At 44.7% G+C, this 121,896-nt stretch overlaps 1 protein-coding gene across 2 annotated transcripts; it reads left to right on the forward strand.

Annotated features, from left to right (window-relative positions):
* The first annotated feature begins 44,526 nt into the window (after positions 1–44,526).
* Positions 44,527–120,588, forward strand: ZHX2 (zinc fingers and homeoboxes 2). Of its 2 annotated transcripts, none has more exons than XM_038129739.1 (4): positions 44,527–44,677; positions 75,553–75,610; positions 109,284–111,974; positions 117,169–120,588. In XM_038129739.1, the coding sequence occupies exon 3, from the start codon at positions 109,469–109,471 to the stop codon at positions 111,968–111,970; it is 2,502 nt and encodes an 833-aa protein (XP_037985667.1). In that variant the 5' UTR covers positions 44,527–44,677; positions 75,553–75,610; positions 109,284–109,468; the 3' UTR covers positions 111,971–111,974; positions 117,169–120,588. The 2 variants fall into 2 exon arrangements, with proteins under 2 accessions (XP_037985667.1, XP_037985666.1); XM_038129738.1 differs by having other exon boundaries at positions 44,591–44,677; positions 75,553–75,614.
* The last annotated feature ends 1,308 nt before the right edge of the window (positions 120,589–121,896 follow it).

The raw sequence follows: 121,896 nt of genomic DNA on the forward strand, positions 1-121,896 counted from the left end.
GTTGATGCTCTTTCCATGGTCTGATTGTTTTGAATCTTTCTTGCCATAAGGAGATATCTGATGCAGGCTAAAAAAAAAAAAACAAACAGCCAAACCCCTGGCCATGACAAAAGTACTTCATAGTGATAAACCAATCACTGCTATGTTGAGGTTACTCTACTAAACCTTCAAAATCTAGAGTTTTGAGACAAAGGCAAACTACCCTAAAATCTTGGAAAACCTCTCACTACAGCCTGCAAATTAAAAAGCAGCATGACTATTTCACCATGCAAATTGCTCCAAAGATTTAACTCATGGCATGAATCTAAGTAGGAATAACTCATCTCAAGCCTTCTAAGTCTATAAACATCTCAATACACTCTTTTTTCAGCAGAAACCTTTGAATGGATCAGTGATAAATATTTTCAGCTCCACTTCTTAGATGCTACAGAAGACTAGAAATTTAGTTTTTATTATGTCCAGGGCGGAGGATAGGCCCCAGGAAAGTGAGAGAGAGCCCTGCCTTATCAAATTCATTGCACAGAAGGCCACAACCTCAGCTTTCACCCTACACCCAGTGCCTCCATCAGCCTCCAACTACACTTCCATGTATCAGAACTGACCCACAGGACACACCAAGTGAGTTCTTCACATTGTCTGTTGCATGTCTGTCAGCTGTTTTAGCAAGGATCTGTGATGGCTGATCAATTAATTAGGTGCAGACTCTTTCCACAATCCCCCTTGAGTTTCTGCTGGCCCAGCAGGGGCAGAGATGCACAGAGATGTACATGAACACATGTCCATCTATCTGAAACCAAGGCTTCAGCATGGCCATGGCTCTTGAGAAGACCGTGATTTTAACAATTTTTCTTCTTTTAAAATGGATATTTTTTAACCCTTCCATTTTAGAGACTAAAAACTTCATCTATTTTTAGCATCTAAAAAGACTCCACAGACAGAGACAGTCACCAGCACCATCAGTTCTTTCACTCTCCTCTCTCCTGCCCAGGTCAGCAAAGCCAGCAGCAGGGACCTACCAGTGAGGACAGAACTGAGACAGTCCAACTGCAAGGGAAGTGTTTTGCTGTAAAATCAGGCAAGACCAGTCCTAGCACACTAGCTAGGACTGTGTCAGTACCAACCTGTACCAATGCCAAGAGGCTCTGCAGATCTGGGGGGTTGTTAGGATTATGAGCCCCATCCCAAAACCACTAATGACTAGCTTGTTTTTAGTGGTGAAGAATCAATCTGTTTGTACATCTGTGACTGCTAAGACCAAATTCTTCTGCAAACCAGCACACTTCCAGAAAAAAAAACCAAAAAACTAAAAAAAAAAAAAAAAAACCAAAAAAAAAAAAAAAAAAAAAAAACCTAAAAGAAAAAAAAACCTGAACAGAGACAGGAACCAGTTTTAAGGCAGGCACGCCTCCAAAGGAGAGTTCACTCTTGTTGCTTGAAAGTGTTTTACCTCTGCCAGTTTTTTTGCAGAGTACTGGCTGCTAAAGATTCTCCAAGCTCACCTGGCTTCCAGACACTGGTGAATTTCAAGCAAGAATGTGATACAAATCAGGGAGTTTTCTTATCGAGCATCCACCCACATCCACCTCATAGCACTTAGAGTCACTAATGGCTCAGTCCCAAGCAGTGACAGAGCTGAGGGCCTGTTTCATCTTAACCAACTCACACTGACTAGCTTTAACTACCTCGTATGGATTGACCTCACAGCTCTCCAAATGCACTTCTTCTGCCAAGTTTGTTCGTTTCAATGTTTGTCTTTCAAGTGTCTCAAGAGCACAGTTCATACAACTCCATATAAATCTCAAAATTTACAGCCTGTCTAAGTTATACACAAGATGGTCAGGAAATTATGTCTAATAGAAAACTGTCAGCAGCAGATTATGAGAGAAGTGTGGGAGACAGGTAATGATAAGGCAGAAGAGAAATACAAAAACTGCAGGAAAACAAAAGAAGAAGCAGTGAGTCTGGGTACTGAGGCCTGGCATTTTTGCCAGCCGAATCACCTAAATGAATATCACACTTTTACAGCACTTTTCTTTTAGCAAAAGCAATCTTACCAGCATCAAAATATATATTTATTTGCTCTGGAAACTAAGAAAAACTGCACAAACCCTAAATGCCTGGTTTGTTGATTGAATCTGCCTCTAAAGCCAGAGTGTACTAAATCAGCCACCCCAGCAGTCCTTCCCTGATGCAGTGGTGGGGTCTGACTGCCAGCAGGGAGAAGAGCAGGACCTGTGTGAAGGCATTGCCCAAAGTCCTCCTCTCAGAATGCTCCAGCATGTTCAGTCTGGGTTTGTCTGTGGCTGAGGACATGGCAGGTGACAATGGCTGTGGTGGATGTGTGCCTGACCACAGGGCAGATGTGCTGGAGCCTCCCTCCCTCTGTCCCTTCACAGCCTCTGTGCCACTGTCCAGAGCACCCTCCTCTTCTTCAGTTGTGGTTCCCTGCTGAGATCATTCCTCTGACTTGCCAGGATGGACAGAAAGGAGGTTTGGTTTCAAATACATGGCAGACAGGAAGGACTTTGCCCAGAGGATGTATTTCTGGCATCCTTTGACACCTTCCCCTTTTAACCTGGACAAGAGGGAGAGCAAGAGGAGTAAGTGGCTGTGCAGAGAAGCCTTTGCTGGAGGAGTGCAGGAGGAAACTTGCCAGTGACAGAAGAGCGAGAAAGGGACAGATTTGAGCCTGGCAATTCAGAAAAGCATGTTGAGAGGGACACAACAAAACACCAGCACAAACAGCTGCTGCTTTAAACTCCAGCTGCCTGCTCCCCTCCCATCCTGCTTGCTCAGGTGGCCTCTCATTAAACCCGGAGTGTTTTGTTCTGAGCCTTCTTCAGTGAAACTGTTTCCAAACATGATCCTGCGCTAAGGGAAAGCCCTGAGCAGCCCTGCAGGACCAGGTCACAGCTTTCTGCAGCCAAACTGGTTGTGCAGGCCAGGCAGTGATAAAACTTTGTTCTTCTACTAAATACATGTGTAGTAAGAAGATGATCAAGGCTGGGTTTTAGTAGAGCCAGTGGGTGCATAAAGTTAAACCACACTCATGTGCTTAGATTTTGTTTTATTTTTTTCCCTAAGTTAGGGGGGGAAAAAAAGATAGAAACTCAGCTTTTTAATATAGGTTTTGTCTCATCCTTCCTTAGTATGTAGTTCCCCAGGAAGAAAATTTATTCAGTTGACTTGAAACTAATCAGCAGTGTTTTGAAGTTAAAGCAGCTTTTGTTAGTCATTCTTGTTTGGGGGGAGGAAGAGTTAATCCTATGCTTTTTCCATTATGAGACCAAAAAACATCAGATACTGTCTTTTTCCCTTCAGCTTTTTTTTCCCCTTTGCCTTTTTTTCCAAAGGTCTGGGATAGAATATCCACATCCCCATCCCTCTGAGCGTTTTTGTAATCGGTTTCAAACACTCAGGGAAGAGCAGTGATTTTTCATTCCCATCCCCTCAGTCAGCTGAATCAGAAACCATGTTCTGCTGTCATCTGGCAGAAAGGAGCAGTGTCAGGGAGCCCCAGCAGAGAGGTCACTGATAAAATGGACCTGGAAAATGAAATTCGCACTGCCCAGAAAAGGACACTGAGCAATGGCCAAGGTTTTTCTTTGGCTTGCAGCTACTTTAGTTATTATTTTTGAGATATTCAAGCCTAAAAAAGGGGTTCTGAAATTAGATCCCAGGTATTAGATGGAATTCTCTAGGCATTTCCAGCTCGGACACAATGAATGGGTACTCAAGTCCTTAATACAAACAAGGAGAAAATACTGATTTTCATTCACTGCCGGTATACTTGACCCCAGACACTTTTCCCCAGCTGCTAAATTAGAGCTTTTATTTGCATTTGGGTCCCTCTAGTGGAAAAAGGAAGAAGCCCGAGGACGGCTGCAAAACTTGGACGGGACGTGCTGCGTTACAGAACCTCACAGTCTGCGACCAGCAGCGATTCTGCACCTTTGGCTCAGCATTCAACACGAGGTCACGCCGAGGCTTCGTCACATCAAGCTGTTGTGGTGGCAGAAGCCAAATATCAGCCCTCCATGTTCTGGGGGGGCGTTTCTCCTCCCAGCCTCCAGGACATGCCAGGATATTTATTCCACTTCTCTTACAGCATTCAGGTGTGCTGGATGGAGCAGCCCCACACAGCTGGGCAGACCGGGGCACAGCTGGCTTGGGAGCAGCTCTGGAGGAAAGGACACAGGAGCCTGGTGAACACCAAGCGACCCTGAGTCAGCAGTGAAACGGTGAAAAGACACAAGGAAAGAGACACAAGACTTGAGCCAGAACAAGGGGAATTCTAAAAAAACACAAGGGAAAAAAATGTATTTTACTTTGAGCACAGTTCAGCAGTGGAGAGAGTATCCGGAGAGGGTGGGGAATCTCCAGCACTGGAGATATTCAAGATTTGGTTGGACAAGGCCCTGAGCAACATGCTCTGACTTCAAATTCAACTCTGCTTGGAAGAAGAGATTGGGCCAGGTGAAGTCTAGAGGTTTCTCCCAATTCAAATTATTCTGGTTTGTATTTCTCCCACTGAATAACTCATTTGGACGGTGGCTTTGGTGGAGAAGTTTTTGAAAAGGAGTGGTGACTATAAGAGAAAATAGCCCAAAAAGGTAGCCCAATACATGAGATTGTGGAACAGAAAGGGTATCTGAAAGACAAGTGTCAGTCTGCATCTGTCCTGCCTAGCTTCAGATACCTGTATCAGGAGTATGGTCATCCACTCTCAACCCATTCTGAATCAACCTTCTATCTCTCCATCCCTGAAGTAAGAAGCTGAAGCACTGGAGGATTCAGTGACACGTTTTCATAGCAATTCAGCAGCTCTGGAGAACAATTTTTATGTGCTTCAAATCAAAGCACAGCACTCTTCAGATACATGGAATGGACTGGGTAGGAAGAAACCTTAAAGATCATCTAATTTGTGTTTTAAGCTAATTCTGCACACTGAAAACTTGTCATGTGGCTCTGAATCCTTCCGCTTCATGGTAAGGGGTGGAAGGCAGCATATGGACCTTGCTGGTAACCACACATGTTATTGGCTTCAAACATTGTTGTGAGCCTCAGATAAAGAGAGAAGCACAATTACATGATGTCCAGCCCTGATTTCTCAGCAGCTCTTTGCCCTTGTGGTAGTTCCCCACAGCTGTGCCCTAGCACACCTGCTCCACAGTGGCTGTCTTCTCGCTTACCTCCTGCCCACAGCTGACATGCATCAGGTTCACACTGGTCAGGACAACTTTGCATTCTCATCCTGGGTACCTTCCTCGGCAGGACTTCCCCAGCCCAAGGTTTTACTGTCTGGCAGAAACCAGTCCATCCCTCAGCCCCTGCCCCTGCCCATCTCTGTGGGATCTCCATGGTGGCACTGCTTTTTCCTATGGTGGTAAGTGATCCAGAAAAGCTCAGCAGCCTCTGCTCCTTCGAGGGAACTACTTACCCACTCTTGCCTGTGTACACGAGTCTGGCTGGGAGAGTCCCTGGCAGAAATCTCCTGGCCAAAGGAGACAACTGGCACACTGGAGCTGTGCAACGAGTCCTTGTGGCCCAGGGATGGTATCTGATATGACAAAGTGTAAAGGATATTCACGTTTAACAGTGCCAAATTCTGCCAAAGGAACTCTCAGGCCAGGGTGCTGATGCTGTGCTAAGCACCTTGACCTGTTCTCAACTACCCCTTGCTGACCAAAACACCCCCTCCCAGCCAGCAAAAACCAAAATGCCACACTGGGGAGCTGCAGAAATGCCTTAACGCAGCTGGGACTTCAGCCACATGAGCAGAAAATTCTTCCATGCAGAGCTGTACACTACAGTGAGTTTTGGAAATAATTACCAACAATAAGGGTTTCAGGACTGTCTTACACCAGGTTCTACAAGGAGTGTCCACAAGGTTATAAAATATATATCACTCACTTCTACAGGTCTGCTTTTAGTAAAAGCTGAAAGGGCTGGGCTACATAACAACCTCAGAGGGCTGGTAAAGCAGCAAATAATTAAATTAAGAAAAAAAAATTACGACTTCACCAAATTTGGCTATAATTTCTGAGAACAAATTAGGCAAATCATGATCCTAAATTACTTTATTGTGCTTTTGGGTGCTTGTTCCCAATGTTAGAAGCAGCCAAGTTTCAGGAAAACAATTTTATGAAAACTTTGATGGGAATAAAGCAATATTTAACCCCCAAATTTAGACTGCAACTGAATGAAATTTCCTTCCAAAAATCACAGTCCACAGAAACAGGAGAACTGATGAATTTCAGCCAAAGGGTTTTAAGTTTCAAGGAGTTTCAGTAAGAAAAGCAGGCCCTAGGGTGGAAAACTGTTTGGCAATACAGGCATACAGCTGCTACCAGCTCCACCTATAACATGTTCAAATTAGTGTGTACTGCAGAGTCCCTAGTAAAAAGTAGATTAGTTAGCCCAAGAGTTTCCACCATTATTTGCATTGATACATACCATGAGAATAGCAATGTTTCATCTGTGAATAAAAACATCAAGTCTAAGCCTTTCTGGCACTACGTATAACACTTGCATTTTCTCCCACATGTTAACATGGAGATCCACAGGCAACATGCCAAGAAGACCGAAGAAGCTAAATTCACTGCATAAATAATTCAGGATCAAAACCACTGGTGGTAAATCTGGAAAGTCACCATCTGACCTACCATATGTGGTTACTATGGAAATCACTTTCTCCTTTAACTTAATATACTCAGTAGTGGGAACCATTTGCTCATGATTCACATGAATCTCGGGCATGTGCTCCGCTGCTAAGCGCCAGTGAGAAGCTGTTTGTTGCACTGATGTTATAATACCTTGACAGGCCCACAGGACTGGAAACTGCCACAAACTGGGCCTGAGCTAACCAGAGTGAAGCTGAATATGTGCTGCAAAAGCAAATCACAAGAGAGCCTGGCACCCAGTATTGCTATGTGGTCATGTCAAATGCCAGTAATATCAGTCCCAAGTCAGTAATAAAACTGTAGCTCACAATGAATAGGCACAGTGAATAGGCACAGCTTGTTTCCAACACAGAGATGAGGTTCATGGCCACCTGTTTATAAATTTGTTCTTGTTTGGATTAAAAGGGATGGGTTTGTCATATGAAGGATTAAGCATAGTGTAAAAATTCAAGAACTTGGGACTTCTTCCTTGCCCCTGTTAGTTCTACATTGTCTGCAGAAGCAATTTCACTTGTCTGCACCTGAAGATTTGAAATACTTAATTTAGTCCCCTTGAATCCATCAAGGTGTTTTAACAGATGGGATATCCTGGTCATTACAGCATCAGTCAGGAAGAAAAGCAGTTCCCAGGCTCCAGAAGAGAGGCCTTACCCCACCCAGATGTGAGGTGCACATTTCTGCTCCTTCCAGCAGCTGGCTGTAGAAATCTGTGTTTTGCACATTGCAAAGGCCTGGGAGGATTCACCCTGATATGAGCTGGGAATCTCCAGATGAGGTGGTGTAGGGGGACTGTAACTTTCAAGAACCACACTGCTCTTGAATGACAGCAGCTGTGATTCTTACTATCTTTTAATATAGTTTAATAGTCATTATCTTTTAATAACTGCTGTTCATTATTATTTTATTTATTCAGATACCTCAGTTACAGCCAACATGGGGAGCAGCAGTGCCTTTTACAGTTACTGGGAGGTTTCAGCACCATCCAAGATCCTTCATGTCTAGATATTATGAAGTGTAACACACTTTTTTCTATAATTCAAACTCTTTTTTCCCCAACAGCCAGCCAGTTGTGTGTTGATAGACATCAAGAAGCTATAAAATAGGTCACTAGTTCTTTCCAGAGCCTGACCCAGCTCTGTAATACAGGGACTATCACCATCCAAGATTTACACCCCACTACCTGGAGAGCCAATGTGCACTTTTCAAATCCAGCCAAATGGAGGTGGATCACACCTGTTAAAACATTGTCAGCAACATGCATCAAGAAGTAACAAAAACCTCTTCACTGTGGATAACAACGACAAAAATGGTTCTGATTTGGTTTCATCTTAGCACTGCCCTTTCCCAAAGGGCAACACTCAGCACACTCTCCTTGTGCAGATTCCCTGCACCTATCCCCAAAACAACATTTAGGAAGTGACAGGAAGGACACTGATTGCCACCAAAATTTAATGGGTATGAGCCTAATTGTACGGGGCAATGCAGAGCTCACACTGTCAAGCAGGAGAGCTCAAAACAGAGGACCCTGAAAAGGTACTTTGACCACAACCTCCACTCCTGGAGTAGGTTGACTACTCTGCATGCCCAGAGCACACAGAAGTCTGGTCCTAAAGTGCTGGAAGACTCCTAAGAGGAAATGTGGCCCCTGCACCTTCGAACATGGGACAGCTGTACTGGGGACACAGAAAAGATCTGCACCTCAGCAACTGTCTCAGTCTGGCCAGATGTATTAAATGGATCTTTTGCTTAATCAGTCATTACAAGGCTGTGTAATTAATCAAGAACAAACATCTGAAACAGAAGCTTCAACCTTTGAGCTATATGTGTGCTGAGCTATAATAGTAATAGAAGTAAAAGTTTTATTCTTCCAGGGCAGCTAAGTCACAGGCTCTGCCCCAAGGGTGTGGGGATGATCTCGCCCTTGGACCTACCCCTCAGCCTGAGCAGAGACCTACCCATTACTCACCAATAAGTGAGGTGCACCTCTCCAAGCTGAGATAGCCTGGCTGTCCCTGCTCCTCAGCCCCACAATGGTGCTGGTGAGCTGCATCTGGTCCTGCCTCATGCTCTGGATGCACTGGGATGCATGCAGGGAGAGCTACAGCCACGCTTCCAGGGCTCATGAGCTCCATCTCTTCCAGGGGCATGCACAGCTAAACCACTGCCCAGACTGGCTCAAACCTGCAAACCCCATCCCCAGGCACATACAGCCCTGCTCTTTGCATTTGCTGGGCCATCTGTCTCAGCACTTTCCATGGCAGACATCTCCTTACCAGGCAGGCAGATAAACCTCTGGTAATTAAGTAAGCCCCAGCACCTTTCATTATCTTGCAATCACATACTATTAAGCTCAGTCTCCTTCCCTTGCTTAACTTTCATGTGAGAACTGCTGGGATGCTTAATTCTGAAAATGATGGATGATCTCTAAATGGGCAAAGAATCTCAATTTCCTCCCATGCAATTATTATTGCCTGGCTTAGGCAGACCAGAGATACCCAAGAGCTCTGCACATAAAGGTCTCCTTTACTTCAGCCCACTGAAATTCAAAAGCCATCTCAACATGTCCAAAATGAAAAAGAAACAGATGAGAGGTTTTGCACCACGTTTTATGGTCTTTACAGCAACCAAGTCACATCTTGCAGTAAAGGAATTTGTCTGATTAGCAATTAATGATGTCAGGCAAACTCTGAACTCACAGTTGTTGCTAGGTTATCTGTTTGCATGACCATGTCCACCCATTTCTGTAGAGAATGCATAAGAATTTGCATTGTCAGGAAATCCAAATATTTGTGCTGTCAAAAATAGTCCAGAGAAAGATTTTTTTGTTGTTGTTGTTTTACACAATAAGATCCAGGTTTCATCCACTGAAGCAAGAGAAATCTTTGGCTCTCAACCCAATTCACAGACAAAAGCATTCAAGCCTACAGTTATCATAAACCAAAGAGAAATAATTATTTGGCCTTTACATGTTTTTGTTTGTTTGTTTGTTTGTTTGACTAAAACCAGGAATATTTCTGCTTGGTTTTTATTTTGAAAATGAAGTGATTTCTTTACAAGCAGTATTTCCAAAGGAATATTCCAGCTGGCTTCAGCAACTCACATATTTGTCTAATAAGGAAAAGGAGAAATGTCACTGCAAGACACAAAAGCTCCAGAGTCAGACAAAGAGGACTGATCATGAAGAGTGCATTTTCCTTCACATTTTCCAAAAATCTTTTCCTCAGTAAATAATTCTGAGTTCTTGTTCATCTACAGATCTCAAATACCATTTCTGAGAGAAGCCTTTACACTTAAAATAAAAATTCACTCTTTTCACATGCTTTTCAGAAAAGGGTTGTACATACACTTCACATGCAAAATTATTTCTAGCCACCCACACTAGCTTCAGTAACCACATATTCCAATTTCCATAACCCATTTTCTTCCCCTCTCTTCTCACTGAACTGTCAAATTCTTCATTGCACTGTAATCTCCTTTTCCATACAATTTCTTTTCAAGAACCTAATTTATTTTCAGGTGCTACAAAATAAATTATCATTTTCAAAATTGATTACCAAAGCTAAAATCTGGGCTTGCTGCTGCTGACATTCTACGTGTAGTTCACATATACACACATGCACAAACATTAAGAAAATTAGGAAAAGTTTGACACTAAATTACAAAACTCATGGGATTTCAGAATTAAATACTGTTGAATTTTACATACTCCTCAGGCTATGTTCATACTTGCAGTAGGGATACAGTCTGTTCACGAAAAGAAGCAGTCAGGTTGCAGTTTCCATCCCACAACTTCAACCTACCCAAAGCACCAGATATGACAGAGTCCTGACCATGTTTATCCAGCTGATTTAAACCCCATTTTCCTGTCTCTCAGACTCATACTGGCTTCAGACAGGCTAAAATCCCTGTAGGAAGTTACACAGAGGACATCGTGTATCACATGCAACACCACAATAACAGACACAGCATACTCCATTAGAAATGGAATTATTCATTCTCTTACTTAAATTTTCCATCTCTGTTCTTCAATAAAAATGAAATTGTTATAGAATCCCTACTCTACTGCAGCCATGTAAGTTGGTTCAGGAAGTTACAAGAGGGAACTGGAGAATAAGAGTCCCAAAAAAAATTGAAAAGGAGGATCCAGCCTTCATAGTAGCTGAAAACAGCTTTAAACCCTCCTTTAAAACAGTAAACAGTTTTGTTTTGGTTTGGTTTTTTTTCCAAAGTATCCCAGTCTGATATAACTCTGCTACTGTTTTCTTGCTTTGACTTCAGGATTAGGCTCTACATGTGCATTTGGCCACCACATTCCAGAAGGTCTGCCAGGATATTCAGCCTGACAGTACTAGCTGGTTAACAAGATCTCATTAAAGAATTTTGGGGGCCAAAAAAATCAGGGTTTGTCATAATTTATGTATTTTCAAAAATCTGTTTATTCTGATAGCATTTGCCCTAGAAAGAAATTTAACGCATGTGAAGTTCATGTAGTCTATTCAGTCCTTTTGGAGTGGCAGTTTTTATTTTCTTTCTCCTGAAATGGACTTTTGAACAAAATTCAGTTACAAAAGTTACAAAATACTTAAATTCAGACCAAACACTTTTTCTCATTTATCTGCTTTCCTGGAATTTCACTTGAGAAGGGTAGTTTTTCCTTTCCAGTTCAGAAAGGAAAATCAGAGTTTCCTTGCAACAGAAGACCAAATCTCCACTCATACTACTTGCCATCGAATGTGCTTGTAAATTCTGGGAAAGGATTTTCAAATTATAAAAACCAACTTTAAATGCTCAGAAGTTCACTTGTGTTACACAGAGGAAACAGTATTGTGGTCACTCTGATCAGGCAGAGTCCCCCAGAGGAGCACATGGATCCCAGTGCCAGGTCTCTCCTGGTGCTTTGGCCCATTAGAAGACTCCAAGGTTAATCAACATGTCAGAAAGTAACACCCAGCTTTCACAGAGTTAGGCATGGAAAGATTGATCACACCCAGCACTGGCAGAACAGTGTAGCAGCTTTGGGAAACAGGGAGCATTTATGTGATGAAACTTTAACCTGTCTCAGGTCACACTTCTGAAAGTCACTTTTACCACAGTCCTGGAAGTATATGATATCACTTTTAGAACTAAATAGGATAGAAGGTTGAATTTGTTGCACAAATAAGCCAATTAACTCAACTGACACTGATAGCCTTTGGATCACACATTGCTAAAACCCTGTGGCCTTTGTCTTCCCTAATAGTTGCCCTACTAAATGACATAACTGGATTTTTTTTTCCATCCCCAAATAATTGCAAAGAAGATGGAAATTCTCCACTAGGAGAAAATTAATGAGTGTGTAGTACACTGAAAGGGATGTTACCACATCCAAAACAATTGAATCACGGAACAACATTTTGAAGAATGTCACATCTTATGACATGAGATTCCACATCATTCTGTACTTTTTTTTAGGACAACAAAAAGGTACCTGTGATGTCAGCAAACTTATTGGGTATTTCCAATCTGGGCTTGGGCTTCCAAGTATTCCTGGAGTGGTGATTTAATTTTGGCTGTGTCACTACTGCTATGTCAGCTGTACTGCTGCGAATGCAGCTCTCATGTGTTCCCAGCTGGGCTGTTGCTGTCCTTCAAAATCCTTGTCGTGTGTGACACTACAAATGGACAAGTCAGCAAGGTAACAGTTGCAATAATAAATTCCAACTGCATGTATGGGGAAGATCGATAATCATTACTGCAGACAGCCAGGTCTGGGACTAACGAAACTGAACAGCAGCCTGAATAAAAGGAGCTTTTTACAGATTTATGCTAACCAGGTGTGTAAATGTTTGCCTGCTCCCGACCCTGGTAGAGTGGCTCAGTGAGGAAAGGCCATTGATGAGTTCTTTGCTTGGAAGAGTGGTGCTTCTATCCAGCTGGGGATCCCCCTAAATCAGAGGGAAGCTTACTTCTACTCCAGCAATTAAAATTACAGACCAAGAACCACTTGTGACTTGATATACATAGAAATAGTGAAGCGTGCCAGCTTTTCACTGAAGCAGGAGCACCGTAATTCTCCCTTGGTAGTTCCAGTGAGATGGAGAAGTTTCTATTCCCACAAGGACTTCGGGGGTCTCTGCAGCAATCATTTCCTTGGCTTGGGATTGTTTCTCCTCCAGAGCTTTACAAGCACACAGTGACTGTCCCTGAGGCCTCCAACTGCATTTTGAAAGAAAAATGAGGAATAAAAAGATAGTGTTCATTCTGAGAGAACAATATATATTGAGTCAAGCATAAAGTTATAAATGGAGAAGTAGAACTAGCACTGAAGAGCAAGCATTGCCAACAAAACCAGAGAGAAGCAATGGATGTAGATGGATACACAGACATCCCATGAAAGAGTTTCCTTTCATCTACTTAATAGCCCTTTCCCTGCAGGGACATGTGAAAACTTAACCACTGGCCATGCAGTAAGCTGACACTCATTTTTTAGCTCACACAAATCATCTGACATCCTTCAGCTCCCTGGTGGCTGAAATGGAGCTGGGTTGGGAATCCCTCAGAGACAAGACCTCAAGACCCCATCCCAGCAGCTCCTGTTGCAGCCTGTCATTGATAGAGGGGTCCAGGCCACCCAGACCATCCAGGCTTGCACTAAGCCAGGGCCTGCTGTCCCACTGCCATGCCATGATGCAGACACTACCTCCTGAGGTCCCCTGGGGACAGATCTTCACCTTCCCCAGACTCCGGAATCTGTCCCATCTGATGGCAGATTGCATGCTGCCATGCCCAGCTGAGGTGTTCTGTTTCCACATGCACAGCCCAGGTAGTGCTGCACACAGTTCAAATCTGCTTTGCCTTCATGAATCTTTTCCAGCAGCAGACAAACTACCAAGCAGCAGAAAACTGCCATATCAAAGTTCTCTTCCAGTTTCTCTGGACACCATCACTCAAAATGGTGTCCAGAAAGAAGGAACCAGAAGCAGCAGCCTCCAGCCCTCTCCTTTCCTGCAGCTCATGGGAACAGGAGGCAATGCAAGAGAGAAACCACCACATGATAAGTTGTCCTAGGGTGACGTTATGATGCTTGTATCCCCATTTGTGTGTTCTGTTTATGCTGGATATTATGTTCTGTGCCTTCAAGACTGGCTCTGAAGAGTGAATGTTTTGTTTTGGGTTTTGTTATCTGCCCGCTCCCCCACGGCTGGCGGGACACAGAGACAGGGAGTACATAGTGCGGCTTTTGCTTTTTGCTGGGCTTTTTGCTTTGCTCTTGCTCTGGCTTCTGCTTGCTCCTGCTTCGCTCTTGCTTTTGCTTTTGCTTCTGCTCATTAGCTAGTTTAGCTAAGCAGTCCAATTTTTTCCCCTGGACTGTTTTTTTTCCTTTTTTCTTTTTTTTTTCCTTTTTCCTTTTTTTTCCTCCCCTTTTTGGAACTACTTGAACCTGCTCTGGACTGGGACCTGGAAACACCGAGAGCTTGCACCTCGTGGCTTGTAGCAGCCATCTCCAGCGCTGGAGGGACTGACAACAGAGCAACCACCCCCCAAGAGAGACTTTCTGAATTTGTCATCCTTTTCAGAGTGGTGAAGGAGTGTTATCATCTGGTATCGTTCATTCTGTGTGCTGGGGGGTGCTGTGCCTGTTAAATAAACAGGTTCTTTCCACTTCTCTCCGAGGAATCCTTCCCGAACCGGTTGGGGGGGGGGGGGGGCTGTGTGGGTTTGCTTTCTGAAGGGGCCTCCTTTTGTAGATTTTCTCCCAAATTTGCCCTAAACTAGGACATAAGTCCAGAGCAAGAAAATCAGTCATGCTGTCCCGATGAGGAAAAGGTGGAAGATCTCTCTAGGATCTCTCAAGGATCTATCTATGCTGGCACTGACTGCTGGATCCTCCCTCTGCAGTTGGTGATTTCTCTTATTAGACTGGAGGGACAGTGACTTTCTCTCTGGATAACTTCAAGAATAATTTCCCTATCCCAGAATTTTAATAGTTTAAAATTAATGTACCTGAGGAGACCTCCAAAAGGTCTCTGGAACTACGTGATGATAAATCTCCCCACTACTGCAGTCTGCTTTTGAACTAATCCTGGATGGTGGGACTTTCCTCTTGTTCATTGCAAGGGCTCAAGGAAGCTCTTTCACAAGCATAAATTAGGACAACTCACTGATTTCAGTTCCTGAGGAGAATTAGCTAGATCACCATTTTTAATCTAAGATTTCAGGGCAAAGAAAATTGTTTCAAATGAGTCAGAGCAAAATCCATCGTCCCTTCAGCACTATGAATATTTCTCTCTACTCTGTAATTTGGACTTTGGAAATTCCAGCAATATCAATCAGAGCAAACTATGAGTCCCAAGCAATAATGAAATAAAACAAAATATTTAGTTTTACATCCAGCACAAATTAGGAATTATGTAAAAAAACCAAAATGGAACCTCTAAAAAGCCCTGAGAAACTTTTGCATTTTGTAGTATCAGCAAAGCAAGGATAACTATCCTTCCCTCCACAGAAATTCACAAAGAGATATGAACACCTACAATAAATCTAAGAATTGTGACCACTTCTTAAATTGAATGTGTTGAAGGGGTTGTGTTGCAAATTCCAAGATATTATCAGTATTATTATATTTTATTCTACTACTTATATAAGTTTTAGAATTTATATGCCGTACCAGGCCTATTAGGTATATTAACTTCCATAAGAGCTGTAATCCAGTAAAAAATTTACAAAAGGAAAAACTTAATAAATTTTTATATTGTTCTATATTTCAATAAAAGGTTATTTTAACCTTGGTATTCTGTGTTAGATGAAAAGTCTGTGGAAACAATTTCGTGATCTTCTAGGAGTTGTAAGAAAAAAAGCTACTTTTCTATATGACAGGATAGCTGAAATAATAGCCCCTGCCAGCCCAGTAAAAGCACATGCTATCACCCAAAAGAGAAGCACATGCCATCACCCAAAAGAGAAACACATACAAAAGGCAAAGGAGTTTTACTTGCTATTCTTCTGTAAACATGCATATTTAAGCAACCAAAAGAGAGATCAAAGAAAACAGAAATCCAATGGATGCAACTTGAAAAAACATCACCAGCATGACAAGGTAAAAGAAAAAGCAGAAGTGCCAGGGAAAGGGTACACACTTGCAGAAAAAGTCATGGTCTCTTGTCATTAAATCACAGAATTACAAAATGAATCAGAATGAACCATAGAATGGTTTGGAAGGGTCCTTAAAGATCATCTAGTTGCAACCCCCTTGCCATAAGCACACCAAGCTCAGCCAAAATGGGTTTTGCATGTTACTTAGAAGTAGCCCTGTCTGAGAAGAAGATTACACTCCTTCCTTAGTTTCTCCTCTTCATGAGCCCACTACCACTGCCCAGCCCTTGCCTGGAGATCCCCATGTCCAGGCAGGTCCCCTGAAACCAGTGTGACCCCTGAGGCTGTAGAATCCTTAGGAAAAGCTCAGACCATGGGGTCAAAGTGTTTTCAGGCTCAGCATTAGACTCTTGACAGCTTCCAGAGTACTTAATGTGAAAGAGCCCTGCTGAATTCCATTGTACTGCTCACATTTGAACTCTTGCTCACAGCTCCCCTGGATGTTGCATTCTCATATCCTAATTGGACTAACCAAAACCAATATCATCAGTGTGGTATTATGATTGCAGAAGTATAACATGGAGAATGTGGTGTAAGAAAGGAGAACTGAAATATACTGAAAGTATACAAGCATAAGAACTAAAGGATACTGAAAAATACAAGCAACTACTGAAAAAAATGATGAAAACAGCATGCTACTGTAAATCTTCAACTCTAATGGCAGTAATATGAAAGAATATTTGATGTTTAACTCAATTATTATTCATTATATATCAAGACTGTGACAGCACTAAGAAACCAACTATCAGTCTGGGGGCTCCAGCACCACTGAATACCTCAATTCAAAGAAATACCACAGCTCAAAAACTCTTGCAGACTGCAGAGAGTGACTTTCTCAGAGAGGCTTCAGGAACCCAGGAGACTCAGCACTGAAGTAGAAGCAATCCTGCATAAGAAGCCTCCCAGCTCATCTTTCTTTGACCTATTTGTGAAATTCCCCAATGAAGGAAGCTCCCCAGGCAGACAGTTTCACTGTTCATCCTGGGGTGTTTCATCCAAACCAACTGATACTGCAGGTTTGCAGCACCCCACATCAGTTGCAGTGTGTCATGACTTGGTTAAACATGAATTTTGGCTAGAGATTTTATTATCAATGTTATAAAAGTTAACATGAAAAACTTGTCAGGTGAAACTGTCAATATTCCAATTGCATTAGTTTTGTTTTCCACACCCTTTTATTTAAGAAGTCATTGTTTATCTGTGTATTAATACTGGTACCTGTTAATTTGGAAGGTTTGTCTGGAGAGAATTCATTTGTCAATTTATCAGAATTAATTTATTAATTTGCTTTGTTTCTTCTGTGTCTGCAGTGTCTGTTTCATTGGAGCCTCTCCACTAAACCGCTCCTCACTTCCAGGGTTCCAGAGCATGTTAGACCCCAGGCAATCTACTGTGGATCAAATGCAGATGATACTGGTCTTTTCTGTCTGCTCTGTGCAAGCCAAAGTGACAAACAGACTACAGGGCCACACACAAATCACATTTTTATATGAAGCTATAACTGTATATACAAAGGATCTCAGTGGGCTGGTCAAAAATTGTCCTAGGGCTTCTATCCTGGCTCAGAGCAGTGGTCCATTAGTTCACTGTGACATCCCACTTTCAAGGGGAAGGGAGCATGCAAGATTCACAGATGCTCGTGGTCAAAAGGAACAACAGACCTCAGAGGATCCACATAAACTTACAAAGTTCCATTAGTACATTACACACCTGGCATGGATATGTTAGTCTGTGATCACTGTTATCTAAGCACACAGCTGTAGGTTTTGGAAAATGGGGTAGGGTGAAAGGGAAGAGAAAGAGAAAGAAAAAGAGAGAGAGAGAGAGAGAAAGCGGGGATTAAAAAGGAGGAAAGATAAAGAAAAGAAAGAAAAGAAAGAGGGAAAAAGAAATCACCAGTTGTGGCTCCTGCTCAATCCAGCTGGGGTGCCCAGGGTCCTGGGGCACATGCATGGAGCAAGTGCACTGGGCTTTCTGGGATTACCCTTGTAGAGACAGGTTTCCCCACCCTGGAATTAAGTTTTTCACTTTCTATGCAAAATAGTCACCATGTGCAGTCTGCTTTTCAGACCTTTCTGGAAACGGCTTGTCAGGTTTTGGAATCTTTGGTGGTCTCCATCCCCTCTACTGTCCATCCCTCTTCTCAGCCTCATTCCTGCACTTGTGCTGTACTGAGTTGTGCTTATCTCCAGGAGCCGGATCAAGGAGTTTTGTCCCGGAAAAGTGCTGCCCTATCTCCAGCCACATCCTGTTCTTTCTCACAGTGTGGTATTGCCTACACCCCTTGTATGTTAATTCCAACAGCCCTTGGTTGGGCCCACAGCCATTCAGCTATCAATGTTCGAGACATACACATTAGCTCCCTTATCTTCTAGGCTTCTACACTCACTGTCCTGGCTTTTTTAGCACAGCAAGTCCCATGCACTTCAGAAGAAACCTTTTTAAATATCACACAATAGACAGACATGGATTGCACTAAGCTCTGTGCTAAATCTCAGTTTTAAACCTAATTTTAATGACTGGATTATCCCAAAAGAGCAAGATTTAGTAATAAACCGCTAAAATCTGAGAGAGAAAAAACTGTAAAAACAGCTTTAACGTAGAAAGTAATTTAGTAGTGATGGATAAAAACAGTATTAGCAAGAGATAGGTAGGCTCCAGCTGTCATCTTTTCTGATCTCAGATCCAGATCCAAGCAAGCATTTGCATTACTAACTGCTCTGTAGATATGGAAGACTCAGTGAGATCAGCAGGATCTCAGTACCCAAGTGGAAGCCAGCACAGTCTTTCTCCTTCTATACCAGTTCATGGAAGCCTTATGTTCCACTTGGGCTTTTATGAATCCCGATTCAGAAACTATTCATGTGGGTACCCAATTTTAAACCTCAGCTGTACTGACCCCACTGCAGGCTGGCAGAGTCCAGTTCTGTGTAACAAGTGGATCCCAGAATCACAGGACAGCTGAGGCGGAAAGGGTCATCAGTCCAACACTCCTGCTCAACCAGGGCTACAAATAGTCCCTCTGTCCTCACTGAGAGCCCTTCCCAGGTATGAAGCTGACTAGTCATACATACCTTTCCATGTAAGAGCCTCCAGCAGATCCTAAGGGAGGATTTCTGTTCTTACTGTAAGATGTTTAATTTAGAACGGACAAATAGTCTCGACTGTGGGAGTTTTTCAGTGAGTCACCACCCAAGAATGACTGCAGGCATCTCTCCAGTGGAATGGATATGTCAGCACTGCTGCATTGCACTGAGCTCTACTAGCAAACAGACACCTTCTGAAGCAAGACCAGTGTGAGGATGTCAATCCTACCTGGCCCTAAATAATAACCATCAGTGACAAAGATTGGAAATTAGCGGTACCTAACTTTTGGAGTGGAATTCACCTCCAGATTCATTGGCAGAAGTTTAGCTGTCCACATGGGCACTCGTACTGCACTCACCTAGCAGGCTGCTCCAGGACTTGATTTTGTTGAGCAAATGTAACTGTGCCATGTTTGATGTGCTCCAGGGCACCCAGGAGATCTACACAGGACTGGGTGACATGACACTGCACCCATGAGATGTCCAGTTCTTCCAGGAGCAGTGTCAGAGGTCAAGCATGATCTCCAAAGCTGATATCCCAGAGCACCGTGGACCACGCTGATGGATGCAGGCTGTCCTGATCCAGTCCCCTAACACAGCCACCTGTGCCACCTCAGGTGCCCGTCTCCAGCTGCAGTTCCAAAAGTCTGCAGGTTTCCTTTTGGTCCTACACCATATCTGCCAGCCCCCTGCAGGTGTTGTCAAACACAGCAGAGCATCTCAAATGGACCTTGGTGCATGTATGGGGACAAATGAGATCCCTTTATGTCACTGCAGAGAAGATAACAGCTCACACCAGCTACTTTAGACAGGTTCTTTGTGATGACAAGAATTGCATCACAGACATGTCTGTTGCTATTTGTTGGGTATGAAGAGGGTCTGATGAGCTCAGATACGGATATTACTGCAATGCACATCTTCACCTGATCAGATGAGAAACACTTCAAGGAGCACAGTTCGTCATATTGCAGGGGTTTCCTGGGAGATTTTCTCTAGAGTTCTTACTCTATAAAACAAAAAATGGTTATTTTTGCATGGCTGGTTCAAACTTTAATATTCTTAATCATAAAAAAGTTGTGAATACCTTTCAATCTGCAGAATGTTTTCTTACGAGTAAAAATAGAGCAGCTCATTTCAGGAGTGAAGGTCTTCAATTTTTTCACAAAATACAGCACAAGAATTTACTAAATTAAGCTATAATCATGGGTGAAAGAGAACTGAAATTATTAGATCCCTTAAATGGCAAAAATAGTTTAAGGGATGAACATAAATAGAATTATGGGCCTCCTCTTAGCGCCTGCCAATGAGCATTCTATCCAATCAAAGTGAATACAAGCTTGATAGGATCAAGTAAAAATGTTATGAGTGGGGGGGCTAATTATTGAATGGAAGGTTGGCAGTGGATCAACTAATGACATCTCATTACTAAGTCATTAAAATGGGCATCTCAATGTTGAACTGAAATCTGTAAAGAAAAAAATTAAGACACTTTAACAAATAACATTCCAGGAAGTGAATTCAACATAAATACCTAACACCTATTGCAAAACCCACTTTTAATGTATTTGCAAGTGGGAGGTGTTTTAAAAGGAAAAGTCTTTCGGTCATTAAGGGGATCACAAAAGCAGTTCATACTATGCTTCTCTTACTTGCCTATGCTAATTTGACAAGGGCCTTTATATACTGCAAATGTGTATTTTAATGTGCTACTAGGGGTCATGACATAATTACCAAAATTACCAATGAGAATGACAAGCTAACCATTGTTTAAATCTAATTAATAGCATTAACATTAATGACAGGATAGCAGCAAAATATATAGAGAGGGATTCTTAATAAACTTCTAAACCAGAAAGATGAAGACTTATCATGGTAAAGAAAACTGCAGGAAGATATGAGCTTGTTGAGATTGATCAAAAGGAGTCTAAGGGATGAGCTAACAGAGGTCAGCAGCTACATGACTGGGTAGTTACAAGGGAACGGGTATGGGAGGCTCAGGCTGGACTGGGTGGGCAGAGTGGAGAATACTGCCCAGAAAGGTTCTGTACTTGGATGTTTTCAATACTCAGGCAAAAATCACAGCAGACCTGGACTAAAGTTGTCCTGCTTTGAGCAGGAGCTTGAGCTTCAGACTTCCAGAACTTCATGCCCTCAAATTTGCTGGGATGCTCTGCTTCAATGGCTCCACAGCCAGACCATTCCTCCAGTCTGATCCTCTACCCAGCTCACAGGCTGACTGAGGCCCACACGGATGGGAGCAGGGTTAGTAGGGTATCTGAAAGAAAAACCTCCAGAGATAGATCCAGGTTTCTCTCATTACTGGAAAAGATGGTAGCAACTTTTTGCATCAACAGTCTCCCTAAATTAGCATACACAGAGGTAAAAGCAATGCCACTCCTCTTAAGGCATTTGTCTAAACAGTTACAAGTAATATGAACTCGTAATATTTGTGTTTGTGTTTCTCTGGAAAAAAAGCAGGGGAATGACTGGCAATCAGAGGAACAGCTGTTCTGGCATTGTTGGGAAGGCAGATAGTTTCAGTCTTTTCACCAAATTGGTCTTTCTAGGAACGAGTACCTAGGGGAGCTTGAAATTATGTCCTTGAAAGGGAAAAGTAACTGCAAGTATGTGGCATGAGAACAATTAAACACTGTTCTTGCCTCATTCACACCTGCAAAGTGCTCCAGTGAAATACACTTCGCTCTTTCTCCTTCCTTATGTGAAATGTCTCCAGATGCACATTAAAGCACAACATTCTCATGTGCCTCCTGCAAGATGTGGAGCAGAGAGCAAAGACAGTTTCCAGTGTTCCGAAAATCTTACATTTTGGTATTTGGCCCTTCTGAGTCAGTGCTCCCTTTGTTGATGCTCAGAAGTCATCAGGAAGGGGGACACACTGTGTATGCAGAGTACCATTCAAAACTGTTCACAGTCTGCCCTGGTTATTTTGCAGATGCACAGATTTGAGACTTCAGATGGTGGTAAAAACCATCTGATCCCCCTGCAGAAAACCAGGAATCTCCCTGCCATTCTTGTAGCCTACTGGCTAATCCACAGTGGAGCTCTGAGGCAGCCCCTGCTTCTTTTGTCGTGTAGAAAGGGAAGGCATCAGCCATGCACAAATGCTGGAGAGTAGTAAGTGCTCTGTTCTTAATCTCCCCCACATGTACGAGAAAGTAAATGAAAGCCAAGTAAAGAAAATGGGACACAGAGGACCACATTTTCATAGTGCAGCTCTTAAGCTGTCACCCATTACAAGCCCCATGCTCATTAGACCCATTTATGTCACATTTGCACTTGCAGATTGAAGGCCTCTGGTGCAATAACCATTCATTTTATACCAGCAGAGCCTTGACACCTGAGGCCAGCATAGCCCTGCAAGGAGCAGAGACAGCTCTGTGAAAGCCAGGTTTGCTCTCACAAGAATTAAACCAGAACCCTCCATTTATCAGACAGGACCCCCTTGTATATGAGATGTTTGCCCACTCATCAGGAAAATGATTCCTGCAGTTCTGGTGGGTCAGGACTCCCTGTGCCAGTCAGCTTTTTCCCTCCTACAGCTATGGCACATGCAGGCAGCTGCACTGGGGAGGTGGGGAAGAAGCAGGACCACTTCTCCTGCTGGCAAACCACAGCCCAAACGTCAAACTCCAGCAGCTGCTTCACAAGCTGTTGAGCATGAATTACCATCGTTTGCAACACAGGGTACTGGAGTAAAATGGCTTCAGTTTCAGGAATCTTTAGTATATCTGGCTATAATTCATGGCAGTTCAGCTGCTGCTGCATGGATGGCTGATCCATCTCTGCAAAAAGTGTTGGGAGTCTGTCCAACTGTTTGAAAATAAACTGGACACCAGAAGAGTCAATATTGCCCTATTCCAAAAAGCCGAGATGGTACATCTTCCTGCACAAATTCAAACCTCAGACACAGAAGGTAATTGGGGGGGGCGGGGGGGGGGGGAAATCAGGATTTATATTGGGAAACAAAGGAAAATATGCAACAACCATGATCAGAGTTACCAGGTCTGTACATGTCCCAGATGGCAGAAGCCAAAGCCTATCTGCGTTAAAGGAAAATGAGCTTGGATTACAGATATTTTTAGTTGAAAACTTAGACTATGGAAAGAATAATCTTGGCCACATTTTGCCCATTAAGCTCAGTGAAGTGCTCTGGGATAAGGAAATGAGTGAGAGAATCCCTGGCCAGATTCCACCTTGGCTTCTATTTACTGCAACCAACTTTGCAGCTAATTCTTGTGCACCTCTTGCTCCATCAGAGCATTTACTAAGTAACTTTAAGTACATCCCACTCCCATTTAGGCATTAAACTAACACTCAAGTTATGCTGGCTTAGAGCCCATAGTGAGTAAGAATACTCATGGACATAGCAGTAGTCAAAAGAACAACACCTAACTCTTTGCAGCAGGGCCTCCAGCATGAAGAGCTCTTCTTCAGAGTGAGACGAGGTGCAGAGTTTGCTCACGTCCCACCAAGCTCTCAGGTACAATGGTGGGATTCAGTTCACCCCATGGCAGATAGTTCCAACATAGGTGTTGACATCACCTCATCACCTCCAACTCCTTTTACAGGAAATGGAGAGAAATAATGTGTTCTTGTTCTTCATCTGATCACTGCAGGATCTCTCCAGGGGACTCACCATACACCTGTTGAATAGCATTTATAAAAGGGCCAGCTTCAGACAGATGAGTTCTCCTTAGAGAATGAATCCTTCCACCTATCTGCAAAAAAGGCAGGAACTGTCCATCCCCCCAGGTCCTTCAGAGGAGCTGAGACCCAGCCCAGTTGTGAGGTTCAATGAGGAAACCTGGCCAGACCCAGTAAAACTGGAGCTGCCACACCATTTTCTGGGGAGCAACGTTAGCAAAAAGCTCTGTCTCTCAAGAAAAGCCACTCTGAAACTCATAAGAAGCCAGCGAGCCCTGTTCCAAACAGGAGCTAATCCTGACCCTGGATGAGCAAGGCAACTGCTCCACAAGAGGGCCCCAGGCACCAGCAGAGCCCGGGGGACACCCGTGCCCCTGTACTGCCCACCCAGGGCCAAGCTGGGGAACCCTCTCCTGTTTCCTTTCCCAGCCCTGGGCCCCGTGGCAGTCCCAGAAACTGTCTCCACTAGTCCCATCTGACAGAGACTTACTAAATGATGTCACCATGGGGCACAGAGCTGCATTTTGAGGTTCACATCCTGAGGAGGTGCTCGGCTGGCTTTGTATAACCAACTTCACATTCAGAAGGCAGAGAATGGACATCACAAGAGCACTGAGCACAATTTTAATGATTAGTCAGTTACTCCCAAGTAGTCCCACACTTAAAACCAACCCCTGAGAGAGGTCAGTGAAACACACACCCACTCCCCCTCCCACCCCCCCTTCCAGCCCCGCCAGCCCCATTCACTAATGGAATGCAGTGCTGAATGCAATGAATGCCCTGAGGCAGGATGCAAAAAACAGCCAGGAAATGAAGAGTTTAGCCATGGTCTTCCTACATCACAAGGGTGTCTTCTATGATTGCCAGGGCTCCAGGCTGGAGACAAGTGAGCCATATGTGCCTGTTCATAGCTTGGGTGGCAGCTTGACCAGTGGAGACACCCCAACAAGAATTGTTTGACAGCCCTAAACAGACATCTCTTTAATGCTGGCAATACTGTAGGGTTTAGTCCATCCAACCTCTTGCTGAGTTCCTGCTTTCAGGTGAATTTATTCTATTCTAACTCTTGTGTTTTACCTTTCTGTATTGAAGTTGTTTTTTCCTAAGATGATTTAACTTGCTTGCAGCTTCTGTTCCCCAAGTAAGTCTTGAATCTCCTCAGGTATGGTAACATGCCCATTGCAAAAGTCAAAGTGCTAACAGCTAAGGCAGAGGGCACTATTCCTCTCTCCTCACAGCTGAAGACCCAAGGCCCAACAAGAGCAAGTTAGCCAGTGCCACACGTGAAGTCTGTAACAGCAGGCATAACATATTCCCCCTGACCTGTATCCTCTAGTATCCTAACCAGAGCAAGTACTGCCACCCACTTGGTTTCTGCTTGGCTTGCAAGGTTTTGTTCTTCCTGGGGGAAGGAATGGAATCTCCTGGTTGGAGCTGTGTTGCCTGCTTGGAGTCATTATGGTGCTTTAACCAGATGTGCGTGTGCCTATGCTGTGTCCACCAAAACCTGGTTTCTAGAGGGTCTGTGCCTGGTTATAAGTTCCTTTGTCAAGTCATGCAGAACACCCTCAGTGCAGATTATTTAACAGCTGCTGGGGTTAGATGTAATCTAGCTCAGAGGCTATGGAGATGTGAGAGAAGTTCATGAAGCTTGTGAAGGGAAGCAGATACTGTGTTTTACTCAGGTCAGCACAGAATTCACTCCTCATCCAAAGCAGCTGCAAACAGAGTTGGTGAAAGGCTTCTGGAGAGCAAGTGCTCCAGTGACAACTTCCAGATATCTCCCCAGTGAGCAGGGAGGCCCATATCAAGCATCAGTGGCACATGTGAATAGCTGTAATGGGAGGAAAATGCTCAAGTTATGACGTTTGTTTTCAATTCCTTCCTCAAACTCAGCTCCATATGTTGTTACATTTTTCCAGCCTCTGCAAAGTGATTCATGTGGCATGTTGCCTAACACTGCACTGTGTGCCCGTACGAGGTCTCACAAGTGCACAGGGAGAGCTCTGCACTAAGGCAGGTCCCACCTCACCAAGGGCCAGACCCACAGCACTGCCTGTAGTGCTCCTGCCCTTCTTCAGCTAAATATTGGATGTGAGTTCCTGCATCTCCCAGCCCGCAGTGCCTCAGGGAAAACTGAAGTTCCTGTCCCTCCCACAGCTACAATCCTGCTGTTGCATCCAGTTGAGAGAAGATGATGTAACTGGCAGCAAACTCTGTCCTCTTGCCCACAGGAGTCCTGCAAATAACCCTCTGGTGTCTCTGACCCAGCACCGTGCCTGATGCTCCCACATAGATCTCTCTGTCCAATATTTACACAGCAACATGTAAACAGCATCTTCTCTCTGCGAACGTAATTGGAAACTCTCAATTGATTTTGTGCCAAAAAGATATACCATAAAACTCAAAAGGGCTAATAATGAGAAGGATATTAGCAATAAAAACCCATATAAGTCTGCACATTAACATGAGTGAGCATTATGAGAGGGGGAGACCCACATGCAAACCCTGCATGCTGTTTTCCTGAGGTGGTTTTGCTAACATTTGGAGCTCTGGTGTAATAACCTTTCACATAAATATTGCAAGACTCCACTACGTAATTATTCCATCCTGAATGTCATCATCTCTATTTGTCCCAGAATACAAGTGGTTTGGATAATTGTAGGGAATGTTTCAGAGTCAGTTGCTCAGTACCAGGTTCAATTACTTTTACAGCAGCATGAGGAGATGTTGGAGGGATGTCAGCTCCACGGGAGGCAAGGAGATGAAACCACATCCTGGAAGGTGGAGGGAGTGTGGTGCAAAGCTGACTGAATTCAGGTATAAGCCAAACCATGCCTAAGCTAGTACAGATCTGCTTTCTGTGATGAGGCAACCAGCAGTTTGGAGAAGAAGAAGGAGAGGGCAGTGTTGTTGCTCCCCTGAAGTTTTGACACAGTCTCCCATTGTGTCTTCATCATCAGAATGGTGGAATGTGGGTTGGATAACAGAACAATAAGGTGGGTGGGAAATGGGCTGTGCCACCAGGCTGAGGGAGATGTAAGCAGCACGGCAAAGTCCAGCTGTCAGCCAGGAACTGGACACATCCCTCAGACCAGTGGTGGGACCAGTATTGTTTCTTGTCTCCACTAATGGGTTGACTGATCAGACCGGGGACATTCTCTGCAGTCACCAAACCAGCATAGTGATTCACTGGAGGGCAGACAGCTGTTCAGAAGGACCTGGAGAGGCTGGAAATTGGGCTGAAATTTGGGATTTACAGGTTAGGAGCCTTTCCCCAATTTGCAAGTTTGCATGTGATCCCAAAGATCCTGCCCAAATGTTTAAACACCTCTTGCCCAAAGTTTTAACTGTCTTGTGTGCCAAAGCCCTTCCCTCCTAAGCACTGATAGGAAGGTGTCACTGATAGGAAGCCATCCTTCATCCTGGGCATTGGGAATCCAAACAACTTTGAGGGTCTCAAGCTGAGATGCCTGGCCTGAGGCCCTTTGGTTTTAACTGAAGCACAGGAGGCATGAGTGTTGGACCTGGGATAGCCCTCTCTGGGGAAGCGGGAAGGATGTGGCCCTGATTGAATAATGACAGAAAGGAGAGGAAAAAAAACACTGTGAAGAAGGAAATCAAGAGGCTGTTCTGCACCTTCAAGAAACCAAGCCAGATTGTTTTTTTTCCTCACCTTGGAAAGTCATTTTAGATACAGATTTGCAGGAAATGAGAGCTTCTAACCTACTTTTTCTAACAGCAGTATTAGCATCTAACATCCAGGTATTCCTGACACTCATATTTTGCCTCAACTGTAACACTCAGCCCTTTAATAGTCCCAAAATGGGGATGTAGCTCCATAGGGGACTTTCAGACCAGAAGTTGTCCACGCATTTTGTATTTTCAAGGTGTATTTCAGCAAGAGACAAAACACCTTGTTCAAGCAGATTGACAGGCTTGGGGACATCCAGCTTCAGCAGGGAAACCAAGGCTGCCCTGAAGACCCAAGGATCGGTGCCGGCCTTGGACATGTGCTTGGGCTGACAAGAATAAACAGGGACCAGAGTCTTTGTGCCTTCAAAGAGCATCTTATGCATGTCAGAAGAAAGAGCTGAGCCTTTCCCCACTCACAGCTAGGAACTACTAGAAGAAAGAGGCTTCACACAAGAACATGACTTGACACCTGGGCATTTCCCTCTGCCTGGGCAGATACCTGCAAATCCCAGCATTAGGCTCCCACTCGCACTGTGAATTCCCAAGTGGGAGGTCTGAGCTCATAGGACAGCAGGTCACCTAAACACAAGGCTCACAGGTACACAGTGATGCAGCATTTGAGTCATGACATTGAAGCTTAAGATTCCTCCTCAAAATCTTTTGCATCCATCTGCAAAGTGAGGCCAAGGTATTCACACACCAACATAAAGCTCCTGAGAGAACATGGGGCTTGAGACCAGGGAAAGCTGCCCACATCATCCCCACATTTGAGGCAGCAGGTCCTGGTAAGGGGAGTTTTAGGTGATGAATCAAGATTAGGAGGAAGAAAAGCACAGTCTTCCCCTTTGCCCTTTCCATATCACACCACTTAAGTTTTTTTTTTTAATTTTTTTCAGTGATGAATTCTCAAAGAAACTACTTAAGGCAAGAAGTTGAGGCATTTAATTACAGTGATGCCATTCACAACATGACAGTTAAGCATCTGTTGGATTTTTTGGTAGTATAATCTTTATTCTAGACCCCCCCCCAAAAAAAAAAAAAAAAAAAAAAAACAACCTCTCTGGGCTAATCTGGATGAAAAGCCCTGCCCCAGGCCCCAGGAACAGCTAATCCCTTTCTCCAGTAACTCAGATTTCTCCTCTCTGCAACACATAGAGTTTGCATGACCATCCACAGCTTTGAAATTCCGTGGAGTAAGTCAAACACTGAGGAAGCACTCCTTACATATCACTTGGTATTCCTCACACCTGGTGATTTAGGCCATATCCTTGTGATGGCCAAATGCAAAGTTTCTCAAACTTTCTGTACTACTGGACATCCAAGTGGGCTTCACTCAACCACACCCACTGCTTGCACCACCATGGGCTTTCCTCATCTCAGCTTTTCTCAGCCTTTCAATGAGAAATGGCTAAAAGTGATGTGGTTCTGCAGATCAGCTGGATCTCTTACAATGGTCATACAGAGGGATCCAGGCACAGTTTAGGAACATTTACTGGGTGCCAAGACCAAATTTCACAGACAACCACAGCTCTCAAATGTCACTGCTTTTCCACCATGCTCTTCCACCCCTGTTGAATACTTTCAGAGAGAAGTTCTGAGAGAATTATTGCAATAGTCATCCAACATATTGCATGGTGACACTGCACTGTTAATGTTTTAATGAAGTATCGAAACCTGCTGAAATCAGCTGCTTCACTGTGCAAGATAAGTTGCAAAACAAGAGAGTTAGCAGAGACCTTGTCAGATACAGGACATAGCCCTGCCCACCAGATAACAAGCTCAGCCTTAGAAACTGCCTGACAGATGTTCAGAACCTCTCCCTCCTCCTGACAGGCAGCACCCAGGGCAGGGTGGCACAGCAGTTCCAGAAGCAGCAGTGGCACTCAGGATGGCACAGACCTCTCCCCCTCCTGCCTGCAGTCCTCACTTCACAGACAAGGTTCTCATGTAGTAAGAGATTCTGAGTGACTTACCAAAACCAATATGGAGTATAGTTATTATTTTCAGAGTCCAGTTCTCTGAGGTCCTGTCCCAACACTTCATCTTAAGTGTTAGACTGCAAATTAAGCAAAAAAAGCCACTAACCTTCACCATGTCCATCCCTACCCCCACCACTGTGACAGACCTGTAAAAGGAGTACTGTCCTTTAATAAGCAGTTTTTCCTTGACCAGCTAAAAATATCTATTTGTAAAATGCATCTTCATTTATTTGAAATATTTTCACATGCTTCTTGAAGAGATGTGCTCAAGCTATAGTGTGATCTGGAAGTTTATAGAGGTGCAAACAAAAAAAAAAAAAATCTGCTCCTCAAAATCTAGCAGCAAAAGACAGCTTGGGTTGGCCACTGTTTCTGTGACTGTGAAAGGCTCACAGGGGCCAGATTCTCAGATTCTCACTCTCAGCAGCTGAACAGCTTAGTGAACACAAACGCTGGGAAACATGGACTGAAAAGTCCAAGTCAAAGTTCAGTTATTTTGGAATTGTTAATGTGAAAAATAATACTTTATTATAGGAAAAATCCTTGGAGACTTCCTCACACACATTCATCACTCAGAGCACTACGAGGAGGTTATTCAAACTTTCCATGCTCACATTAATGGCAGCAGCACCTTGCAGTGACTTCCTGCAAGAAGGAAAGGCAGACTGCAGTGGGCTCTTTGCATGGATACAATAAAGGAGACAGTCTGTTCTCTTGGACTTTACAATAAAGTAGATAACAGAAATAAATAGATGAGCATTGAAAAAGCAAGCAGCATAGAAAGCATTGAGTGAAACTATAACACTTTGAGTAAGCTGTGAATACATGGAAATTGCTTTCTAATTGACATTTTTCTGAAACCAACCATACTACTTGCCTTCAAGTGGACAGAGGAGTGTTGCAAAAACCTTCAGTACATTCAGCTCAAGTTTGACAGCTACCAATTAATCCATCCATTAACTGAACAGCTGAGGAAAGAATAAACAGGCCAGAGCATCATGATCTTCAGTGTTATTGTGCTGATTAAAATGTCAGCAAATTACAGCTATGTCACCTGTAACAGTCTTCTTGCCTAGTGTTTGAAGTTTCTTTGTTGTTTTTAGGTTCTAAGAGAATAATCTTCTAATGATATAAGAGTTCTAAGAAAAAAAATCTTCCTTCCTCCTGTAGGCACAGGAGGCTTTTCAGCTCACACATAACAGCAAAACAAAGCCACTTTTTGGGGAACAGATACCTGCTTTATGTAATTTTCTCTACTGTGATGAGGCTGAAGTTTACATTTGGCATCTGAGGCCAGTGAGAGTTCTCTAGTGGGTCTCACTGCACACAGCTTTATAAAGCAATGGTGTCTTCAGTCCTAGTCTTGAAAACTCAGTGTGTGCTGAGCCCTGGATTCGCTTGGACACACTGATTTCTAGATCCACATGCACTGGATCCATGCAAAGGCTGGAGTGCAAGTACCCAGCTCATGAAGAGCAGTTATGAAGCTGTGCTTGTCCTTTCAATGGGAGAACATATAAGAAAGAAGGTAGAAAAGATGAAAGAGGAATTTACATTCCTCTATTTTATTCTGTTGAACTGAAAACAAAGGAAGAAACTTGAAAGGACGAGGATCAGTTTCAGAAGGAAAGGATATTTCTCAGAGAAAGAGTAGAGGTACTCAGAATGGCAGAAGGGAGTGGGAAGCAAACATGCAACACAGAGGACCAGGGTACATCTCCTTGGAGAAATAACCATCTCACAATAGGTCTGCAAGGTGGCCCAAAATGCACTGTAGATCATGTCCTGGGTGCTCCCCATGGGAACTGACAGCTCTAAGGGCTTTCCAAAAAATATAGTATAGGATTTTAATTTGCTTTTCCTGATTCAGAGCATGTGAGAATCTCTCATTACATGTATGGGGAAGAGAGTGCAATTTTTTCAATGTTTTGGCAGAAAAACAGAAAACTAGGCTAAAATATATGAATTAAGATTTTATTAGAAAGTCTTCAGTACAAAAACCCCGAGAACTGTATCATTTTAGAGATGTTGGTCACAAAGAAAGGGCATTGTTTTCTTTCTTTTTTTAAGCACATTAAAAATGGATGAAAATAAGCACACAGCCCTCCAGCAGCTCCCAGCCTGCCCACCCTCTGGGGCTCAGTTGGAAAACTGTGCTTGGAAAACATGTACAAAAATGTTGGCAAATGTATATCAGCTTTTTCCCAAAAGACCTAACAAGCTTTTATTATCCAAACATATCAGATGGCTTGGAAAATCCACATCTGTACTGAGCTGCTGAATGGGAAACGAGATCAAAATGTGAAACTAAGAACTTCTGATACTTTCTTTGCAAATGACGTTCAAACCAGAGGAGAAGGAGGTTTAGCTTCTCCATTCCCCCTCATTCCTTCAGCTCCTGAAGCCCCAGCAGAAGGAGGCTGTCAGTGAGGAGCTCCCTGTGCAGCCAAGGAGCCCCTTTCCAGCTCAATACAGAGGAGAGAACTGAAGAGCTGTTCTTTCGAGGGGCCAGCCCTGGTGATGGTCTCAGTACCAGCATTTTACTGGAACAGATAAATCAATCCTCGCAACCCAGAGAAAAAAAAGAAAACATCAACAAAGAACCTTCTGCTGGTGTTTCTTAAACCAGAGAAAATAATTTCAATATAATTTTAATACTTTTAATATAAGGCCTGTTTTCATCAATTAAGGTTAACTTTTTCAATACAACATCAGTGCTTACTAGAAGGAATGTTAAGATTAAACTCAGCACACAAGTTCGTGCTCATGGTTTTTCCTTCTCTGGACGTTACAAAAAAAAAGTTGCACACTTCCCATTTTGCTCTGGCAGTGACTGCTGTAGTTATTTTCCTCCCTCTCTGCTGCTGATGCCAGTTGAGCATGGAAAGACACACAAATGGAGAAAAATCACAGGAGAAAATTGACAGGAGAAAAGGCTTTTGGACTGAAAGTCACCTTATATCATTTAAAGTTGCTAGGATTAGCTCATTTGAACTCCTGTGGAGTCAGGAGATGTGGTGTTTGCAGATAAATCCCACTTTTCTTCAGTGATACAGTTCATCCAATGTAATAAAGTTTCCACCAGGATGAATTTGAGTTTAGCTTTAGGCTTTCTAGCTCCTGTTGTTGTATGCCAGCACGGAGTGCTGCTCTGTGCAAGCCTCTGTGTTTTCTGAGCACTCAAGAAGACGGGTCAGCACTCAAGCTGAATCCTCCCAAAATGCTGGAGAGAGTGTTTCTGGGATGCAGAAAAAATTAGACACATGCAGCCTAGGGCAATAAAAAATAATATGAAGTGGGAGTTTTTCTGTGCAAACAACTGACTATTGAGATGAAAAAGCCTATTAAAGGAATATAAAACTTACAACCAATTGGATCCACATAATTATTCAAATCTGAAAAAGTCAAGACAGTCCTGAGATAAGTTTCCTGTATAGTTCCCTTCTGATGTGGAGCTGTGATAAAGCACTTGGAGTGAATCACCACCTTATTCCCAGAGCCAGATAATGGGACATACACAAGTATCTATCTTCACCCAGCTATCAGCTGCAAAGCCAATAAATGCTTGATGCATTCTTCATCCCCTCTCCTGGAGTCTGGGTCTTTCAGGGATTGGGCAGGCTTGCAGGCTATAGAAACAGCACAAATGTCACACTTGTACCTCACCCCAGTGCTGGTGGGGTGGCAAAGAGGAAACATCTTGTAGGTGTAAAACTTGTCTGCTAAAACCCATGCCAACACATCTGATCTGTGTTGTAGAGACAAAAGACAGGATTTAATCAGCCTGGACTTGAACTTGTATCCAGGCTGAACGGCATAAGGCTCCCAGGCCTCACTCTTCCTATCAGTGATCTAAAGATTAGCTGAGTCAGCCTATAGATTGTTTTTTATATCAAAAATGAGGATTTCCTGTGACCTCAGCGTTGTCTTTTTGTGACTTCTGGATGTGTAGGTTCAGAGTTAAGCCAGTGAAGAGGGCTAGTGTCATTGATGCTGAGAAATGGCACCTGTCCCACTGCAGCCAATGAGATATTTGCCATTTTGCCTCTCTGGGACCAGGATTTTAGGCAAAGTGCTTAAGAAAGCAGGCAGTAAGCTGGAAGAGAAAGAAATGTGTGATTCAGAAAGCCCAGGCTTTACCCGTCTATTGGCAAAAAAGGAAAGCTGTAGCTCCTGTGTTACAGCTCCAGCTAAAACTGTTAAGCTCTGTGGCTGTGCTGTCCTTTATCTCCTTTATGAAAGGGCTTCCCCTTTTCCCAATACCTATGCAGGTCCTGCAGTTTTCATATGGTGAAAGAAGCCCATGCTACACTTTGATGCTGTGGTCACCAGATGTACCACATTTGCAGTGGCCCTCAGATGGAAATATCACTACAGATTCTGATAAGACTCAGGTCAGCTGTCACTGAAGTGGTGACACTCCACACCCATCCATGTGTGCTTCCAGCATCCAGCACACTCAGATCCACTTCCCCCAAATCCCCAGAGTGAAAACCCATTAGGAGTAAGCAAGTCAGAACCAGGCAGGAGTACTGCCAGGGGCCTTCTCAAACATCTCACACACATCCACATCCAGAAAACATTTCTTCCAACCATGGCACATATCACTAGCTAAGCCAACAGGGAATTCCCTCCTGACTATCCTGCCGTTTCTTGCTTTCAGCATTTACTCCATCATCTTCTCCCATTAACTTCTTTCAGCAATTAATTCCCAAAAATGTATTTTGGCACCAGCTTTGATGTTATAATTGTCCAAAGTTCAGATGAAATTCAGGAGCACCTTCTCAGCCTGCAAGATCCACTGCGGTGCTCCTGGCATTTTCCCTGTCCATATTGTGTCAGATGAAAGAAAACAAGAGTCTCACCACTGCCTGCATTTCTTATCAGTTTGTTCACATTTTTTTCCTGTAGGCTGAGCTTTTCATATGGTTTGCCACCTCGAGTACAGTCTTACACTCACATGGTCACACAGTTTTCCAATGATGTAGAACCCAAGCATGGCCAGCTTGGTGCCCAGGCTGTGAAATCCTGTATCCATCCACATGCTACTGAGTCAGCATTGCTGCATCCCAAAGAAGCCCCTCACCAAACTCAGCTCTGATGTCAACTGGGGCCTCTGGGCCTTCTCATAAGACAAATATTTTCCCATGCAAGATCTGCTGGGACCACAGATGAAGGTGGACTGCATTAGGCATCTGTTTTCCATTGCGACCAAGCTGTTTTGAAATCACTTACATTTTTTGCAGAAGCATTAGCGTGTTACCATCAGCTTCAATGGGAATTTCTATGCCAAAGTAGCAGATGAGGCAGTCCACCACTCTGCCCCTCCCTTTTTTATTTTTTTTAATTTTACAGTACACACAAATATTAACATATCATCCTGATAAAGCTTTGTTGACTGGCATGGTGCCAGCCCCTCTGCAGTGCCTCCTGCTTGGCAGCCTAATCTCCTGAAGTTGGAGGGATGCAGTCCAAATCTCTTAGCAACACTAAATCTCATTCAATTAACTTTGTTGGGGGACAAAATCATTTTGTTACCGCTGCTTGCCAGTCTGCCATGTACAATATGCCATCCAGCAGTTAGGCCATGCAGCCTTTAGACATGGCAAGGAGGCACAGCACACTCCAGCACAGCAGCTCTGCCTACACTGGCCATCCTGAGCCACAAAGCAACCCATTAGCCAAAAACTCCAGGTCCTCAGAAAGGTCCACAGTGGCAACACAGCCAAGCCACAGCTTGGGTTTTAATGGCTTCTTTTGATGCCATTTGTGGTCTGCTTCCAGCAGAGACTCCTACTCCAAGCATCACTGCTCCCTCTTGGGATTCACATGCTATCCCTGGCTTGAGAGATGCTGGGGCAGCAGCCACCAAAGAGGTGTCCCAGCCCAGCCTGGCCCTGCACTGACTCCAGCAAGTGCCACACACCAAGGGTATGAATATACATCTCCTTCTGGCACTGCTCTGGGAATAACAGCCCAAGACTTGGCCTCCAAGGGATATTCTTTTGTACCTGTAAAAAAGCGGGGAAATGTATGGGGATGTCTTGCAAGTCCACAGAGAAGAAGAAAAGGAAGCTACTACTAATCTCAGCTGGAAGATGCTGGGTGCTGTATCCTCTGGGGAATGGTGGGTTAACATCATAGGCCTCTCCTATGTGTGTTTTTACACACTATTTATGCTTAACTGCAACACGTGAATCTTTAATTACAAATCTAAGACATTAAAGGGAAATTAGCTTAGTTCAAATTAATTTTCTTTCCAGAACTAGTCAAAAACAACCAAAAAACCAGTAATTTGATTCCACCACACAGCAGGTGGCATTATATCCTTCATTAAATCACACAGATATGACTAATATTAATCTTCATTTGTACCACTATGCATCAAATTTGGTATCCATCACGCCATCCTTAGCATACTAATTATTTTTAAATGTATTTCATAAATGTGTTAAGACAGTAAGTAAAAGCAGTGAATAGGACCTGGACAGGAATTAATCTCTCTCCCACCTCCCCTCCAGAAAGTAGATCCCAGCATTTCTCTGAAACATCAGTACCAATATTAGAGCATAAGGAAAACTTATAGAAAATCTACATTTATTTTTCCTTCTATCACCGAATTCCAAAAACTCTTGCAAATAAATTCACTGTCTTGGGACAAAGGGTTCTCTTATCTACGTCTCTTTTAATACTGGAAAGAGTCTTTCTGAAACCAGATGGTAATTTACAGTTCATAGGCAGTAAAATGCATGTCCATGCCTTCATAAAGGTATACACCTTTATCTCTTATTCTGTTAGTGTGTCTCTCCCACCTCTTCCAAGCTTCTCCCTAAAATGCCACCCATTTATTGAAAAGCTAAATCCTGTCCTGTCTGCTCAGTCCTGGATTAAACACAGTTGTTGGCAGCATCATGTTAAATTTAATTTGTGTCTTTTAATGTAAATGCACCCAGAAGCAATAGGCACATAGTTTTTACAAATCAGGTTTTACATACAGTATCTTTTTTCCTCCAGACATTCTCAAAGTGCAGGAAAATCAGTATTTTACAGGGAGCACATGAGTTAACCATCTCTGTTTAAAAATGTCACCATAAATTTGTCACTGGTCTAGGGTGACGTTTAAGGTGGCTACTGTGACAAAATATTTTTCACTGATAAAGCTGCCTTTTTGGGATTTTCAAGATCAGAAAAAAAACATTTCCCTTTAGTGGCAATAAATACACACAGCCCATAACCTATAATTTACCATGTTATCCAGGAGCTAGATTTGCAAATCCAGCTTTCCAAAACTTTTAGAAAATTTTACTAGCATGGCCTTGCAGCAAAACAAAATTCTGGAGCTAACCCAGCATGCAGGGAAAATCTATATGCTGAGGACCTAAGGGCAGGTGTCTTACTAAGAAAATGATACTAACTCTTGGCTGAGCCCCAGTAGGATAAAGACTCCAAATTGTTTCTGTAGCACTGTGATACTGCTTTTATATTTCTGAGAGTGGTATAAACTCACTTTTCTGTGAAAGCAGGAAAATTCCTACTGCCACTACTGAGATCCAGGTCAATCTCATAAATATTTACCTCAACCTGCAGCAAGCCCAGCTAAGCCTTCCTCTTGGTGCCAGCAATGGGGTGAACAATGTGCAGCACAGCCAAGCCAGTGGGTTTAGACTCCAGGGATCTGGCTGTGCCATGAGTCCCTTGCATGGGGTTGCCAAAAGTCCCAGGAGCCCCAATGCTGGCACTGATTTTTATGAATGATTGGCCATAGCCAAAGCCACTGGAGACCTTGTCTTATTTTCTCAAGCTCTGGTTTCCCACCAATAAATTGGGATAACCACAGGGGCTGATACTATGAGTGTGCTGTGAAGCTTATGAAGTTAATATTAGTACCTTAAGGCTCTGGTTTACACAGAGTTCCAGAAGGATTGTTATTTTTGAGCCTGCGCAGCCAAAGACCAGTAAACTGATAACATTCACCTTCAAAAAACAGATTTTTATCTTCCCATATTGAACCTGACCAGGGTAAAACTTGCTTCTGTCCTCCTGCTGTTGAAATATGTTGCCATAAGTGTTTAGTGTGACACCTGACCTGTTTCTCTTGAATCTTCCTAGATTACGGTCAAGTCATTTGCACTTCAGTAGTTCAGGGGCTGTACCACAATTTCTGGGGCTGGAAAGTAGCTCAGCTGTAAAAACTTGCTGGAGGCTGTAAAATGGCATAAAGAGGCTAAACCAGGGAGTATTTTTAAAGACAGTTTTGGAGGGAGACAATTATTACACTTGAGTCCTTCCCCCTCTGTTCCCCTTTTGGTTGTGAGCCTAAAAATTATGGAGATCTTCAAGGCTGTCTTTCCAAAATGGCTTAAAGACAAAAACTACAGCAACCATTTGTCAGCTGTCTGACTCAACAGGTAAAGCAGAGTCATCAGTGCAAAGTTAAATGGCCTGATCAATAATGCACTGGGGCTATATTGACTGCATATGCTCAGAAAGGGACAGGAGAGGAACAGACGTGTGAGGACTGTAAGCCTTATGTACCAGCTCTGCTATAAGGGACAGGGGGACCTATAGCAACCAAGGGCTGTGTGCTCTTCCATCACCACACACACCTTGGCACTCCCCTAGCTAATACCATTAGATAAATTGCCCACAAAGTCTTAACATTTGAAAGCCTAATACTGTGAAATACTTCTCTGCAGAGGGTGCCACTTGGAACTACATCATCTTCCCCAGACTCCCTCCCCCCCTCCCCAAAACACCTCTCAGCTAACACATGTAATTTAATAGTCATGTATTGTTTAAATCCTCATAAACAGCATGAAATAAAGTAGAGAAACCAGGCTGCCTGCAAAGCATCCAGGTCTCCAGAGAGGTGGCAAATTGTATCACCAGTCCCTCTAGAATTGCCAAAGATCCCCATCAGTTCTGTTTGCACCATCGGTCTAAAGATGCTGTATTCCATATAATGGACAGATAAAGACACATTCTGAAACACATTCTACAGTAGAGAAAAATATACAAGCTGTCTTGGTGAATTAGTTACATGTGTAAATAGCTTCCTGAAGAGCAGGCTCAGTTTGACAGTTAAAATCTGATCCAAAATCAGCAGGAGTCACACAAGAAAAAAAAATTAAAATAATCCCCTACTTTGAACCAGGGGCTCTGGACCAGGTCTTTGGTTAATTGGAAATGGATAACACTGGATATGACACCTGCTGGGCAGTCTTTGGTCACTAATCCACTCCAGTTGTCCACAAAGGCTTGCAGCCTTGTCACCCTTCATGCCAGGCTCAGCAGGGAGGTGAGAGATGAATGCCTCAGAAAGTCAAACTACTCACCCCAGCCCTGTTATCTTCTGGATGGGGTCGGGGCAAAGCCACGGGGGAGCACAGGTGAAGTATGCATTGCCACTGGCCATGGCAGCACCTGCCTCCAAATAGGAAAAAGAGAGTTTGGTCTCCAGCTCTATGGATAAACAGGGAGGGAAAAAAAAATTACAAAAAGTCTTAAAAATTCAAAGAATTTCCACTGAAATAGTTCCATAAACTGGTGGGAAAGACTTCTCAAAGAAAGTAACTTTCTCTATGGAAACAAATAGATGATTTCTCAAGTGGATGCCCCTGCCAAGCCCTAGCACTGAAGTGCTGTAAAAAGCTCCAGAAAGGGATTTAGCCTGGCTTTTAGTCCAGGACAAATCCCACTGGCTTGTAGGCAAGATACCACTTTTGTTAATACAAAAGTTGGTTTTTATTCCTTCTGCCAAAGCAGCCTGGCCTGCCTGGTCCCGCAGTGAGGTCATAACTCAGGGCTGATCACATCACAGCTCGTTGCCATGGCAATGCTTGAACTGTCACAAAGGATGTGCGCTGTGATTTCACAGCAGATGGGCTGTGAGGGAGGAAGCCCTCATTTAAATTTTAAAAATTGCTTTAGTAATTAGCAAGAGCAATAGAAAAAAATTAAAAAACATCGAAAAGAGAAGAAAAATCCCCAAACTGTCACTCTCAGCAAAGGTTATAGCATTCACGTGAGATCTGCAGGCCATCCACAAGAAAGGCCAAGCTGCTGCTCCAAGTTCACTGAGCTTGTCAGGTCACTGATAAGTCCAAAAAAGTCTGGAGCCTGCTTGGCTACAGGAGGCCCAGAGCAGCGGTGGGTGAGCAAAGCCCCCCCTGGTGCATCAGTGCATATCAAAGCCAGCCACCCTTCACAGGGACCTGATAGGAATGGCAGAGGCTGCCAAGGGCTTTATTAAAACACTAACTGCCCCACACAAGTCAGTACAGTGGCCTGACTTCAGAAGTTTTAGCAAGGAGCTGGCTCTGTTATTTCTATGGTCCTTCTTAATGAAGCACGAAGAGCACACAGATGTGCTTGCATCCTTTCAGGGACAAGGTGGAGTTTTACTCCTCAAAGGCAAGAGTGAAACACCTTGGCTCCCTAAGTTTCACAGCCCAGCAGCACTGACCCACAGCAGCCTATGCTGGCCTGGTCCTGCATCCTCAGCAACTGGCACAGAACAATAACCCATTCCCACCTCTTGCCCTGGCACTTGGGAACTGAGATCAACAGTCAACATTGGAGGCAGAGCAGATGGTGTCAAGCTTTCCAGATAGCCATGGTGTAGCTCTGCTCCCTCCTCCATCCCTGGCAGAGGTGACCTTGAGGAAGCAAAGCCTCGGGTCCCCATCCCCATGGCCACCACAGCTCACTGCAGAGACGCCGACGTCCCCCGGCTCACCACAGAAGCTCTCTTCCACATGACAGCAGCTCAGCAACCTCAAGGCAAAATTAACTCTCTCTCCCTTCTGCCTGCAGCAGGCAAAGCACGTGGTGCTTCAGAGACCTTGGGCTGAGTCCTCATATTTAATGGGGAGAGCAGACTTCAATGCAGCTTGTTCCTTGTTCATTCAGTGACTAACTGTTGATCTTTGTAAGAATAAGCCAGATGGTTCCCGTGATAAGTGATCAGCTCTCCTGGAGTTTTTGAAACAGAAAAAGACAGATGCCTGCGTGCCTCTTGCCAGGACCCATCTTAAGCTCAGGCGATGAGTGCAAATGCTTGGGGAGGTTGTGTTCAGGGGATTCTCTCCATCCAGGCTTAGCAACTAATCTTCCCCATCAGCCCTTCTTCCAGGAGGGGAGGCATCTTGCCTTCTGACAGCTTCCCCCAGCTTAAGGGCACTACAAATCATAAGATCAGCCCTTATAATTGGATCAGACCTTGATATTGTTTTCCTTTTCTGTGCATTCGTATTAACATCTCATTTTGCAAACAGCACATCTGATCGGTGCTTACTACTTCAGCTTGTATTTGCACACGCCGGATTGAGAACACTGATAGGAGCGACAAAGCATTTTAGCAAAGGAGAAAGCTTGCTTTGGGAAGCTGATTTGCTGGGGTGGTGAAAAAACCCCACCAGGCTAAAGAGCTTTGTTTCTCAGCCATTGATGTGCACACCAGTCAAGCACCACTTCCGGCCCTCAGCGCAGAGATCAAGGTCTCCACAAGAGAGGGAAAAACGGTAGCAGTGTTTGTCTGCTGACTTCTTTTTTATTTGTTTTTACCTTAATTTCTCCTTCTGATTGTATAAGAAGCCTGAGTCCACTACTGAGCTGGCATTAAAAACAGAGAGCCAGCAAATCGCTATGCCCATGCAGGGTTAGAAGAACGGGTGGAAGAGGAGATGGGAGCAAGGTGTAAAATTAGCAACGGAAGCTGAGTTTGGGTCTTCCCAAAACCAGCTCCAAGGCAGTAGCTTGGCCCACCAGCCAAGAGCTTGTTCACCTGCCCTGGGAGAAGCAAACACATCCATTCCAAAGCTCACAGCCTACCTGTTTTTTGCTACATCTTGTAGGCAAAACTCCACTTGACCTCACAGAGTTAGGCCAGCATAAAAATGAGAAACATGTAGCCGTGCACTCAACAGAAAACACTTCTTTTATTTGCACGCCTCTGTTGCGGCTCTTAGAGGATGTACATTCCCTTTCAGGATATGTATGCAGCACCTTCAGAGCAAAAGTCAGTTCATTGTGTCTGACCAAGGCATTATTTCACAGACAAGACTGCAACTTCATATCTGAGGGCTTTGTGGAGCAGATGTCACTTTAAACCCAGAGACGGTGCACAGAAGGAACAGAGAGGGCACTAGATTTAAAGGAAGCAACTACTCTGCCCTCACTTTCCTGGGAAACTGTGCATGCATGTTCACTGTGCTTTGTAATCAGTGTGGCTTTCATTGTGCTATTAATTAAAAAGAGAGGCCTTATGCAAAAGAAATTTAAAATTGCAAATTTCCTTTTGCATATTCTGCAAAAGCAATTTCCATTTTGCTTTTACCCCGCGCATCATGTTAATGTTAGGTTTTTATAAATGAATACTGAGACTTTGTAAGAGTATTTGAATTGCATTCATCACTGATACTTTTTTAATTGCATGACTTCCAAAGGAATCAAGGCTTTTGTAATTATAAACTCTAATCTTAAACACCGTTCTCCCATCACTCAGTAAATCTTTGATCATTTCACTTAACTTCAAATAAATTTGACAGAATCAGAGCTAACTGACCAGCTATGAGTTTCCTAAATGACAGCATCCAGGTAGAGATGCCACACAACCTGTTTGTCCCACTGCTCACGATTCAGAGGAGGAATGTGATGACCAAGTCAAAAAACATTCACCAAACCAATCTCTGTGCACTGTATTTTGTGCCTTTGTGACACAAGCAAGTATTCTTGGAGTTAGATGACACAGTGTGAGCAGCTTCTCTAGCAGGAGCATTGAACACACACCTGCTCAAATAGTTGTCCTTAATTTATTCATATAGGATAGTAATAACAACTGTTCCAATTTTAAACCCACATCCTCTTCATCGTAAATACAGTGAATTATGCCTCATTTTTAATGACCTTCCACTTCCTAATTTGTGTGGCACCATCCACGATTTTGGGGAAGGCGGCTAAGCCTCACTGCGGGCCTTACTTGGCGCAGGGATCTCTTTGGCCACAGGTTAAAATTGCCTTTGTTATAACCCGGGTTTAAGGTCCGAAATCCCACACCTGGCCCCACTGACAGCCCTTTTTTGCACTTGAAAGGCAGCACTAGCTGCCATATCACCTAATCAGACAAAGAGCCTTCTGCGTTTGGAAATGAAAGAAAAGTTAAACAGGTCTTAAAGTACGTGTCAATTAGGACAACAGCAAGCAGACGATTTTTCACCTGCTTTTCCACTGATCTACCCTTTCAAGAAGATTTTCTACTCAAAAGTATAGTAGTCTTACTAAAACACTTAGGCTTGTCTCTTTTTCTAGATCGTAGAAAAGGAATTTAAGACAGTACAAAAATTGTGTATCCTGGAGGAAAATCTTTGTGCCCTAAAATAGCTTTTTTTTTTTTTGCACCAAAAAAAATTCAAAAAGTGCAAAAATTGTGCAAAAATTCAAAAATCAGAAACATTTTCAGGGGCAGACAGCTACTGAAGAGGTAAACACAATATATTCAGAAATGTTTAAAAGAGAAAGAAATTTCCATTAAAAATATCAAAACCACCAACAGCTTTTGGGACGAACACCGGAGTTTGATGAGCATCAGCAAGCTTTAAGGGGCATCCAACAAGTGCCGAGAGTATGCCCAGGCTTGTCCCTGCCTAACAGCCTCCATCTGGAAAGCGAAGTTAGCAGGAATCTCGGGGCTGGTGGCAGCAAGGAAGGAATCCATCCTGTTATCAAATACTTACAGAGAGAGACTATACTCAGTCAGGCAGTCAGAAACACGCCTACTCAGATAAGGGTATCCCTGCAAAGAAATCTCTTGACACTGCTTTGACATATTTACGTTCTTCTGCGATTATTCAGTTGCAATAACTTAGAACTCCTCGTCTGACACTCAAACACGAGCCAGTCCCCAGCCCTACACGGGGAAGGGAAACAAAACCATGCCCAGCGAAGTTACTCAGCTGGGCTAAGGGCTGCAGCCTGGCCAGCCTGCTGGTGACATGGGGCACGGTGAGAGCCGAAGCAAGCCGAGGTTTAAAGCCTGTAGAGCACAAAGAATAGAATTAAAAGATTAATCTAATGAGATCTAATCAAAGATACCACGTCTAGATGACACATCCCTGAAGTTACAGTGAGATTATGCTACTCTTAAGTCTTATTAGCCAGGACTTGTTGGAAGATCTGCTATCTAGTAGCAAGATACAATCAATAAATTATTTCTTTTAATTAATTCATTGAAGTAAACAGAAAATAGCCTGGGTTCTATCTGTCTGCATCTCTTTGGAAGACGGGCAAAGAGTTCAACGGCAGTTTTAAATTGGGGAAAGGATTCCTGCGTTGCAGCAGAGGAGCAGAGATTGCGGTAGCATCCCTTGGAAATACACACCACCTTCTTCAAAGCAACAAAAAAAACCACCGCCTGAAGCCCACCCAAAAGACTGTGGCTTGGAAAATCTGCATCACAAGCCGAAGATGAAGAAGTGCCTCCCACCTCCGCAGGTAATCTGCCCCGCTTCCGAGGGGCAGTTCCACGGCTACGGCACAGCCTCATGCAGACCCTGGGGATCCCGTCGCCGTGCCCACCGCGGGGGACAGCCCCCGCCGTCTCTACAGCAGGGATGCGATGCAGAGATGCTGGTCCCGTCCCCACGTCCTAGAACGAGGGTCCAGCCGCTGCCATCCCCACACGGGGAGGTCCAGCTCACGGGATACCGCTCCGAGGGTCCTCACTCCCAGCCCCTCTACCAAGGGTCCATATCCCCCTCGGCGTCGCCACCGCTCGAACCGCCCGGGGCGGGGAGTGGGGTACCCCGCTGTGACCCCGGCTCCACCTGGAAGATCGGGAGGGTCCGCGTGGTTCCGTCCCGCGGAGCGGGAAGGGGAGCGCGGCGAGGACCGGCGATGCCACCGGCCGGGCCGGGCACGGGCCGGCGGTGTCACCGCAGGGACGGCGGCGCGCCCGGGGAGCCCCCGCTCGGGGCAGGGGGTGCGCGGAGGATCGGTGGGGCTGAGCCGCGGGAGGCGCGGCCGGGCCGGGCGGGCGGTGGGGGGGGCGCGGCCCCGCGCGCAACTTTCCGCCGCGCCGAGGGACCCCGGCGGCCGCGCCGGCGGTGGTATCGTATGCAAATACGCAGGCTGACGTCAGAGATCATGTGGGGTTTGGCGTAGATCCCCGCCGATCGAGGGCTCTTTTTTTTTTTCTCCTTTTTTTTTTTCCCTTTTTTTTTTTTCTCCCCCCTTTTTTTTTTTTTTTTTTTCCTCCGCGGCGGGGCAGGGCCGGTGCGTGCGCGCGTGGCGGGGCGCGCGTGTTCCCCGCGGGCCGGCGCGGCGGGGGCGGGGGGCGCGGGGTCCCGCGGCCGCGGGCGGCGCACGGAGCGGAGCGGCGCGGAGCGGAGCCCCGGTGCCGCTCCGCCCGGGACATTCGGTGCCGCCGCCCTGGGCGCAGGTAGGAAACTTCCCAGGCGGGGCCCCCTCCCCCGGTGCGCGGCGCTCCCCAGCCGCCCCCTCCCTGCGCACGGACGCTCGCCGGCGCTCCCGGCCCGACCGCTCGCACCCAACTTTTCCTCCTGCGAGAAACTGTCCGGTTCCCTGGACTTCGGCGGGGGCCGGGAGGTGGGGGGGAGGGCGGGGGAGAGCGCCGGGGGTGGGAGCCGGGAGGGTTGTTCGGGGTGGGCTCTTAATTATTTTGGCTACATTTTTCATTTTTGGCCGTGCAGCCTCCCTCCCCTCGCCCTTTTCCCGCTCCCCGCCGCCTCCCGATCGCAAGTTTGGGCGAAGGGGGAAAAAGCAGGAGGGGGGGGGGAAACATGTCTACGTTTGTCTATGTCGACATCAGCAACACAAAATATGGCGTCCGCTTTCGACAGGGCGTTACGTAGAGGCGAGCAGGGGATTTTGTCAGCGCGGTCCCTGACGAGGAGCCGCGGGCTGCCGGGCCGGGGGGGCAGAGCCGCCCCGGGGCGCGGGAGGGGCCCGGCGCCGCCGCCGCGCGTGGCTCCGCGCCCGCGGCCGCACTTGGCAGCGGTTTCTTCTGGTTTAATTCTTGATGTTTTTTCCTTCGCCTGCCCTCCCTCCCCTCTTTGGCAGCCCCCCTCCCACCCGTGACGCCGTGGTCGTGGCGCGGGTCTCGCTGCCGGTGACTGCGGGGAGCGGCGAGGCGGAGCGGCGGCACCGAGCCGGGACCGCGGCGGGGCCGAGCCGGGCGCCCCGCTCCATCCCTCCTCCAGCCTCGGCGAAAGGCTCTGCCTTCCCGTGGCATTTTGTTTTCTCCGGAATGGGGAGATTTGGGAAAATTCAGGCTTTGGCACGTTATATCCACTTTTTTTTTTTTTTTTTTTTTTAATGAGAGGTGACTTTCCCGTTTGTTTTAGCCGGTTTCCAAAGACATCACAGAACCGTCTTCTTCTTCTTTTTTTTTTTTTTTCTCCTTCTCTTTCTCCCTCTGCGATGAAGGCGACAGGGAAGGATACTGATTTTACCCCCCTCTTTGCTAGGACTATAACTTGGAAATGACACAGGGAAGTACCTGTTTGACTTCGGGGGATCCGTATACCCAGCTCTTTCCTGAGCGCTTTGGTTAGTTCGGAGCCTGGGAATCCCTCCTGAGGGAGACGGCCGGGGAGGCGGGGCATGGCTCTGATTTCCTCCCCCTTGGCTGCCCAAGCAGCGGCTCCCCATCCTTTCTTGGGGCAGGTGCTCCTTGGAAACCCTGTGAACTTGCGAGAGTCCTGCCGTGCAGGGGAACACAGCAAAAGTTTTGGATTGGAAGGTGGAGAGCTAAAGGGGAGAGAAAACATCCGAAGAAGTAGGAATGGGAGGGAAGAGTAGGGCTCTTGGCTGGGTGGGAAGGGGACCTGGTGGTCGGGATTGCCGGCCATCAGCCGCTCCTGCCTGCCGGGTCCCGCAGCGGGGAGAGTGGCTCAGTGTACATCGCCTCGAGAAGCTGCAGGTCTGACAGCACGGGGTCACAGCACAAGGCTGTCAGTGAGGTGCCTTTTATTTTTAAAGTACGGATGAAACTTTGTGCGTGGTTTTTCCCTCCTGACCGCGGCTGGGTCGTGGAGGCACAGATGTAACTAGAGGAGGTCTGATGTCTGTAGCAGAAACCTCATTCGTGCAGCCTTACTGGGAAATGGCATGTGTATCAGGAGTGGTGTGTGCTGCCGTGGTTTTATTAGACCAGCAGATGAGCAATATTATTGTTTAAGAGGTATCTGTGACTAGAGTGCTTTGCCAGGGTAATATATTTCTATAGCGGTGAAGCCTTTCTAATGTAGATGTGGCTTCAGTATGTTGTATGAACTCAGCAGCTCTTTGAAACAGAATTGCAGATTGATTTCTGGATCAGGGAAAGCAAGGTACTGGCCAGCAATTGGGAAGAATATAAATGCTAAGAACTGGCTGGTCCTTATTTTACTTTGCCCCCATTTGCGTGTTTATGCCCTCAGGGTTCTACAGAAAGCAATGCCCAAGAGCTGTCCCATGTTTGTCTTCTCTTGTATCCGTGATAAACTCAGTGCCAAAAAGTGGATAGGTGTTTATAGCTCAGTCATCAGCCCAAAGACCTTACGATTGCTCACCTTTGTAAAATTAAGTTTTTCCTGCCTGTCCACCCCAAGAGTTCAGCTGTCAGAGTTTTGTCACACAGGACATTTCCTGCTGTCAGTGTTTGAAAGTAGCACGCTCCTTCCAGTCGCTTTCTCTCAGAATTCCACTTGCTTTTTTCCTTTTTACTCTAGTTACAATCAGCAATTTCTCGTCAATATCTGTAAAATGAATAATCCATCATATGGAACAGCCCAAGTTTGTAGTGTTTTATCTTGTGGGGAGGGGAAAGTTTTATTGTGTTTTTATTAAAAATTGAAAAAAGCCAACATTAAATACAGTGAAGTTACTGCCTTCTTTTTGCATTTTCAAACCAGTTTCAAACTGCTCCAGGCTGGAATGAGAACACAGCAGGTTTTGCTCATCCTCGTAAAAGATGAAGATTTTAATGCCAGACATGACATCACTGTATTTGCATGTGTGACATCTTCAGGTTTTATTACTTTTTGTTTTGCCCTAACTTGGATGATTCTCAGAAATGCCATTTTGGAGTGTCTTCTGGTTGGGATGTTTTGATCCATGTCTAAATTATTTTTCTTTGTGTCCACTTAAGGAATGGAAACATCCACTGAAAATAAATAGAGTATTTTAATTAGAATTTGTTCAGAAACATGCAGCGTCACAGCTGAATTCCCTGAGATTTCAGCATGGCTGTCAGGGAAAGCTGCATTTACATTTCACATGGAGTGTAATTGTAGTTTGACTTTCTTTCAGATGTGAGGGTAATTCAGCAAGTGTGTTCTTTCCCTAAAGGTTACTGCACATCTACGTGATGCTATTTGTTCATACTGAAAGTAAGTAATAAACAAAAGTTGGCACTAAAATAATATACAAAGGCTTTAACTTGAAGCTATCATGATTATTGCTGGTCTTCTGTCAGGGTGTATTTACATGTGTCACATCAGCTAGAACTAATATGTGTGGTTAGTTTATTTTATTAACCCTTCAAAAATAGATCTGAAGTTTACGGGATGTAATGATACAGTTCAGTCACAGGGTAGCAGTAAGTTCGGTTTTTTTTCTGAAAAGCTGAAACAGCTGTTGATTTCCAGAATGATTCAAATACTTTTCATATGGGGTAATATTTGAGAATTTTGTTTGTGAAGGTGTAGCAAAATCGAAATAAAATAAGTTGGGTGCTTTGAAGATGAAGGGAACAGTGTTCAATTCCAGCCTTGCCTTCCAGAGACAGTTCAGAAATCACCAAGCCAGGCCTCTCCCCAAAACTGCCATGCCTTTGCAAGGCAGAGGGGTTGTTTGGTTGGTTGTTTTGGTTTTAAAAATTAGCACTTAGGGTTGTTGTAAAAATGCTGTGAGTTTGAAAATAAGACAGTGCATTCATTTGGCAAGCTTTTTTCAGAACCATGGGACCCCAAACCAGTTCCTACAATGAAAACTGAATTTTCCATAAGCTCAGTTTCTGTGGAATGACCAGTATTGTGAGTCTGTGGTGAAACTGAGGGAGAGGTGTGAAATGATTTTGTGTATTTAGCACTGCATAAGGCTCAGATGGCTTGTTGTTTTTTTTTTTTTTTAATTGAGCAGAGAGAGAACGACACAGGCAAGGAGAGAAGGTTTAGGTGTTGGCAGCTAGAATGGGACTTCAAAAAAGTCATCCTGGGAGATTCTGATAGCTGAGGAGGTGGATTATGGTGTAACATCTCCTTGAATTCATGGATGAGACTGCATGTGGCCTGCAGTGGGCAGTGCCCCAGTGGGGCTCCGGTGGGAAGGCTCATGTCAGTGTTGGACAGAGGGGAGCATTTGCCATCTGGAGGGGAGACGGGGGAGGAAGGGTTGGAAAGCAAATGGGGAAGAAGATGATCTGGAACACCTGCATGGCTAGAAATCGCACATCAGGAGTGGAGGGGGTGAGCTTGCAGTGAGTTTTGACAGCGTTTGGTGAATTGGCTGGGGCAAGGGCACGTGCTGGGGGCTGAAAGCAGGGCAGGGACTTCAGCTTTGCTCTGAGAACAAGCCTCCCCAGCACCATCTGCAGTTTGTATCTTCTCCACACTGTTGTCCAGCAGGGACCTGATGTAGCAAACTGGAGCCTGCTCACCACTTGCTTGCCTCTCAAACTAACTATTACAGGCTTATTGGGAGGAATTTGCAGATCTCCACAACTCCCACCCACACAGACTTCAGGGTAAACAGTACCATGGTCCAGGCTTAGCCTTGGATGCAGTTTCCATCTGCATGGTTCAAAAGCTCTGAAGTCCTGTAGGCCTCTGTCTTGTGCTGCCTTTGTCTGGGATTGCCCAGCCTGACGGTTGAAAGGGATCTTTAAATTGTTTCTTGCTGTCCAATCTAAACCTACACTCTTTCAGTTCAAAACCATTGCTCCTTGTCCCATCTTTACAGGCTTTGGTAAAAAGTGAGATTGTGTATGTTTAATATCTCATTAGGCAGCGTACCAGGTGCTTTGTTGTGGTCAGCATCCCACAAGCAGATCACGAACTTTCTCCTTAGGTGAATGTGCTGATTGTGGGTTTATCATCCCACCCTGTCTCAGTAGGTGACTTTGGCAATAATGTCCCTTTGCTGGTGTAGCAGCCCTTTCACTCATGGGTTTGCCAGCTCAGCTGCTTCAGTGGCATGTCCTGCCCTGGGCTGGTACAAGGCATGGCAAGCATGGCCGGTACAGACCTGATGTGAGATGTGCCCATGCAGGCATGCCTGCTGTCATGTGCTTGTTCAGCTCTTGGTGTCTGCACATCCACCCTCTGCTCTGGGAAACCTTGTTTTGGAGTTTTGTTTTGGAGTGAAGCCCCAGTTAAGTGCAGCCCCTCCTGCAGGTGCAGGCAGTGGAGACTCTGGATCTCCTGCAGTGGAGACTCTGGATCACAGGGATGGGCACGTCCTGGCAAATGCAAATAGCTCTGTGCCAGTCACAGAGTTTCCTCAAGAGCACTATTACCTGCCCACGGTGGCTTTCAGTTCACTTCCACAGTCTAAAATTCATCATCTTTCCTGGAAAAATGTTGCAAGATGAAGAGCAAAGCTACTTGCCTTGTGTTACTCCACTTAGAAAACTCATAGTTTTGGCTTTGCAGAGAAACAGCCCTCTGCTTCTCTCCCTCCTTTATTAAGTAAGTGACATGTAGAGATATAAATCTTTAGTGTTAGCTTTTAATCTGTAGCATTTTGATGCTGTGATTTGCAGTGTGGTCTCAGCTGGCACTGGTGGAGGGGACGATTAATTTCATGTGAGCAGTGGATTGGGTAGCATGGGAATGTCTTGCACTGCTTTTCATTTATTTATTGAGCCTATGAGAGGCCTAAAATCTTGGATTTTCCTTCTCTCCCCCCCCCCCCCCCATTCTTCCTGTCCTGACCTTATTTCCCCTCTTAAATACTAAATATTTTTTTAAACTTGCAACCTCAAATTACCTGTTTATTTTGGCTTCTCTTTTGTAGTTGATTGTATGTTTTTCCCACAATATTTAATAAGTGCTAAAACTGCATATTTCATTCACTGGAACTTAAACAAAAAAACTCTCCACCAACACACAAATAGAGAGAGATTTTCATGTTTATTTTGAATCAGTGACCATAACTTAGAAAGCCTCAGATTCAGTGTTACTTAACCTCTTGTCCAGTTTGATGGAGGAAGTGGAGTGGAGGAAGAAGTCCTTTGAGCAAAACTGTATAGGGAAGAATGTGGTTCCTTTCTTTTTAAGCAGAATCTTGTTATTTGTGGTTTGTTTGGTTTTGGTTTTTTTTTTTTTTTCTTTTTTTTGAATACCACCCAAAAAAGCAGGTTCTGAGCTGCTGCTGAAGGCACTCTCAGAGATTTAATAAAATACCAGTATGTCTCAAGGTCTGTGCCCCTCCCGTTGCCTTTCTTGCGTGTGTTCGCTTTTCTCACTCTAAGTTTTGGACATTTATTTTTTACATTTCTCAGCCTAATTTCATGCTTATTAGTTTCAGTTACTTTATGTTGCACTTCACTTAGATAGCAGAAGTGGGAAAATACCTGTTCTTTTTCTTAAATCCTACTAGCAAGACAAAAATCCAAGAGGGTACTAGTAGGAAGCAGTTAACTTTTGTAGGGTTTCAAAGTGTGCTGGGGTGGTGGCCTGGGAATTGGTGCAGGGAGGTTTTTGCCTCCTCTCATGCCAGTGAAAGCCAGTATGAAGCAGACAGCAGCAGCATCTCCAAGCTTTGCTGCTGGGCTGGCAGAGCATTGCTGATTCTCTTTCACACAAAATGAAGGAAAGTCCTGATGGTTCTGGCCTCAAGTGTTTCTGGGGATATTCCTTCCCCTCCCCTCTTCCTACCACCCACCTCAAAAGCAAATATGTCTTGTTGTGGGGTTTTTTTTTCCAGCATCCCCTTGAGCACAAACTGTCAGGCACCACAGGGAGTTTTTCCTTGTCTTTTGTCTCTCTAGATACTGATTTATTTAAATGATATGCTGGAAGCACACTGCTGCTAAAGGCTTTGGTGCTTGTTGTCTTCCAGGCTTTGGTACAGTTTTCTTGAAAATTGTGGAAGATGGGGTTATCCCAAAGAATCCTCATTTCCCCTGAAGCTGTTTTTTTCTGCATTTTTCCAAAGAGATTCCCCTTCCTGGTCTTGTGTGAAGAGTGTTGTTGATTCCATGTGATTGAAAGGCGAGGAAGTTGTTTGAGTGCTCAGCTCCCTCCCAGGAGAGCACTTGGCTGCCTGGCTGGGAGTCCACATGACTGTCACTGCTCCCACCCATGGGACCAGGACACCAGTGCTCTCCTTTTGCTCAGCCAAAGGTAGTTACAGAGTCCTTTATCACTCATGTTTTTACTATCTGGCAACCCCATGTCATCTCTTGCAGCCTGTCACCATTATGATGCTGCTTTTCATTACCATCAAGTGATATTCAGGACCAGGATTCATGACCTTGCAGTCGCAGATTTTTGAGATCTGTTTCTCATGTCTCAGGGCTTTACACAGTTGGTTTTTTTGGGGGTTTTTTGGGGTTTTTTGGGTTGTTTTTTTTTGGTGTTTTTGTTTGTTTGTTTGTTTGTTTGTTTGTTTGTTTTTTGAGGGAGAGAGACAGCAGCCCTTTTACCTGGGCTTTAACCTAAGGCAGAGGTCCTCCAGCCTGTGCTCGCGTACAAGTATCTTGCCAGGAAGCTACCAGCTCCACTGTGTGACCTTTTTGAGGGCTAGAATTAGTTTTCTTTGACAAACCAGCTGAAAAAGCTGGCTGAGGATGATGAAAATCTTCACATGGGGTTTTTGTACCAGAGAAAGTGCCAGGGGTTGCTGCGTGGAAGAGTTGGCAAATGCATCATGCTCGTGCCAGGCTGCAAAGAGCAGGGGCTGGTGGCCACTGAGGACCTGCAGGATTTTGCCCAACTACAGCTTGGAAGCTGTAGGTGTAAATGTAGGTAGGAAGCTTCCAGGTGTAAATGGTGATGAATAAATTCAGAGTATAAATGGTGATTAATAAATTCAGAGTAAAGTGCTGCCTAAAGAAGCCTCTACTTCTCTCTGCCTGTCCGGGATTCTTCAGCATAAGAGAGGAGTTGGCTCTACATGTGTTTTAAAACAATTGGAGTGACAAGAAAGAATGATGTGTTTGGAGTGAACTGTTTTCTTTACTACTTCTAAATTGGCATCTCTTGAGAGCATCCTCATAATTTCACTATTGCTAAAATAGTTTTCACAGGATATCCCTCCTCTGAGTATCTCTTGGCATCTTCTGTGTGCCTTGGTGATGTCAAGGGGGTGATGTGGTTTGAGAAATACTGCTCAAGGCAAACACAAGTTTCAAGATCCACACTTAATCAGATAAAGGAAAAAAAAATCTTAGCTCTCTGAAGGATTTTGCTTTCAACCATAAATATACTTGAGTGCCTTAGATTCTGTTTGTTTGTCCTGTTATCTTGGATCTTAGCCTTATCAACCTTATTTTTATGTGTTTACCCTCTGTGTGATGGTCCAGGAGAGCGTGCGAACACTCGGTACATGTCCAAGTCAGGAGAGGAGTGTCACAATATATAATTTATGCTGAAAAGAGCTTGTACATAGGAATGATCTTAGCTCCAGCCCCATCTCTTCTCCAGCAGCAAATCAGAGCACTGAGTTAGTGGATTTAAAGTTAATCTCCTGAAACCTGAACTGCTTTTTCCTTGCTCTGTTCTTGCCTCTTGGTGAGTGAATGGTCTTGTTATCACCACAAAGTGCTCAAGGATGAGTGCTTTCAGCCTCAGGGTCTACTGCCCTAGGGTGCAAGGGGTGAGCAGGCACCAGACACCCTTTGCCAGCTGGCTCCAATTCTGTGCTGAGCTTCTGCAACTCTCCCACAAAAATTCTGGGGGACTTAAATATAAGGTTCTTCTAAATTATAAAATACACAAATCCCTGTCTGCACCCTGTGCTCAGTTCAGGAGGAAGATCATTGTTGAGCACATGGTTTACATTTTTAATTTCTTTGTGGCACCCTCTTCCTTCCCCTCTTCCCCTACAAGTCTGTTCCCACTCTGACATTTTTTTGGAGGGCTCAATTCACATCCCAGCAAGAAGCTTGCTGTGGCAAGGTGCTCAAAGGACAAGGAGAGCACCTCTCCATCTGTGGCTTGTTGTGATGCTTGATGGAGACAGGGATCTGCTTTGAACTGTGCTATTGAATGGGAAAAATGTGCAAGGTATTTCGCAAGGAGATTCTGGGTATTTGACACAAGCTGCATCCCAAAATTGTGGTGGTGTAAACGGTATGCAGTACTGTGTGGCAAAGGATTTGTGGCTGTTTGCAGGCTGCTTTACTTACAGATGGTAGCAGACAGCAAGAGGGATGGGAATTATCACCTGGGCTCTGCCAAGCTTTTAGCTTCTAGATATGTTGTGTGGAGTGGTGTGAGTTGTAGTTTGATGCATTTTGAATGGTGTATTTGCACAGGAAACCTGAATTCTTACCTGAGTTTCCTCTCTGTATTGATTTCTGCAGCCAAGGTAGGAATGTGGTCGTATTTTTCAGTTATCTGCCTTGCACTCAAGGCATCTTTTCCTATTTGCCTCTCGCTGGCACAAGCAGTAGGACCACTTACACTGGTTCATGTTTTCATCTAACATGCTCTAATTTTTTTTTTAATCTGCCTGTATTTTATTCATTCCTGTGTAAGTAGGGGTTTCATTTGTTCTTTTTCTCTTGTCCTGATCCTTTTACTGAGTCTCAGGGTGGAGGCTGCTGCTGTGTGTCACAAGGTCACTGCTTGGCTTGTGTGTCTAGACCCTGCTGCAGCATCTCCCAGATGAGTTCCATGCTGGGCTTCTGGCACAGATTGGCTGAGACACCCTTCTCCTGCTCAAATTCGTGATTGCTGCTCTGCACAGCAGTGGAAAAGGACTGTGATTTGCAGCCCTTTAGTATTGGTCTTTGCAGCTGACAGATACTCATTTTGGAACATTCTTCAGCATCTGCTGTGGCCACTTGGCTTGTTTGAGGTTGCAGCTTGATGAATTTTTGGCTAGTGCATGAATGGCCCATGTCCCTTTGCTGTCTTGTAAAATCAGTAAAAATAAGTTCTCAAAGGGTTGGAAACAGAAAATGTAACACACACTTAGCATCAAAGTTTTGCTGGAGGAGAAGGTAAAATGTCAACTTTTTTTTTCCTTCTTTTTTAAATGAAATAGGCAGCTAATAGGAAGTTGATTAAGAAACATGTGAGGTTGGGTAGGTTTTTCTGGCCATTAAAGATTTTTTTTACTTGTCTGTTGTTTTAAAATATTTGTTCTTAATTATGCAAAATAGATGGTGTGAGACAGGAACAGCCCAACACACATCTGAATCTGGCAGGGTTCTTCCTATGTAACATTTCATCCTTAATGTGATTTAAATTAGTTTAAGGTATTAAAGTCTTTAAATCAATGTTTATGATCACTTTAAGACACTCTCCATGGGGGGAGCATTACATGCTATGGATTTTAAAAAGAGGCAGTATAAATTCATTGCTAATTATGTGCTTTATTATTAAGACTGAGTAGTAATTATTTTCCAGAGCATGTTTGGCAATGATAGTTTTTAATAAAATTACAGAATAACACAATTACTTGAAATTTAACTTGATAAATTTATGTCTTAGCACAGTAAGGATCTACTAAGGTCGCCTTTGATCTGCATTGAGAGCAGCAGACAGAATCATGTTTGAAGGTGAGAAAAGTCAAGGACCAGTTTTGTTAAAAACTAGAGGATTATCCCAGGAGGTGCTGTAGGAAGCTCATTGCTTAGGTGAGAGTGGGGTGTTGATGGGGATGGTTTTTGTCTCTTTAGTGAGAACCTGCGATGGATGGCTGGATGGATTAGGCAAATCGTAGTTAATTATTTAACAAAGAGCCCAGTTGCCTTTGACTCCCGCACTACTAAAACATCTGTGGTTTGGAGGGTGGAATTAAGACTGTAACTTTGAGATTAAGCTTTTCTTTTTCTTTTGCCTTTGAATGCAAAGCTCTTGACTGCCAGTCCTGAACGGGTAGAACAGATGAACTTTTGCACTCTGTGCTAAGGACACTTACATAAAAGGGAGATACTCAGATTGAATCCAAACCCAGCTCAGTTTGCTGTTGAAGGAGGTGGGTCTGGCTGTCCCTATCCATCTGGGGGTCTTCAGGGAGCCTCTCTGCTATCAATCCTTGCTTTTTGTGCAGACCCCTGTTATAAAACCCCAGAAAAGGGTTCATCTGTGGCAAGCCAGATGTGATGTGAACTGAAATCCAAGAGACTGGTTATTCCTGGGGCCAGCAGGACTGGCGCAAACTGCTTTTAGCGTGTTTGATTTGTGGTGTTGAATTCCTGTGTGCACTGGGTCACACTGGCCACTCTCCAGAGCACAGGTGGTGGGGGGTCTCTCCACAGCATCCCTGCTTTCATTAGACCAGCAGGAAGTTACTGTGCTGGGATTGATGGACCCACATACACATGAATGTGGAGGAAGACAGAAACAAACCTCACAAATCCTTTAAAAATCAGTGATACTGGCAGGGATAAAACAAAGGAAATTTGAGTTTGGCAGTGTCCAAACTTTTACCCAATTCTTCTCAAAACAAAAGGGCTGCAGGACTGCAGTTGCACCCAGCAGCCTGGCCAGTGGTGCCCTTCCTCGGGAAAGCTCCTGGCAAGTAGAGTTGCCAGAAGGTGACTTCTTGTCCGCAAGGTGCTTTATTGTCTGCAGAGATGCAGCCAAGGGATGTCAGTTCAGATATATGAAAGAGTAAGTACAGCAAGAATGCCTTCTCACTAAAGTCCTCGCTGCATCTGAGGCTGAAACCACAGAAATTGTTCTTCGAAATTGGCTGGCCGGTTGTATTGTGAATTTGGTTTTCAAAGTGCAGCTTTGAACAAACAGTTGAGACTTTTAAAGGGCCTCAAACCCCACTCATTTTATCGACATTTTTACATATGTGTGGTTATGTGGTGCACACACACACACCTGCACATAGGCATTGCATGGTCCTGCCTGATTGTTTGGAACATTAGTCTTGTATTTAAGACACAGCACTGAAGCCTTTGCAGTCCCTCAGATGTGCACAGAGCATCAGGACACTTGGTTCAGAGCACTTCCAGCAGCCTCTATCCAGCAGTGGGGCAGGGGGTTGTGTGTGGTTCTGCTGGAAGTCCTGTGATCAGCTTCTGGGTCTTGCTGTGATGGGGAGAATTTGATAGAAGGATCAAGCCATTCCTTCACATTATCACATTGTAGTGAATGGGCAAACGCTACTGTTCTCTCTTGCCTTTACCTCTGAGATCACCAGCAGCTGCTTCATTAACTATTAATGGTCTGCTCATTAATGCTGTAAAAGGCTAGGACCAGTCTTGCAAATTTTCTGGACTCTTCCCCTGAAATATTTATGACTTGCTCGCTGTGCAAAAGGGCAAGAGCAACAGCAGAGAACATACCTCCAAGTTTTGTTGAGCTTTATTAAAAAGCTCATGAATATGAAGAACCTGGCAGCTTCTTCCTGTTTTTTTGGCTTTGTGAGCTAGTGCTGCACATCTGGCTCTGGGGGTCGAGTGGGCTGGTGGTTTGCTGAAGTATCAGTGGCAGTGTTGGATGCTTTATTGATGATCTCTGGTTCTTGTAGTGCTTTCCTTTGCGTCCTCCTCCTATACAAGCCCCAAGGTGTAATTGATACCTCCACGGGAGGTTTTATTACTCTTGTTTAAGTTGTGTGGAAACTGAGGCACAAAAGGTGAACATTTTGCCTGGAGCCAAGCAATAAAAAGCCAGCAGAGAATGGAAATGTTTTGCCCAAAACTGTAATGATACTTTTGACTGAAGTCTGGTTAGTGTGAAAGAGAGGGACACTCACTAAGCCTCATCTGAAGCCATTGCTACAAGCCATTCCTGTCCCTTCCAAACAGAGCTCCCGCATCATCACAGAGATGAGCAGTGAGTAGTGAATTCCCTGGGAAGGAGCCAGTTGTTTTAGTTCTCTCTGGTACTAAAATAGCAGGGAAGCTATTTTGCCCCTCCATCCAGATTTTGGAGATAAAACTGTTCATCTCATCACTTAAGTGTACCAGCAATAAAGAGTCTGTGACTCTTTGCTGAGGTAATTCCTCCAAAAGCTGGAAAATGGGTAGATGCAAGAATTGAGTCCCTGGCTGTTGGCTGGTGCAGCTCTTCTAGAGACAGCTGCAGTGGAGACTGCAGAGCAGATCATTCATTGTTGGTTCTTCGTTACCAGTGGGTGCCATTACCTCTCCTTTTGTAGAGCTGCTCCCTTCCTCAACAAAGTTATGCCTCTCAGCATGGGCACACAGCTCCACCTGAGTTTTGGGAGCCTTTTCCTCACCTTTTCCTTGGTAGTTAGGAGGAGTCTACCATCCAAAACAGACAGGATTCCTTCAACTCTGAGTTTGAGGCTGAATCGCAGGTGAAAGATGTAAAATCTCTTTTCCTGAGGAGAGGAAAGATCAGTGTAATTCAAAAGGTTGGGGGCCATGTCTTACCACTTGCCAAAGGCATCAGTTATCAAGTATCAATCATGTGGGGAAACATAGTGATAATTAACACTTCCATTAACATAGAAACTCACTCTATCCTGTGAAACAACTGGAAGAAGGAGGGGTTCTCAGTTGAAACAACTTTCAGTTCTTGGTATCATAACATGAACTAAAACAGTGGCTGGCAGCAGAGGAATTCCAGACGTATCTTCTGCCTGCGAGCTACGTTTCCAAGGAGAAAGCATGTATTTGCAGACTTGGGCAAATTCCTGATTTCAGCACTTTCGGACTGAGAGCTGCCCTGTGCTTTAGAAGATGCTACAAATCACAATTCTTTTTCTGTTTCTGGCAATGTAGTCATGTCAAGATAAAAATGATTGTACAGATTTATGAAAAGTGGTTTCTAAAGTCTAGCTTTTGAAGTGATATCTTGGCATCTAAGTGGTCCATGGGGTACTGGGAGTTCACTGGGACTTGCAGATCTCTAGCATTTTTAGCAGAAACCAGCTGTTGATTAGCTATAACTGTGTTTGCCTGTGTCCTCAGGGGTGACACAGAGGGTTGGAAGTGGTACTTTAAGTTTGCATGTGTGTTCAGATTGGTGGGTACTCCAGCCAGTAGCCGCTTTGGGTCAGTAAATTCTGACACAGGAAAATGTTATCCAGGCCTAAAATAAAGAGACTAAAGGGCAAAACCAGTTCATGGGCTGAAACAGGGGGACAGGTCAGCCAGCTAAATAAAATGGCTCCTGGTTGAGTCTGTCATAAGGCTGTCCTAGGACACCTGCTAAACCCGGCCTTTTCAGAAGAATTTAATCTCCTTTAAGGTGCGTTAGTTCCACCTTTTTTCCAGTGATGCTGTTTATGCATTGTGCTTGCCTTGGCTTAAGGACTGCAAATTGGCCTTTTGACTGCCCTGCTTGTATTGTGGGTCCTTCTGTGCTTTCCTGATGTAATGGGGCCCAAAACAGTGCTCATCTAGAGTTTGTGTATCAATGAAAATTGTCCTGTTGGGGGGGTTTATAAAACCATTTATTTCATGGCATCAGCATCTTGGCTCTTACTTGACAGCATCGGGTGGTCCCCACCTCCAGTGCACTGAGCAGCTCTGGGTGGCAAGGCACAAAGGCTGGATTTTGTGTTACGACACAGGCTGTACTGTATACTGGAAGTTAGCTCGCATCCCATCCCGCCTTCTGCTGAAAATAGCTCGGGGTTAAGCTGTGCCTACACTACAGACTCCTGCCAGCAGAGCTGTGCTGGCCAACTGAGGAGAGGTGTGATTCCCGAGTGAGGCACGGCGTGTGCTGGGGAAGCTGCCCTTTCTGCAGCCCACCAGGGACTCCTGCACAGCCAGGCTCTGCCTCCACAGCCCTGCCCATTGCACAGCGCTTGGGCTTACACAGGTGCTCCTCTGCTGCTGGAGAGCTTCTGGGAAATCAGTTCCTGTAAATTCTTACAGGTGTGTTTTCAAATCCTCTTAAGTAAAGCGGAGGTGAGAGATGCAGTTTAGCGTTCCCTGTTCTCTTACCCTCCTTCTTTGCAGGGTGGTTCCAGTGTTGCTGCTGCACTCTGGAGCAGGGCACGGTGGCTGTTATTCTAGCTCTGTGCCATCTAGTGCTGGATAAGGTTGCGAGATCCAAAAATAAAAGGTGGAAAAATATGCAGACCGAGGAAACAAGGCACAACTTTACCTCTTGGGCAGAGCAACTCCCTTCCCACTTCCTAGCACTCTCTTTCAAGACCCCTTGAGTTTTGAAAGATGAATACTGTTGTATTTTTACTACCTACTGTGTCTTTCCACACCAACTTTTAATCCTTGGCTCCCTTGAAGAGATTGTTGTTCGACTGCTAGTACAGGTCCTTTGATGAAATACTGCTCTTCTCTTCCTCCCCAGCATTTTAGAGTTACACATTTCTTTGCTCAAGAAGAACAGGGTTATTCAGGCCTTCAGGGTTATTCCAAGCCTCACTGGAGAAGCAGATGAGAGAGTGATTTATTGGTGCTTATTTGATGTCATACTTTTAAAATACAAGCACTTTGTATCCTCTTGGATATTCACCATACCAGTATTTGTGATATGGAAAAGTTTTGTTAGAAGAATTAAGTGAAGAAGCTCTGGAGAGTAAAAATGGTTTACACAAGGTCAGGTATGGAATTAAAATCTCTCCCACAGCCTGGCTGGAGCCATACCCTCCTGTCCTTCCTTTTCCTCTGGTGCACCCATATCCGTGGGTAATGAGTTGCTGCCTGAGTGGCTCAGCTTCTCAGTACAGTATAGGACCCCTGATTTCCAAACAATTCCCTAAGGATGTGCCAGCTGGGGCCACATCAGACCTGCAAGTCTCTTATCTGTTTGCCTGTATGTTGCAAGTCACTTACTGCTTTTGGCAAAACTAGTGCAATCATTCAATCTCTTGAAATTGCCTGATTAAGTCAAAAAAAGTCTGCTGAGATGTGATTATCAACAAGAAATCATCAGGATGGCCAACTTGGCCTCTTTTAGGTATTTGGGCTCTGACTTGGAACCAGTACATGGTAAGGCTGTGGTTTTGGCTTGGTTTTCTCCCAAAATATGTATGGGGGAGTTTAATCCTTTGTAACAGTCTTGACCCCTCCTCCCCCTTCAGTGAAACTTGCCACTTTTTCTTCTTGAAAAGGGGACCCAGAAAATGATTTTGCTGGAGCAAGTACTCCATTAAAGATGCAGCTGTGCTATGGAGAAGCAGAGCTTGCAATGTTAATTGCTCTCCAGCAAATTTCATATACATACACACACACATCTATACACATATACATATATATATATATATACACATATACATATACATATACATATATATATATATATATATGTATGTGTGTGTGCACCAATTCTCTTAATAGCCATGGAAAGCAGGGTTATCCAGCTTCCAGGAGCACAAAGCTCTCACATTTAGTCTGTTCCAGCAGGTAACAGGAGGTGTGCCCTCAGTATCATTTCCTTAATCACATCAGCATTTCTTGTTCCCGTCTTCCACACACTCCCTGCAGCCACAAAATCACAGTTACTGTAGGAATTCACACTGGTGTCCCAATGTTCAAAACCAACACTTGCTATTTCTTTATGTTTCCTGGAGGTTTTTTGGGTTTTTTGGAAGCAAGATGCTAAAGACAAATAAACATGTCTATAAGCAAAGCATTTGAATGACTGTGCAGTCATTATAACTGATACCAGGGCAAAGGAATGCAAACTGGCCAGTCTGTGGCTTCATGCCTTCAGCTCCTGTCCCTGTTCTGTTTTTCATTTTGAGCACAGGAAGGGGCCAGTATATGACCATATGCTTATAAAATGCTGGTTACACGTCTTCCAAACACTGTTGTCATAGTAATGATGTGACATGTGTATGTCACATTTTGTCACGCTGTGAATGTACCTGTGTAACTCCAAACCTTACTCTGTTTCCTTCTCCCTCTTCATCACCAGTGATAACAATTGTTTCCAAGGAACTTAATGCATCTGTTCCAAATAAATTGGAAATGTGATTTCATTTCTGTCAGTGCCAGTGGGAATTCATACCCTGGGAAATGTGCGAGGGTATTGCAGGCAAAATGTTAAGCATGTACTCAAACATCATTGATTTTGATCAAGTTAAGACTGCTTTAAAACCTTAGGAGCTATTGCCTCTTTCCAAGCATTGTCTTACTGGGTGGTTCTGAATGAAGGAGAATTGCTCTTCCCTTGCAAGGCCCTAAAGGTGGAATTGAACCTGGAGGGAACAAATAGCAGAAGTTGCTGCTGATACTGCTGTGAAGATTACCTTGGTCATACCTTTTCATTTTCCAAAGATAAGATTCTTTCAGTATGATCTAAAGATTCCTTCAATTTTCAAATGTTGGGAGTGGGTGTTTTTTTCTCTTGTGATTTGTTTTCCTTTATTTTTCTTGTCTTGTAATCATCTTAGCAAGTTAAACAAGGTTTTGAAGTTAACACTACTTTGAGGCAGTGATATCTAGGCCAAAGAGGTTCACACCTCTGTGATGTGAGTGAGTTCTTGTGATTTTTGTGAAGGGGAAGTCTTGTGATGAGAACGTGGGGGAGCACAGCCGAGGTCCAGATTTGATCTCTGTGGCTTTTCCCCTGCGAGCCTTTGGCGAATGAGAGATGAATGCAGGCTCCATATAACCATCTTTAAAATAGATATCCCTTGGGGAGAGTATGGATTAATTAACATTTCAGAGATGCTTTGAGTTTCTTTGGTAAGTGTTGCAGAAATGCAAAAAGGGTTTTTTTCTTGCTAGACACAGGCTGTCTAAAGGACAAATTATAAGGATGTTGGTTTACCTCCTCAGTGCTCTTTTTTCAAATTGAAGACTATTTAACTTCTTTCGTATGCATCAGTATGGTGTTTTACTGCCAATTTAAGCCAAATAAAATACACAGTGTCTGGACAAAGATTGGATTTCATACCTTCACATCATGAGAGCTCATGCTGATAATTTGCCAGTAGCCTCAGGTCTTTGATAGTAATTTGTCAGATGCTATACTGAACCTGATTTTCATCTGTATTTACATAAATGCTTTAATTAAAATTATATGCACCAACCTGAGATATATGAACAGCACTGCCTGTTACTTGTGCACATTATCTGACAATAAAACCCTGCCCTGGCTGCTTCTTGCTGTATGACTTGACAGGGCTATTTGAGGTGTGGACTAGAAACTTGACAGGTCTCTAGTTAAACTCTGCTGCAAACTGAGGAGCGACAGGAAGCTTTCAGGACAAAATTCTGCCTTTATTTTAGCAGCAGAGAAGATCTGAGCAATTTGATTCAAGGGGTCACATTTGGTCTGCATCCAGTCTTGCAGTTGTAAATTTAGGGTAATTTTGTGCACTCACTCAGAATTTCTATTTCCTTGCACACAATGTCTGCTTTGTCACACATCCAAAATGTGAAACTCCAATGAGGACAGTAAATAATTTTTTTAATTCTTCTCCTTGAAGAATAAAATTTTTGAGCACTGTTCATCTTTCAACAGAGCACTACAGAGCTTCCTGAAGGGCAGAGTGCTCTAAGGGATTCTGGGGTACCAGGTGGGGCCCTGGTTGTTTTAGTGGGACATGTGAGAGCATGTGGCTGAGTTTGGATGAAGGCACTGAAGACTGGATGTGTTTTTTGCTTAGACCACACCTTTCATCTGGAAAACACAGCCATATAAATAGAAATGAAATCCAAACAGTGCAGTTTGCCTTGGGACAGTGGAGGATGTTTCAGTTGAGGAAGCTCTGCTGCTTCACAGTTACTCAGAAGTTATCATAATGTTGCAAAGGACAAATGGGAAAGTTATGACTGATTCAACAGATTGCTGTGAAGATCCATGAAGTACAGGCTAAAGATAAAGAGAGCTGTAACTACTTGCCTGGATTTGGAGGGTTGCTGAGCTTTGTTTAAAGGTGTTTACTTATTTTGCTTTATAGGAGATCCTTTAGGGCCAATGTTTCCTTCACTGAGAGGTTGTGTATATGCAGAGGATTGGAATAAAATCCATTTTAATTGTAATAATTACATAACTAAAGGTCCTTTTCAACCCAAACTATTCTATGATTCTGTATAAATTTGAGCATTACCAGTAGGTTTCTCTGGTGACCTCTGGCTGTATTTTCTGTAGTTACTTCTGAATCTCATTTGAGAGAGTCCATTTAGGTTCAGCATATTTGTACATTAACATTCATCCATTAACCTGTTTGCCTGATAGCTCTGTTATAGATGCTAAACTGTCCCCTGTGAGACAGGTGGCCCAAAGCTGTTTATTGAAGTCCACGTGAAAGAGCAGAGGAACAAAAGCATCTGCGTTTGTGGCAAAGTGCCCTAAATATTTAAATGAGGAGGTGTTAGTAAGCAGAGCTGGCTGGATTGCATGGTTGAGGTTGTCAGTGCAGGGTGATGGTGTTGAGGGAAGCTGGAGCCCGTGCCCCTCCCATGGGCATTGGAGTGCCACAGCCCTGAGCCTGGCACAGAAAGGGCAGCCAGCAGTGGTGGCCTAGGTGATACCTGCAGGACACCATCTGCCACAGCTGGGGTCTGCACTTTGCACTGCTGGGATGTGGTGGGCTCAGTCAAAGCCAGATTTGCAACCTTGCCTGAATTCAAAGTGACGTAAGTAAATCCAAACTATTAGTATCGCTTTGCTTCGTCCACATTAAAGGATGACAACATCCTATTCATTTTGGCATGGGGGTGCTCTGATGCTCGAGAGGAGGGCGGGGAAGGCAGTGGCAGGGAAGCAGCCCTTGTTCCCCTGTTGTGAGCGGGGGGATGTTGCTGGTTACTCAGTGGCTCTATGGCCGCTGAGTGGAGCGCAGGGCCCGGCAGCGCTCGGCTCCTCTGGGCTGATGAAGCTTTTTCAGTGTGAGGCAAGCACATGAATGAGAGGGCTTGGGATGTGACACACAGGGGAAAACCTTTCCCCCAGGGAAAGTGGCCTGTTGGGAAGGGAGGTCACTGCTCTGCAGCTGTCTTCTCTGACATTTTGGATATCCATTGGCCAGCTGTCCCGGCTCAGCCCTCCGCTTTCCCCTCAGACATCTGCACCGCGTCTCCCAGCAAGGGATGAAGCAGGATGGTGGCTGGTTCAGCAGCCCTGGAAAAGTGTGGATTACAACCTGACTTTAACTCTGAAGCAGCTGCTGGCTTGAATTTGGACTGACGTCCAAGGTGTGGATACCTCTGCTCGTGCCCACTTTGGTACCTCAGGCTTTCCCAAGGGGAGCTTTAGGTGTGTTGTGAGGTGGGAGAGCAAGGAAGAGGGTCCAGGAAGCAGTCCTGAATTTGGAGAAGGTTTCTTTCATAAATCATCATGTCTGTTTGATTTTAAAAGTCTGCACTAATGCTACAGGTCTAGTGAGTGCTGCAATCCAGCCTTTAATCAGCCTGTGCGTATTTTAAGAATTGTGCCGACTGTTGCTGCCTCAGAGATACCTGGAGATTTGGTGGAGAGAAGCCTGTCCTAGTTTCTCAGGGTAGCCAGCAAGGCGTGCTCATTTCCCAATTTAACGTGAGCCTCCTCAGTCTTATTTTCAAAGCATTTTCTTTGAAAGATTGCAAAGCTCCAAGCAACCAGTTAATGCATGGGGGAAGAGAGAAGACATAGTGTAACAGAGCAATAATTCCTGCAACTAGAAGTATATTAATAACTGCACTTGGGCCATGGATGGAGTACAGCAGGATGGGGTTCTGGAAGCAGGGCCATCCTTGGGCAAAGGGATATCCAGCCCTGCTGCAGAGAGGGCAGCTCACTTGTCTGCAGCTCTTTGGTTATAGATGTGCAATGCTGGAGGCAGCATCCAGCAGCTTCGTGCAGGACTGACAAGGTTCCTAACGACAAGGCTTAATGGGGTAAAATCATGGCAAGAAAGTGTTGGGGTTTAATCATTTGTGTATCAGAAATCAGTTAGGCTGGGGGTTCTGTATGGGTCACACAGTGGGTGTGATGGAAATGATTACTCATCTTTCCTTCTGAGCTCTCCAGACTGGGAAAAGTGAGTATAAAAAGGTTGATGGATCTGTTCAGACAATCCTCTGGATCTTGAGCATGCCAGACAAGTGTCCCAGAGCCAGGGAATAAATACTTATCTTAGACCCCTCTTGAGCTCTGACTTGGAAGTTCCCATGTGCCCAGATCCCTGTGAAACAAGGTTTTGTCAAAGCAGGCACCCAAATTCCTGCAGAAGCACGTTTGATAATCAGGCTCTTGGACAATGTGGTGGAGTTCCCAGCATCACACCACCATGAAAATATGCAAAAAGTTTCTCTCAGAAGTAAAAGCATTCCATTCTGGAAAAGCACTTGAGAGACAGTTCATTATCTCTTTATTGTCACCAACCTAATTGAAATTCCCAACTACTTTATTATATTCTGCTGTCATCTGAAGTTGTAAGCAAATTTTCTGAATTGTCCATGCTAGGAAGTGTCACCTTTTGGTAGGAGTCCTCCGAGAAGGGTCCTTCCTCCATCTACCATGTGTGTGTACAGGTGAAGTTGATACAGATCTTCAGGATGTCTGCAATAAGTCATCTCCTCCTAATACAGGATGTCACCTGAGGCCAGTTCTTACTTATTACTTCTATTTCAGAGCACCTCACGACACACATCGGTTGATGAAACAACATAAAGCAAAGCTGGAGGCTGTGCCAAATAGTTCATAGCCATGGAGGAAAACTTGGCAGAGGAGCAGAGAAAGGAAGGGAGGAATTAATGCTAAAACATGTGTCTCAGTGGTTTTGATGTGTTTGTTTCATGTTAGCTTTCTTAGATGTTGTCAGCTGTTGCTAAGTTTTGTACACCTAACAGCAAAGATGGTATTAATGGTATTAATGAAAATAGACCCAGTATGGCAAGAGGGCATTTACTGAATTTAGAAGTCGATCCAGATGCCCTTTCACTGTTAGATGGATTTTATTAGAAAAAAATCTACCTTTTTGATTTGGAATCACCCAACAAAACCAGTCCTTGGCTGAGATGGATGTTTGACTTGAGTTCTGACGTTCTCTTTTTCTTCTTTTTAAACTAAAAAAAACCCTTAACTTTAAAAAAATGATACAGTATTTGCAGAATCAATAGAAAAGCTGACCCAGATAAAAGTGCGCAAAAATTGGTTTCATGCCCTAGAACTTGTCCTGCATGCTTTTTGATGCAATGTATCTGATCCTTCAAAAAGGAGGTAACATACAGTGATCTCAGTAGCTTTGAAGAATTGTTCTGGAAAGAATAACAAGGGGTACTGGAGAAAGGGGTGTGCACTTGTCTGGTTTTCTCCCCCTCATTAAATATATCATGAGACAGAAGAAATTTAATGTCATGTTGCTGGTTATGTGGAAGGATAGGATACATTTTGTATTAAATCTGATTTTGTCTGATTTTTAAAAGGTAAAAGTGCATTTTTCCTGAGCAGTCTTCACAGCAGGATGTGAATTGCACTTTATCTCCTTGGTTCAAACCTGCTTTTGCTGGAGTGAGTGGCAAAGGTGTATCCAAGTAGTAGCATGGTTCTCTCTCAGAAATGTGAATATATCCTCGATCCTGAATGGGGTAGAAAGCTGTAAAAAGTATCTGGTGCTCCAGATGTATTCCAGCAGAATCATAGAATGGTTTGGGTTGGAAGGGACTTGTGTCATTCCAACTCCCCTGCCATGGGCAGGGTCAGCTCTCGCTAGAGCAGGCTGCTCAGAGTCCTGTGCAGCCTGACCTTGAATGCTTCCCAGGATGGGGCAACCACAGCTTCTCTGAGCAACCTGTGGCAGTCTCACCACCCTCACAGTAAAGAATTTCTTCATAATATCTAACCTAAACCTATTCTCCTTCAATTTGAACCCATTATCCCTTGTCATGGCACTGCATGCCCTTGTAAATATTCTTGACCCATCTTTCCTGTAAGTTCTCTTCAGGTACTGGAAGGCTGCAATTAGGTCACCCTGAAGCCTTCTCTTCTCCAGGCTGAACAATCCCAATTCACTCATCCTTTCCTCAAAGGAGAGGTGCTCCATCCTTCTAATCATCTTTGTGACATCTTCTGGACTTGCTCCAACAGGTTGATGCCCTTCCTGTGTTGAGGGCCCCGGAGCTGGGCACAGCCCTGTAGGGGGGTCTCACCAGAGCAGAATAGAATGGCAGAATTACTCCCCTCAACCTGCTGCCCATGGGGCTTTTGATGCAGCCCAGGATGTTTGTCTTTTTGGGCTACATTGCTGGAACATGCCCAGCTCTCATCCAGCAGCACCCCCAGGTCTCAGCACGGCTGCTCTCGGTCTGTTCCTCCCCCAGCCTGGATTGGTACCAAGGGTCACCCTCACCCAGGTACAGCATCTTGCACTTGGTCTTGTTAAACCTTATGAGATTCCCGTGGGCCCACTTCTCAAACTAAGGCAGATCCAAACTTTAATTTTATTCCAATGCAGCACAGATCTGGAGGAATCACACGTTCAGTGAACCTCTGTTGCTTTGGTTTCCAAAACCATCCCAGGGTGTTGAGGGTTGTGTACCCAGACACAACAAATTAGTGTTCAATGCAGACATCAGTGCAGTGAAGGTGATAAATTGATAGGATAAATCTGTGAGACAGCAAGACTGACAGGCTGTAGGAGACTTTCATTATATCCCTTTGTATTCTTGGCCTTAAAAGTTAAAGTCTAGCTGGAGGGGAAGGATGGGCCCAGAGTCACTGATTCTTAACAGAATAAGCAGACACATTGCCCGGGCTGTGTTGCCTATCCCCAGGATAGGGAGAAAAGGCCACAAAAGCAGCTGCTTTGTGGGGATTTCCACAACTCTTCCCAGTCTTTGGGATCAGTCACTTTTTTGAACGTGTCAGTGTATGCAGACTTTTTCCCCTTGTGGCTCCATTTACTGGAGCATGGGGATACTGAAGAGACAGGGCTGGGGCTGTGCAGCTGGGGGAAGTGCAGCGGGCAGGAACATGCCCTGGGAGATGCTCCCATCAAACAGGACCTCCAGGAGTTTGCAGTGAGGAGAGCAGCTGAAGCTCAGGACCAAGCAGGAACATACAGCAACATATAAGGGACCCTGGGCAATCTTTCCTACAGTCTGTGGCTCTGTGGTTACTTGTAGCTGAACTCAGGTAACTCTCGCTGAACTTTCCAAGTATAGGGGCATGGGCGCTCTTACTGAAAACAAGAGACTCAATAACACCTAACTGTGCTGGTCTTCATGAGCAAATGAAACACAAACACAATTATTTGAGAGGAGCAAAGTGATCTTTTGCTTTATGTTTATGTCCTGTGCTCATTTTATTTCTTGCACCACTTTTGCACCAATGGCTGCTGTGTTTGGCAGGAATTTGCAAATACATTGGTGCTTTACAGACAAAAGTAGGAATGGTCTAAACAGCTGGAAAAGGGAAACCCCTTCCTCTTGCATTTATTTTTATGGCAACAAAATCTAGTCACTGTCTGGTCTTGATCAGTCTTGGTTTTTTCCCTTTTTTTTTCTTTTCAGCTTGAGGGTTGAGGGAAACAAAAGAGGGAGTGAATAAAGAGCAGGGGAAAAGAGTGATTGCTGCTGGGCTCTGTCATGTGGGGAGGAAATCAGGCTGAAACTGGAGAGACCAGGCCAGACCTAACAGTCATACTGGGAGGCCTTGAATTGTGTCACTGACAGTGGATCTGAGCAGTGACAATAGCTGGTGATGTTTCTGGCTGCAGTCTAGCATTATCCGTATGTGAAGTTGTGCTGATGGGCTGCCGCTCACAACACTTTCCCCACCTGCCTGCTCTTACAGGAAGACTCAAATGATGACCCCTGTCCTTCCCAAATTGGCACATCCATTTAGATCGTGGGGACTGATGTGGGGTAGGGTGTTTTTCTGTTGTGTTCACTTCAATTCTCTCTTTTTTTTTCTGAGCGCTTTTCCTAGTCTGAACACCGCTGTTGCTATGAGCTTGGGTATTTGGTGGGTAGTGGAAGGAGTGTGTGATTTTTGGCTCTTCCCCAGTGTACAACTTCACGCCACATATCTCCATCGAATGGAGATACCTCCATGTATGGCACCTGGATGGATCTGAGCACTGACTGCAACGCTACAGGCGTGGAGAAGAGTGGCTGGAAGGTTGCCCAGAGGAAAAGGACCTGGGGGTGCAGGTTGACAGTGGCTGAACATGAGCCAGTGTGTGCCCAGGTGGCCAAAAAGGCCAGTGGCATCCTAGCCTGGATCAGAAACACTGTGGCCAGCAGGACCAGGGCAGGGATTGTCCCCCTGTACTCAGCACTGATGAGGCCACACCTTGAATCCTGTGTCCAGTTCTGAGCCCCTCAACTTGAAGAAAGACAGTAAGGTGCTGGAGATTGTCCAGAGAAGGGCCATGGAGCTGGGGAAGGGGCTGGAGCACAGGTCTGATGAGGAGCAGCTGAGGGAGCTGGGGGTGTTTAACCTGGAGAAAAGGAGGCTCAGGGGAGACCTTGTCACTCTCTACATCTCCCTGAAAGAAGGCTGCAGCCAGGTGGGGTTGCTCTCTTCTCCCAGGTAACAGTGACAGGATGAGAGGAAGTGGCCTCAAGTTGCACCGGGGGAGATTTAGATTGGATATTAGCAAACAGTTTTTCTGTTAGCAAACAGAAAGGCTGTCCAGTGAAGTCACCATCCCTGGAGGTATTTAAAAGACTTGTAGATGTGGTACCTAGGGAAGTGGTTTAGTGGTCGACTTGGCATAAAGGTTCTTTCCAACGTAAATGATTCTGTGACTAAATAAGGGGGCATCCCATGGTGTTGAAAATTAATTAGCAGATTAACAGTCCACAGCTTGGTTGTTCAAAAACAAAAAGTTATTGCTGTACATACGTTGGGCAGAAAAAGTGTCCAGCAGCAGTGCAGCAACCACTGTGTTGGAAAACAGTTCTCAGTCATGGCCCTGGCAGAGGAGGGGTGCAACTACTGTTTTCCAACACCTTCATTACTATGGGCATGTAGGTAACTAACCAGAGGGTGACGGTCTGAAATGCAAGGGTTAAGAGGAATAATGTGAAATAGTTTAGCCTTACTAAAAGCCAGATAAACTAATAATGAACTATTTTTTGTAGCCAGAACCCTACAGGACATCACTTTCTCTCTCTGGCTGAATTTTCTTATGCAATCAAACATTCTTCTCCTTGCTCTAAACCCCTTGCTGCTAATTTAAAATGGTATGAGACTGAGCTTTCTCACCCTTCAAGAAAACACTTCGATTTGTTGAAGGAAGTTAGGAACAGTTAAGGAGATAGGAAAGAAAGTAATATACCTTTCTGTGTGCTGATATCTGCAACTGGGGGATGTGTTGAAAAGCAAATATAATCTGCTTTGAGCAGTGCTTTCCCATTCTCTTTCATTCTGGTTCAATGCTCTGATTCCCTGTGAACTAGACTTGGCATTGGAAAGTGAGGTGCAGAAAGGCTGTAGGACCTCAGTGAGGAAGTGGGTGGTCACCTCCCCGTGCTGGGGCTGTGGGGTTAATATTGTTGTTCATTTGCAAATTTTTCAAGAGGGCACTTGAGATGAGAAGTGGCAGGACGGTTGTCTGTCTGTCTATCTGTCTGTCTGTTCAGTGCCAGGGAAGCCAGGCCCAGACCCTTGCCAGCCCCTGTCTCATCCTGTAGCCAAGGCCAACTGCAGCTGCTGCCAGCAGCCACACCACTTCATACCAGCTTCAGCAGAACTATGGATGGGCACAGCCTGGCCCTGAGCAGCCTGTGCCCGAGGAACTGGAGCAGTCCCCTGGGGTTGGCGGTCAGGCAAAGGTGGCCTCCATGGCTGCCCAGGCTGCCTGGCTCAGCCATCTGCTTCTCCCTAGAGGAATGTGAGATCAGTTTCAACCTGGCAGGGAAGAACATGTTTTCTGAAATCTATTAAATCTCTCAGAGAATAGTTTTTGGGACAGTGCTACACAGTGAAAATGTGCCTAAAACTATGAAATTCTTCCCTTTTTATTTTTTTTTTAAGACAGCTAATTTGGTTTTTGATCTTATTTACTCTTTATTTTGCTGTTGTTTTCTCTTTGCTTATTTTTATGCTTTGTAATATTTTCAAAAGCAGCTGTTCATATCAGAAGGCATTGCAAAGAGGGATTTGGTCTATCCCTGTAGTTTATAGAAATTTTCCACGAGGAAGCTAAAGCTGGAGAGCTGCAGCATGGTGCAGCCTTGGATTGACTGTCTGGGAGCTTTTGCTCACAGATCCCTGAAAATTGTGCAGCATGGATAAGGAAGGACCTTCAGAAGTGGTCGTCACACTAGTGAGGTGGATAAGATGACTCTTGGGATGGGCCTCCTGCTCTGTGTTTTCCAGGTCAGCATTGGTGGCTTTCCAGGGGAGCTCAGGGGCTGCCAGCAGCAGCTGGTGTGGGGTGGAAATACCCCTCTCTTCTGAAGCTTTGTTCAAAAGGCTGGAGAAGGACAGCTGAGGGCCAAGTGGGACAGGAACAAGACCTCTGGGGATGAAGTACTGTGGGAGATACCCTGTGGTTTGTCCAAGCATCACTGTCTGCACCGTGTGTGTGCACTTATTCAGAGACCTCAGAGCACTTTGGGGGTTTTTTATGGCTTTTTCACTGCATATTTAGGGTTTTGATGTAGACTTTCAGTTGTATTTTGTCCATTGTAGGGATGGGGGCAGGGATGGGTTAATTTTAATAGCTTTAGGAAAAGGTGTTGAAGGCAAGGAGGCTCATGAGCGTGTTAGTCCATGGTGCTGTGCTCTGCCAGATTTGGTGGGTGCTTAACAAGGCCTGGACCAGCAGCCAGGAGCTGTTGGGGCTCTTGGGATCTGTTGGGATAACTGTGATTTTCAGTGTGTGGAGAGAGACGACTTTCAAGAACATTTGTATCTGCTAATCATGCTGTAATAACAGTCTGCAGTCGAGAGGCTGCAAACCCCCCATTTGCTGCACAGCTGTGCATGTTTAATTCGATAGAAGGCATTGCGAGTCTGCTGTTAGAGGTAATTCAGATCGCTAAGGTGGTAATTTTGATCATGGTGTTTTTTAGGGAAATACAGGTGTAGGCTACACTGAAAAGTTAATAAATGCCTAGTATGATACAAACACCAGAGAGCGAGGAGCAGGGGCATGGTGGGTGAGTGCCAGTGCCCCACCCTGCGTGTATTTTAAATTGCTGTATTCCTGCCTCGCTGAGCCAGCAGCAAAGGAAAGCAACATCCTGGGCACATCAGCTTAATGAAGGAGGTTTTTCCTGACTATTGCCTGTACCACTAGTTTGGGGCATTGGGGCAGTCAGGCCGTTTGATGGATCAGCAGTGCTGTGGGGAGAACACCAGAGCTGGTGGAGCTGTGGAGAGCTGGCATGACCTGCTCCACGGGGTTGCTTTTGGCTGACCCCAGGATTTAAACCACCCAGCTGGCACCTTCAGGGAGAGAAGTCGAGAGGAGTGTGAGGTTTATTTTCCTTCATCTCAAGCACGGCCTGGGAAAGCAAGTGCTTTCAGGGCTTCCAATTCAGTTTTTCTCTGTAAAATAGGCTTTTGCAAAATTGATAATTTCTGTAGGTTGAGAGAGTCTCAAAGGAACTTTTCTGTCAAGCATCTAAAAAGTACCATTATTTCTCTTCCCTGTCGTAACAGCAGCTCAAGATTTGCCTTTTAGCTCTCTGAAGATATCTCAGCAATCTCTCTTTTTTGTAAAAAACTCCATGGTGAATAAAGCAAAATAATCCCATTTTCAGGTGGTTTGTGCTGTAGTGTTTGGGTTGCAGAAACCATGCGGAGTGCTGGTGTTTATAAAGTATGTAAAAGCTGTTTTGTTTATTTTGTTTTGTTTTGCCATGAGATGTTTTTTTGGAAGGAATCTAGAATGATGAAGCAGCTGGTGGCTGAGTCTCCTGCTCAGTGTGCAGAGAATGAAGATTGGCTGGGATAGCTGGAGTTACTCACTGCATGCTGTGGGCCATGTAAACACACAAACAGGCAATTCCTGTCAACCAGGAGGTGTGTGGTAACTCAGAAAGCACCATTTACTGTTCTGTACATGTACTCACATGACAGCCCAGGGAGCCAGCAGATACAGATCTCCCAAGCTCTTGTCCATGACTCTGTGGGTGTTGGTGTGGCACAGCTCATGTGGGTGAAATGGTGATGGCTGTATGAATGCCTCCTGTGCAGAGGGGAGATCTGGTCTGAATTTGCCTGATCCCAGCATTGTGATGCATTCCAGGAAGATGGTGTTTTCATGGCAAGGAAAGCTGCTTCTCCTGCCTTGTGCTGCCTTGGAGCAAGCATGTCCCCATGGGAGGCTGCTCAAGAGCTGCCTACAGCAGGGATGCTCAAGACAAGCAAACTCAAACAAGAGTTTTCAATAGTAATTACCTACCTGTTGAAAAAAAAGTTGATGTTTCTATATGAAACATGTTTGTGACTCCTTCATTTCACTGTTGCCTAACTCCAAGCATTCAAAAGCAGTAGCAGATCTCCCAGAAGTGTGAAATAATTTGAAAGATCTGAAATATGTATGTGAGTGTATATATATATACACACACACATATATTACCAACTTGTTTCTGGGCTGTGTTATTAAACCCAAGTCATATTCTCATAGCCACGAGGGGCAGAAACTTTTTGTGTACTTCTGAAGAGGATCGTGCAGAATGATTATGACAGCAAGGGATTGGATGGAATAACCCTGAAGATTTCTTTCTGCTTTATGTTTCCAAAAGTGGAGAACATCCTTGCAGAAGCTTCACCAGCTGGGTCTTTAGGAGAAGTACCAAAAATTGTGAGGGTCAATATACAGTCCCAACAAGCAACACCACCATACACATATGCATTTATTTTACTTAACATTCTAAGCAGAGGTTTGAGATCAAGGAAGGACAGGACTGTGTTGGACTGTAGGTGATTTTCTTGTTCTTTAGGAGTGTTTTATTCATAGGTTTGGATTTAGTTCTGTTGGCAAGCTGTAGGGTCACTTTTGTGTGTTGGACACAGCACTGAAAAAGCAGGATTTCAGATAGCAGTTTTAATAAAATATAACTGGACTAAACCCATGAAATACAGAAACAGCTTCATCCTAATCCTACCATGCGAGAAAGGAGAATTTGACCCAAAAGAGGAAGGAAGAGCAGCAGAAGGTGGCCTGCTGGGTCCCAAAGCGTTGGAGGTATAAATAGCACAAAATCTGCAGCTATCCCATGTGTTTTATTTCTCTTTTACAATTCAGTGAAACTAGCATTTTTTTGCCTTACTCTTAGATGGAGCAAAGCGGGAAGCAGTTTCCCTTTTATCTGTGAATAAACATGCAGCTTTTTCTAGCCTAAGCTCTTAAAATATGGTCATGGTTGTGTAATAGCTTCTGGCTTCCCAGCTCCTCCAGTAGCCAGCGTGCTCCTTCAGGAAATCAAGTCATATCTTCCTTTGAAAAGATCCAAAAAAATATCAACCTAACCTGCTGGAAGCAGAAAAAGACTCCAAGTGGTGTCTTTTGGGTTTGTCAGACGACCTTCCTCGGGCCAGGTAACAGGAGTCTGGAGTTTCAAACCCAAATACTTGAGCTGAGCTGAAAGTGCAGGTTGTGCTCACAGTCCTACTGAGGCAATCAATAAGCTTCTGCCTCTTTTTCTGGGGGGCTTGTGGGGTGGTTTTCTGTTTGTGTTTCTTTTCCTCAGAGCAGTCCCTTGGATGTTTATTATCTCTTTAGCCATTCTTGCAGACCTGCAGGCACTGTGTTTCTTAGGTGTGTATACAGCCACTGCCAAAGGGGAATATTTTTCTATTCAGTTCTGCTCTTGCAGCTGCTGAAGCAAAACCTTCCTCTCCTGTTTTTTTAGGGGAAAAAAAATAAAAAGAAAAGCCTGCTTTAGCTTTGGGAGACAGCAGGTCTCCCTCCTCCTCCCTTTTAGGAGGAGAAGGACACTTTTGATGGCATTTTGTAGAAGTTCCCAATAGCCAGAGAGTTTGTTCTGGAGCACGGCAGCTGCAGCAGATGTTTTGTGGGTATTTCCAGTGCAAATCTCAGTGGTGGTATCTCAGGATATCAGTGTGAGCGCTCTCCACTGTCTGCTTGGCCTAAGAAATGTGGATTTTTTTTCTCCTGAGAGGCTCCCAAGGTACATTATGTTACTGTAAAAGGGCTGGAGGACCAAATCTTTCAAATTACTTGTCAGTGGTGGTCAGTGAAAAAGGGGATTGCTGGAATTCCTGCTGGCATTCCTGGTGCTGGTGAAAAAACTAAATTACCAATCACAAAGGGGAAGAGATGGCTGCTATTCTCTTTTATTTTTCTCCCTGATTTACATGGTTTTTTCCACTTTTGTAGGTATCAGAAGTACTGTTCATCTTCAGAGAGATTCCCAGGATGTAAGAAATCAAGTGCTGTGAGTGAGTAGCTTTTTCTTTCCATTTTCCTTTACATGAGAAATCCAAGCTTGCCCAAACAGAAGGAGAATCTTCAAATTTTTTTCTTTTAAAGACATTTCAAGAAATGTTTACAGCAAGCACATCCAGTCTTTTGGAACTAGTTGAGTGCCTTTGGCACCTCTTTGCAGCCCACAAAATAAAGTCAGCATTGTATTATCACATAGGCTGAATAATTATCTCACTACAGATACAAACCACATGAATGCATTTAACTCAGAATATGGTTAGCAGAATGGACCATTAGCACCATCTGAAGCTTGTTTGTTGTTTCCAAGCTTTACCAGCTGTGGAAAGACAAAATCTTGCTGAAGAGTTGAGGCATTCCTTGGGAAGTGTGCTTGTATCTTTTGCAATGGAAAAAGAGCACAGATTGGTTGTGATGTTGTTTCTGTGTGTATGGACAACACCACAGCCTTGTCATCACAATAGGAAACTATCCAATATTTGGGTCGTCCCTGATGTGATAAAATAGCTTTGAAGGAAGTTTTATGTCACAGGACACACTTGCACACTTGCTTCAAAGCACCTTAGCCAGGAGCTTCTGTATATATTTTAAAAAAACCACCTGAAAATGTGTATTTGAAGAGCAGCTGCCCTATGACCTTTCCCTATGCATTGCTGAAAGGTGTGGGCTGGGATTTCCCAGCAGCTGTGGCTGGTCTGCAGCTCTCCAGGTGGGCCAGCCAGTGCTGTTCTAAAGGAACCTCAGGAGATGCTGGTTGGAGCCTTTGGCTGGGTACCTGGCACAGTGTGGGCTCCTGAGGCAGCTGCTCTGCTCTGAGGCTGGATAACAGGGCTAAAGTTTGGATGCTGTTGTTCTGGGCTTCTTTACTTTCTGTAAGTAAATTTTATTAGCAGAGGGGTAGAATAAGGGGTTTTTTTGAGGCTTTTATAATCAGCTCAGCTTTTGTTTTTACCCTCTTCTGTGGTAATGGCAATCTGTGGTTACTTGGACATCAGCAGAGCTTTGTTTCTATTTTCATTTTGGTGGCTTAAGCCTGTTTTCTGTTGCAACAACAAAAATCTATTTGGGCTACAGCAGAATAAAACCCCAAATTGAAATCAGCCTGAAAAAGAAAGGCTACTTTTGTTAAAGGAGAGAAACTGAGTCCATCCATGTTTGGTAAAGGTGTAGTGAGAATTCCCTAATAAACACCTATCAAGCATTCAGAAACTGGTAAGCAAAAAAATTGAATCCTTCTTTCAGCCTTTTCTGAAGGTTACTGGCAATGAGTGCAGTAACTGGAGAAAAAAGGGGTGTGAAATGATGACTGTTTTGTATTGATCTCCCTCAGTAAGGTCCATGGTTCATATTCTTCCTTTGAATCACAAATGTTTTCTTCTAACTCCTTGGTGTTTGGACTGCCACACAAGACCTGCTAATTGAGCTGTGGGGTTTATTTTTTGTGAGTCACTTACAGAGCATTGCACAGGGAGGGCTCTGGCCTCTGGTTTTTTTTTTACAGCTGTGTTGGATTCAGAGTGATGAACAGATACTAATCAAAGTGAAAAAAAAATTCAGCAGAAGTGTGTTTTGTATATATTGTTTCTCTCAAAGTATATTGACATCCTAGAAAAGCTCTTTGCTCATCTCAGAACCAAAACTTGATTGTTTTTGTGTTAAGTAATCTGGGAATCACTTTCTCAGTTCCTAATGAATCTGCGTCCTAATGCACCCCTGTGGTGGCTGGTTCTGCAAAGGGGTAGAGCATGGGGACCTGCTCTTCAGGGAAGGACTTGCTGGTCCCGCATAGATGTGTCTGTGTCACTAAATTAAAGTAAAACAGCAGTGCTGATACAGGCATGTAATCCACAGGTGCCTCTGATATATTATAGCTGTGTTGAGAGGATGAGAGATAAAGCCAATGGTGGCCTCCTTGGGAGCTCCCCAGGCAGCTGGTGTCTGGTCTCAGATGGCTCTGAAATCACTGCAGCAAGATCCAGTCACAGCTCAGCAGTGGAAGGAGACTGGAAGTTCCCATTTGCCTGTCTTCTCCCACTCTGGCTGCATGACAGGAGCTGGGGAACATGAGATGGCTGCGGTGGGACAGTGCTGACTGAGAAACCTCCTGCTCAGAAGCTCAGAAAAACCCAGAGCTTTAGAAGAATTTGGCTCCTCTATGTCTGTTTTCTCTGTCCTCTTGCAGTATTGCCCTGCAAAGTGTTTTAGTTGCTCTTTGAGGGAACTGATGGAGAGAAGGAAAAATTGAGTTTCTTGTAATTTCCCTTTCTCTGTTTGACTGCTAGCAGCTGGAGGTGAAACTTGCCAGTGGCTGCTTCCAGAGGTGCCTGTCCCCTGTGAGGGGTGGCAGTGTGGCTGTCAACAGGGGCTTGGGGTGGCTCTGACTGACTCCCTTGCAGAGGGGCCTTGACCGAGAGCTGTGTTATGAGCTGTTAGGGAAGGTTTGGGAAGCTCCTGCCGCTTCCAGTGGGCCTGGGGATATTTATGAACAAGCTGTGAGTGGGGGTTGCTTCACCCATTAGGCTTTAGTTCACCATCCCTTTGTAAGGCAGCATCTCTGTCCTGCTGTTCAAAAGCAATACCCACTTTATTATGGGCAGAATTCAGCTGATGGAGTTCTGTTCTCTGCAAGGCAGAGCCGTCGTTTGGTGGGGAACCAAGCCCTGGGAGGATGCAGGGGAGGGGTTCCTTCAGGTTGTAGGTGCTTGGGGAGAAGCATCCTCAGCTGGCAGGTGGTTGTGTGGCTGCTCTCCCACCCTGGATGCCCTGTGTCAGGACAGGTTGGGGAGGTGGCTGCAGATCACAGGATGCCCAGGGCAGGCTGCAGTGTTGGACTACAAAGGCACAGCAGGTCTGGTGAGGGAGCAGGAAGGACAGAGAAAGTGCCCTTTGGGCAATAGTAACTTGGAAAAAGTAATATCAAGGCTTCTGGTTGTATAAGTTCAAAGAAAATATACTTGTTGCAGTAAACTGTTCTCTTATCAGATGAGACTTAGATGGATTTGGGGTTATTTTTGTTTCTTGGAGCTTGAGCAGTGAATTTGCAGGCGTTTTCTGCAGAGAAAATGACAACAGTGTGTTAGGGATGCCAGAACTACATACAGAAACAGCCATGCCAAATGCAACAGTGGTGCTCCCTCCTTGCTCTTATATGGGGCTCTAGCTGTGGCAGCCCTGAAATTGTCACTTGTACTTGTCACCAGCAAAGCCACCTCTCCAAACAGTGCACTCCTGACAAAATCAGCCCTCATTCAGTGCTCGATCAGATGACTGTCAGGAAATTTTGGACAGACTGTTTTATTTTTTAAAAGGAGGAAAATACTAATGTAACTGAAGAATAAAGATGTGGAGGAGAAGTTGGTTGGAGAGCAGGAGAAATTTAGTCAGGGGAGATGAGGCTCAGCCAAAAGCCTTCATTACAGTTCCAAGATGAGAAGGGGCGAGAGGATTTCATTCATGTAACTGCAAATCTGCAGTTCATATCACAGCCCAGGGCAGGTTTTCCCCAGAGTTGAGTGCTGCCTGGGCTTTGGTAAGGATGGAATTGCTTCTCTCTAGCTCTCCAGCAGCCCCAGTGTGGTGGTCTTTTGGGATCTTGGCTCCATTCTTCTTATTTTTGATACTGTCTCTTCTTCCTTTTCCATTAATTATGATGTCACCAATTACATCAGTCCAATAACTGCTTGTGGTTGTCATAGCCACAGTCTGTGACACCCAAACAAAGCAGCAGGAAACCAAAGCTGGCATACAGATGCTGTAATATTCATCACGTTCCTTTTGGTTAATAACTGCGTGGTTAGGTATGTATTTTCCATTGGGAAAAAAAAGAGGAAGGGGGCTTAGAAGCAAAAAATTGAGTCACTGAGGAGGGGGAAGGTGGTTTCCAACTTCATCTGACCAGTGTAGCTCTGCTTCTCCATCCCAGTACTCTTCCCCTGAGGTAATACTGCTCTGGCCTCAACTGCTCAAGTCCCTTCTGCAATTGTTCCCATCGCTTCAGACCACGCGGTGATGCTCCTCATGGACAAGGCAGTGGGAGACACTGCACTGCCTGGAACACAAGCTGTGTCCCAGGGCAAAGCCTCCCACGGGCTGGCAGCAAGGGCCAGCAGCAGCCGTGTCAGGCAGCTTTAACTGCTGGATGCTGAGGCTGCTGTTGTTGTGCTGCATATAGATATAGAGTATAGATAGGATAGAGTATAGAAGGGTTTTTTCATCTTTTAGGGGCATTAGATGTGAGGGGGGAGTGGTTGTTTGACGTTCTTTGTTTGGTTTTGTTTCTTGAATCTGTGAAATAAGCTTTTCTGGTTGAGCAGCAGAGCTTGTTTGTCCCTGCGAGATTTAATCACTCCTTCAGTTTTGCACAGTTGGCCTAATAGTAGGAAGGTGCTTGCTACAAAAAATAATTCCTATAATGTAAAAAAAAAAAAAAAGTTAAATAAATTACAGAAATAGATGTGGTATGAGCCCTACATTTGCAAGACAAGCACTGGAGGTAGGTGGCTGGGGCTTGCTGGCAAGGAGCCTCCTCAGCCCCTCTCTGCTGCAGGCACGTGGGGAGCCACTGTCCGTGTGGCCCTTGCCCAGTGCCATCCCCCTCTCTCTGCCCCCATGGGGACATACTGACCCTGGGGACACCAGCATAGCTTCCCCAAAAGGTTTGGGCATGTGATTCCCAGGCTAAGCCCAGGTAACTTGCCCGGCCTGTCTGTTCTGGGAGTGAACACAGGGAGCAGAGTCCGGCTCTGCGTTCAGGCATTCGGTGCTGTGGCTCCTGCTGGTGCTTGCAGGGAGGTGCTCATTATATAATAGCTGCTGGTTGATTAATATGCTGTGAGTCAGAAGCACCAGGGTATTTTAGCTTTCTCTAGTTGCTATGGAAACATTATTTTAACAAATAGCTTTTTAATATTTAATTAAAACAGCTTTTGGCAAGCTGGAGTAAGAACTATTACAATTACTACTACAAAGGGTTAGCAGTGAAGTGTATTCCAGAGCCATGGGTTTTTTTTGGTTGAGCCTGTGTCATGTGTCCCCCACCCTGATCTGTCAGCTTCAAAAAATTAAAAAAAAAACACCCAAGTAAAAAATCACTAATATATTGGTTGTGAGAGATGTATTCTTGTTCCTAAGACACAAAGCAAATGTAATGCAAATCTGCAGTTACTCTTCACAATTGAAGGTTGTCACTTCTTTCAATGTACAGTGCCAAGGCAGCCCTGTAAGGACGAAGCAGTGTGATAGCATTTATTAATCACTGCTGTATCACTGGTGTTCCTTCTTCTACCTCTGCCTCCCGAATGAGATCATTCCTGTTTTGTTTGCTTCATGTTCCCTCTGTGTCAGGTTGGATGCTTTTCCTTGCCAGCTTGTGGAGGAGGCTGGTGCTGTGTCCGGATCAGGCTCTGGACAGATTCCTAGTCTTTTTTTAGGTGAGCTCCTCTGCTCCCTGATACCAAATAATTCTGCAGTGGAGACAAATGAACAGAGAACTCGGTCTCCAGAGAAAAATAAATATTTAACAGCTCTTTGTAAATAACCTTTATTTATAGAACAGTTGCAGGTTCTATCATACTTGGTAAATGGGGATGCTTTTTATGCAAGAATTCTGCCTTGAGGGACTCAGTGGATGCTTAATGTCGTCTGTGATATAATAATGAAATAAATGTGTCGCCCTCATGGGATTCCCTTCCAGCCCCTATTTCCTGTGATTAACTTCAGTATTGCACACTTTGTCTCTATTCACATCACATTCCTTAATGTTGTACTGAAACCTTATTTGGAAGGTAGCACCTTTATTTCCTGAGGGGAGGGGAAGGATGTTGAGGGTTTTGACTTGTGCAGCTGGGTCTGAGGATGTATGTACCTCTGTCATGTATCAGTGTGGTGGCTGGCCCAGACCCAGGGATTCATGAGCTCAGCCTCTCACTCTCCGAGAGTCTGGGATGGTGCTGTTACCCCATCTTATAAATGGGCGAAAGTGAACCTGGAGAGATGGATTAGGATGTGTTTCACCCCAGCTGCCTATAAGTTAAGCAGTTGTTCTATAGTAACTGTCTAACCACTTCCAGCAGCAGTTGAAAGACTGCACCATTTGCAGAGATGGTTCACCTTGCTTTAGGACAGGTGTTTGAGGCAGGTCACAGGCATAGCCCTCAGAATTGCCCATCTCGCACCATTTAACTCTGAGCCATAAGCTAGTTGGGGAAAAAGTAGACAAGAGGAATGCCACCCTGACCAAAGATGACCTATACAATTTCTGTAGGTGGTCCATAACAGTGTTCTAGGCTGCAGGATGTCCTTGCTCGTCACACTGCTCTGGTCACACAGTGTCAGGTGGCCCTTCCAAAGCAGCACAGCTGGTCTCTGCTACACATTGCTCACAGCTGGGCATCTGGGATTTAACAGCTCGGAAGGATATGCAAAACCAGTCCCCAGGGATGTAAACTAAGGTGCGAAAGATTTGTCTAAACCGTGCCAGCAAGCCAGGAAGAGAATTAAGGCTTTCCTTCCTGTTTACACTGAAGATGTGTTGTCATGACCAAAACTAGAGTGATAATATTACTACTGCAGTAATACAGCAAGTACTATGGGTGTGTTAGGCAGTTCTTTAAAAAAATCCTTCTGAGTTGCATCCCATACTTCTTGCTAAGTTCTTTGATGTCTTTTTAAATCCCTCTGCTAGCTGATGGCAGCCTCATCGAATCCAAAGGTGACCCCAGGATATGGCAGGAGCTGTGATGGAAGCGGGGTCTCTGGGTGCATGGTGACAGCCACAGAGCAGCACATGCTTGCCAGCCACCTGTTTCAGCTGCTGCTTCCTGAGAGGTCTGGGAAGGAATCCTTTTTATTTTCTACCACCAAGGACCTGACACACTGCAAAAACCAATTTTTTGTGTTTTCATAGCAAATGTGGATCTCCATTGGGCTTGCAAGGCAGCAGCCAGGACAGGCTTTGCAGTGGGATGGTGGGAGCTCCTGCCATGCTGCAGGGGCAGCATGGGGTGGGGACAGGCAGTGGCTGTCGTGGGGGAAGCTGACAAGCAGATGGATTTAGAAGCTGGCATTACCAGTGGAGTGGAGGAGGTGAGTACTGCTATGTTAGCAGATGTGATCAGGCTACCTTAGAGGGACAAGGGGGGCTGAGAGCTTTGAACCAAATGCCCTGACCTAAGGGAACTTGTGGAACTGTTCCTTGGAAGGAGGTGGGAAGGGTTTGGTTGATGGTGACTGGCAAGGGTAGAGGTCTGAGCAGTGATGCTTTTGAATATCAAAACACACAGTGGGTTAAGTAGCTGAAATAGGAATTGTTGCAAGAAGGTACAGAAATAACATTTCTACCTGAAATTTTCGTCAAATGGCCCAGTTTTACAAAGGATACAGAGACAAGCACTGCAGAACAGCAATCCTGCTTGGGCTACATGCTGAGAGAAATGCCCCCAGGTTATGGGTGGCTGATAGTGAAGATACTGACAGGGCAGCAGATGGGGGAGCCAGGAAGGTCAGGCCAGCTCTGCTGTCCCTGTCCCTGAGCAGAGGTGGTGCAGAGGTGAGCAGTGGGCTGTTGGGGAGGGATGGCTCTGCCAGGAGTCTGTGTGGTGGAGCAGGGCTGGAGCTGAGTGATTTGGGGGAGTCCTTTATGAATAATGCTCCTGAGTGCTGTGATTGGTGGCAGGTCTGGAAAGCTGTTCTCAAGGAGGGAAACTTGGATCATCAGGAGGGGGAAGAAGTAGAAGATGGGAGCCTGTATTTCTGTTTGGGTAGGTGTGCAAAGGAGTTGTATTGGAAAAGCTGAAATGTGGTTTATGAGGGGAAATAAATGCTCCACAGTGAACACAGACTGCTGTGAAAGAGTTTACCTGTCAGGTCCTCAGCTCAGCATCAACTACTCAGCCTCCCTGTATGGGTGCAATGTGCTATACAGATTTTCAATTTACAGTAATTTGGGACTTGCATGTAGTCTGGAAAGCTGTGACGTGCACTCAGGCAGGTCTGACTTTCCCACCCCTGAGGATAAGGGTGGATCCAAGGTGGCAGAAAGCCCTGTGTGGAAATGAGTGCTCATAGATACTGCAGTAACAAGGATTCCCCTAAAATGAAGCCCAAGGCTTGTGGGGTTTTTTTTGTTTTTTTCTTTTTAATGTGATTTGGGATCCATGTACACACCTTGCATTGCAAGTCTGTGATCTGTCACAAATCCCCATGTAACCAAGCATGGGATCTTCTCCCCTCACTCAAACCCTCATCCTCTCCACTTAAAGCTAGGCCAGGCTTTGCTAGCTTTCCTCTTCACTGGTCCCAGTGTATTTAAAAGGTACACTGCTGTTTCCATGTCTCCCTGATAAGCAAGAACATCAGGGGATAGAGTTCAATGAATTGAAAGGAGAGAGATTGGAAGTGACAAAAATTGCAATGAGCTTTCCATCTCCACCTTTTCCAGATGTTTCCTTTTTTTTTTTGCTACCATCAGTAGTTTTTGGTAGTGTTGTTATCTCAGTGGCTTCTCGCTCGTGGAGATGTCTGTTGGAAATCAGGAGCTCAAGGTCTTGATAGCAGGAGCACTTGGACCTGTGAGTCTGCTTGTGTTTTGGAGAATGTGCTCCTGTCTCCTAAGGCAGCAAATGCAGCGAGGATATCGCATCACCAGCAGTTTCACAGGAACAGCTGTAATGTTTGTATGGGTCATTTGTGCTTGGTCCCAATTTCCCTGGGCTGGAGCATCCCATAGGCACTGAGCACAGTGGTGGTCTCTGAGCTGACTCAGTTTTCATTGTCAGCATTAGTTATGACTCAGGTATAAACAATCTGGCACGTTTCCTGTCTGCAGTTCTCAGAGTACAGTCTTCCTTGCGTGCCTCAAACCAGACTATCTCTGTGTTTGCCATGCTCTGAAACCCAGCCAGGCTTGCAACAGATGAATCAAACCCCGCTGTGCTTGGGGCAGCTGCATTTCAGATGCTGCTGTGAGTGTGTAGGGAAGGGCAAGGGGGGGTACAATGCTTGGAAAGAGCACCTACTACAGGAGGAGACTCGAGCTCTAGCAGGACAGGGAATGGCCTTGCATTTATTGTCTTTGTTATTAATTTGGATTAAAATGTGGTTTATGTAACTTACATTGTATATGTGATTTTATCTAGTGAGTGTGTTTTAGCTGTTGTATACTATGTGAATGCAAAGAGGAACTGGTTGGGGTTTTTTTTTTAGCTCTTCCATAAAGCATTCAGTGGATTCCCAATTTGATGTGACCTTGCTCTCCTGTTCAGGAAGTTTTCCTGTCTGACCTTGCAGGATTTGCTTTGGCAGTTGCACCCACAGCACCTGAGCTGGGACTGAAGCCCTTTAACCACCCGTGGTTCCAGTGGCCAAGGGGTGCTCTGCTTGCCTCCCTACACTCAGACAGTCACACCAGGCTTCCCTCCCAGCTCAAGCCAGGCTTTCCCACAGCAGAGTCTCAGATGTCGGGATTCTTAAAATAATGATGGTGCAATAACAGAATAACAGCTTGAACTGGTGCCTCTGGAGGTGGGACATCAAACAAAGGAATCCTTGGGCTTTTACATGCCCACAATCTATGTGCATGAAAGTCTGGGCTCTTCCTGCTGAGTTTTTGGCTCCTGCACACGGGTCCTCTGGGCCCTTTGTTGTGCAAAGGGTCACTGCCAGCTCTTGCCTTGGGCTCCCTCCACTCGGAGCTCAAATCTGCACCTCCCCTGAATGTATTCCTCAACATCGCCAATGGTTTTACCTTCTGTAAGACAACCCTCTGAGTGGCCATGGACAGGCCATCCCTCTGATACTGGAGGAGTGCAGAGAAGAGGGAGCTTTCTTCTTTGATGTTGCTACTGCTGGAGTCAGTAGCAAAATTTCAGAGGACTTCAATGAGCCAGGATCAGCCCTCTAAAAATATTCCCAAGGCTCTGGGGGAGGAAAGCCCTTGTGAGTAGGTGAGAAGCAGCCTTTATGTGCCTATGGGGTGGAAGGGAGCACACCCTTATTAATAAAAGTGTTGCTTCCTTATGAATATGTTTCCTTTGGTGCATGTTATCAAAAGGAAAGAAGTCTCTGCAGTGGTAGTGTAACATGTAGGGCTGTTTGTGGCAGTAGTAAGTTTTGATCTGTTACTGTAGAAATTCTGCCCCTTTTTTGTAAGAGAAGATCCAAAAGCACCTTCCTTTGCTGTGTGTGAAAATCTGAAGGGTGCATTTTGTGCATGTCATGAGGATCTCTGAGCATCTCTTTCCAGCTGAGTCTGGATGAGTAACTGTGTCATTTGGACAAACTCCTGATGCATACATTAGCCTCGTGCTAGCCCTGACTGCCAGAGGTGACAGAGAAATCAGAGGTGTGTCAAAAGCAGTGTAAAGCTTCCAGAGCCTGCCATAACTTTCATTACCTTTGGGGATTCCTAAGAGTGGTTTTGAGCATAGGAAGGAGATTGGGTAGGCTGGGGGACATGTTTTCATCCCCTGGCATGTGATATGATATGCCAGCCTGGTGGTGGCATTGGCAAGCACGAGGGGATGATGGTGCTCATCTCCTTTCCCAGCTGAGAACAGCTTCAGTGTGTCCTTTAAGCCTGAAGCTAACCAGGAAAAAAAAAAAAACCAACCCTGTGCTCAGCCCCTGAGATGGCCCCAGCAGCACTCTGCAGTTGTGATATATCTGGTACACATGAAGCTGTGCACTCGGGGACAGGATAAATGGAGAGAAGGGAGATGGTGACTTCCAAAAAGCTGCAGTGGTGGCAGAGGGGAAGGAAGCAGTGATTTAGCTCCTCTTGGTAGAGGGGTAAGTGACTCCAGAGAGCATTTAAATAGCAAAACAAGTAGAAGGTGTTTTGAGGGTTTCATAAGCTGGTTGCAAAAGTAATAAACTTGAAAAAAATCTCATTTATAAGGGTGGAGAGTTTCGAGGCTGCATCTCTCAGTAGCATCTCAGGGTTAGGAGAGCCATGTGATCATTCCAGTATCTTAGTTTCAGGCTTAGACTTAGCTTCAGGCTCATGCAGGCTTGGTTTCATACCTGTCTAGCACCTCCCTCTTCTTGTGCATCCATGTTCTCCTTGCTCAAAAGTGCTGGGTCTGTGAGAGGAGGCTTATTGTGCCACTGCTAGTGACTGGGGCTTCCCACTTAGCAAATATTAAATAAAAAATTAAAAAAAAAAAACCCACAACAAAGCAACTGGTAGGTATAGCTGGTGAATTACCCCTGCAAATCACAGTCCCTGCCTCTGATACCTGGCTTGTGCAACACATCACTTGCCTGCCAGCAGACACAGAGCTATGCCCATCAGGTGTCTGAGGCTAGTCATGGATAGATACCTGTTAACTGTGGCTTCTCCTCCTCAGTCTGTGTACTGTGCTCTGGGATGTGCCAGGGGAATGGAGCACTGGGCTCAGGTGTTGTGTGCTCTTCCCTGGCTGCTGAAACACACCGGTAAATTTAGTGATGGCAACATCATCATGATGAGCATCAACAGCACAACTCGGCAATTTTCCAGAAGTTGTTCCTTACAGGACCCCTTCTCAACACCCTGAGCACCCAGGTGACCTTACACAACCTGGCTGCCGACTGAACCTCTCCTTTAACACGTGCTGCTTTTGTATTGCTTTCAAATGCTAGGAATTTTGCAAGAAATGAAATTTCAAATGCATCAGCTCTTGTGCCATGCAGTGCAGGTTTGTGGACTCAGCTGGTCCTGGTGTAGTGTCTGCTCGGGTGGGGGCTCCTGGGCTGTTTACTGAGTTGCTCACATTTTGTGTCATCTCCATGACTGTGGAGCACCAGGTCTCTTTCCAGGAGAAACCACCCTCTTCTGTGCAGCCTCCTTGGTTGCTGTTGGTTTGCTTTCCAGAGGGCTCTTCTAGCAGGATTAACCTTGGCAGCACTCTGTGCCTCTGCTCTTCCTCAAACGCTCAGCCCTGAGAGCTCTGAAAGGCAGGACAGCCCTGGGTCACCTCACAGGAAACCAGGATGTTCAAAGAGTTCATGTAATCAGCTGCACTTTCCTTCTCAGATACTCCCAAATTTGCTTGAGCCAAGGAGCCAGCTGTCCTGTTTGCTGGCCAGAGCATTCTGTAAAGATCTCATTGTGTGTCCTGGGGCTTTCCCTGTCTTCGTGCTTGTGGGAGCCTCAGCTGGGATGACAGCACAGACCCAGATAACGTTGGAGATTTGAGTATATGGAAGACAAAGGAAAATTAGGTTGTGTCTGCTTTACAAAGGCTGGATTTTATTCCAGACAATTGGAAGCTGGGGGTGGCTATTCCTGTGAATGAATTTGGTGAATTGGTTTTTTGTTGGTTTGTTTGTTTTGTTTTTTGTTTTTTTTTTTAACTTGATCAAAAAGGTGGCTGACAGCATGGCTAGATCCATGCATGCTGCCAGTCTGTGCATCCTTCCCTGTGTGGGTTACTGGAGGTGCCTGGTGTTCCTCTGCTGCTCCTTATCCCCTTCTCCAAGACCCTCCTCATCAGAGGCTGGGTGCCACACTGCTCTGTGCACCTTCAGCACAGCAGCAATGGACCCCAAGTGAGCCATGTTTCACTGGAGGTCCAGGAGGGTGGTCCTCCCTTTGCAAGGTTGGTGTCAATCTGGTGGGCACCACTTGCTCCTTGCCCTCTGCAGGGTACAGGCATGCTCAGCTCATTGCCTGAAGGGTTTGAGCAAAATCTGTCTGGCTGCATGAGTTGAAATTTGTTCCGTTTATCCCTAAAACAAATTTGCCTGTGTGGGGCTGTAGTCAGAGGCAGTAATGCTTGGTGTTGCTTGTTGCTCCTGAGCCACCCATTGCAGGACATGTAGCTTGTTGCTCAAAATTGCTACTTTTACCTAGTGATAGCAGAGAGTTTTGATGTATATTGGCTGGTGAAGACAGCAATATTTAACACCCCTTTTATTTTACCTTCAAAGCAATTCACATCTAATAGTCTTCCTGACTCCCATATGTGCAAACTCTTTGGGACAAGAAGTGGGGCTTGTTTGGGTTTGTAGCAGTGACATTGTGATTGGAGGAAAACTGTTGATCTGGGTAAACCTCCTTGCCATAGAAATCCTGCCTAGGAATCCTAAAGAGAAATGACTTTGCATTAATAACTCAAAAATGCTGGAGAAGGTATTAGGATTGAGATGATTTAGTGTTTTTCTCTAATTTATGTAAAACAGTTTTATCTGTCTTGGGCTATGTGTGTGTTCTTTTCTTGTTTAAAGTTCCAGAAATCTACATGGGAGATCTTAAAACTGGATGAGTATTGTGTGAAGGCACTTCTGAGTTAAGCTGTAACCTGAAGCATAAGAGAGAGGTTTACTTAACTTGCTGTAGTAAATTATATTTTTAGTAAATTGTGTTTGAACCAGTGTTGCATGCCATTAAATCTATGGTGAATCCCATCTGACAGATGTGCCATAAAGGAGTCTGAGATAATGTGACCAAAATGTCATGCAGTCACGATAGTCACATAAGAGAGTAATTTCCTGGAATATAGTCCTCGGGGATTGTAAAATTAAATTTGAAAATGTATCCCGATTTCTATCTTGCCCCTTGTAAAGTAAAACCACTGGAAATTGTTAACTCCTTGGTGGTTTTTACAGCAGCTTGTGAAGATTAAGCTTCTTGTTGGGTCTCTTTCCTACCCCAGCTTCACAAGCCAAGGAGAAAGTGAATCCCTGCAGCATCCATTGTACCACACACTTGTAGTGCACGTGGTGGAGGTTCCCCACAGAGATATGGATGTTTTCTGCTTTGTTCTTCAGGTCTAACAGATGTTTTTCAAGTCTTCAGCTTTCCTGAAACAGTGACTTTTTGGGGTAATACCACTGCTGCCTATCAATGGGCAGAAAAAGAGTCTGGGCTTGTTTTGGGTTTATTTAGGATATGTGCAACTAGAAGGCATTGCATATAGTTAAGTGTGTAAGGAACTGGTGCTGACACTAATGCTGGTGCTCTCCAGAGATCTTTTACCCCTTTAGAGAGTGTATGATCTAATTATGGCAACCTAGCCTAAAATTGTGGTAATTAAACTTAAGAGATTACTGAGGTTGTAGGGTATGGTTTTCTGAGTTAACTTCCAAACCTGTCTCTAATCTGTGTTTCAAGCATTGACTTCAGCTTCTAACTAATCTTCCTTAACTTCCACTGTGTTAGTCAAGCAGCTAACTGGGAACACTGGCAGGCTCCAGCTAGTTTGCATAGTCCTTATTGAATTAGATTGGAAAAGCACTATGGAAATTGGAAGAAAAGCAGAATGCGGAGTCATGATCTTTCCTTTTTATGTAGAATTTTTGAAGGAGGAAGACTGCAATCTGTTTATCTATGTGAATCATCAAATGATGAACAAAAACACAGGAAAAATGTCTTTTATCATTGCTGCCTTGACCAAGATTCTGAGTTGAGATGGGCAGGCCTGGAGGTTGGGCTAAAAACTGGGCAGGAGTGAGGGTCATGGCAGTTCCTGTGCATTTGGCATGGGAGAAGAGCCTGGAGTCCTGAGCAGGGCCCTGCTGCTGAAGGCGAGCTGCCCTTGCCCTCTGGCCATTTGAGCCAAGCTCAGAAGGACTTCAAGAGGCTGAGGGCATAGTTGTTTCTTCTTCATTCTGCTCTTCCCTTCCTCTCCAAGTCCTTACAGCCCTTTGTTGCTGCTGATTTGTTTCTCTCTCCCTTCTAAGCAACCCCAAAATCAGTGGAAGTGCAACCCAACATCTGCTGATTTCATCATCTGCTTACAAATTGCCCATCCCCTCAGGAAAACCCATTAAAATACCCATGTGCACACACGCACACAAAACAAACTTACTTACATCCCACCAGGATAAATGCTGTATTAAAATCACACATGTAACATCATCAGAGCTCTGGTTTAAGCAGGGCAGATGGGAAATGCCCTGCTGACCTAATGCCCATTAAAAAAAAAAAAAAAATCTGTACCTAGTGTCAATGGGCTGCTTTCTTCTTTCTCTTTCTTTCCTTTCCTTATCATCACTGTGCTTTCTCTTCAGGAGAAAGTGCTGCATTAAAGGGATTACAGGTTTCTTTTCATCTAACCTCTTTTTTCCCCCCAATTTTACTTCTTCCCAGCAAGCCTCAGGGTTTTTTTTTGGTTTGGGGTTTTTTGCCTTTTTTTTTTTTTTTTTCTTCTTTTAAAGCAATTGATTTATAGCTCTTCTACCTGCTGGGAAAGATTGACCTGCTGCTGAGCATCTTCAGACAGCTCTTCTTATGAGTCACTTGGGACTGAAAGCAAGCAGAGGGGACAGGTTGAAAGGTGTTTCTTTCCTGATGCTATTTACACTCTAAGGAAGCAGCCGTAGCATGTGCTGGTTTTATATAGCTGGATACACATTGTGTGTATGTGTACCTGCATCTTGAAAAGGGGCTGTCCAAGGAGAAGAGACTTTTTTTTTTCTTCACCAACATCCTCTGGATTTCTCCAAATCTGAATTAAATCTGAGTGCACTTTTTTTTCTTCACTCTTTCTCTCATACTGTGTTTTTGGTGAATTTTTGCTGTGCAGTTTTGTTTTCACTAGTTTCAGGCTGTGCTTTGTTTCCTGTGAAACATGAGGTGTGGATTCCATCTGGAAACATTTCAGTGGGTCATATAATTTGTGGTTCTCTTCCTTTGCTGCCCTGGTCTCTGTGTGCATGTCTGTGCCAGGGGACATGAGGAGGGCAGCAGTGCTCAGCCACCATGCAAGAAGTGAATGAGGAAGGATGCCCTTCACCTCACTTCTTTTCAGTGCAAACTTGATGGACCATGGAGGCTCTTTTATTGTTCAGCATCTAAAGCCTGAAAAGATATTTCAGTGCAGTCTGTACAGGGTTGCCTTTTTTTTTTCCCCTCCAGTTCCTGCCATCTTGATACCAACACTAAATTGTTTTGCCTTCAAAGGAACAAACTTGACGTGCCAGGATGGTTGTTCTTCATCTTTTCTAAGGGATGAATCAGCCAGCACTGAATTTCCTCAGACACATCTTCTGCTTTCATGTGTTGGTCTGAAAACACTGACCTCAGCAGCTGGGTTAATTTATTCCACAAAAGGAGGAAAATCTGTCTATTCTTGTTTGAATTCAGTTTTAAAAGAATAAGATCTAGAATTAAAAGCAAATTATGAGAAAAAAAACAGGCCCTTTTAAAATTTGTTTTCTTATACCTAATATTAAGGCTGTTATCTCACTTGCCCATGCAACAGCTAAGGCCAAGTTCCTTGGACATTTCCCTTGAAGTCTGTTAGTTAGTGCCACCTTTCATCACTAGGGAACAGCCAGAGATGCCACATTTCAACCTTGGCAAGTGACAAAAGAGACCAATAAAGATTTACACGCTGGCCCTGCTCTGAAGATGAATCAAATGTGAGGTTGACCCATCCTGTCTCATTTCTCCTGTCCCTCTTGTCTGGGGGTGGTTTGGATGGAATTAACTGATGTGAACTGCCAGTATTGGGAGAGGAGGGGTTCGAGAGCTGATTTCAGCAGCCGGATCCAATTTCTCAGCAGTCTTGTGTACAACTGGGCTGTATTTCATCATATTCACTTTATTAAAATAAGTGTTACAAGAGGACTGCTCAGTGACAGAGTGAGGATTTTCCATTGTAGGCTCTGCAGTCTTTTCCTGCTTCCTGGCTCTCTTTCCTTCTCTTGCAGTACCACACATGGGATAACTTTGCTTTAGAAATTATATTTTTTTCAAAAAGGCAGCAGAGGCCCATGGCCTGCATGAGCAGGATGGGATTTTAAGGATTTCTTGTTTGTTCCCTTTCTCTCCCCTCTGATTTTATCCTTTAATTTACTGTTGTGAGTCCACAGGACGTATCAGGGAAACAGAACGAACTGGATCACATACAGCCAAATTCCCCTCCAAGCCCAAAGCAGCCCTGTTCTGCAGGGACTGCCTCTCTGGAGCATTTCTAGAGACCACACAAGCCAGGAACTGTGTGAACAGTTTGTATGGTTTCTTCTGCCTAAGCTTCCTTCACTCTGTGAATGTTTTGGTGAGGGTAGAGAAGACAAAAGGTGTTGGAGGAGAAGCATATCACTTCCAAAAGGCAAAGAAATCATGAAGAGAAGAGGAACTTTGGGGAGAAAAGACAAAAGTAATTCAGTAATTTCTTTTTTTTTCTTGAGCTCTTCTTTCAGGTGAGAAGCCTGCAGTAAGTCTTGACCTAGTTCCCTGAATATCACAGAAGTCTTGAGGCAGGAATTGCTTCAGGAAATGTTCATGGGGTGAGTGTTTCCCTGCCAAAAGGCAACTGATCTGCTGGAAATTAAGCTCTCCACATAAGTGTCTAAGATGTCTCGAATTCCAGGCTAGATATGAGAGGTCATGGCTGATGAATGCTCCTCTGAGATCTGGTTTCAAGTCTCTGCCATCTCCAGCCTTTCTGATGGCACTATTGTTTGTCCCCTTCCCTGCTTCTTATTTGGATTTTGGGGTCAGGTCACTTCAAATAATAGCATCAGCTCTTGCTGTGGAACGTGGTTTTTCCTAAAGTTCAGAAACTGCTGTGTAATTAAATCTTCACATAAAGCTTCAGGAGAAATAACCCAGGACCACTCCAGTCTGGCTTGTCACAGTGCTCAAGGCATCCTTGCAGGTGATAAGACAGGGAGGGAGGGAGGGAGTGCTTCTGAGCTGAGATGGAGGGGAGGAAGTCTGGGGAGCTGGCTGGGGGGTCAGTTTTGGATCGCCTGTAGTGACACAAGAGGTTTGGCTACATGGCTCACTTGGACTAGCCAAAGACAGGATCCTAGCTCTCACGTGTGTGGGGATGCTGAATTGCTGAAGTATTCATCAAAGAGCATGGGCAGGGGGTGTGTTTAGAAGGAAAATGTGTAGTTGCAGAGACAAGCTTGGGAGCCTCGCTGGTTTCCAGTTGGTCCTGGCAGAACATCAGGGAGCTCTGCCCTCCACACTGGCCAGGCTGCCCAGAGCAGTGGCAGGTCTGTCTGTGCTCCAGAAGGAGATGCCCTCAGTAGAGACCATCTGAGAGCATGGCCTAGTTGCCTTAATTCCACTCCCTTCTGTGTGGAGAATGATTTGGGGACTGCCAAGGTAATATTTCCTGCTGTTTAGGAAACAAAATAGATTGATTGGGCTTTACAAAGCAAGCAAACCAACCAACCTGCAAATAACCCAGCAGCTGGTTAGCCTCTGGGGCTAAGCCACATTTCAGCAGTGGGGTTGTGGAAGTGCTGCCTCTCCCCACAGTTTTTGGTTCCCAGGGGTGACAGGATTGCCAGGATGGCAGTAACAGCCAGAGCTTTGCAGCAGCTCTCTCCCTGCCCTCCTTTTTTGTGCAGCAAAGTCTGTGGAGAAAAGCAGGCTTGGTGCTGGTGGGTTGCCATGGAAAGAACTGCCACGTTGCGCAGAGTTCATACTGGAGTGTTTGGTGGCTGTTTCTTTTTGAGAGAAGAATTTTAACAAACATTATAAAACCAGGTGACAATCTAAATTAATGCAAGCTGGTCACAGAATCAGTGTCTTCTGAAATTATATCATTAAGGGGGGTTTTTTGTTTGTTTTTGTTCCCTCCCTTGGAAGGAGCGCACATGTGTTTTGGCCAACAAATACTGAATATTAGTGTCACGCTGGATTTTGATGACTGGATGGTTGGAGCCTGTTCTGCAGCTCTGAGGAGAGAGCAGGAAGGAGGAGGGTTTGCTAGAGATGGTGGGGGTGAGCATAAGCCCTGGGCGTGCTGCTGCAGGCCTGGTCCTGGCATCCCAGAAACAGGAGGAGAAGAAACCCAAGTTTTAAAAAATTATTAAAAAATATATTTCAACAAATACCCTTCGGTAAGAAACAGTTTTATGGAGCAGTTCTCCTCCTTTTCTGCATTTCTCAAGTATTGCTCAAGCATCATTGTTACAGTTTCTTCATCTGGAGGAGCTATGAAGCAGCCCTCGGGGAAATCCAAGCACCAGGGAGACAGAGAGGCTGATGCCTGCGCTGACTGCGGCTCGCAGCCAGAGCTGGGAATAGCGAGCGCGCTGGGATTAAAACGTGTGGGAGGAGATGGGAGGAGGCAACTGCCAAGTACTTTGTCACACTTAGGTGTTCTGATGGCAAACCCTTCCACTGGTTAGAAATAAATGAATGGGAGATTTAGCCACTTCTTCTCTTGTTGTTTTCCTTGGCATTTTATTCCTCAATATAGTAATCATTTCTCCATGTGAAACACGGATCCTTTTGCGGTTTGGGATTGTAAGGGGTGTTTTGTGCCAAAGCATCTCGGCTATGGATGGTCCAGATCAAACTCAGTTATGAAAGTAGGAACTGGTTTGATCAGCATCCCTTGGTGCTTAAAATGAGAAGTAGAAGAAATTAAACATGTCCTGCTTTGTATCATGGGCTCTGGAAAAGTCTTCAAAGGCATGGATTGTGATTGTGCTAATCTCATTGTATTTACAACTGTGTCAATTCCTACTATTTTTACTATATATCAGGTCTTACTTCCAAAGATCCTTTTTGCTCTTTTCGCTGTATATTTCCAGAAGAATCCCTGGTTCTTTTGAATTGGGATATTAAATAGTTTGTGAATGATTCAGTAATCATTTTCTCTTTGTATTTCTGTAGTGAAATGAAAATGCAGAGACATTTGAATCCTGCTAAATCCCACTTTTTTCCAGCAGCACAGTGGTGGGGCATGCTCATCCTCTGCCCCTCCATCCTATGTTGGCATCCTTTCCCAGAGCTCCAAGGTGCTGGCAGCTCCTGTCCTGGCCTAGGGACCCTCATTTCAAGGGCCAGTTGAGGGAAAGGTGGGACAGGCTGGATTCAGAGCTGCTGCATTGATAAAAAAGTTCTGTATACATGCACACACAGACTGGCAAGTCAAACTCAAACGGAGAAATGTTGCCCAAAGGAATCACATGTTAGATGAGATGAGATCAGTCTGCCAAGTTTCTGGCCTCTTGAAGACAAGAATATACATGGAAATTGGAGACCCTTGTATTCAGGTGGTCTTGTAGTATCTAGGTTGCTAGGAAAAATTGTGTAGAGAGACTGAGGGCAGAGCTCTGGCACCCCCTCAGACCCATCCTTGCAGCAAGTCTGGGTAGAATTCACCAGAATTAAAGGCTCCCAAAAGCAGCAGCCGCTCCCCTGTCTCCACTGGCCTGCAGCACTTGATAGGGGAAGAAGGATTTCGTGCTGGGGAGGGTTTGTGGGTTGCAGTCACTGGGGGAATGTTTCCAACCCAGCCAGGGAAACCCAGCTCTGTGTGACAAGGGGGAAGGATTGCATTGTGCGCTCAACTTCTGGCACGGACAAAGGTCCTTTGTGGCCGTGCCAAATTCTCCCGGCAGCAGAACTGTTACTGTGCACAGAGGGCAGTGGCTCTGCCCTGTGACAAACTGCAGCAGCCACGGGGCTGCAGGGAGGAAGAGGAAGCTCATTTGATCCCACGATCTCCGGGGAAAAATGGCGTTTGTGTGCCTGCCTGATAGGTGCCTATAGGGACACTTAGACTGTTCATACTCACCCGAAACCTCAGCATCCCGTGTGGCAAGACAGGCCTTTTCCCCATAAGTAAGCACAGCTTTGAAAGGCTTTCTAACTCTGGGGGTTTCCTTTGAATTTGGGGGGGTTTCATTAAAAGTTATATTTATAATCAGTGATTTTCCTAAGGAAAATAAATATTTGATTGGGAGTGTATTTGTTGGACGACTGAAGAAATTGGAATAGCGTCACTTGGTGAATAACTTCAAACAGCTTTTGATTTCACATTTCATAGGGTGTAGACATCTGGAACATCAGTGATGCTTCAGCTGGTTTCTCATGGCAGACAAGAATTGGTGTCTTGGTCTTGTCTTAGATGCCTCAAATGCCCAGTAAACTGAGGAAAATGTTATGTAATCTGCAGTGAAGGGAAAGCATGCAAATATTTCAAAAGGATCTTGCTGGACTTGGTACTTATTGTCTCTCAGCCTCTTCTGTGGAACCTGTGGTAGGTTCTCTGTCACACAGTTATATTAGGGTTACACTAAAACAAAGTGTTTCATATGTGTATGAGAAGAAATAATGAAATACACTTTGAAAACAAAGTGCTGAGATAAAACTTGAAGGTAATGAGGGGGAAATTATGTGTAGGGGTGATTTGAGTGGGAATTGCAAGAGGTGAAGTACACCAGATGTAATAAAACCATGGCAAAAAGCACAGGCCCAGCATGTGATTCAAATTACAGAAAGCAGGGTAACTAAGCATCTTTTAGATGGTCACTTTTTCAGCATTTGACCTCAGAGCTGTCTGAGGAGCTGATCAAGGAATAATGTGATTCCTGCTAGGAATGCTCAGCTTGTATCACCAACAAGCAGAAAAAAATTGTGTGCTCTTGACTGAAAATGGTGTGGGTCAAGTCATCCAGGGCCTCCAGAGAGAAGGGAACAGGTGTATTGATGGTGCCCACAGACTCTGTGTGAGATGGGATTGTCACAAGAAGATCTCTATCACATGGGAACCCTCCCTAAAATACTTGTTTTTTTTCCAGAATTTTAGGAAGAAGTGTAAAAGGGAAGAGTTCTTGAACTTTAGGATTCAAGCAGAGGAAGAGCAGGAGGAGTTGGTGTGGTTTGCTAATGATCTGCTTTGCAGCAGCTGCAGAGGAAGGTAGCTTTTCTTTTGTGTAAGGACAGGGGTTTAGCAACCTCAGTTGAGAAGCTTCTCTCTTGCATATGTGCACCTGACCCAATGAGTGATTTCTGAGAGAAGGCAGAAGAGTTCAGACCTTTTATCTTTAGACTTTTGCTTCCTCCCATGAGCCTCCTGGTGAAAGTTGTGGTGGTTTTGTGACTTTGGTGCTTTTTTGCTGGGACCAGAGTACCAGCAGCTTTTGCAGGGGCTGTTAAATATTCTCCACTTGTGAGCTGGGAGGGTAACCTGAATTTACTGGAGATTGGAGCAGTAACCAAAAACCTCGATGCAGTTTCCAGCCCTGCTGAAGACCTTGGGTAAGGCATGACTTTTGCACTCTGATACCCAGTTTTGGTGGCAGCAAGCTGTAAATTGACTTGGCCATTTAGCAAAGCCTCTGCCATGTTCTCTTTGTGCCTTAATTGCCCATTTGAGCAATGGGAATAATAGCAGTGCCTTAACTCACAATCCTGCAGTGAGGACAGGTATCTTAACAGCTGTAAAGCCTTCAGATATTGCACCAGTGGGATCTTCTGATCACCATGGCTCATTAACTATCTAAGGCAGGCTCCTGCATGAGGGGAAAGGACCTAAAAAGGACCTTGTTTTACATGGTGGGTAGTAGTCATGTCACTGCTTTTAGAGAAGAAAAGCCTCTAGATGTGGAACTTATGTTTTTCACCAGGCCACTTTTAAAACAGCCTTTTCTTTAAACAAGCAGAGCACAACAAAAGGTAATGTAGAATGCGACAAGATGAGAGTGAGTGAAAATTACTTACAGCAAGATACTTGCAGTGCCCCTCAGTTGAACCAAATCTGCTCATCACCAGGAAGCTGAGGAGATCAGACTGATGCAAAGCACTCCCTGTGGAAATCTCCCAAGCATCTCACTCCTCTTAACCAGCAGCAGCCAACTTTCCCATGTGCTGCTTTTTGTCTCTGTCTAATAGGAGACTGGGGTCTGGCTATAGGCATGACTAAATTGAGTCAGGTTTGAGAAAGGAAATGTCTTGCTAGAAATATTGGGGTTCATCTGTACCACAGGAGTCTCCTAATAGAGCAAGTCACTGAACTGTGTGAGTTAGGCCAACAGCTGACTCTGTGTGCTTAAAATTGGAGCTGCCCTGAAGTTCCTTGGGCATGAAATTTGTTTGGCATCCCCTGGCTGAGTTTGGAGGTCACTGGGTATTGAGGTCCTGTGGAAAGTTGTGTGGCAGTTTCCAGGAGTGGTCTTGTTTTGAAAGAAGTGTTCTAAACTCCTGCTTATGGAAGTGTTGAGGTGAAACATTTCCATTTCATTGCTGTGCAAGTGTTCAGTGTGGTGGGCTTCAAGACACATCTTTGTACCCCAAACCCAGCTTTCGGGCTTCTTCCTTCAGTAGCATCTGGTACTGAAGCTCAAGAGTTTCCATTCAGGAAATGAGTATTTTTGGTTGTTACCGTTTATGAGCCAGCCTTGATGTTTTAAAAGGCAAAATTTCCATGAACTGAAGCTTTTCCCAGTAGTGCAGAGGTTCAGACTGTGTAAGCAGTGTCAGTGAAGACAACTTGAAGCAATAGCTGTTGAGTTCACCAATGTGTAGGCGAGTGGGGAGGGAAATGGCACAGGAGAGAACAGCAGTGCTTGTGGGCCAGGTAAAACCATCCTGTGGCAGGAGACATTATGCTGCTCTGCTTGTAGTGTGTTATCCTCCAGTCTGTAGGTCTCACTGGGGAATGTGAAGATACACAGAGAAGCCATTGGGGAGGGAGGAAAGAGGTGCAGTGATTCATCAGCTGTACAAATCACAAACCATCTGCCTTTTTCTAATACTTCGTGAGTGAGTCAAACGGGGAGCTGTGCAGCCATAGACACACAGGTTACTAATGTTTTCTGTCAATTAATGAGCTCCTTCCTCTCTCCTGGGAGTTCCATGGACTCTTTCAGTGCTGCAGTTGTGGTGAATGAGGCTGATGGAAAGGCTGCTTGCCATATTGGACAAATAGAGTTGGTCCAAACCTCCCATGGTGTGTGTACTGCTTGTCTCGCTGAGACATGACATGCTGGTGACAGAAGTTTCTTCTCTTTTCTTTTACCCTCAAATTTAAACACTTCTTTAGAAGTGGTCACCAAAACAGTCTTGTGGCCTTAGCCTTCACTCCTTCCCCTCCATTAGGTCCTCTGGGGGCTTTTTCCCATTTTCTGCTGTGGTGTGTGCCGTGTACATGTCAGAGCCAAGATATGCGGGGCTCTAGAGGCTGCTTCTTGAGAAGTGAGAGCTCTTGGAGGGGTTTTTTTTGAGACATTTAGAGCTCATTTCTACCTTGCAGTGCCTTGCAAGAGGGACACCTAGAATGTGCACGTGATTTTTATTTTGTTTTCCCCATTGCAATTCACCTGCAAAAGTGTTTGAGTGCCTTGATAATTTTATTTTGGAAGGAGACGCTCAACTGACTAAAGGCAGGGTGCTGTGGTTCCCAGAGCAGAAGAATTTGAGAAGGGAGCCAAGTAGTGTAAGAAGTACTAAAGCAGGAAAACTTCTGCACTGTTGCTTAAGTTTTGTAAGCAAAGTAAAAAAAATTGAATGTCTTGATTCTGTCACAGCTCATGTTCTTTCTGCTTTGGAAGAATTTAACTTAAGAGTGTCTCTATAGTAACAACAAATCTGGAGAGAAAAAATACGTGATTATATATTAAATATATAGTTACATTGGAAATGTGTACAGCTGTTCCTTGTCTAGGTGGCAGTGTTATGGAATGACAGATGACATGAAGGAGAAAGTGGACCAGATGTTGCTGTTAAGATATTTGACCTAAACAAATAAAAATTATTACTAAAAACTGTTCTAAGCAAAGAATACTTATTTTAACATATCCACCATTTCCCAGAAAAAATACTGCTCTTTAAAGTGTATCTGAAAAGAAGTTAAGCTGAGCATTCTAACAGGATGAACTATTTTTTCTGTATAAAATAAAAGACAGATACATCCAGGGTTTAACCCACTAAGCTGAACAGATAATTTTTACTTTGTGTGTGTGAGTCTCTTGCCCTCCTACCACATCATGCTGGATGAAAACTCAATATGAAAACTTATTTATATCCAGTGACTTTAATTTAGTCCAATGATGAGAACTCAATGAGTTGCACAGACAAGTAATTAAACTTATTAGAATGAATGTTTTTATAGCTTTTCTGTTTCTCTTGTAAGAAGTCTGTTGGGTCTTTATTTCTCTCTTCTGAACATGCAAGTACCCACCCTAGGAGTAAACACTGAACGCACCACTGATTAAAGGAGATCATTTTGACAGGGTACATGACCACTATTTTGGAGTTTGCTGCCCCTGGAAGCCACCAGTGGAGGGTGTTGGACAGAGGCTCAGCTCAGCCCTGCCCCTCTGTGAGTGCTGAGAGCATTTGCTGATGTACCTGACTGTATCTTGCATGGCTTGTTCATGCCTCATCTTGCTTGGAAGAGCTCAGTTTGTATTGCTCCTTCCCAGAGGAGAGAGCAAGGCCTCAGCAGGGCATCCACCATCATCACCATCTGGATTTTGAGTGCACAGTCAGGTGCCACTGGGGTTTGGGGTCCTTCTGTGTCCCTGAGCATCTGTGACTGCAGAGCAGGGCAGCCGCCCAGTCAGGTGTCCAGCAGGACAGGGTGCAGGTGCCTCTGGCAGAAGCACACACTGCAAAGGGAAAAAGCTGTTCCCAGACTGCACCAACTTCACAAACCAGTGGGAGCTGCAGCAACCACAGTTACCCACATGTCCCTTTTTGTGTGCAGGCTGTGGGGTTGCCAGCCCTTTTTCTGGAGGAGAAAGCAGTGGCTGGGAAGGAGAGAAACATGGTTTTTGTCCCCACCTTGGCACTCCGGTGCTCTCCCTCCTGCTCTGGAGTGTGCCCTCCTGGAGAAGGACCATCCCCTTCAAGATGAAGGCCACTGGCTTAGGTGGAATAAGTGACTGTTGCTACAATATAAGTATTTTTTCAGGGCATGAACCAGTTTGTAAAGCGCAGTTTCTAATCATGAGTAGATTTTTTTCAGAAAGCAAAAAAGCTAGTCAGCTCTAATCTAGTTTTTAGCGACTGAATTAAGCCTGCATTTAAAAAAAGGCAGAAAAAGTACAAGCCAGTGATTGCAGATTGGTACTTATAATAGAAAGTTCACAGCATGCAATATTCAGCTTCCCCTTTTCTGGGAAGGGGTTGGCCTCTTGTGTTCATACCACCATTTTCCCCACATCTTTGGCTTAACAGCAGCTTGAATGAGAACATTTTAGTTCAAAGGAACAGCCTGTTAGCAGTGTACTCTGAAATAAGCTTATTGCATGGTGCTGCCACAAAACCTATTCTGGTGATGCCCACAAAGGGGGTTTTTCCCCCACAAAATACCTGTGTTTTTCAGAGTAAGTTTTTCTATCTCTACACAGTGGTCACATCACAGCTGAGCTGTTAATGTTAAGAGGCAGCTTTCATGTGATTAATTTCATCATGCAGTTCTCTGGGATTTTCTACAGCTGTTGATGCCTTTTAAGAACCCTTTCCTTCTACCCTCAGCCCTCTGAAACTTCTGAAACTTCTGACTGTTTAATCTTTGTGTTTTTACAGAGTCTCTCAGTGACTGTGCTGTAGGGGGGTGCAGGGCAGAGGTGGGATCTGCACTGGCTTTGCTTCTGCCCCCATTCGTGTGTTGACATCCAGTTTCACAGGACTTGTTGCTGGGGAAGTCAGGAGTCCCAGAGGCACTTTGGTTTGCTGAACACCTTTGAAAGGTGTGAGTCTCTGATCCTTACAAGAATGAAGAATTATCAACTGCTGCTTTTCTGTAGGAAAATATTAATGGTCACAGCATCCTGTTACAGACATCTGTGTGGGAATTTTTTATAATTAGAAATGTCTACACCAACATATGCAAACTTTCAATTTTATTTTTTCACATCTGCAAAAACGATTACTATAACAGTCTATATACCCCCCCTTTAATTGGGATTTATTCAGCTTACAAAAAACTGTAGAGGTGTTGGAGCTTTACGCTGGTCTGATTTAAATGCTGTTTTAAAAGCTCTGCCCTAATTCACAAAACCTGCCTTTCTTTCTGTGTGGTGGTTTTTGGGTTTGTTTTTTTTTTTTTTTTTTTTTTTGTAAATTGTTACAGTCGTAATCATGCAGGAATTATTTGCCCTGGTTTGCTTCCACTTATTCTTCTGTATGTAATTAAGCAATGTTCTTAAGTGTTTTATCACAGAGGAGAGCAACAGCATGTTTTTTGCTGTGCTTGCTGATGTGCTTTTTGATATTACTGTAGCAGCTGCATGCTGAAAGCAGTTGTAAGGAAGGAGGAACATCACCCCAGGCATGTTTCCTTTTTTTGCACTGTGAAATGTGTATCTCCCCTCTCATCCTTGTGTTTGTACGAGAAAAACGTTGCCACAACTTTAATGAACGGGAGTTCAGCGTCTCTGCTGGGGGAGCAGGATGACAGCTCTGCCCTGTGCTGCTTCTGTTTGCATTGCTGCAGCCTTCCTGGACAAAGAGTAGATGGTCGGGGGAGTTTATGATGCTATCAGGTAATATCAGTCAGTTTCTGCTCTGCTCTGAACTTGAGCATGACTTCTGGGCTCACAGTGTTAAAATCTGAGATACACTGAGGGACACAGCCTTTGCATCCAGGGACCCACAGGCTTGGGAGGTTGTGAGAGGAGATGGCTGAAGATATCCAGGAATGACCAGAGTCACTGGAGAACCTCACAGTGTGGCTGGTCACACGTCCTGCAAGGGTGGCAAATTCTTCAGCTCAGGAAAAAGAATGCAGGTGCTGTCTCTGCCTTAAAAGCAGCCTGCAGTGTTTGCAAGGTGGTGATCAGCAGGTGGACGCTGGCTGGGGGCCAAGGGCAGAGCATGGCATCTGTGTGGAGCTTTGCTGAGATCCACTTACGGTGAAATAAAGTGGGATGGTATTCCAAAAGAACCCAGGGACTGAGCAGTTTGTGCCCAACAAGTGCTTGCTGCTGAGCTCTGTGCTGTGTTCCTTCTCTGTTACTGCTGCTGTGTCCTCAAGCTGGGGAAGGGGCGTGGGAAAGCTCTAAGGAGTTTTTACCTTTGTGATATTAAATGTCATCTTCAAACAAGGGGGGGTGTGGGTGTGAAATCACAAGGGTGTAATTTGCTATTGCTTGTCCTGCGTAGCAGAGAGGATGCTGATTGTGGAGACTGAGCTCCTAAGCAGTAAAAGAAAATGTTTCCACCCTCTTCAAACATCAGCCAGCCCTTGCAAATGAGCACTGTTATATATTTGTGTGCTTATTTGCAGTTATCCTCATGCTGGTGGTTTTCCCACTGTTCATTTTCAAATGAGGCCAGGTGCTGGGAACTCTCTGCCAGCACAGGGTAGAGCAAACAATGCAGCAGGATGAAAAAATAAAGAAAGATTTTATTGGCAAATTACACAAGTGTCCCTAAAGTGTTGGGTTTCTTCTGTTTGTTTGTTTGCTTTTAAAAGTGAGGTTTATCTGTGAAAAGTAAAGATCCATTTGCACTGCCTGGGAGGTTCAACCTCTTTCAGCTTCTGTTTACTTTCCTCCAGCCCTTGGCTGAAAGCAAGGTGCAGCACAAAGCAGTGATAATTCTGATGCGCTTTTTCCTTTCTGCTAAAATTAAAGTTTTCCCTGCTTTTGAATTAGACATACCTTCAGATTTGGCTGTCTTTAGACAGCCTTTTCCAGACTCATTCACGTTTAGTGGTATAAAGGAAAACAAACATCTTTTCCTATCTCCCCCCTGCCCTACCACTTCCCCAGCCACAGCTCACAGGGTTTTAAATGATGCTTTGTGTAACTGAGCTGTGTCCAGGTGCCATGGAAATTTCCTGCTCTGCCACCACCTTGGAGGAGCCTGTGGGAACAGCAGTGCAGAAAAGGAGTTCAGTTTCTACCCAAATATTTGCCTTTTGTTGTGGTGGAAGTAGGGTGTAAAATTTAGCTGTGTGCAAAAGGTAAAGATGCAAGAGAGTGGAAAGATTTCAATATTCAGCAAGAGAAACCTTTTGGATTTGTTTTTATCATCCCTCAGCTTGCACTGTACAGTTACCTTATGCTGATGGAAGGTGGCATTGCTACACAGGCAAGCATTTTCCAGTGCCAGCCAGGCCTAAAAACACTGTTTATTTTTCCTGTGTGATTCTCTGCAGTTCTCCCAGTCTGGGGCCAGGATAGGAAATCTGGCATTTCCTCAGTCATGCACAGAGTTGCCATTAAGATTCCAATTCATTCTCTTGTCAGATGCTCTGTAGCTGTTTTAACAGGGGTTCGATTGATCAGAGGACTCTGGCTGATTTATTTCATTATTTAAACAAATTTCAGAAATTGAATTAAGAGAGGCCCTCACTTGTAAGTGCTGTGACACACTTACAGGGAGATAAGTTTAAAAGAAAGCATTGCCTCTGACTTGTGTGCTCCTGTCCTGGATGGCTTTGCTGAAGCAAAGCAAATTAAAAGTTTTTGTTCCTGCACACAGATTGTTTGTGGTTTGGTTTAAACCTCATTCACAATGACAGATTCTGCTTGGAGCCAAGGAGCCAAACACTTATGTGTTTCACCTGGTTGCCTTTTGCTGCTTTGTGCATTTGTTCATTTAAAAAGAAAACACAAACTATGAGATTTTTTTTTTTCTTTTAACCCCCTGCAGCATGGGGAGACAGGAGATGTGGCTGGTGAGCTGGAGGGATGAGGACTGTCTTCCCTCCCCATGCCCAGTGAGTACACAGGGAGCTCACAAGGCAGCTGCTGACTGCACCCCTCACTCTTGTGGGCACTCCACAGTGGCAGCAGCCTATAAATAGAGGTTATTTATTGTTATATATATATAAATATAGATAGATATATCTAGATATATCTATCTATTTATCTATATATATAGATAAATATATATAGATATATCTATATATATAGATATATTTGTCCACAGTCCTGTCCACAACAAAATAGGAGGAGGGCAGGGCCAGCTTTAAGGATAGAGGTTGTCCTGACCATGGTGCAGCCCTGCATTGAACATCAGATGTAGGTTTTGTCCCTTTGAAGGAATGCTTGTCCTGTGGACAGGGCTCAGGTGGTAAGGTGCAGCTCAGGTGGCCGTCAGGATGTGCCAGGTCCTGAGCCATTGCATTGGAGGAGCTGAAGTGGCATCCTTTATCAGTTTTGTCAGGAGCAACACTGCATATTTAAAGTTGTCTGCTGGGGCTTTGATCTTCTGGCAAGTGGCTCACGTTTGAAAGCTGTGAGATGCTCTTGATGCTTTCTCTAATGTACTGGGATGAGCTGTGGCAGTCCCTGCAAATGTACCCAAGGATGTGGTTTTGATTGGGGGGGTCCAGTCCTCTTTTGGAGCTTTCTCTTGCTTTATCCCAAATGACATCCTTGCTGAGGTCCTGCAGGAGGTACTGCTTGGAGATCCCAATAAACTCTTCTTGCTCAGGTAAGCGTTGAGATTCTCCTTCTCCCCATCATTCAGGGTGTGGGTCAAAGGGACAAATACAGTCTGTAGCTAGTTATGAGTGCCCAAGAATACACATCATAGCCTAAAAGTAATTTGTTTCTTTTATTGGCCTCTAAAAAGAAGCATTTGACTTGCGCTTGATTTCTGTGGTGCGTCATGATTCTCATGTGGCAGAAAAAACTACTCAAAGTGTCGGGTTAGAAAGCCAGCAATTAGACATGCAGAAAACCACTCTAGGAAGAAGGAAGAGAAGAAACAATCTGTGCAATTTTCTGGAAAAACTGTAGCAGACAGAATTTTTCATCTTTCCACACACTTAGATATGTTTAGAAGGGACCTTGGCCCTTCCTTTATATCAGAGCATCCTTGTTTGAGGCCAGTCCTCCTGTCCTCATAAGAGTTGGGAGCTTGGTGCAGCAGAGAGCTTGCTGAGCTTCCAAAGACTGGAGAATTCAAAACATTTAGTCTGACTTTTAAGAAACCTTTGGTTGATTCCAAGCTGTAACCTAGATGTTTCTCCTTCTCCACTCTTTCTCTTCCATCACATTCCTTTATGTTCCTAGCTTTTTCTTCCTGTGGAGGCAGGGGCGAGTTCAGTGAAATATAAATAAGCCTTGCTCTGTCTTTGATGTCCTTTGAATTTTCTTCCTTTTGCTGATACTGCCACATGAATTTTGCACGAGGTCATACATTAAAACAGGAGCAGACCATTAGGTGCAGCTGTGGCCTGGGAGGGAGAGCGAGACTCAGAGGAGCAGCCCAGGAGCCACGGCTCCATCTTCATTACCCTGGCCCAGGACACTGCCTGCACCTCCCTTCCCTCATCTAAGAAAGTCAGTATCACAAATGTTGTGGGATCTACAGGGAAAAGTGAGATGACCTGATCACCTCCACCCTGTTTACAGCACCAGCTGGGCTTACGGAGCCCATTCTGCCTGTCTCTCATCTTTTGGCCTGTTTCAGCCAAATTTGGTATAAGGGAAGAAACTTCAAAGCAAATTAATTTTCTGCAAGCACGGTTGAAAATGGGTGATCAGGAAGATGGGCACTGGGACAGGTGTGCGTTTGTCTCTAGCTTCGGATCTCACCTGCAGTGGGAGACAGCAAGTCACAGATCACAGCCAAAATATCTGTGGAAGGACAATTGTGAGGTGAAGTAGACGGGGAGTTTTGAAGGAATGTGTGGAAATGATAGAGAACATTCAGTGTGATCCAGTTCAATGGTAGATCAGCACAAATGTACAGAAAACCAGGCATCAGTGCTTTCACTCTTCTTCTGTTTGTTTATCATTAAAAGGTAGAAGGAAAAAAAAAAGGAAGCAGATAAGGAAATGTTGGCTCAGAAGCAAATGCTTTGAGGAATGATGGTGACAATGTTGGTGGTCCTAGGTTAGGGGGAAATAGCACTGGGTCACCCTGACCAAGGCAGAGCTATAAGGCTTGGGCAGCCCCATCGCTGTTTCACAGAGCTCAGCGAATGTGCTCAGTTCCCAGGAAAGCAGCTGGAGCTCAAATGCACCCTTGAAAGTCAGCCAGATGCTCTGGTGCTTCACCAAGTGTGCAGGAGCATGCCTGGGAGGTGCAGGGGTGGCAGTGGCTGTGAACACAAAGCACTGTGCGGTTGTGCAGAGGCATCTGTGCCACAGTAAATACGCACGGGATCTTCTCCATGGTGCGTTGGGTGTTTCAGAGCCTGACTTCCACAAGAGCCTCATCTGGCGAGTTTGCGCACGGCGTGTTTCGTGTATGGGGAATTGCTTCCCGCTGGGCTTTGAGTGCGTAGGGCTGGGAGCTGCCAGCCCTGCTCTTATCCCCAGCTGGAGCTGCTTCCTCTGGCCGTGTACGGTTTGAGTTTCCATATGTACAGGAATGGAATGATCTGTGACAGGCAGAGCAGCAGCACTGTGCTCTGGAGACCTGCAGAGTGTTCCTCAGCTGCAAACACGACCGAGAAGCTGGCGGCTGCTTTCACAGGTTCTCTCATGCCAAGGCTCAAGTGAAAGGAGCAGATACAGGGACAGCACTCAGGTGGTTATAAAGTCTCTGCTGATGTGGGATGTGTCCAGATGTGACTGCAGTGATGCTGTATTTTGTTAGATCTTCATGTCTCTGGTTCCGCATGCAGCTTATCATTTACAATCTTCACAATAAGCAAATGTGCATTTGGTTAGACGTGAGATCATGGTTTGGCTTGGAAATGATCTTTAAAGATCATCCAGTCTGTCCCACCTGCAAGAGGTAGGGGTGTCTTCCACTGGATCTCTAGTTCAAATTCTCCATTTAGAACACTTCTGCAGAACTCGGGGCAGGCCTGGCCCCCTCTGCAAATCTCCACTTTCTGTTCTCCTCTGGTTTGTAAACACCAGTGTGTCTCCCACTCAATTCCAAGAACTTCTTGATTGTTAAATCTGAGTTTTCCTGTAGAAGTACAAGACTACTTCAAGACTGTAGAAGTATTATGAAACCAGAGACCATCTGACCAGGAAGAATAACAAATTTGAATCAGTGATATATTTTAAAAAGCATCTTGTCAAATAGGGAATTGACTTTTTTTTTTTAATTAATTAAGCTCTTTTGACAACTAAATTGTTCTTTTTCCCTCCATCCAGTCCTGATGAGTGTGTGTAGATCCTAAAAAAGCTGGTGTAATTTTTCTTTGTGCTTATTCTGACTGATGTTTGCCTTCTATCCTTCAGAAAATACATGTTGCAGAATTCTTGCATTTGGGAACTTTCAAAAGTGCTTCAGCATTAAAAATAAAGCTTTAAAATGTTTTGGTTTGGCTTTTTTAATTCTGCAGGGAGTGACATGCACAAGTTGGGACATTATCAGTGGGGTCACAGAAAGAGACCCTGTTTAAAAGGGATCTGAGGGCTTCCATGGCCTTTGGTAGCTCTTTCTGTCAATGTTGAGTGAGAAGTGGTGTTTTAAGGAAACTTCTCGTCTGGAAAAGACTTGATAGGCCTCCACAAATCTGCTGTAGTTTCCTGCTGCAGTTTCTTTGAGCCCATCTTTTCTCAAAACACAGACCTTTGGAAGTGTTGATTTACATTAACTCTTCTTTCTGCCATTACTTTTACAACCAAGGCAGATCCTATAGCTTTATTTAGAAATCACCCATCATTAGTAACCACAATCATTTAGTAGTCATATTTACAAGGTAAGTGACAGTGGGAAGTAATTAAGTTTAATATAAATCACACTCAATTTCAAATCTGCAGGCTTCAAAATAGTAATTAATAGAATTGCAGCTTCTATAAAAAGATGCAGTATTTATAGGACTATCTTCTTTTCCTAACTAAACACATTGAGTCTAGTGGAGATTAAAATTCCCTGTCTGTTCATCTTATTTGTTCCAGTCATTTTCTTCCTGTGGTGCACTTCATTGCAAATTACCCATGACTTTTTTTCTTTTGGGGAGATTTTTGACTCTTAAAATAATGATGTGGAGGAAGAAGGGTTCAGCAATATTCAAAATATGCCTTGCAAATGCACACACCTTGAGCTGTGGCTTTCTGTTAAATCTTTGTTTTATTGAGCAGTGGCTGACAACATGTGCTTTGTTCCACAGGTGTCATGCAGCTGACAGGTCTGCTGGTGAGGCTGAGGGTCACAGCAAGGGCAGAAATTCTTTAAACACGACACAGTCAAATAATCAGGGAAGTTTGGAGCTGTTTGCAAGATCTACTGAGTTGGTTGCTCACCCTGTCAAAAGAAGCCACCATCTGGGACAAGAGCACACTGCCAGCAGCTGCCATGGCCAGCAAAAGAAAGTCCACAACTCCCTGTATGGTGCGAACTTCTGAAGTCGTGGAGCAGGAAGGTGCCGAGGGCGTAGAGATTCCTAAAGACAAGGGGACTGGTGCATCACAGCAGGACTCCAAAAGAAACTGGCCTTCAGAAAACTCAGTCAAAGACTGTGAAGTGGTGGAGGCAAAGCCCGCAGGTGAAAATCAGTCTAAGAAACCCCAGGGTGGTTATGAGTGTAAGTACTGCCCTTACTCGACACAAAACTTAAATGAATTTACAGAGCACGTTGACACTCAGCATCCAAATGTCATTCTCAACCCCCTGTATGTCTGTGCTGAATGCAACTTCACAACCAAAAAATACGATTCTTTGTCTGACCACAACACAAAATACCACCCGGGAGAGACTAACTTTAAACTGAAATTAATTAAACGCAATAATCAGACTGTTCTAGAGCAGTCTATTGAGGCTGCCACTAACGACGTCACTGTCACAAGCAGTGGGCTGGAAAATGCAGAGTGTGACGATTCGCTTCATGGGGGAATCGGCGCAAATAAAGCGCCCGTGATGAAAATGGGAAAGCCTAAAGGGGAATCCAAGAAGGGATCTAAAAAGCCAGAAGAGGGAGTTACGGAAAACCACGTGGATGGCGCTCTCCCCCGCATCATAACTGAAGCCACTGAAGCTATTGCCTGCATAAATGGAGACCTTCTCCAGGATGTGCTAGCCCATGTTATGCCCTCTGTACAGCTGCCACCAAATATCAACCTTGTCCCCAAGGTCCCGGTCCCTCTGAACAGTACCAAATACAACTCTGCACTGGACACTAACGCGACCATGATCAACTCCTTTAATAAGTTCCCTTACCCAACACAAGCAGAGCTGTCGTGGTTGACGGCAGCATCGAAACATCCCGAAGAACAAATCCGAATCTGGTTCGCTACGCAACGTTTGAAGCATGGTATAAGTTGGTCTCCTGAAGAAGTAGAGGAAGCAAGGAAGAAGATGTTCAATGGTACTATCCAGGCAGTTCCCCAGACCATCACCGTCCTGCCAGCTCCTCTGGCAACTGCAAAAATGCCGCAGCCCATCATCCAGACAGCTCTGCCTTGTCAGATACTGGGCCAGACTGGCCTGGTTCTGACTCCTGTGTCAAATGGTTCAACTGTTTCCTGTTCACCAATTACCCTTGCTGTTGCCCCAAACCAGGGGCAAAAGAGGACAATACAGACTTTATCAAGTGCCCCAGAGGCCAAGCGTCCTCACGTAGTTCAGGTGCCTGAGATTCCTGCCAAGGTGACTGCTGTTCCAGCGACCCCGGCCAGCGAGCGGAAAAAGACCAAGGAGCAGATAGCAGAGCTGAAGGCCAGTTTCATGGCGAGCCAGTTTCCTGATGATGCAGAAGTGTACCGGCTTATAGAGGCAACAGGTCTTTCCAGGAGTGAGATCAAAAAGTGGTTCAGTGACCACAGGTACAGAAGTCAGAGGGGCATTGTGCAAATTCCTGGTGAAGCTTTAGGGAAAGATCAAATAGCACCTTCAGCTGCTCGACATGGCCGGTCATTTCACCCATACACAGATTTTACTCCCCAGAGATTGAAAGAGAAAACTCAAGAGCAGCTTAGGGCCCTTGAGGAGAGTTTCTTAAAATGCTCTTTTCCTACTCAGGGAGAATTGGACAGGCTTCGAGTGGAGACAAAGCTGAGTAGGAGGGACATAGATTCATGGTTCTCTGAGCGAAGGAAGATAAGGGACAGCATGGAGCAAGCTGTCTTGGATTCAATGGGATCATACAGAAAAATTAAGGATCAAGGAACTCCCAATGGTGCAATAAGCCAGGCAGAACTTCTGAGTAGTTCTCAGCTCCCTGGTGCTTTATCTGGGTCCTCCGCCACATTGAAGAAAACACAAGAGCAAATTCATCTATTGAAGAGCACATTTGCAAGGACCCAGTGGCCATCACCCCAGGAGTATGACCAGCTGGCATCTCAGACTGGGCTCACGAGAACTGAAATAGTTCGCTGGTTCAAGGAGAACCGGTCTTCATTAAGAACAGGGTCACTTAAATGGATTGACCAGTACCAGCAGCAGTTTGCTGGTGATGGTCATAACAAGCAAAGCCAGAAAAAGAGCTCGAAACACATTGAGAGTCCAAAGAATGGTAATGAGGTGTCTCGGCAGCATTACCAGGAGCATAAAAAACTGAATGAAGAGAATGGGGGGAAACCAGTGGTGAGAGCAAAAAGAGACTGCGAGCCACTGAAGGACTCTTTGTTGGGGAATCAAGCAGAGGGGGTGGACAGGCTGGAGTGCAGCAACAGCCACGATGGCCACGGCAGTGAGGAGAACGAGGAACCAGCAGAGGTCAGCTGGGTGGAGGTGACAGTGGGCGAGGACGATGCTGCCTCAGACTGTACGGACAGCTGGAGCCAAACGGCCCCCGAGGGCCACACAGAGCTGCCAGACTTAGACTCTGAAAGTATACCTGGAGACAATTCCCACGTATAGACAGGTAATGCTGAGGGTGCCCTGTTTCTCTGAGCCTGCTTTTGATGGGGTGTGCTTCCAGCATTCTGTAGCCCTGCTTCAGTGTAAATCTCTGGAGCCCATCCCTGCCGGATGCTCTGTGCCTGCTGGATGCCTGAACAAAAGGGAGACCTATTCTGCTTGTAAATTAAAGCCAACTGCAGGATAGAGGAGGGGTTAGTGCCATTTGCCTTGTTTTTTGTCTCCTGGCGGGTCAAGTCCTGGATAAGGGAGGTTTTCATACTTTTTTTTTTTTTTTTTTTTTTTTTGCAATAAGTGATTAAACCTTAAAACTTTCTGTCTTTTAACAACCTATATGTACTTTACATAAAACATGCTACCCGAGCCATGTGAAGAAATAGTAATAACACTAGCTGCTGATATCCCCCGTGCTGAGAGATCACTGAATAGAGGCTAGGCCTGTTTTTGCATCTCAGGTCCTTCCTTTGCAGCATCCTGCCATGTTGAAAACAAAAGGTCACTGGGGGAAGGGCCTAGGACACAGATGCCTCTTTATGCAAAAGCGAGAAAAAAAAAAAAAAAAAAGTGGGACTGAAGTGGCTCATGCAAATGTGTTTTCTTCCTCTTGCAAGTGAGAACTCTCTTCAGTCTTGCTTTGTTCTGCTTGCTCTCTCTAGAGGCTTAGGAAATGCCCCAGACTAAGCTGTGTGGGTGTTTAGCAGCTCTTCTTCACAGGATCTTGAATTTAAAAGCAAGCTGCAGGGCTGGCTTTAAGGAGGGGGTGCATTATATGATCTTTCCCAATGCGAAAGGACTTGTTATTTGGAGAGCTGAAACCTGTTTCTGATCACAATTGCACAGGTGTAAATCTGGAACAAGCACTGTCAGTAATTCTTGCATGTTGAATTGAGTTCACTGGAACCTGTAACATTTTGTGCTCAGTATACCTGAATCTGTTTCTCCCAAACTGGAGTTTCCTTAAACCACAACTTTAGAGCTTATCCTACAGAAAACTCAGCGTCCTGCATTAAAAACCATAGTGAGAGAACACCTGTTTGAGAAAATTGGTGATTTTCTGGCATCTAATGAGTAAATTATACTTTAGCATTTCTTTAAAGAAATAAAAATTTAAAAAAATACAAAAGCCAGGACTGATAGAAGTGCCTCCACACTTGTATTTGAGACTTCTACTATTATAGCTACCAGTACTTGGATTGAACTACCTGTTCAGAGGTGCAGTTTTCAGCAGCATGCCCTGCTGGCTAGCACACCCCTTTCTCCATGTGCAGTACTTGTCCCAAAGTCTCCTGGACATTCTCTGAGTTGAAAAAAAAAAAAACCAACCCTGAAGGCTGGTATTATTTTTAACTGTGAATTCTGTTAGCTAATCTTGAGAAATGTTATGACAGCACCTTTATGACAAAGTATCTTACAGATTCAGACTGCATTCAGACTTCTACAGATTGCAAGGCGCTGTCCTCCATTATCCTTGAAAAAGTTGGTAATTAGGGATGTGAGGAACAGGTGTTACCTGTGTGTCAAAGGCAGGGATTAAAGGAAGAAGGATGTGGGAACATCAGCCAGAGGCACACTGGGGTGCCACTGTTGTGCAGCCACATAAGAGGGGAGAGCCAGGATCTGATCTGCCTTTTAAAGTCCAAATGTGTGAGGAATAAATGCACTGTGGGATTCTTTTTCTCCGGGTTGTTACTCCAGAACATTTCCCCCTTCCAGCTACAAATATTGATTCTGAGGAGAGGGAGCAGATCAGGGGGACTCAGAGAGGTGATGGGGGAGGAAGGCAGGAGCAGGGGGAGTTGCCTGAAAAACCTATTTCTTACAAACCTCTTGTGCTATGAAACCAAGATCTGCAGCAGCTCCTTCCACAGCCTGGGTTTGATGCTTGCATTTTTGTGCTTGTGGGCAGTGTCAGGTATGGAGTGAACCTCCTGCCTCTGTGCCCTGGTACAGATGTTGACCATAAAGCTTCAGGGCTCTGGAGGTGCCCAAGTGTTATCAGAGAGGAATAAGAATTTTTATAAGAACTTTGATCTCAGTTAAAGTGTTGCTGAGTGATCATTTTGATGAGGAGCTTTCCGGTGGTTGTGTGTAAAATACAGCTGCTGAGAGAAAAAGTGCACTGGAGCAGGACTTCTGCTGCAGAGAGCGTACAGTAATGGTCAGAGGCCCTTTCATCCTCTGCTCCTTGCCAGTTTCTCAGTGTGCTGCTCTGAGGACTTGAAAAAGTCTTTTTAATTTTCCTATATTCTGCCTGTAAGTCTCAGCTGAGAAATTCAAGCGCCTGCTCTGTGGTGCACACCTGGAGGCATTGCCACACTCGTTGTGACACGAAATTTGGAATCTTAAAACCCCACACTGATGGGACTCTGGGAATAATCTCAGCTATTTTTCCTAAGCTTTCATTGGGCAGGCAATGTTAGAAATTTTCAGCTAAAACTTTGTTGCTTAATTAACAAGGTGTTACCATAAGTGACGTCCAGGGTATGACTCAAAAACAGAGACTTTTGTATGACAGGGAACTTGTTTCTGTCAGTTGTCATAAAAGCTTGATTTTTCCTGAAATGTTCCTCAGGTACCTCATGTAAGAGGTGGACTGAAGAGCTGACAAGGGATTCCTCTTGTCTCTCACTCAGCCACACTTGCTGTGTGAGTCTCTCACTGCTGAGCCATACACCAGGCAGAAGTGTGCTCCTTTCATATTCCTGGTGGTGCTGTTTTCCCAGCTTGATCTAAGTAGTCTAAAATGAATGGTTTTTGATGATTGACCTCCATACCCTTCTTGACTGAATTTGTGTGTGGCTTTTGTAAAACCTCAGCTCTTCCAGACCATCTCAGTCACTCTCTTCTCCAGTATGTAGCTTTAGGAGATTTTGGAACTATTAAAGAGCATTTGTGTTATAGCCTACACAGACCTTATGCCTTAAAAAAAACGAGTTTTTCCAAAACTGATCCATGTTTGGCAGATTCTGCTGCTGCTGCAGCTAGAGGGAATTTCACAAGGGACTGGGCCTCTCTGAGAGCACGATTCATGCCAGGCTCTGCAATGCCATCCCAGGACTAAGAAGAGGCTCTGTTACTAAGTCTGTATCTGGAGCTTTTGGCAAAATTGGATTTGTTCCATGGAGCAGGTCAGCTTTCTTGAACAGTGAGGCTGGGAGATCTGTCCCCACAGGGTACCAGGCCTTCCAGATGTTGAGTGGGTGCTGTAGGGTGCACTAAAGCCATCTCTGGAAGTGTTCTGAGACTGTTATGAAGCTTTGTGTCCCTCTTGTAGTGGGGCCCAACTGCTCTGTCAAGAGAGTGCTGTAGCTCCCTTTCCATCAGTAGAGAGGTTCCTGCCTTCCCTCAGCACAGGTCAGAATTGGGTCCCTTGTCCTCCTTTGCAAAACTGACAAACAGAAACTGGTTCTGAATTAAACTCAGCAAACTACAGCTCAGACAGGAGAGCAGGACCAGAGCATGCCAGAGTGTTTGGCAGCTTCTGCAGGCTTCCTTTAGTGTTGTCTCCCTGTGGGGTTTTCCCAAGATCAGAGCTTTTGTTTTTTCTCAGAATGATCTGCTTTGTCTCCCCATCACCACCTTTCCCCAGTAAACTGTCTTTTTTTTTGGAGTTATTTCATGACCTCCTTTTTTAAGCATGAACCCTGCAAGATGTAGGCACCAAAGCCTGTGGCTCATGGTGGGAACGAGGTAGCTGAACACCCCAGCTCTTGATGGCTGTAACCACTGCTCTGTGGAGATTTGCTAAAGTCAAACCATGTGTGAAGGTTGTACTGTAGGAAAAAAAAAAAAAAAAGCTGAAGGCAGTCATCCATTTCATCTGCTGAATGCATGATACTGAACATCAGAGGTAGGCTGGGTCCTCCTGGCATCTCCAGCCCCTTCTGCACTGTTGCAGGAGCTGACATAACTTGCTTGCCAGTGCATTCCTCAGTGTCCAAAACCACCGATAGTGAACAGCACTGGGTTTCTCACTTTCTGCCCAAATTCTCACTTTCCTTGAGGCTTAGGGTTTCATGTAGAAAGCTCACAGTAGAGCCTGCTACTGGTGCTGGGCTCCAAGTCAGCATCCTGAAGTAACTCAGTATGGGATTGACCAGTGCAGTATTCAGGTCACCCCAAAACTTTTGAGGTTTTTGCAGTATTCAGGTCACCCCAAAACTTTTGAGGGAATGAAGCTGAAGTAGGGAGGACATGCTTTTTCCCCTGAAATGAGTTAGGTGCATTAGAAACTCAAGCTCGAATATAATGAAAGATTGCAGAGGAAGAAACAAAACCCCGTGCAGCGATTAAAATTTTCCAGTGAGTCAGGATGAACAGGGGCCTGTGTGGGAAGGTCTCAAGGGTGGGGGGACACTTTTCCCCTTGATGTTGGTGCAAGCCTATGGCCTTTCCCTGGCCTTGACTGCATTGCAGATGCCAGATAGAGCCCACTGCTTTTGTGGGAAGGAACAGACCAGACAGCAACATCCGTAAGAGGCACGAAATAACGAGTCAGCTCAGGTTTCAGTGAGCACTGCTGCAGGGTGGGTGAAGAGGATGTTTGCACGTTCACACCTCAGTGTGGAAAAAACTGAGCATAATCCCTGTCATCGAGCCCTTGCTTTTTGCTGGGAACTGGGGATATGTGTGAAGTGGTGGCTGTTTGAAGGTTGGGTTTTGAGGGGTCATCTTTTACTCTTTGGTCCAATTGTGCAGCCTTTATGTAGGTACAGGAGTGATAGCAGAACCAGGAAGCTGCTCTGCAGAGCACAGGCACATCCAACTTTTTCCATTGTCTTTTAGTTTGCATAATTTTCTAAAATCATGTAAATCAGGAAGTGTTACGAGGGGATTTACTGGGGGAGAAAGACCTGAAGTCTTCTTGGTTTTAGCACTGTCTGCCCTGTGGTTGCAAAGCAGTTGCCCCAAACACGTGCCAGCATCATTTGGAGTCAGTGTGAGAATCTGCCTGAGCCAAGGCTGGACCATATATCCCTGTTAGAAGTCTCTAGGGGGTTATTAGCTGGGTGTTACATGCAGCAAAAATGCAGCACCCTACCAGATGAGGCTGTGATAAGGATAGGCCTCAGGGTACAGTTAACACAGAACAGTGTTACCATATGTGCAGGGATGTAAACCAGGTCTCATCATAGTTAACAGCTCAAACAGTTCGTAGTGCCTTAAAAAATAATATGCTGCTGTTGTAATTTTTGCAGGGGTTCTCCTCAGCTGCACTGTCCTGATGTTGAAGGGGAAATGCTCTCTGAAAATAGAAGAAAACTCTATTTTCCTGTCTGGGTGAGAGAGTGTGTTGTGACTCCAAGTCTCAAACCGTGCTTGTGGAGGCACAATGAGAAGAAATACTCTCGTGGAGCATCACCATGGAATTGTTGATAGTGCCAAAGTCCTACTACTGCATTACAGAAGAGAAGAAAGAAAGAGGAAAGGGTCCTTGTACATAGTTTTCTCTTAGTTTCTCTCCCACCCACTTTCCTGCCCAGCCTCTTCCTCTACTGGAACAGATTTGTACAACATAAACATTTTGTTAATTTTTGTAATAGGTGCAAGTTATTCTTGCATATAATGCAGTTGAGAAATTTTGGGTTTGGGGTTGGTTGGGGGGAGGGAAGTGTTTTTTGTGGAGGAGGGAGATTTTTTTTTTCCTGAAGTGTTTTAAAAACGAGTTGCAATCTTTTGGAGTTGTCTTGGTGCAGATCAACACCTGAGCCCAGATCCCCACTCCAGTTTACATTTCAGACCAGTTAAACGTGTTCTGGAGAAGTGGGGTTTGTCTTTTTGTTTGTTTTTTTTTCTTGTTTTTTTGACTTTTTTGTTTTGTTCTATGGCCACCTGCTACTGATTGAAATATTTAAATCTCTGCTTTTCCATGCTCCTACGAGGCAAGTCTTCTCCAGCTCCCGTACTTCACTTTTCACCAGCCAGCCCCATCTGTGGGTCTCTGAAGATTTGGCTAGAATGCCTTTTTTTGATTGTTGGTTTGGTTTTGGGGGTTTTTTTAGCACTTTTTGTTTAAACATGCATTACAACTCCCAGAGGAGTTGGAATGAGGAAATGAAGATGCTTCATAATCCAAATTTATTTGTGTTTCTTTGGCTGGTACAGTGATGGACACCACAACCAGCAGCTGCCCTCCAGCTTTAGACGTTGTAGCGCACAACAGAAGTTTCTTATTAACCCTTGCCACTAAATTTTTAGATCACTCTTAGGTTCCTGACTGCACTTTTTTTCAAATACTGCTAATTTGGATTTGTGTGGGGATGTTTGTCTGTGCATGTGTGAGGAGGGAGTAGAGGGGAGCAGGAGCCTGAGTGCAAGAGCTGTCCAGTGTGTTCCTCTGACGAGCTGGGGATGGAAAACTTGCCCACCTTTCAGTACGCTGCACAAATAGGATGTAGGGAGTTTGAATAAATCCAACTTTTCTAACTTGTTGCTCATTTGTTGTAACTCAATAAAACAAAGGCTAAAAATTTTGGTAACTTTTTTCTCAACTCTTTTGTTTTACTCTAAAATAAATAAATAAAACCCAAGAAAACCAAACCCTACCCAACCTCAGCCCAAACTTTGTGCACAGGAGTTTGATGTCTTTAGAGCTGCAATGAGGGTTTTACTGGTTTTGCAGTATTTGGCAAATACTGACTCTATTAAAGTGAACTCCATGAATACTAATGTTTATTCCCCCTTGTCAGTGAGCTGTTTCCTGCAAGAAGGATGCAGACAGTGCCTGGGAATGAGCCTTTGGGGAACACCTTTTATTTTGATTGCAGATTCACAAACTGAATGGATGAATGAAACCACCCCTGTGATTCACCCATATGTAGTTATTTTTATTAACCATCAGCACAACATATAACTGTAGAGGGAGGTTTGCAGTGGGTGGCAACAAGTGAATTCCCTTGCAGTAAAGTTGTCTGGTTCGTTGCTGAACAGGAGTGACTGGATGGGACGGCACTTTGTTCGCTGCATTTGTGTGCAGAAGGTGGGGAAGTGACATCGGCTGCTCCCTGGACAAAGGCTGCCAGACAGGGAGCACGCACATGTCCCATCACACACAGCTCGGGTGTTCAGCTGCAGGGTGGAGGCAGATGCCTGTGCAGTCCTGGATGCACAGATCGGGTGACCGAAAAGAAAATGCATCTGAAGATGCTTGTCCAGAACTCCGAAGCTGTAACTGAAACTAATTGCCACTGTTCTTTCCATTGCTTGTATGAAAGGATGGTAATAGTTTAATTGCCCTTATGAAGGTTTTAACAGCCACTTGATGGCTTAGTATTGCAGTTTGCTTCTCTCCTGTCTGACATGTGTTGTACATCTGTGTGTTTGGAGCACTGACCTACTTAACTAGCAGTGCTCCTAGGGAGCTTAGGAAGAACAAGACCCACCTGGGTTTTTCTGTAGTTGTACATCCCAGATACAGTGGATGAGGGCACAGGACTGGGGCTCTTTGAGATCTCTGCAATTCAAATAAAACAATAGCAGTGGCCCTGCAGTCTGTCATCACACAGATAATATGTCTGAGGCTGTCCCCCAGCAAAGAGACTGGCCAGGGACTGGCACAGCCGTGGCCAGCGTGGGCAGCCTGGTGGCACTGAGGGGCTTTGTGCAGGCAGGTCGTGGTGTGGTACCAGACCTTCACCCAGCAGAGCCGAGCCCAGGACCCCTTTTGGCTGAGCTTAAAGCAGCCCAGGTGCCCCCAGAGGCTGCTTCAGTGGCTGTGGAGCCGGGCAGTGGAAGCAGGCTTTGTGTTTAATTAACACAGCCACAGTGACTGTGTTTCTAGGAGAGTGCCAGCAGCAAGGGACAAAGGGGACATTATTTGTGCACAGCGGCCATTAGGGACAGGGCCTTGGGCTTTCGTGTCACACCATGAAAACGCTGCTGCCACCGAGCTTGCTCGCACAGCCCTGCAGCCCCAGAGCTGCTGCTGGCACCACGGCCAGCAGGGCCTGTCCTGCAGAGCCCTGCAACGAGGGGACAGCTCGGGGCAGCCTTTCCTGGGCAGGGTCCCCCAGCAGCAGCAGCCCCTGGTGCTCAGGTGTTGATTGATGCCTTCCACAATGCACTTTAACCTCAGTGTTGAAGTTTCTAATCAGAAGAAACCTAGTTAAACACAAAATGAAAATAAATCAGATTTTTAAACTTGTACAAGATCAAAATGAGGCTTATAGAAAAATCTGTCACTGGGAAGTCAGTAAGAACTTGATTTAGGTGGCCTCTACTTTTTTAATTTTGTCTGATTTTTGCTGACAAGGATTTTCATTGTATACACACATTACTTCTGCTCAGTCCATAAGATGCTGGGAAGCTCTGTGCTGGTGTTAGAGATCTGTGGGCTCCAAGTACATAATAACACACAGTTTAGACATGCCAGAAGCCTTATTAAAAGGGAATAGTGAGAGACCACTCAGACAACACAGAAGGGCATCACAGAATGGTTTGGATCACAAGAAACAATTAAAGATCATCTCATTCATCACCACTGCACTGAGCAGGGACATCTTTCAATAGACCAGGTGGCTCAAAGGCCCATTTAACCAAGCCTTGGGAACTTCTGGAGCAGCAACTTAAGCAACTATCAACTCCCTGCAGTCTAAATTATTCAGTTCAGTTTTCTCAAATACTAATTTTTTTAAGGAAGAAGAAGAAAATAAAATTAAAAAAAAAAAGCTCTTCACTTTTCAATCACAATTTTGCAGTAGCATAATTTCTTACCTCAAATCTCCAATTCTGACCTTTGGGAATTTGATTTAAAGTGTCACTCTGAAATTCAGCCAGTGAATGGGGCAAGAAACCTGCACCTGCAGGGTGAAACTCAGCAGTTGCAGGGATCACTCTAGGAAGGAGTGTCCCAGCACCATGTGGACCAGTACAAACTGGAAGGAAAGTGCTGGGTTATACAAGAAATCTGAGTGATTATGAGCATAATGATAATTATGTGATGATATCCTAGAGAAATACACACACAGGTAAAAGGCAACCAAGATAAGTAATATTTATGCATTATATTTGCCATCAGCAGAAATTTAACCACTTAAACATTCTTCATCTTTTTGTAGCCCTCAGATATTCTTAGGTAACAAAAGGATGCATCCTGAAATCTTACTGGTTTACAGAAGGAGGAAAAGAATAAATTTCAGAAGTACATAACATTGTAGGAAGTCCATTTGGCATCCTGTTAGCAAGGAAAGAGCACACCAGTGATGGACAGGAACTATTTAATGCCTGCTGGGTAAAAGGAGAAACCTGAGCAGGAAATCCTCTGCTAGACTAATGGAAAGCAGCTATGAATGGGACCTGTGGCTCTAGAGCATAACTACAAAAATATTCATAATACAGCAGGAAAAGTGAAAGTAAGAGAATGTGAGATGCACAGTGAAGGAATGGAAAAGCAGCATAAAAAACACCAGGCAGGGTTTCTGGGGTGTTATGCAGTTGAATTATCCCAATCAGATTATTGCAAGCTCTAGGACAGAGGTGAGAGCTGAGTGACCGAGTAATTGTCAGAGCCAATCACACAGCACTCCTTGAGCACAGCAAGCAAACACAGGGGGGTTTGTGGTTTTCTTATTTCCCTCCAACTGATGCACCAAAATGGTAGTTACAATTATATTAAAATTCTCATAATTTACATGTACCTAACGCATCCAGCAAGCTGGCTCAGGCCCAGTAAATGGGACATCTCTGTAGTTTCGTCAGTATACAAACTCACCCTTACCTTCCTCTTTTTTAAAAATCTTTCTTAAAAGTCTGGATCATCCCAGTGCAATATATTGTGTAAAATTTAGTGTGCAGCAGTTTTAATCTAAAAAAGAATTAGTTTTGCAAACATCTACAAGACAGCTAAAGGAATAAAAGCATTAATCCAAGTTTATGGACAGAGAAACTGAGATGTATGTAGGTACTCCTAAGACTGCTGAATAAATGTG

This window comes from Motacilla alba, chromosome 2, assembly GCF_015832195.1.
Source record: "Motacilla alba alba isolate MOTALB_02 chromosome 2, Motacilla_alba_V1.0_pri, whole genome shotgun sequence".
NCBI classification, from domain to species: Eukaryota; Metazoa; Chordata; class Aves; order Passeriformes; family Motacillidae; genus Motacilla; species Motacilla alba.

Bases quoted from the DNA above. Each gene is read 5' to 3' on its own strand.
- ZHX2 (XM_038129739.1), top strand. From the start codon at position 109,469: ATGGCCAGCAAAAGAAAGTCCACAACTCCCTGTATGGTGCGAACTTCT.